Source organism: Mycena indigotica, assembly GCF_014461135.1.
Source record: "Mycena indigotica strain 171206Taipei chromosome Unknown Mind.scaff0009, whole genome shotgun sequence".
NCBI classification, from domain to species: Eukaryota; Fungi; Basidiomycota; class Agaricomycetes; order Agaricales; family Mycenaceae; genus Mycena; species Mycena indigotica.
The window spans coordinates 3,240,542-3,348,888 of NW_023503008.1; the positions used below are offsets into that span (position 1 = coordinate 3,240,542).

The 108,347-nt window shown below is 52.3% G+C and overlaps 49 protein-coding genes across 49 annotated transcripts; 21 read left to right on the top strand and 28 right to left on the bottom strand.

Annotated features, from left to right (window-relative positions):
• Positions 1–648: 648 nt before the first annotated feature.
• On the bottom strand, positions 649–1,322 carry MIND_01078200 (uncharacterized protein; the record flags this gene model as incomplete). Its single annotated transcript, XM_037367355.1, has 3 exons — positions 649–675; positions 731–1,148; positions 1,198–1,322. 3 exons carry the CDS (start codon positions 1,320–1,322, stop codon positions 649–651), a joined length of 570 nt encoding a protein of 189 aa, XP_037216749.1.
• A 1,094-nt stretch (positions 1,323–2,416) lies between these two features.
• Positions 2,417–3,056, bottom strand: MIND_01078300 (uncharacterized protein; the record flags this gene model as incomplete). Its single annotated transcript, XM_037367356.1, has 3 exons — positions 2,417–2,632; positions 2,682–2,914; positions 2,960–3,056. The coding sequence occupies 3 exons, from the start codon at positions 3,054–3,056 to the stop codon at positions 2,417–2,419; spliced, it is 546 nt and encodes a 181-aa protein (XP_037216750.1).
• Positions 3,057–5,029: 1,973 nt separating this feature from the next.
• Positions 5,030–5,631, bottom strand: MIND_01078400 (uncharacterized protein; the record flags this gene model as incomplete). Its single annotated transcript, XM_037367357.1, has 3 exons — positions 5,030–5,303; positions 5,356–5,559; positions 5,609–5,631. 3 exons carry the CDS (start codon positions 5,629–5,631, stop codon positions 5,030–5,032), a joined length of 501 nt encoding a protein of 166 aa, XP_037216751.1.
• Positions 5,632–8,105: 2,474 nt separating this feature from the next.
• MIND_01078500 (uncharacterized protein) lies at positions 8,106–9,286 on the top strand (the record flags this gene model as incomplete). The annotated part of the gene is made up of 6 exons (XM_037367358.1): positions 8,106–8,118; positions 8,165–8,191; positions 8,244–8,358; positions 8,409–9,063; positions 9,109–9,174; positions 9,227–9,286. The coding sequence occupies 6 exons, from the start codon at positions 8,106–8,108 to the stop codon at positions 9,284–9,286; spliced, it is 936 nt and encodes a 311-aa protein (XP_037216752.1).
• Positions 9,287–10,111: 825 nt separating this feature from the next.
• On the bottom strand, positions 10,112–10,713 carry MIND_01078600 (uncharacterized protein; the record flags this gene model as incomplete). Its single annotated transcript, XM_037367359.1, has 3 exons — positions 10,112–10,400; positions 10,450–10,650; positions 10,694–10,713. The coding sequence occupies 3 exons, from the start codon at positions 10,711–10,713 to the stop codon at positions 10,112–10,114; spliced, it is 510 nt and encodes a 169-aa protein (XP_037216753.1).
• Positions 10,714–11,298: 585 nt separating this feature from the next.
• On the bottom strand, positions 11,299–13,988 carry MIND_01078700 (Nrg1-like zn-finger transcription factor; the record flags this gene model as incomplete). Its single annotated transcript, XM_037367360.1, has 6 exons — positions 11,299–11,840; positions 11,890–11,974; positions 12,036–12,059; positions 12,108–12,137; positions 12,181–13,528; positions 13,786–13,988. 6 exons carry the CDS (start codon positions 13,986–13,988, stop codon positions 11,299–11,301), a joined length of 2,232 nt encoding a protein of 743 aa, XP_037216754.1.
• Positions 13,989–15,598: 1,610 nt separating this feature from the next.
• MIND_01078800 (F-box domain-containing protein) lies at positions 15,599–16,869 on the top strand (the record flags this gene model as incomplete). Its single annotated transcript, XM_037367361.1, has 3 exons — positions 15,599–16,442; positions 16,491–16,793; positions 16,844–16,869. Exons 1-3 carry the CDS (start codon positions 15,626–15,628, stop codon positions 16,867–16,869), a joined length of 1,146 nt encoding a protein of 381 aa, XP_037216755.1. The 5' UTR covers positions 15,599–15,625.
• Positions 16,870–16,916: 47 nt separating this feature from the next.
• MIND_01078900 (uncharacterized protein) lies at positions 16,917–21,072 on the bottom strand (the record flags this gene model as incomplete). Its single annotated transcript, XM_037367362.1, has 19 exons — positions 16,917–17,299; positions 17,349–17,453; positions 17,501–17,526; positions 17,575–17,633; positions 17,685–18,020; positions 18,077–18,221; positions 18,272–18,344; positions 18,392–18,505; positions 18,559–18,862; positions 18,908–19,049; positions 19,100–19,247; positions 19,296–20,073; positions 20,153–20,172; positions 20,217–20,222; positions 20,276–20,384; positions 20,435–20,537; positions 20,585–20,687; positions 20,729–20,750; positions 20,797–21,072. 19 exons carry the CDS (start codon positions 21,070–21,072, stop codon positions 16,917–16,919), a joined length of 3,252 nt encoding a protein of 1,083 aa, XP_037216756.1.
• Positions 21,073–21,153: 81 nt separating this feature from the next.
• Positions 21,154–22,974, bottom strand: MIND_01079000 (uncharacterized protein; the record flags this gene model as incomplete). The annotated part of the gene is made up of 4 exons (XM_037367363.1): positions 21,154–21,891; positions 21,939–22,703; positions 22,750–22,880; positions 22,932–22,974. 4 exons carry the CDS (start codon positions 22,972–22,974, stop codon positions 21,154–21,156), a joined length of 1,677 nt encoding a protein of 558 aa, XP_037216757.1.
• A 71-nt stretch (positions 22,975–23,045) lies between these two features.
• MIND_01079100 (uncharacterized protein) lies at positions 23,046–26,271 on the bottom strand (the record flags this gene model as incomplete). Its single annotated transcript, XM_037367364.1, has 15 exons — positions 23,046–23,472; positions 23,520–23,619; positions 23,669–23,742; positions 23,790–23,914; positions 23,970–24,193; positions 24,245–24,620; positions 24,671–24,756; positions 24,810–24,884; positions 24,935–25,034; positions 25,087–25,193; positions 25,439–25,597; positions 25,650–25,869; positions 25,920–25,954; positions 26,007–26,126; positions 26,172–26,271. The coding sequence occupies 15 exons, from the start codon at positions 26,269–26,271 to the stop codon at positions 23,046–23,048; spliced, it is 2,328 nt and encodes a 775-aa protein (XP_037216758.1).
• A 454-nt stretch (positions 26,272–26,725) lies between these two features.
• On the top strand, positions 26,726–27,893 carry MIND_01079200 (uncharacterized protein; the record flags this gene model as incomplete). Its single annotated transcript, XM_037367365.1, has 6 exons — positions 26,726–26,792; positions 26,840–26,940; positions 26,989–27,010; positions 27,062–27,162; positions 27,219–27,354; positions 27,409–27,893. The coding sequence occupies 6 exons, from the start codon at positions 26,726–26,728 to the stop codon at positions 27,891–27,893; spliced, it is 912 nt and encodes a 303-aa protein (XP_037216759.1).
• Positions 27,894–28,421: 528 nt separating this feature from the next.
• On the bottom strand, positions 28,422–30,860 carry MIND_01079300 (WD-domain-containing protein; the record flags this gene model as incomplete). Its single annotated transcript, XM_037367366.1, has 11 exons — positions 28,422–28,684; positions 28,739–28,868; positions 28,925–29,006; positions 29,054–29,273; positions 29,319–29,448; positions 29,500–29,646; positions 29,693–29,946; positions 29,998–30,121; positions 30,168–30,308; positions 30,357–30,513; positions 30,565–30,860. 11 exons carry the CDS (start codon positions 30,858–30,860, stop codon positions 28,422–28,424), a joined length of 1,944 nt encoding a protein of 647 aa, XP_037216760.1.
• A 5,048-nt stretch (positions 30,861–35,908) lies between these two features.
• On the bottom strand, positions 35,909–36,366 carry MIND_01079400 (uncharacterized protein; the record flags this gene model as incomplete). The annotated part of the gene is made up of 2 exons (XM_037367367.1): positions 35,909–36,247; positions 36,289–36,366. 2 exons carry the CDS (start codon positions 36,364–36,366, stop codon positions 35,909–35,911), a joined length of 417 nt encoding a protein of 138 aa, XP_037216761.1.
• A 38-nt stretch (positions 36,367–36,404) lies between these two features.
• MIND_01079500 (uncharacterized protein) lies at positions 36,405–37,193 on the bottom strand (the record flags this gene model as incomplete). Its single annotated transcript, XM_037367368.1, has 2 exons — positions 37,117–37,193; positions 36,405–37,059 (listed from the first exon to the last, which is right to left on the bottom strand). The coding sequence occupies exons 1-2, from the start codon at positions 37,161–37,163 to the stop codon at positions 36,405–36,407; spliced, it is 702 nt and encodes a 233-aa protein (XP_037216762.1). The 5' UTR covers positions 37,164–37,193.
• A 2,150-nt stretch (positions 37,194–39,343) lies between these two features.
• MIND_01079600 (DNA primase) lies at positions 39,344–40,822 on the bottom strand (the record flags this gene model as incomplete). Its single annotated transcript, XM_037367369.1, has 6 exons — positions 40,556–40,822; positions 40,127–40,506; positions 39,855–40,080; positions 39,562–39,805; positions 39,407–39,505; positions 39,344–39,357 (listed from the first exon to the last, which is right to left on the bottom strand). The coding sequence occupies exons 1-6, from the start codon at positions 40,808–40,810 to the stop codon at positions 39,344–39,346; spliced, it is 1,218 nt and encodes a 405-aa protein (XP_037216763.1). The 5' UTR covers positions 40,811–40,822.
• Positions 40,823–41,223: 401 nt separating this feature from the next.
• On the bottom strand, positions 41,224–45,276 carry MIND_01079700 (Vps54 domain-containing protein; the record flags this gene model as incomplete). Its single annotated transcript, XM_037367370.1, has 11 exons — positions 41,224–41,923; positions 41,983–42,074; positions 42,124–42,240; positions 42,294–42,380; positions 42,445–42,566; positions 42,623–43,160; positions 43,206–43,437; positions 43,489–43,632; positions 43,675–43,733; positions 43,791–44,971; positions 45,027–45,276. 11 exons carry the CDS (start codon positions 45,274–45,276, stop codon positions 41,224–41,226), a joined length of 3,522 nt encoding a protein of 1,173 aa, XP_037216764.1.
• Positions 45,277–45,330: 54 nt separating this feature from the next.
• MIND_01079800 (GST-C-6 domain-containing protein) lies at positions 45,331–46,243 on the top strand (the record flags this gene model as incomplete). The annotated part of the gene is made up of 2 exons (XM_037367371.1): positions 45,331–46,043; positions 46,090–46,243. The coding sequence occupies 2 exons, from the start codon at positions 45,331–45,333 to the stop codon at positions 46,241–46,243; spliced, it is 867 nt and encodes a 288-aa protein (XP_037216765.1).
• Positions 46,244–46,779: 536 nt separating this feature from the next.
• On the top strand, positions 46,780–47,837 carry MIND_01079900 (TLC domain-containing protein; the record flags this gene model as incomplete). Its single annotated transcript, XM_037367372.1, has 6 exons — positions 46,780–47,099; positions 47,149–47,248; positions 47,296–47,342; positions 47,390–47,522; positions 47,570–47,679; positions 47,726–47,837. The coding sequence occupies exons 1-6, from the start codon at positions 46,795–46,797 to the stop codon at positions 47,835–47,837; spliced, it is 807 nt and encodes a 268-aa protein (XP_037216766.1). The 5' UTR covers positions 46,780–46,794.
• A 1,604-nt stretch (positions 47,838–49,441) lies between these two features.
• On the bottom strand, positions 49,442–50,069 carry MIND_01080000 (uncharacterized protein; the record flags this gene model as incomplete). The annotated part of the gene is made up of 3 exons (XM_037367373.1): positions 49,996–50,069; positions 49,741–49,941; positions 49,442–49,682 (listed from the first exon to the last, which is right to left on the bottom strand). Exons 1-3 carry the CDS (start codon positions 50,016–50,018, stop codon positions 49,442–49,444), a joined length of 465 nt encoding a protein of 154 aa, XP_037216767.1. The 5' UTR covers positions 50,019–50,069.
• Positions 50,070–51,730: 1,661 nt separating this feature from the next.
• On the top strand, positions 51,731–52,393 carry MIND_01080100 (uncharacterized protein; the record flags this gene model as incomplete). The annotated part of the gene is made up of 2 exons (XM_037367374.1): positions 51,731–52,093; positions 52,145–52,393. The coding sequence occupies exons 1-2, from the start codon at positions 51,830–51,832 to the stop codon at positions 52,391–52,393; spliced, it is 513 nt and encodes a 170-aa protein (XP_037216768.1). The 5' UTR covers positions 51,731–51,829.
• Positions 52,394–53,549: 1,156 nt separating this feature from the next.
• MIND_01080200 (Alpha beta-hydrolase) lies at positions 53,550–55,512 on the bottom strand (the record flags this gene model as incomplete). Its single annotated transcript, XM_037367375.1, has 10 exons — positions 53,550–53,661; positions 53,706–53,863; positions 53,914–54,093; positions 54,141–54,273; positions 54,316–54,593; positions 54,638–54,746; positions 54,794–54,988; positions 55,053–55,302; positions 55,363–55,445; positions 55,499–55,512. The coding sequence occupies 10 exons, from the start codon at positions 55,510–55,512 to the stop codon at positions 53,550–53,552; spliced, it is 1,512 nt and encodes a 503-aa protein (XP_037216769.1).
• A 211-nt stretch (positions 55,513–55,723) lies between these two features.
• On the top strand, positions 55,724–57,379 carry MIND_01080300 (uncharacterized protein; the record flags this gene model as incomplete). The annotated part of the gene is made up of 3 exons (XM_037367376.1): positions 55,724–55,918; positions 55,974–57,058; positions 57,109–57,379. The coding sequence occupies 3 exons, from the start codon at positions 55,724–55,726 to the stop codon at positions 57,377–57,379; spliced, it is 1,551 nt and encodes a 516-aa protein (XP_037216770.1).
• Positions 57,380–57,387: 8 nt separating this feature from the next.
• On the bottom strand, positions 57,388–57,933 carry MIND_01080400 (uncharacterized protein; the record flags this gene model as incomplete). Its single annotated transcript, XM_037367377.1, has 3 exons — positions 57,763–57,933; positions 57,604–57,714; positions 57,388–57,558 (listed from the first exon to the last, which is right to left on the bottom strand). The coding sequence occupies exons 1-3, from the start codon at positions 57,916–57,918 to the stop codon at positions 57,388–57,390; spliced, it is 438 nt and encodes a 145-aa protein (XP_037216771.1). The 5' UTR covers positions 57,919–57,933.
• Positions 57,934–58,378: 445 nt separating this feature from the next.
• Positions 58,379–58,952, top strand: MIND_01080500 (uncharacterized protein; the record flags this gene model as incomplete). Its single annotated transcript, XM_037367378.1, has 3 exons — positions 58,379–58,401; positions 58,458–58,658; positions 58,709–58,952. 3 exons carry the CDS (start codon positions 58,379–58,381, stop codon positions 58,950–58,952), a joined length of 468 nt encoding a protein of 155 aa, XP_037216772.1.
• Positions 58,953–59,407: 455 nt separating this feature from the next.
• MIND_01080600 (uncharacterized protein) lies at positions 59,408–59,863 on the bottom strand (the record flags this gene model as incomplete). Its single annotated transcript, XM_037367379.1, has 2 exons — positions 59,408–59,473; positions 59,516–59,863. 2 exons carry the CDS (start codon positions 59,861–59,863, stop codon positions 59,408–59,410), a joined length of 414 nt encoding a protein of 137 aa, XP_037216773.1.
• Positions 59,864–60,277: 414 nt separating this feature from the next.
• MIND_01080700 (uncharacterized protein) lies at positions 60,278–61,026 on the bottom strand (the record flags this gene model as incomplete). Its single annotated transcript, XM_037367380.1, has 3 exons — positions 60,673–61,026; positions 60,522–60,626; positions 60,278–60,469 (listed from the first exon to the last, which is right to left on the bottom strand). Exons 1-3 carry the CDS (start codon positions 61,006–61,008, stop codon positions 60,278–60,280), a joined length of 633 nt encoding a protein of 210 aa, XP_037216774.1. The 5' UTR covers positions 61,009–61,026.
• Positions 61,027–61,437: 411 nt separating this feature from the next.
• Positions 61,438–62,540, bottom strand: MIND_01080800 (uncharacterized protein; the record flags this gene model as incomplete). Its single annotated transcript, XM_037367381.1, has 8 exons — positions 61,438–61,628; positions 61,675–61,788; positions 61,836–61,853; positions 61,904–61,934; positions 61,979–62,242; positions 62,287–62,314; positions 62,372–62,406; positions 62,454–62,540. 8 exons carry the CDS (start codon positions 62,538–62,540, stop codon positions 61,438–61,440), a joined length of 768 nt encoding a protein of 255 aa, XP_037216775.1.
• A 288-nt stretch (positions 62,541–62,828) lies between these two features.
• Positions 62,829–63,442, top strand: MIND_01080900 (Thioredoxin domain-containing protein; the record flags this gene model as incomplete). The annotated part of the gene is made up of 4 exons (XM_037367382.1): positions 62,829–62,960; positions 63,019–63,083; positions 63,135–63,282; positions 63,335–63,442. The coding sequence occupies 4 exons, from the start codon at positions 62,829–62,831 to the stop codon at positions 63,440–63,442; spliced, it is 453 nt and encodes a 150-aa protein (XP_037216776.1).
• A 219-nt stretch (positions 63,443–63,661) lies between these two features.
• MIND_01081000 (G-protein gamma subunit) lies at positions 63,662–64,058 on the bottom strand (the record flags this gene model as incomplete). The annotated part of the gene is made up of 4 exons (XM_037367383.1): positions 63,662–63,709; positions 63,761–63,833; positions 63,883–63,956; positions 64,005–64,058. The coding sequence occupies 4 exons, from the start codon at positions 64,056–64,058 to the stop codon at positions 63,662–63,664; spliced, it is 249 nt and encodes an 82-aa protein (XP_037216777.1).
• A 493-nt stretch (positions 64,059–64,551) lies between these two features.
• MIND_01081100 (Urease) lies at positions 64,552–67,665 on the bottom strand (the record flags this gene model as incomplete). The annotated part of the gene is made up of 12 exons (XM_037367384.1): positions 67,552–67,665; positions 67,283–67,506; positions 66,987–67,227; positions 66,547–66,942; positions 66,465–66,498; positions 66,290–66,414; positions 65,776–66,258; positions 65,680–65,725; positions 65,466–65,635; positions 65,123–65,418; positions 64,938–65,076; positions 64,552–64,884 (listed from the first exon to the last, which is right to left on the bottom strand). The coding sequence occupies exons 1-12, from the start codon at positions 67,594–67,596 to the stop codon at positions 64,552–64,554; spliced, it is 2,532 nt and encodes an 843-aa protein (XP_037216778.1). The 5' UTR covers positions 67,597–67,665.
• Positions 67,666–67,712: 47 nt separating this feature from the next.
• MIND_01081200 (KH domain-containing protein) lies at positions 67,713–68,747 on the top strand (the record flags this gene model as incomplete). The annotated part of the gene is made up of 5 exons (XM_037367385.1): positions 67,713–68,144; positions 68,193–68,276; positions 68,330–68,429; positions 68,480–68,558; positions 68,606–68,747. The coding sequence occupies exons 1-5, from the start codon at positions 67,722–67,724 to the stop codon at positions 68,745–68,747; spliced, it is 828 nt and encodes a 275-aa protein (XP_037216779.1). The 5' UTR covers positions 67,713–67,721.
• A 188-nt stretch (positions 68,748–68,935) lies between these two features.
• MIND_01081300 (uncharacterized protein) lies at positions 68,936–71,290 on the bottom strand (the record flags this gene model as incomplete). Its single annotated transcript, XM_037367386.1, has 2 exons — positions 68,936–69,261; positions 69,310–71,290. The coding sequence occupies 2 exons, from the start codon at positions 71,288–71,290 to the stop codon at positions 68,936–68,938; spliced, it is 2,307 nt and encodes a 768-aa protein (XP_037216780.1).
• Positions 71,291–71,486: 196 nt separating this feature from the next.
• On the top strand, positions 71,487–72,123 carry MIND_01081400 (uncharacterized protein; the record flags this gene model as incomplete). The annotated part of the gene is made up of 4 exons (XM_037367387.1): position 71,487; positions 71,538–71,580; positions 71,635–71,838; positions 71,889–72,123. Coding segments are annotated over 4 exons (483 nt in total).
• Positions 72,124–72,443: 320 nt separating this feature from the next.
• MIND_01081500 (uncharacterized protein) lies at positions 72,444–73,008 on the top strand (the record flags this gene model as incomplete). The annotated part of the gene is made up of 3 exons (XM_037367388.1): positions 72,444–72,466; positions 72,511–72,711; positions 72,765–73,008. The coding sequence occupies 3 exons, from the start codon at positions 72,444–72,446 to the stop codon at positions 73,006–73,008; spliced, it is 468 nt and encodes a 155-aa protein (XP_037216782.1).
• Positions 73,009–75,803: 2,795 nt separating this feature from the next.
• MIND_01081600 (RNase H domain-containing protein) lies at positions 75,804–76,835 on the bottom strand (the record flags this gene model as incomplete). Its single annotated transcript, XM_037367389.1, has 1 exon — positions 75,804–76,835. The coding sequence occupies one exon, from the start codon at positions 76,833–76,835 to the stop codon at positions 75,804–75,806; it is 1,032 nt and encodes a 343-aa protein (XP_037216783.1).
• Positions 76,836–78,803: 1,968 nt separating this feature from the next.
• On the bottom strand, positions 78,804–79,943 carry MIND_01081700 (C3H1-type domain-containing protein; the record flags this gene model as incomplete). The annotated part of the gene is made up of 1 exon (XM_037367390.1): positions 78,804–79,943. One exon carries the CDS (start codon positions 79,941–79,943, stop codon positions 78,804–78,806), a length of 1,140 nt encoding a protein of 379 aa, XP_037216784.1.
• Positions 79,944–79,970: 27 nt separating this feature from the next.
• Positions 79,971–80,503, bottom strand: MIND_01081800 (uncharacterized protein; the record flags this gene model as incomplete). Its single annotated transcript, XM_037367391.1, has 3 exons — positions 80,340–80,503; positions 80,209–80,280; positions 79,971–80,160 (listed from the first exon to the last, which is right to left on the bottom strand). The coding sequence occupies exons 1-3, from the start codon at positions 80,453–80,455 to the stop codon at positions 79,971–79,973; spliced, it is 378 nt and encodes a 125-aa protein (XP_037216785.1). The 5' UTR covers positions 80,456–80,503.
• A 123-nt stretch (positions 80,504–80,626) lies between these two features.
• On the top strand, positions 80,627–81,193 carry MIND_01081900 (uncharacterized protein; the record flags this gene model as incomplete). Its single annotated transcript, XM_037367392.1, has 3 exons — positions 80,627–80,649; positions 80,695–80,895; positions 80,950–81,193. The coding sequence occupies 3 exons, from the start codon at positions 80,627–80,629 to the stop codon at positions 81,191–81,193; spliced, it is 468 nt and encodes a 155-aa protein (XP_037216786.1).
• Positions 81,194–82,202: 1,009 nt separating this feature from the next.
• Positions 82,203–82,756, top strand: MIND_01082000 (uncharacterized protein; the record flags this gene model as incomplete). Its single annotated transcript, XM_037367393.1, has 3 exons — positions 82,203–82,216; positions 82,261–82,461; positions 82,510–82,756. 3 exons carry the CDS (start codon positions 82,203–82,205, stop codon positions 82,754–82,756), a joined length of 462 nt encoding a protein of 153 aa, XP_037216787.1.
• Positions 82,757–84,605: 1,849 nt separating this feature from the next.
• Positions 84,606–85,603, bottom strand: MIND_01082100 (S-adenosyl-L-methionine-dependent methyltransferase; the record flags this gene model as incomplete). The annotated part of the gene is made up of 3 exons (XM_037367394.1): positions 84,606–85,276; positions 85,322–85,431; positions 85,482–85,603. The coding sequence occupies 3 exons, from the start codon at positions 85,601–85,603 to the stop codon at positions 84,606–84,608; spliced, it is 903 nt and encodes a 300-aa protein (XP_037216788.1).
• A 955-nt stretch (positions 85,604–86,558) lies between these two features.
• Positions 86,559–87,047, bottom strand: MIND_01082200 (G-protein gamma subunit; the record flags this gene model as incomplete). Its single annotated transcript, XM_037367395.1, has 4 exons — positions 86,559–86,611; positions 86,660–86,690; positions 86,741–86,853; positions 86,903–87,047. The coding sequence occupies 4 exons, from the start codon at positions 87,045–87,047 to the stop codon at positions 86,559–86,561; spliced, it is 342 nt and encodes a 113-aa protein (XP_037216789.1).
• A 1,401-nt stretch (positions 87,048–88,448) lies between these two features.
• Positions 88,449–89,441, top strand: MIND_01082300 (S-adenosyl-L-methionine-dependent methyltransferase; the record flags this gene model as incomplete). Its single annotated transcript, XM_037367396.1, has 3 exons — positions 88,449–88,558; positions 88,608–88,717; positions 88,774–89,441. 3 exons carry the CDS (start codon positions 88,449–88,451, stop codon positions 89,439–89,441), a joined length of 888 nt encoding a protein of 295 aa, XP_037216790.1.
• Positions 89,442–89,575: 134 nt separating this feature from the next.
• On the top strand, positions 89,576–90,398 carry MIND_01082400 (uncharacterized protein; the record flags this gene model as incomplete). Its single annotated transcript, XM_037367397.1, has 3 exons — positions 89,576–89,852; positions 89,905–90,173; positions 90,222–90,398. The coding sequence occupies 3 exons, from the start codon at positions 89,576–89,578 to the stop codon at positions 90,396–90,398; spliced, it is 723 nt and encodes a 240-aa protein (XP_037216791.1).
• Positions 90,399–90,695: 297 nt separating this feature from the next.
• On the top strand, positions 90,696–91,695 carry MIND_01082500 (S-adenosyl-L-methionine-dependent methyltransferase; the record flags this gene model as incomplete). The annotated part of the gene is made up of 3 exons (XM_037367398.1): positions 90,696–90,814; positions 90,871–90,980; positions 91,028–91,695. 3 exons carry the CDS (start codon positions 90,696–90,698, stop codon positions 91,693–91,695), a joined length of 897 nt encoding a protein of 298 aa, XP_037216792.1.
• Positions 91,696–93,219: 1,524 nt separating this feature from the next.
• Positions 93,220–96,794, top strand: MIND_01082600 (OPT oligopeptide transporter; the record flags this gene model as incomplete). Its single annotated transcript, XM_037367399.1, has 21 exons — positions 93,220–93,406; positions 93,450–93,786; positions 93,819–94,006; positions 94,053–94,075; positions 94,121–94,198; positions 94,263–94,367; positions 94,417–94,548; positions 94,599–94,655; positions 94,709–94,715; positions 94,765–94,829; positions 94,874–94,932; positions 94,980–94,990; positions 95,039–95,582; positions 95,637–95,771; positions 95,826–95,835; positions 95,885–95,952; positions 96,002–96,083; positions 96,132–96,179; positions 96,232–96,445; positions 96,490–96,689; positions 96,738–96,794. 21 exons carry the CDS (start codon positions 93,220–93,222, stop codon positions 96,792–96,794), a joined length of 2,607 nt encoding a protein of 868 aa, XP_037216793.1.
• Positions 96,795–97,212: 418 nt separating this feature from the next.
• Positions 97,213–100,684, top strand: MIND_01082700 (Protein kinase domain-containing protein; the record flags this gene model as incomplete). Its single annotated transcript, XM_037367400.1, has 8 exons — positions 97,213–97,672; positions 97,729–98,170; positions 98,221–99,260; positions 99,310–99,801; positions 99,849–99,907; positions 99,960–100,082; positions 100,132–100,502; positions 100,549–100,684. The coding sequence occupies 8 exons, from the start codon at positions 97,213–97,215 to the stop codon at positions 100,682–100,684; spliced, it is 3,123 nt and encodes a 1,040-aa protein (XP_037216794.1).
• Positions 100,685–101,770: 1,086 nt separating this feature from the next.
• Positions 101,771–102,106, bottom strand: MIND_01082800 (uncharacterized protein; the record flags this gene model as incomplete). The annotated part of the gene is made up of 3 exons (XM_037367401.1): positions 101,771–101,896; positions 101,943–101,987; positions 102,047–102,106. 3 exons carry the CDS (start codon positions 102,104–102,106, stop codon positions 101,771–101,773), a joined length of 231 nt encoding a protein of 76 aa, XP_037216795.1.
• A 79-nt stretch (positions 102,107–102,185) lies between these two features.
• MIND_01082900 (AAA domain-containing protein) lies at positions 102,186–105,429 on the top strand (the record flags this gene model as incomplete). The annotated part of the gene is made up of 14 exons (XM_037367402.1): positions 102,186–102,285; positions 102,343–102,734; positions 102,782–103,138; positions 103,181–103,411; positions 103,461–103,518; positions 103,566–103,831; positions 103,877–104,105; positions 104,151–104,371; positions 104,423–104,593; positions 104,643–104,773; positions 104,826–104,916; positions 104,965–105,062; positions 105,107–105,221; positions 105,271–105,429. 14 exons carry the CDS (start codon positions 102,186–102,188, stop codon positions 105,427–105,429), a joined length of 2,619 nt encoding a protein of 872 aa, XP_037216796.1.
• A 470-nt stretch (positions 105,430–105,899) lies between these two features.
• Positions 105,900–108,070, top strand: MIND_01083000 (uncharacterized protein; the record flags this gene model as incomplete). The annotated part of the gene is made up of 7 exons (XM_037367403.1): positions 105,900–106,817; positions 106,872–107,011; positions 107,063–107,228; positions 107,273–107,518; positions 107,571–107,649; positions 107,701–107,730; positions 107,778–108,070. The coding sequence occupies 7 exons, from the start codon at positions 105,900–105,902 to the stop codon at positions 108,068–108,070; spliced, it is 1,872 nt and encodes a 623-aa protein (XP_037216797.1).
• Between the last annotated feature and the right edge of the window lie 277 nt (positions 108,071–108,347).

The window sequence follows — 108,347 nt, forward strand, 5'->3', positions numbered from 1 at the left end:
CGCTCGTCCGGCGCGGGCACAGTGGGCAGCTGGGTCGAGGTCGGCTGGCTCCGGGCGCACCCGCTCCCCGGGCGGCCCCGCAGCGCTCTTCTTCCAGGCCGCGACGTTCACCGTCGTCTTCCTGCTCTCCGTCCCCGGGTGAGTAGCAGTGCTATCTTATCTCCGGTAAACTAACTACGTCCCAGTCTGATCGCCGGGGCCACCCGCCGCCGGTCGCTCGCCGGGCTCTCCTCCCGGCTGCTCTTCCTCGCGCTGCCCCTGCCCTTACTCGCCCTCGCCGGGGACGCTCCTCAGCACGCTCCGGCCCGGGGCCGGCTACCCCGCCAATCTACACGTGTCTGGGGCAGACAAACAGCCGACTCATCGGGCAGTTCTGCACCGCCCATACCCGTGGCTATGGCCTCCACGGCGCACTGGCCATCATACCCGTGGCGGCTGCTGGCGGGGTGGTGCTGTTACAGATGTATGCGAGGATCACGGCGGGGAGCTATGCCGCGGAGCTTGATGTGGAGGACTTGCTGGTGCGGTTCAGCAGCTATGGCTATGACGTCGACAAGGAGAAGGACTCGGACCGTGACGCCGAGGCACAGCTCCCACAGCTCGCCCGGACATAAAAAACAAGGCACAACAAAAACGGACACTGTAGCATTATGGATAGAACACAGGCCTGTATAACTAGAAATGAAGAAGCAGATCGCATGCAAGTCAATACTGGCTGCTGGCTCTTCACCCCAGCCTTCCCAACGCCGCCGCCAACGCCCCCCGCCTCCACCGGCCTGCCCAATGCTTTCTCTTGTTCCTCCGGGATAAACGGCCGCAGACACTCCCGCACATACTCCTCCGGCACGCCGGCCCGCACCGCGTCGCAGATCCCGCTGTTGATCCGGTGTACGTACTCGGGCTTCGGCGGGCCCTCGCGCGTGCGCTGCACATCGACATACACGAGCGCGTCGAGGGTGGTGCTGTGTGACCCGTCGGGGCCGACGAGCGTGACGGGGTGCGTCTGCTTTACGTACGACCGCGGGACGCCCTCGGAGCGGTCGAGCGCGGCCTCGTCCGCGGCGGTGAGCGTGTAGAGCAGCGCGTACACGACGGAGTCCGGGGAGGGCACGATCGTGGCGTACCCCCGGGTGTTGATTATCCACCGCCTGTAGAGTATTAGTATTAGATAATAAAATGGGTGGGGGCTGCTTATACCAGTCCCGCAGAAAGGCGACTCCGAGGAGGGTGTTGCCCGGGCAGCGCGTGTCCATTTGGTGGATCCAGAGGTTGCTGCCGTAGCCGAAATAGCGTGTTGGCGGTGGGGCGGGAGGGTGGGCCATGGGAGTCAGGAGCAAGCGATTAATCTGGCTTGATGCTCGGGCCGAGCGTGGGTGTTGACGGGTTTAGCGGTTCCCGCGGCGAATGTTCCTTCGCCAGTCATATGAGAGCGATCATGGGCATTGCGCGTCCTGTGGGATGGGTCTATCCTGTAGGCTAGCAGCCCGTCCTGCAGGATAGATATCCTCATCTTGTAGGATACATGTATGTCCTTGTTGTGGTCCTAGGATAAATATCACAGCATCCCACAGAATGTCCAAACCTAAAGCCTGAGGATATTCAAGCACACATTCTGGACATGACACAGCGTTTGTTGCCGTGACAGACCGCGAATCGCCTCTTCTACCAACCACCACGACCACCAGCGCTTTCCCGATTCTGCCTGTCTGCCGCCGAACCCCGTTCATATCTTCTATCACTCCAAACCATCACCATCTTCAAGCACCACAGCCGTACTCTGCAAATCAACGGTCTCCAGGTCCAGGTTGTGAATAGACCGGGAACTGCGTGGAAAGAGAGGGCTCTCGGTGCGTCCTCTGTTCCTTTTTGTTGTGAGAGAGCGCTCATTCGACAGTCAGCACATACCACCCCCGCTTCTGCCTCCCGACCTCCCTTTGACCCTTCGACAAGCTTGCCTACGAGGTGATTTACCTGGGAATCAGTCCCAGTCGAGCAAGTGAGGCAGAGGTGTCCAACAGCGATGCCGCAAGTAGCGCGAGCAGAGTCGGAGTATACCATATCCTACAGGACACGCCCACTATGTATTGGGATCGTTCTGGTGAAGTCATATACGGTTTTACAATCATTAACTAGCACGTTCATCAGCTATCCTTATGCATCGCATTGGCAAACCAAACACGCACTCCATTATAACCACCCAACACACTGTACCGGTATTAAAGCCAAGAATAGCGCGATTCAATGCTGCTCAAAGCGCGGGAGCAGGCGTGGGCTCGTGTAGAAATCTCCAGCTGGGGCTGCAGCTCGTTGTCGTCGTCATTCCGTTGTTGTGGTGTCGGATAAGCTGTAGCCATCAGTCTCCGGGACACAAACGCACTCCCAGATGACTTGACTTTGGCCCCACTCTAGTATTTGCCTAGGTCGAAGCACATGGCGGGGTGCCGGGAGTAAGAGCAGGCGTGGGCAGCAACTCTGTCTCGAGCAGTCCTAGTTCGAGTTGTGGCAGCGGGTCGTCGTCATGTGGCGCGGGCATTACGACCACCACTCCCACACGCACCCTTGTCGGGGCTGACCCGCCCGCGCTGTCCTTGCTGTCCGCCGCCGTGTAACGCGTCACACTCGTCGCCAACGGCTACCACCCCCATCAGCTATCGCCTCAGACCAAACCACAACCAACTCACCATAACCCGCTCCCACCCACCCGCTCCCTCTCCCGCTGATGACAAATACGCGTCAACCAGCACCGGCCTGGGCCCCTGGTCCTCGTCGTCGTCCTGTCCGCGCACGCCCACGCGGATCCCGCCGGCCCGCATCACCGCGCGCTCCCTAGCCTCCTGCGCGTTCGCGCGTGACCGGAAGTAGAACGCGAGTGTCACGGCCCCGACGAGGAACAGCCCGGCCGGGATCGCGTATTCTGGCATCCCGGTTAGTCAGCACGAGAAGGGAGAGAAAGACACACGGTAGAGCGCAGAGGAGGGCGAGATGTTGTTGCTCGAGGACATGTTGGGAGAAGAGAAGAAGCCACAGACGGCGGCTAGAAATATCATGCGATACATTCTAAAAAAAGCATCCGATTTCTGTCTCCGTCGACGTCTCCACTGGCGTCATACCCGACGACGACGCAAGTGGTACTTACTGCTGCGCAGAGTGCGAGAACAAATTTCGCGGTCACGCCATCCTTATGTCAGCGCAATCTCCTTCCCTCCGACTCGATGGCCCGCCGGCGCAAGACACGGTATGCCCCGTATCGGATACCGGCCCGTGCTCGTGCCCGTGCCCGTGCCCGCCGCTCACTAGCTCCCCGCCACCCACATTGACATCCTCGCGTGGAAGATCGACCGCCGGAAGCTGTGCAGCGCGTCGAAGCTGTACCGGCAAGGAAGACATTGTCGTGCGTTCTTCTCCTTCACTTTTTGATGACGCAGCGTGAGCCGGGTGTGGGTGGCCAAGTGCATCTATCAGGACGACGACTACGACACGTTCTACTTCCTCGCTGGTACTAACCACCTCAAGTACGATATTGCACTGAAACCGGGCTGTCGCGATGCAAAGGCGGCGTCTCTGGATGTATGGGACCCGTTTGACAAGACAACCGACCCCGGTGGCCCGGTGTGGTACCGCATGGGCGCGTACGACAACGAGGAGGAGGAAGTCATCGTGCCGGAATTAGCAAGCAGTAGTTGTTAGAGCCAAGTAGTTTCTTTCAGTCGCGGTAACAATACAAGCACATCGCCTACTCCAGCATACGCAGCCATTGCATCACGTCGTCCTAAACCACATGAGAAAATCACTCAAGACTGCGTCGAATCCTTACAAACATGTTCATACCCGCCGCGTGCTGTTGCTGTTGTTGTTCTGCGGTAAGAATGGGAATCTGGGGGAAAAGTCAGAAAGCATTAGACCTTGCACAAGCTCCTCACATTGTAGTTAGGCTGACTGAGATTAGGAAATGCGAAGAAAGGGTTGAAAAGAGAGAGCATCTGTTGCTGGAAGAGAGCATTGTTCAGTGTTTGGAGTTGGAGCTGATTCAATTGCTGGTAGGGGTTGAGCTGCATTGCGTTGAGTTGCTGGTAGGGATGGTTCTGGGCTGGCGGAAGTGGCTCCTGCGAGTTGAAGTTGATAGCAGGCGGTACAGGGACTTGAAACTGGAGCTGGGGTTGTTGTCGAGCGTCGTTGGCGTCGAATTGAGCTGTGAGTTCAGGCGAAAGTAGCGTCGGGCTGGAGCTAAGCTCAGTAAGAGGGCTTGCGTAACGAATGTGTTTGCGTTTGCGCTTGACTGGCGATCCATCGTAATCGTCATCTTCTCTGGCTTTGCGTTTCGCCTTTGCCTTCGTCTTCAAACGCGTCGAGATATTGTCTTCTACTTGCTGTTCGTGCTGCTCGAGCTCTCTCCCACGCTGCTTCCGCCTGCCCCACCAGTTCCGCACCCACGTTTTCGTCCTGCCATCTGGTCAAAACCAACACGGACAAGGATGACTACGCACAGCTTCGTCTCGCGTACTAATCGCGTCAAAATATCGGGCGTGAGCTTCATCTGCGGCTTCGCGGCCTCTAGCGCCGCTGCTCCTCATTCGAGAAAACCGCTGCAGGACGCGTCAGCTGCGTTTCTCGTCGCGGTAACAGGCAAACAAACGGGTATCGACAGCTCTTCGCGGGATCAGCTATGTAAACGCATTGCAAACGCGAGCACTTGCCACTGTCCGGCATGGCGATGGAAGAGGAGAGCAAAAGTGTCACGCACACGTGAGTATGTCACACATCTGAGAAATGCATCGGAGGCAGGACGTGGTCGCTGCCACAACCGCGTCTTAATCTTGCTCGACAGTATTCTATCATGTTGTCAATATTAAACTTGGTTGAGCTGTGGGTATTGCAGTTGCTTGAAGGATTCTGGTCAATTTCAAGTTTTGTTTTAGCATGCAAGGACTCGCTGGATAAGGCTTCTGTACCTGCTTCAAGTATATTGAAGACCGATGCCTCCTTACTGCTATCCCTTATGTAGTTTGTAACTTGTGGATGGACCCCGACACTAACAACTGCTGCTTGCGATCTCTGGGACGATAATCTTCTCCTCCGAGTCGTTGTAATACGGGCCCATGCGGTACCACACCGGGTCACCCGGGTCGGTCGTCTTGTCAAACGGCTCCCACACATCCAGAAACGCCGCCTTTGCAAGGCGCACATCGCGACAGCCCGGTTTCAGCGTAAGATCGTACTTGAAGTGGTTGGTGCCGGCAAGGAAGTAGAACGTGTCGTAATCGTCGTCCTCGTATATGCACTCTTCCAACCACACCCGGCTCACGCTGCGTTAATGTTATCAGCAAACATTGTGAGCATTGAACAAGAGCCACGCACGATAGGGGCTTGATGCCCTCCTTCTCGAGGCGCTTCTCCCAGCACCGCACATATGCAGCGTCCACATTCTGGTACAGCTTTGGCGTAATGTACAACTCCCGCCGGTTAATCTTCCACGCGAGAATATACGTCGGGGTTACACCCTCCGCGACGCGCTCGTCTAGCATTGGAGGCGGGTCGGTGAACGGACGGGTAGTCGGAAACCTACACAGTGCGCGATGAAGGCGTCAGTTCGACGAGAAGGAAGGCCTACTTTGTCTTGAGTCTACGGGTCATGAATAAGGTGTTGAGGAAACAGAATGAGAGTTGATTGTTAAGAACAAACGACCACGTGACAGCACTGCTTGTTTGTTTTGCTCAATCGCCCTTGCTGGTCCAGGCTTGCAAACCAATGTTTTGGCACTAGACAGTGGCCAACTTGAACGTAACCTCCATCAATGCCCTGGCCTTTAAGTTCTGCTAAAACTCTCGCCACCGCTCCGCTACCAGCGCCACTATCGGCATCTGTGCGATCTTAGACCTCCGCCACCTCGCCACCTTCGCCTATACCTTCTGAACACTCATATGGCCCAATCAATCCTGTTTCTTCTCTCACTCGCTCTGGAAAAACCAGCCTGGGATTTAAGGGAATCGGTGTTTCCCGCCTGTCCATTCACAATCGCACTTCTGAGCTGACACCGCGGTTCAAGGTACAACGTCAAAGACAGCGCTTGACGCGAAACCATCATCCAGGTGGTTTGTCGCTGCGCATCCCATCGTACAGCATTTTTGACTATGGGGTCCAAGCATGGCGAACTTTGCGAGTCGTACATATGTCGGCTTTAAGTTGTAAGGAGAGAAGAGTGTTGGCCGGATGGATTTAAATATATTTGAAGAGCGAGTCTCAAAGAGGTTGACCACTCGCCGCAGGCGCTATGGCAAGCTATGCACATTGAAGCAGAGAGTCGGAAAGGCCTCCAGAAAATCAACGCTGTGCCACGTAGCATGCTTGCAGATCAGCATATTATTCACGACTGCTTCGATATCGCCTTACGAGCATATGTGCTGACCCGACAGCGCGTACCAAGTCGCAGCTTGTTGCTCTGCGTCTGCGGCAGGGATGTGCATCATAGAAATTTGAGAAGAAGGTTCAGAAAGTTCACATTGGAATGGGACTAGCCCTCGAGATTCAGGTAATCGTGCAAGAGGTGGTGAGCGAGGTTTTGATAAGAAAGCATGGTTCTATGTTCCCAGATAACAGCACAAGTGCGAAATAGCATAATGTTTGAAGCTTGCAGCATTGCTTTGGATCAACTTTGCCTCTCTGCCGCCTCTAGCGCTAGTAGCCAACGGGCCACCGCCGCGTCGTCGTCTTCCTCCTGCTTAGCCACCTGAATATGGGATCAACAATAAATAGTCAGTCGAACAAAATGCACCAACAAGCATATTCAGCTGCGAGAGCGTGGCACCTTGTTGTTGTTGTTCAGCGTTAGGAATGTATCTCATGGGCGTCTGTTGAAAGAGGCATCAGAAAGAATGACGCCATACCCGCCGAGCTACATAGGTCCTCACGTTGGAACCGGACTGGAATGGCTGTTGAAAAACATCCAAGTTTGGGAAATTATTGTAGAAGACGTCAAACGGAGGGGGCTGAGAGTAATTGTAGGGAAGCGGGAGGACATTGTGGGCAGGCTGCGGAAGCATTTGTTGGTGGAGGAGAGCATTGTTGCAGCAGTTGAAGGCGTTGCATGGCGGATATTGGACTTGGTTAAACTGAGGGTATGGCAATGCATTGAGTTGATGGAACGTATTCTGGTTGAGTTGTTGGTACGGAAGTGGCAGCTGGTTATGAACCTGGTATTGCGGTGGGAGCATTTGAAACTGTAGTTGTTGCCCAGGATTGTCGGTGTGTTGCAACTGCGGCGTTGGCTTCGTGTGTTTGTTAGTGATGTTGGTCGAAAGCAGCGTTGGACTCGAGGGCATAGAGCTAGGCTGAGGACTTTTGCGGCGGGCGGATTTGCGTTTAGGTTTCGGCTGGGGCTCGTCGGTGTCAGTATCGTCGTCGTTTTCCGAGTCCTCAGCCTTGCGCTTTTTGGCCATTGCTCTGGTCCTGACGCTTTTCACCTTCGACTTCACCTCCGACTTCTGGCGCGTCCACCAGTTCCGAATCCATTTGTCAGTCCTGCATCGTGTCGTCAACAGCACCAAAACTGGACGCAGAAACAAACAACATACAAATTCGTGTCACGCACCAGCCCCGCCGCAATCTCGTTCGAGAGCGTCATATCGGGCTTCGCGGCCTCCAGCGCTGCAAGTAGCGTCCGTTTCTGCGCTTCAGTCGAGATGACGGCTGCCAACAAAACTCGTTCGTGTTATACGTTTGTAGACTGGAAGACGGACCGGGCTTTGGATTTCCATTGATTTTTCTTGTTGCTATAAGTGTGTGCGGTTAGCCACAGAATCGCACTACGATCTAAGGTATATGTACCTTTCCTCGTCATGGAGCAAAGCAGAGAGTGTCACACGCACGTGATACGGTCACCGTGGGTGAATGGACGGTGGTATACTTAGTAGTAAGATACCGAGGACGGGATAAACTTCGACTTTGGATTCGACAAGAAGGATGGCTTACTTGGTCGTATATCGACAGGTCATGCATGAGGTTCTGTGGATGAGGAAGGCCTAGGAGAGTGAGATTACTTACCAGCATGGGCGTTAACAGACGCGTGACATACGCACGTGGATGTGTGACACTTCTGCTTTGCTCCTCCATGTCGAACAGTGGTATGTTCGCGTTTGCGAAGCATCTACACAACTGACCCCGCCAAAGCACCGTGGACGCAGACCCGGAAGAAACGTCTGCTTGCCTGTTCCCCAGAAGGGGTAAATGCAACTGACGCGTCCTCCAGCGGTTTACTCTAATGAGGAGCAGCAGCGCGTCCTCTTCACAGCGCTGGAGGCCGCAAAGCCACAGATGAAGCTGACACGCGAGGTCTTGGAGCGATTGGCGCGCGAGACGAAACTGTGCGTGTTGTGTTGCTGTACTTTTTGGGACCTGACGGCGCGGTTGGCAGGACGGAAACGTGGGTGCGGAGCTGGTGGGGCAATCAGAAGATGCGTGAGAGAGAGCGCGAGCGGGGAAGACAGCAAGCAGAAGAAGGCGAGGACGGTGGTATTTCGACGCGTTTGAAGACAAAGGCAAAGGCGAAACGCAAAACCAGAGACGACGACGATGAAGATGAAGATAATGATGTCAAGCGCAAACCCAAACGCGTCCGTCACGCAAGCCCTCTTTCCGTGCTCAGCTCTGTTCCCTCCAGCCCAACGCTGCTTTCGCCTGAAATCGCTACGAACAGTAACGCGGCTCAGTTGCTCACGCAGACCGACGCCAACGATGCTCGACAACAACCCCAGCTCCCGTTCCAAGTCCCTGTACCGCCTGCTGTGAATTTCAACTTGCAGGAGACACTCCCGAATCCAATGCAAGCCCAGAACCATCCCTACCAGCAACTCAACGCAATGCCATATCCGCAGTTCCACCCCTACCAGCAACAACAACAATTGAACCAGCTCCAATACCAGCAACTCAACGGCTTCCAAACACTGAACCCATACAATAATGCTCTCTTCCAGCAACAGATACTCCCTCTTCTCTCGCTTCCTTATCAGAACTTCAACCCTTTCTTCGCATTTCCCAATCTCAACGCTTTGCGCCAGCCTAATTACAACGTGAGCAGCTTGTGGAGGGTATTGCACTTGCTGATTTTCCGCCAGATCCCGATGCAGATTCCCACCGCACAACAGCAAGCGGCGGCGCCGTTCTCAAGTCTGAACATGTTTGTAAGGGATGGAGTCAGTCATGAATGATTTGCTGATCTGGTCGCCGTTGTAGGTACCCAAGAGAGAGGACGACGACGCGCAAGTGACGCAATGGCTGCGCATGCTGGAGTAGGTGGACGGCGGAGAAATGGTGTGGATGGAGCTACCGAACCAACTCGAATAACTATTGCTCCAAGTCGTCATCTCCGGCTACTACGACTCGGAGCTTCCAATGTTACTTCTAATTCGGACTTGAACTTTGCTTGTACTGCTCTCTGGGAAACAGTAAAAACTATGCTATACCGTCGAGTGGTGCAAGAGTAAGCAAGTGATTTCAAACGGTGCGGGCGGCGGCATTCAATTCTCGTTGGAGAGTGAGCTGCTGCTGCGGATCTGTAAAGAATGTCGCTTTCGATTGACGGAGCATCAATTCAGCCTCAAGTAGCACAGCCCAACTCGACAAGATGTTGGGTGAACAACTGTCTTCACGGGTCAGAAGAAAGGATACTAAGATGTTGGTTGACTTGAAAGAAAACGAGCAGAATAGTATACGATTCATATAGTAAGTACTAGTGATTGCTTGAGTGCTAACCCTCTAGAATCTATCTCTCTGTAACGCTAACCCTAACCTTAACCCTTGTCCTTGGAGCAGAAGTGTTTAGGCAAGGATGCGGTCATTTTAGTACCAAAGCAGGCAGTAGGCCTTGAAATATTATCTTCTCGATACCCGCCGCGAACAACGAGTGCAGCGAAGAAAGTTCTGTCGAAGAGGGTTTCATAGAATTGGGAGGACCACGCGTAATAACGGCGCGACATTGGAGCAGTACGGTTGCCGTAGTACCGCACCAACCCGAAGGTTTCCCGTCCACACAAATACAGCTTTTCCCAAATAGCAGTACAAGTGCGAACTGAAAACGTTGGAAGCTCGCAGCATTGCTTACGCCTTGTAAAGTTTCCTTTAGCGACATGACCCGGACGGGCTTCTGCTCGAGTTTAAGCCGCCCTCCCGGTTGTATTGCGGTGAATCATCGAAAGCGCCAACACGGTACCATATAGGATCGGTTAGCTGCTCGCCCAGCTCGCGCTCGTACGGCTCATAAATGTCCTGCAGCGTCTCCTTCGTTATGCGGATGTCGAGCGAGTCGGGCGTGAGGTCGAATCTGTGGCGGTTTGTCGCGGCAATGAAGTACAGAATGTCGCTCTCTTCATCCGGGCGTATAGAGCAGAGGACATACGGCTGTCGCGTGCTGGTAAAGCCATCAACCACGGGACTGACGCAGAAGAGGAGAAACGCACTGTTGGCTGATCCCATGCTTCCGACGGGTCGTATACCACGCTTTGGTAAAATACTTGTCGACAGGCACGAATTCGTTCGGATATATGCTCAGGTCGCTGTTCCACACGCGCCACGCGAGGATATAGAACGGGGTCCGGCCCCAGGCATCGTTTTGGTTCAGCTGTGGCGGGGGTTGGTCGAAGGGGAGCGTGGCAGGATGGCTGCTTGTGAGTAATTCGTAGCTGGACAAGATATTGCACCCACAGAGTTTTCGGTCGAGCCATGATTCAACTGACGGGTGAGTCGAAGATGAAGGTTGGAGCGATGTTGTTGATGCTGCACGTGACCGCGTCGGCTGATCTTCGCGTTCTAGCGTGAATCTACTGGGCCGTTGGCCGCCGCACCGTTTTCTCTCCTTGCGTTGTCCTTGGAGGAGAAGCGTTTACGCAAGGACTCGGAAGCGTTCGTTTCCGTAGACCTAATCAATAAGTAGCGAGTTCGCTGAACTTGAGTCTGGAGCTTCTGGTCCACACCAAACCAGATCAGGCCTTGAAAGATCCCGATACCCGGAATATCGTCGCACGGATGGGCTGGTGGTGGTTCAGGAACGAAACGAATCTGCGTGACGATGTGATGGCAGTCCTAGTCAAGCAATGTACATTTTGATACAGTGGCAGAGGGTATTAGCTAGGGCAGTAGGTACATCTATATATGGATAACGGATTATAGCAAGGAGCGCTACCGTAGGGACTATAAGGTATCTACACGAAACAGACACAACCAAAGGATGGTGAATACAGCCGGGAACGAAGGACAATGCAAATAGAAGTCGATAGCAAGGATGGCAAGCAAAGCGGGAGAAAAGTCGGCTACGACGCCGTCCCAGCATACCAGTGCAGGTATTGGCCGGGTGTCACAGTGGGCGGTTGTTCTGGGTGAGCTGCTGGTTTTTCGTTTGTTGCGAAAGGCCGCTGGTACAAGGGGAAAGGAGACACCGGAGAATCGTTGGCATAATAGTCTTCTGTTTGATAAACGGCGCTGGATGTCGATTTTAGGCAGCCGTTTGCATCATAGTACTCATACGTCGGGTAGTAGGTTGTTTTGTCGCAGGCAGCAAAGTTTTCCGGGTGGTAGTCCGAGTCGTGATCATAGTGTCCATATTCTGCATAGGGTGTTTGCGGGCTTTCAGCACAACTGCTCCCACTGCTCGTGCTTTCGCCACTGGAGCTTGAAGCAGCCGTCAATGGGGGCGTATACGTCGCGGCCATGAAATTGTCTTCCGCGTAGCTCTGTGATTCCAACTGGTCGGGGTTCGGGGCCGCCCCCGCAGGGGCCGCGGTGCATGAAGAATCGGTGGGGCTTGTTGTGGCTGCCATTGTTGCACCATCGCCGCTAAAGAAGAAGAGGGAGTCTGAGATGTCATGGATTGGGTCTCTCCCAGACGGCGGCCCGTGGCATACGGATGACCACGACGCTGCGCCCTCGTGCCGTCTGAACTCGCTCGGCGGTGAGAGTGGCCGCTTGGCGTCTGATTCGTGGAAGAGGCTGTGGCACTCTTGAGTGAAACTAGTCAGCAAAGTGTTGCGGTGCGGACTCGTGTACTCACTGAATAGCTCGGAGCAGGTTGGCCCTGAAAAAGTGATCAGCTCAATCTCACAGCGAGTGGTTGCACTCTTACGGCGTAGTCCGGGTCTGCAGCAGGGTATTCCTAAACAAGTGAGCGACATTCAATTGTTGAAAAGACCAATCACCTGTTCAAGCTGCTGGGCTATGACATAATGATACTCAGCCTCTGTTGTCACCGGGGACAAATAATCCCCCGTCGGAACCATGTACGCGCCATGCCAATAATGAAATTGACCCCCGTCTTCAGGTTCAACATATTCCAACTCCGAGTTGTCCACAGGCTGCTGTTCCATTCCCGGCATCTCCGAAGCAACGTTGCCTTTCATCCCATTACGGTCTGGTTCGATATCCGTATCGCCGTCCTCGCTTTCTGGCCCCAAAACGCTGTCAGTGTCATTTTGATCGTCCGGGTGCGTGGCAGGCCTGCCTCTCCAATCAAAACCCGTATCGAGCGGTGGGAGGATCGATGCCCCTCGTAATCGGGAGCCGCTTACGCGTTGGGGGGCTGGAGTCGGTGCGGTGGCATAAGCGAGTTCGAGTGCGAGGGGGGATGCCACGAATAGACTGCCGCTTTTGGCAGAACTAGACGGCTGTGGGTGAGAAGCCGGTGCAATTGTTGGCGGCTCGTTCGCCTTGGTTTTCGGAGGTAACGAACTAGATACGGTCGGGTGATTGAGAACTGTGACGGGAGACGGCAGTGGGTCTAGCGGTGCGGCGACTCCCAGCGGCAATGAACTAAACATCCCGGGGGGCGCGGGGGGCGGTGGACTGGGACTAGGGCAATGGGAGCTCCCCACAGCGGATGGCCACGCAGCGTTGGATAGAGCGAAGGATTGACTGCGCGTCTTACTAATCATTCGACCACAGGAGGATGAATTCGAAGTTGGAGTCGATATGGGCTTCCTAATCACGAGGGGCTCCGTCGTCGTCAAGGGCGAATTTAACTCTGGGGTTTCCGTCGAGCTACCATAGTCTTCAAGTTTCGGCATAATCTTGGGTGGCCACTCGATTTTCGGTATGTTCGGGTGCGCGTCTTCCAACAAGGGAGGCGCTTGAGCCAGCCCTAGAGCACGCAGCAAGCCCTCCGCCTTTAGACCTTGTGGGTCGGAAGCCGAGTCATAAGCCGCAATAGCAGCAGCCAAATCGGCCGGGTCTGGAGCCATGAAAATGGGAGGTGGAGACTCCTCTCGCTTGACTGGTGCGTGTTGTAGAGCAATACGCATGTAGTATAAACGCGAGTCTTCAAGAGGAGGCGGCGAATTCGGTGGCGGCGAATAAGAAGGGCAACGAGTGGGGAATGAGTCAGGATCGCGGTCGTTGTGGGGCATGTCGAGCGCTAGCGGCGAAATTGGCGGCGGTGGTGGAGAGCGTTCGACCGTCGATAAACGCGGCTTCTTTGTCGGGGGAGCAATTGCGAATACCCTCCGTCCACCGTTCCGCCCACGCGACCCAGGAGAAAGGTGAATGCGATAGCTTTAATATGGGTCAGTTAGCCACGTCTTGGGGGGAGGGGAGAAGAAAAGAGACGACCCGGGTGCATTTAAGTGGCATTCAATTGAGCGTTCAATTTAATGCACCATGCATGAAGACGAAAGCGAAAAAGCTTAATAGTCGTAAGACGGCGATAGGATGGAGACTCTATTCGAGAACCCGAGCTCCTACTCGGGATTGACTACGGCGCAGCGAACAAGGCCAAACACAAAGGAAAGTTGAATAAATAAATAGCTCACTGTTGTTGCAGGTTGTCCGCCCGTGAACATCTTGTCGTACATCCAGGAAATGGACAGGCATGGTTTCTCTCGCCGGTGTGTGTCTTTGTGTGGCGAGAAAGGTGGCCCGCTGTTGAGAATGCACGTCGGCATTCTCTTACGGAACAGACATGTTTCCCCGGTTGTTTGTCGGTGGGGGGACGATTCGGAGGTTTGGGGGGCATAGAGAAAGAGAAAGAGAAACCGTTCAACCAGAAATGACGGAGCTCGCCATAAAGAGAACGACATGTGGCCGTGGGCGAGTGCTAAGTTTGTTGCCGTTATTTGTCAATCTATTCATCATCCACTGGCAGAAGGCGATCCACCACTGATTAGGTCCTTCTTCTTTGATGCCCATTTCGCTTCCTTAGTTGGCGTTCTTTTGACGTGAACTGCCTCGCATCTTAGCGAATTGCTAGCTTGCTTGCTGGAGGTGAATGCACGCTGTTTCTGCGTGCGTTGCAGTCGTGGCCCGGCCACGCTTTCTTTCTGGGGTCTAGGTACGGTCCGCGGGTCCCGATGTCACAAATGACTAGTCTGTCATTACCTCATCAGTGGATACACGGATGATCTCTGGCAAACAAGAGAGTTCTGGATGTTTGCGTCGGCCGAGACGCTAAGCGACGTGTTATTTGGTTATTTGTTTACCTGGCAAGGCACAGCAAAATGGCGCGACTTTTTTTGGGGAGTGCACCGTGGAGTAAAATTCAAGTTTTCTCAAGTTTGGTGAGTCGTAGCGGGGTATGACAGGTTCTAGCTTGATTGAGGAATAGCGTTGTTTGTCTCTTCCTTCTTGTCTTCTCTTGTGGCGCTAAAGTTTTGTTGAGTCGGCTAAGAACGTGCTAGTAATGTGCGACTGTCGATTTGTTGACTTGGCTGATCAGATTGCCGAATAATGGAGCAGAGTCAAACGGCGCATTGCTCGAGCGACGAACGCACTCGATTTTGTGGTTATACGGAGGCACGAAGACGCAACGAAGAGAGGAGAAGACTTTCTGCGGGCCTCCGTCGAACCAACAAGAACTACATTAGTTCTTGCCCCTGATTGCTCAAGGATATTGACCTCCTCATCTAATTAGCCAACTGAGCGCTGGTTGCTGATCATACTCACAGACATGGCCACTCTGTTTCCGAGTTTCATCATCATAACGTCCGGTAGTCGGTCCTCGTAAGTCTCATCAGTGGCAGTTTGAGCAGACATGCGCGCACCATATCTCACAGGAAGCCTTCTTCCAAAAAAAATCCAACCAAGCACCGGAAACGATGAGATTCCGAGTATTCTATTTGTTATACTGGTGCACGGCGATGGGGGGTGTTGTTTCAAGACTGCTGTCAAGTCTTTATTGAACCGGAGATCGGAAGTGGGACTTAGAGCTGGGGAGACCGGCGGAAAGTTGGAGCGCGGTTGGTCGGTCTTGACGCACGAGTTGAGTTCACACAAAGTACTTGAGGCAATCTATTCCATCATGGGTTCAAGTTATGTAAGCTGAGAGAAGGATGCCGGTCTTGGAATGAGGGATCTTTTTTCGACAATTACTTACGTAGGAAGAAAGATGGTAGATTTAGACTCGTTGGCGGCTGCTCCCACTGTGACGCGACAACTTATTGCACATATGTTTGCTGCTTCTGGCGATGGTGGTGGCGTCGGACGTTTCTGGAATGGACCGCTGCATGAGGGGAAGAATTGTATTGCGGATGTTGGCGGTCCTGGTCAAGAGTGAAGTAAGTGTGACGCGTCCCGTGATCGTGACACCGAAGCACAACTCCGCCCGAATTCAACAATGGCTCCGTGTTGCCCACACCGTTCACGCCGCCTTCACGGATGCCGCGTCTACCCAATGAGCTCTGCGACCAAATCCTTGCCAACCTGACCGAGTTGCGGTCACTTCGCAGTTGTGCACTGGTTTGTCGTGCTTGGGCATCCACAGCCCAACGAAGCCTCTTCGCGACTCTCCGTATTCACGAGAAGAATGTAGCGCCTATCTGCGAGCTCCTTGGATCGACAGCTCCGCATTTCGCGAACTACGTTCAGCACCTCTACATACTCACTTATGGGGACCTGAGAACCAACCTTGAAACACGCATGTCCAAAGATGCGCCGTTGCCCATCATCGAGCACCTATTCCCATACCTCTCACTCTTCGCCAACGTCAAGGAGCTTACGTTGGATAGTTGTCGGCAATTTGTTGAATCAACTTGGGATACTCACTGGACGAATGTCATTGCGAGTGCATTCCCCTCGCTCCCAAAGCTCAACATACTGTACTCCAAGTTTGAAGCTCTCGCAGACTTAGTGGACCTGGTCGCAGCTTTTCCGGTCCTCACAGCTCTGCGCGTGGACGACATCGACATCGAGGAAGCCAGTCACGAATACAGCAACGAAGAGCAGGAGCCATATCGTGGCACGAAAACGCCCCCTGAGGGCTTAGATAACATATCGTACTGCTCCGCTTCTCAATTCGGAAGCGGCGGCGGGCCGTTCCTCCGCTGGCTCGCCGCCCATCCCGGAAACTTCACGACCTTATATCTCGATCTCGCTGCTGAAGCCGGCGATGTGAATGCTGGGGTCGATCTCATCACCGCCACAGGCGACAAGCTGCATAACCTCACACTCGCATTCGACGATCAATGGCAGCTGTGTACGTCGCTTTTTTTTCCTAATCACACTTCTTTTCAACGTGGTCTAGGGGAAGACTTTGAGCTATCGCCCAATACGAGCCTTCAAAACTTCACTATCCGACGGGCAAGTGACATTGGCGATTCTCTCCCGGAACTCATCCAAACGATTTCATCTCCCCTGGAGACGTTGACACTGGGCAATATTGAAGAGATTGAGCCATCGATGCATTCTCTTATCGCGGCTCTCATGGCAATGCCGTCGCTGACCAGAGTCACTTTCTACGTTGGCTATACGGGCAATGTTGCAGAGTGGATCAAAAATTTGACAGAAGACCACCCCGAGTTCATGCAAAGCGGAATCGTTATTGTCGGTAGGTGGACATCCAACAATACCAAGTCTTGATTCTCACCAGCATAATAGATAACAAAGAACAACACGAATGGTGAGAATGAGCGATTAGTAGAACAATTTGGTTACTCAGAAGTACAACATTTTACACCATCTCATTTGGCGGCCGGAATTGTATCGAATTGGTCCTTGAACCCAAAGCTACGCCTCCACGTGTAGTCATCCTCGTTGCTAGCGGAAGGCCGGCGCTGTGAATATGATACTGTTCGCCAACTATCTCCTTCACTTGGTGCATGAGGCGATCTAGTCGGCTTATGATGTTGTAGGCGGTGGCAACGCCAACGCAAAACTTCAGATACTGCTCGTTCTGCAGTGTGTCGAGGGTTAACTGCCGTGGAAGGCCGTAGTCCTCTTCCGAGTCCTTGTGGATCACGTGAAGACCATATTGCGTCTGGAAGCGGGCAAGCAAAGGACACGGAGTGATTTGCGGTAAAGGACAACCTGTTCGCAATGCAGTCGAAATCATACCTGGTATCTAGATAAGTAGTGCATCTATTGGGGCAGAGTCTGTACATACTAATGACCGCAAGCACGTCCCCTTGAAAATCGGTGTCAAGGAACCGTGTCCTTTGTAAGAACGCCCTCGTCCACGCAGGCTCCATGTGCTCGACAACAGACATCACTGAAAGTTTCAGTTTCCAACGCACGCAATCAAGCAAGAATACGTACAGTGAGAAAGCGAATATGCAAGTTGTCTGCATTATCAAATCAGATGATGCAGGAGGAGAACAACATTGACTGACTGCTGCAACTCCATGATTTTGTGATAACGTTTGGCTGGCCAGCGGCCCTTTAGCGAAAACTAGGCCAACAATATAGGTTGACTCTGGACGACGAAGTTCAACCAACAAACCTCGTATACCGCGTTGCCCTTGAGCGCCATGGAGCGCGAGATTCTACTCCGTATTGCGATCAGAGCCGTGACAATAGTTTGGGGGTCCGTTTCGGCACGTCGTGAGTTAGCAAAAGAGATGATATCACAGTATAACGTCCCCAGTTCTGTGGTGTTGGTTGCCAAGGAAGTGCGCTCGTATTTCCTGATTGTCGTTGAAGGGGGCAAAAGTGAGAACACTCCCGCCGCCATTACTCCCGAGGTAACGATAATGAACCGTCTCCAGGCGACATCCCAGCCAAAGCCTGGGTTCGCCAAGGCCCGAATATGACCATCTTGGTACGAGTAGCCAATGACCTAATAGACGGTTGAGCTAATGAGGTCTAGATGCCCTCGTGCACGGGACGACAGACCAGAATAGCAGTCACAAAAAATATAATGACTTTCATCGGGAATCCAGGCCAATATAACCGGCCGTAGAAGAAGAACGGGAAGCAAACGGCACACAGTGCTCCAAGACCAAACGCATTGCCATGCCCCGAACCAGACGAAATGTACCTTCTGAGAGCATCAGTTCGGACTCGGGGATTCGATCAAAAATCACTGACCACATCACCATACCGAGAATGCCGCCGAGGAATGTGCTCAAAACTCTGGTGCTCAGTCCAAAAACAGTGTCGCCTGCAATCAAGGTCACGAAATGATATAAAATGATAAAGAAAGCCAACACGTGCCTCGAAACCGCGCCAACGTTACCTGACCCATGAAAATTCCCCATACAAACCTGTTTTCATATGCGAAGTGGGCAGAGGATCGGAGAAGTGAAGGAAGGCACATGAGGACTGAAATGTTTCAAAATTTCTTTTCTAAGAAACGCACGCGAGTGTAAACACACCTGTCAGGGTTGCGGCCTTGATTGCATAGAGCGTATTACCCGACCCAAGTTGGGCAACTGCGAGATAGATCCTGTTCATCGCCCATTCCAGATGATTTCTGGGAGGTAATGCGTCGGGGTCGCGCCTTTTGGCCATCCCTAAATCGCCTTCTTCGATTTCTGTTGGAACACCCATAACTTTGTCCGGGTCTTCTTCGTCCTGGCCAAAGTCGGAAAAGTGCCAGTTGACGACATTCCAGGTAGCGGCAGGTGTCCATAACTTTTCGGTTCTATGCTGTTTTTCCATCTTATGGATTTCGTCGAGCTACACCTTCATCAGATGATTCCTGATGCACCAAAAACTTCGTACCATAGTCAACACATTGGCGGACATCTGGAGGAGGTGGTACTGATAGACATAGCAGTGGAAGAGATGTCGATGAGGAGGTGTTTCGTGCTCGTTTTCGTGATCGTAATTAAAGGAAGAACGCCAGGGCTCAAGGATGAGATGTCTAATACGTCATTAGGCATTGGAGTGACTGGCACAAGCTCTTGAACCTACCTGGCTTCATTGCGAAATTGTTCTCGCACAGAGTTGAGTGTGGCCCGCACAGCTTCGAGCTCACCGATGCGAGCTTTCAACGCGTCACGTTCCTTTTGACCAGTGATCCAACGTCCAGTAGTTCCTTGTCGAACATATCGAAGCCAATCTTGGACCCATAAAAGGGAGTCGTGACACGTCTTTAACAACGGCGTACAGCATTTAGAAAGAAGCTCCGTCGTTTCTTTAGTATGCGATTCAACTTCGGGATGAACCAAGTTTGCTTCAAGATCTAAATACCGTTGGGATTCGAAGACTCCAACAGCATGCTCGGCTTTCTTCCGCCCCAGAGACAGGTGCAAAGAATGAATGAGAAGATTATGGTGATGGTGATGGTGATGATGAGAATGATGCGAGTGATGCGAGTGACGATTGCGTTTGGTTGGTGTTGTAGGGCTCTCTTCTTCGTCCACGTGAGGAAGATCCGCCGTTTCTCGAGTCGGGGTACGGGGAGGCGATGGTGGCCGAGACACAGCAGGACTTGCCGGCGCAGGTGTGCTGATGCGAGATGCAATAGGTGTTATGGGGAACTTTTCTCTGGTGGGGTCCACAACCCTGAAATACACGATCATTCCATGCGCTCGGACTGCCATACGCTTCGCCGTTTGGTGCAGTTGAACGAAATCCAGTGGTGCATACCGCGAAAATATCAAATCACTAGCGAGGAGCCTGACAGATGCAGCGAGGGGAATAAGCCGAGCTTCAGATTTGGCTACCGACGCAGAAATATCAGTCACCATCTTGGAAAAGTCGGCAGAATAAGGATCTTTGGTCAAGATGGCCTGATGAAGCTCGAACGATTTGACGAGTGGTTCAAGAACCAGCCCAAGTCGGGTGGTAAATTGCGAGGAAACCGTTTGGGGAAAGATGAGCACGGACATGACAAGCGATACGGCAGAGTGAAGTGATATTGGAACCACAATTGATTTTCCAGCCTACCGAGAACATTAACAAGCACATTTGAGGATGGAAAAGAATGGGACATGCCAAATAGTAAGGATAGGGGAAGAATACAGCCGTTGTTAGCGAAACGTCTGTTGCAGGTCAGCAAAGGGAAAAAACGACAGTGTAGTCTTACCAAGACCTAAAAGCTCAAGTTTAAACAGAGTCAAGCTCACCGAATGTAACAGGACTCACATAAGCAGCCTAGAATGCACGCGAACAGCTGACTGAAAACATTTCGAGAACGAATAAACAACACAACGGCAGTACCGATGAAGAGAAAAACTCCGATAATAACCGTCGGCTGAACAAACGATAAGACACAACTCTTCAAGGAATACGAATAAGACTCACAGCTGCTTCTATATACTGACCCGTCAGAGCGTCCGCGAAAGAGGCTGCTGGGTTACGGTGTACCCGCGCCATATCGGCGAACTTTATCGCAAGGCAACTCCATCTGAGAGAACGTTACTATTGTGAATTGACGGTGCGGGTGAAACTTACGCCCATGTCGCTGTTACAAACAGTAAAATCATGAATTCACGTTCCAGAACAGCCATAAACGGGTCAGATGGAGGCGACATGAACGCGACTAGTAGTTTGTCTCCTGAGAAAAAAGAGAACGGAGCCTGGTTGTCGTGAGCTGACCTATGATAATCAAGAATCCAGCCTAGACATTTCAACACATCGCTGAGAACTCGAAATTTACCACTCACCTGCCCCATCATCGCCTCCACTGGTGGTATAAGAAATAGAACGGTAGATATCCAAGCAGCTATGGCGCAGCGTATAACTGGTTTGACTTGAGCCCAGAAAAAGTTGTCAGGGACCCATTGCAAGCTGGATGGCCACCGAATTCGGGGTGCAGTGACTACATTCCCAGGTGAACCTGGGGAAGGCTCAGGCTTATCGGCTGAAGTTGAACGCGTTGACTCTGACGACGGAGGGCCAGAGTCTTCCTCGGTAGCTGGCAGGGGAGATAGTGCTTGCATGGTGGAGGCCGAAGAAGCCCTTTCGCCTTCGCGGTCACGCGTTTGGTAACATGCGATGACATCATGCTTTATACAAGCTATTTATGTACTCTCAGAGTTGTTCCTCCCCGCCAGGAACCGTGACACTTTGGCAGGTTTATCAGAAGCACGTACAATCGCCGGTGGCTGCTGCGGGCGTCGGCTTTGCACCGGTGTTTTCTCTGGCACCGTCGACGACATGACCGGTGTTGGGCCGCTCTGTTGTTGCGGACCTGAAGGAAAGGACGGAGATTCAACAATCATGGAAGAAAAGCCGGTTGTAGGCCTCTCGATAACGGACGACATCACGCCCGAAGAGCTTGGAATCGGTGGAGGCGTATTAGCAAGTTTTGGAGAGGATCTCGTCATTTCTGATGGAGGTGTGGGTGTTGGGGCAGGTGAAGGAGCGTGGCCTCCGCGAGAGAGTTTGAATTTAGATGCTGGTGGTTTCCTGGCAGATGGCGGTGGACCCGCAGGAGGGCCACTTGCCGATTGTGCTATTGGAGCATGGATCCCGTCGGGCCCGGCATTGAACACTTCTCCCTTCTGCAAAAGCTCGATAATTTCCTGAGCTACCGCTTCATCGTCTTCACTTCCGCTTTCCCCAGCCTCCCCACCCACTAACCGATCGTTATCGTCAAGTTTACCGAGACGGATAGCATGTTGAAGGGTACGAGCTTTCACCTCTGGGAGAACATCGGCAGTTGCTGGAGTGGCTGCATGATATGCCGTTGCAAGACGATTAGCTTGGAAGTGAGACAGCGCAGATTTTCGGGCAGGCTGAGTTGAAGAATCCTCTGCCTATATGGTCTGAGAGACAAGAAACCGATTGAGTAGAGTGCACCAACCGTTATATATGGATCCATTGTCTCAGCAGATGTTTTTTTCATGGCTTGGGCTGCTGCCTCGGTCATTTTCGCTCGCTTTGCGTGATACTCTAGCGCAACCTCCCGCTGGTGGTTAGCAAATTCCAAGTCAACTTCGTCGGCCAATTCATCGTCAGACGCCAGACTACCTTCTTCGTTTGATTCGTCGTCAGAGTCTGGAGGGTCGGATGCTTCGTCAGAATCGGGAGGCTGTTGCGATGGCTGGCTGGGGAATCTTTCAACAACATTGACCTGCATAGGAAGCGTGCTGTCCTGAGTGTTGGGCCGCGAACGACCAAGCACAACGCCACCGTTTTTCTGTACCGGTGGAGCTACCTCAGCATTCGCCCATTTGACGCTCTTTTGTGAGGTTGGTTTTGTCTCCACTTGCGGTTTAGATGTCGACGGTGCGGGTTTATCCTCCTTCGCCTTTCCAACCAAAGCCTTTCCCATTCGCTTATGCATCTCCTTCATGGCCTTGAAGCCAGCTAACTCTGCTTCATGCTTCTTCCGACGCTGCTCGCGCTCTTCTCGTTCTTGGTCAAGCTCCAACTGTTCTTCTCTCGCGAGTTCGGCCCGCTCCTCCTCTTCCAACAAGTCCAGAATACGATCACGTTCGCGTCGGCGACGCTCAGCTTCCCATGGCTGAAGCGACAACGGGGCTGGTTCAGGTAAAGCAGTTGTCAATCCAACAGAGTCAACTTGTTCAGTTATCTCGATAATCGGCAAACCCTCATCGTTCAAGAGCTGGCAAGAGTGAATGAAAATAAAGGCGAGGTGTAGATATGCGCACCTGGCCATCCTCGTTCCTCTGGCCTCCGTCATCCCCAATAAGTTCCGCTAGTCTTTTGGACAGTTTTGCGACATTTTCCAGGCTCTCTCCTGCTGTTGTGGGATCAAGAGAACGAAGAAGCGCCTGGAGTGCTTGGAGAAGGTCAGCAGAAGGAGGTTATCACCAACAGGAAGGGTGAAGACCTTCCGCGCCGCCATCGTTGAGATTTTGGGCTTTGCTCGTCATGGTTTTTGATCACGAGTATTAGTCAGACATCTCTCTATGAACAGTTACAAGTACACGTCTAATCTACAAGCTCAAATGGTATTATATGAGTTGTGTAACCCGACTGTATGGTCTGAACCATTGATTATGGGGGCGCCAGAGCCCAAGGTAACATCATTGCTACCCCGCTGATGGTTAATGCCATTGACTAGAGCCTTGTTTGCCGGCGGTATGTCGACCATGCCCATTGCTTTGCCACGAGCGTTGTCCTCCCGGAGACTTTCAAGATGACCGAGATAGTCCTCGTCAACACCGCCTGTCACGTAGTCTCCAGTGAACACTGAGCAGTCCAGAGTTGTAATGTCCCGGTTGAACTGTCGAACTGACTCAATGAGGTCAGGTAAAGACTGGAAAATGACAAGGTCTGCGCCGATGGTTGCCGCTATCGATTTCGTGTCACGTCCAAAGGCGACAAGTTCCCTTCGTGAAGGCATGTCGATGCCATAGACATTGGGATAACTGGATTATAGTTGAGTTTTTAAAATGCTTATGAATGAGCGGCATACCGGATTGGAGGCGCACAACTGGCCACGATGACCTTTTTGGCACCAACATCCTTGGCCATCTGGATGATCTCTTTCGAAGTGGTACCGCGAACGATTGAGTCTAGAACTCGGTCGGAAGGCATGCATTTGGAGAGAAAAATAACCCTTACCATCGACGATCAGCACATTTTTGCCAACAAACTCCAACGCCATGGCGTTTAGTTTGCGACGAACATTTTTCTTCCTAAGAATCATGATCATCTAACAGTCAGGATTTCAACCAGAACAAACCTCATTTCTTGGCCTGGCATGATGAACGTCCGGCCAACATAACGATTCTTGATGAAGCCTTCTCGATAAGGCAGTTGCAACTTCTGCGCCAAATTCAGCGCGGCGACTCGCGAAGTGTCTGGAACCTGGATCCACGAGGTTAAGATTAAAAGGGGCCGAGTTCACACGAAATAAGCGTACGGGAATGACCACGTCCACAGTGAGATTGTTCTCAGCAAGCACACGTTGTACTTGGTCAGCAAGCGCGTCTCCCATGGCCATCCGGCTACGATACACGCTGATTCCGTCTAATACCGAGTCTGGACGCGCAAAGTATACGTATTCAAACATATCTGGGGCAAATGTCGCAGGTGGGGCGACCTGCCGTCGGCTTACCCCATTTCGAGTAATGATGATAGCCTCGCCTACACAATATTAGTGGGCCATAGGTACAAAGGGGTAAGAAGAAAACGAACCAGGCTTCACGTCTCTCCATTCAGAGAAGCCACCAGCATCTGCAACCACGCTTTCGCTGGCGAACAGATAATCATGACCGTTTCCTGACTTGCGAAGTGCCATTCCGACAGGTCGAATACCATTTGGATCCCGGAAAGCCATGATTCCGAAGCCGGCGAGCATGGCGACACAGGCATATGCGCCCTTGACTTGTTGCATCATACCTCCCAGCGCGGTGAATATGTCCTCTTCGTTGATGCGGAATTTGCCCGTTTGTTGAAGATTGTTAGCAAATATGTTAAGCAACAGTTCAGAATCAGAGGACGTGTTGATATGGCGATGGGCGACGGCATCCATATACTGCAACAGGGAGCTAGTGTTTATGAGGTTGCCGTTCTGAGAGCTCGATTGGAATCGGTGAAACACAAGAGGGATGGATTACTCGCATGGGCGAAGACGATGCCATAGGGCGAGTTGACATAGAATGGCTGGGCTTCGGCGTTGTTGAAGCTACCCGCAGTTGGATACCTGGCTGCATAACATAGCTGGGTCAGTAGACCAAGCAACACAGGACAAAGAACACACTATGACCAACACCCATTCCCCCAATCAATCGGGAGATTGAGGCGCTATCGAATACGTCGCGGACCATCCCATTCGCTTTGCATTGATAGAAACGTCCTTTTGGGCCGCAGGTGACGATACCACACGCATCCTGGCCTCGATGCTGGAGAAGGGAAAGGCCCTCACAGATTTCAGGAGCGGCATCGATGGAGGAATCGTGAAGAAGAAGGCCAAGAATTCCGCACACTAGAAACGCATCTCAGCAAATCTTCTGCAAAAGGCACAACCGGGACCTTACTTTTAGCAATGTGGGCGAGTGTGGAGCTGCATTTTTTCGCCCACGTGCGTCACAGTCCTGATTTGGCAGAGTCATCGGCCCGCCTCCTCCGATTGTGGGTCCAGATGCTAGCGGATACTCAGCTCTTGGCTGTTTGCAGACGGCGGGAACAGGCGGTAACAAGGGGCCCTGGTGCAAGTCAACCAGGAACAAAACTTTTACGGTAAAATGGCCAATAAAAATCAATAGAATCTACTATTTAGTACACGTATAAGACGCTGGTCTTCTGTGAGAGGCATTACACCATATTCTTGGTCATTCTGATCTAGCTCAGGAAACATAGAAGGTAAAGTGGGCCTTGGCAGGTCCGTACGAGTCCGACGAGAAAGAGGTCGAGCCACAGTCGGCTCCTCATCGAGGCTATCGCGCGCTTTGCCGGTCCGATAAAGCCCGTTTGGGACGATGATACTTCGAAGGCAAATGTCTTGATCGACGGTTGGGATTAGAGGAAGATCTTGGTGAATAAAGTAGGCTGCAAACACACTTAATCGGCATTTTCATCTAAACCGAGCAGGGAAGCCTACCAACGATATGCCATTTGCGCGGCAGGGTATTCGGTCGAACAACAACCCACGCGGAGTAGGCCTGTTTGACGAGACCACGGTGGATATTCGCACTCCGCTCTTGGTGAGATACTGCAGAGGAGGAGGCTACTCCACGAGTTGGCCCATTGACGAATCGGAATGTTTGAAAACTAGAAGGCTCTGGCTCATCGCCAAGCTTCTCGTCATAAAAGAGGTACGGCTATCGGGAGGGTGAGTCCATTTTCGAAGGTTTATTAGCAACTTCCACACCTCTCGCATTCTAGATTGCGACCAGAGACGTCCATCTAGCCTGTGATAAGCCAAAAAGACCAAAGGAGAAGTCAAGACAGTGTTCACCTGTCCAACGTTTGAGACCAGATGCATTCTCCGACTCTTCCCAAACAAAGACAGCGCCAGATCGGATAAGAACGCTTTTTTCTTTCTCGTCGAGGCGCCGAGTAATCGGGCGAAGGAAGCCTACAATAGTGAGTAGGTTAACAGATAATCCAAGCCTTGAACTACCTTGTCTGACTGCCTCAAATACAACATGAGCATCATGGGCGTTGCGAACATGGAGTCGAGGGTGGGTGGCTTGTTGCATATCAGCCGATGGGTCGCGCATTTCCAGTGTGTAAAGAGACTACCTCCTGTGCCCCGTTAAATAGGTATGCCCAAAGCCTGAGACGTGGGAGGTGCCGGTGGTAGGGCCGACAAGAAAGTTGTCGGGTCTCGATCTCTTGAGGTTGAACGGGCGGGCGAACGAGTTCCCATAGCTTACGAGGCAGTCAAAATGGGCTGACATGTGTGGCAAAACCAGCGTTTGCTCCGCCTTGGGTGCAATCCAAGGGTTTGGATTGCCGTCATGGGTAGTACCAAGGTATTGGGTTGAGAATTGCCTTCAAAGTACTTGAAAGTTCACATCCCAGCCACGTTTTTTCGCGGAGCCGTCCCCTGGTTCCTAGCGGGTTTTAACGCCATTCAACGACGAGCGGCGGACTCCGACGGAGGCAAGCAGAGTATACTGATCCGGCTTGTGACACCGCTTTCTCTCTCAACGACCACCACCTCTTCACGCCATGCATGAAAGAAGAATTCCGACGCTAGTTTCGCTCTGTCAACGAGTCGCTGCAGTCCATGTAGACTGTAAAGTGTCTATTTTACAGCATAACATGGCCTGATATCCCTTTCAGGCATTAGCAGCTTGGGAGACGAACTCCGTTATGACCTCGTTAAGCCCATTCTCGAGCGGTGTACCGTCGACCAACTTCTCAGGCTGGAGCAAGCCTCTCCGGTGCGTCAGGCCTGCCGCAGTGAAAGCCGAGATTGACATGTCTTCCAGCATCTTGAGCGAGATACACCGGGTATGGGACTCATTCGTTTGCCCGAATCATCTCACCAACAAAATTACTCAGGCATCTGGAAGCAGTTGTGTTTTAAGTCTTACCCTGCGGCTGCTGATCGTTACAATTCGGGTGAACTACCTGAACCCGACTCCTGGCGAGACAAATACTTTGTTAGTCCACCCTTGATGCTCATCTGCGGACATCATTGTCAACTTTTCCCATCCAGGCTCTCGTGGAGGAGGAGGAACGTCGGATAGAAGAAATCGGAAACAAACTACGGCGGCAGCGTCAAGAAGCGGACGAACGAAGGAAGGAGCAAGAAATTAAATATACCACCCAGGTCCCGACGGCCAAACGGAAATGTCAGTGGCACTCGTTGTTCTATTTCCCCTCCTCGAGTCTAAAATCTTTGGCAGGGGGCGTTGCCGCTCCTCCGAAGACGCTATTTCAGAAGACTAGGTCGGAGGCCTCACGCTTGCAGAAGAATATCTATCGCAAACCCATGCTACCATCTATGCCAAATGGCGGGAAAAGCTACCGAGTACTACCGCCGAACAACTCCGCCCTCCTGCCCACTTCCCAAACGAGTGGGAGTTCGAGTCGTGTTACTGTCACCACCGTTGTTCACAAAGTCCCTACCTCCACTGCCAAGCCGATCAGCAAATCCATCGCGTCGGGCTCAAACTCGTCGGCCATATCTGGACTCCACAACACCGCTCCTTCAACTTCTACCCTCAAACCGCCACCGAGCATCTCACCAGAGAAACGTGACGAACCTCCGCGTAAGAAACAGCGACCAAACCCCACCGAGGCCTCTGGACCATCTCCCCGCAAGCAACGCGACCCTGGCGCCTCATTATTCATGCCTAAACACCGTGCTTATTCGCAACGTGTCAGTTGAGGCAACCGTATTTATTACTCCCTTACTCTCACGATGGCGGTTTTCTCTCTCTGGTATATTTAATGTACTCTACTAGATCTGGCTCTTAGCTTGGGGGTTCATACCGACTAGGCCGCGGCGAGGCGAGGACGGGCATTTTTCTGGTTCCAGCTCTTCGGCCATGGTGTCCGCTGTTTTCTTGCCTGCCACTGCTGCTCTGAAGATGTACTTGTTGTAGATTATGTCTCGCGGTCGTGGAAGAATCCGCTTATGGAAGCAACAGCGGCTGTCTAGACAACCACTGATAAGGTCTTCAGACGGCAAGTGCTCCTTGATCCCGCAAATTCACTGGGTTCTGTTTCTGTTTCAATGCGTATCTATGCTTAGATTTGTACTTTACGGGGAGAAGTCCTGCCGACGTGTGCGCGTTATGTATTACATTAGGAAGAAATGCGATGGGTTGGTTTGGTTGCGATGTGTAAGGAAGAAAGAGTCGTTAGATGGAGAGCACAAGTAAGGGTGAATGCAACAGTGACGGGGAGAAAGTGGTCATGTTCGTAGTGATGATGAGCCTGAGGCGCCATCTTCCCAATGTTGGCGCGTCTTGCCTTTGCTCTTGGTAGCAAACTGGTTGGGTGGGTCCAAGACATCGGCAGACTCCCAAATGCGGATCGTGTGGTCGTCCGAACAGCTGGCAAACATGCGCTCGTTCCGTGGATTCCATGCGACACAATTGACGCTGCCTTCTCCATGTCCTTCGAGTACCTCTAGCAGAACACCAGTGTCCCGATGCCAGACATAGACGTTGCTGTCTAGTAACGAATTCAGTCTATCGATAGGGCTCACTGATAGAAAAAAAAACATACCTTCACTCCCACTGACGATGAAGTTGCTCTCGAATCCACCAAAGCAGCTTCGAATGATGTCTGTAGACTGCCGTTGGCCCGTGTACCTCCGTATTAAGCGTGCAGTATTGATATCCCAGAGTTGGATGTCCTACATTCAAATGTCATTAACAATATTCGCAATGAAGGTTGCCAATTGTGACTCACATCTGGGGAGCGATTGATCAAAACGTATTGTGAGTTGCGCGATATGCTCAAGCTCGTCAGTTCGCCGTCAAATGGTATGTCTCTGGATGCTGATTAGATTCTCTTTCTTTTGCCCATAAAATGACCCACAATTCAATATGTTTGGTATCGTAGTCAAAGACCAGCATTCGATGTTCATCCTTGGGTGGTGGTGCTGAAGCTGAGGCAGCCGGAGCTTCGCCATCCGGGCGACCGTCGATGGGCGACGGCGCCTTCATCCCAATCACAACGAAACGGGAGCAATCCGGCGTTAATACCATGCTCGCTACCCGTATCGGTGCCTCAGACCACTCTTGTGGGTTTGAACCATCTGGAGACTAAGTCCATGTGAGTAGGGTTGAACGACGGAACGAACAGGGGAGACATGCCCAAAAGTAGATCTTGAAGTCCATTCCGGCAGAGAAAAACCCGGATTTGTCCGGGAGCCACACCAAGGAGGTTACCGGTTCAGTATGCTTCATAAGTGTTCGCACGCAGACCCCGGTCTTTGATAAAGCATAAGCTTGGTAAGTCTTTATGGAACAAGTTGGACACACCTCTGTGTTCCACATCTTTATATGGTGCTCCGTACCAGCAAGAAGGATTGAATCATCCAGCGACCATGCCATGCAGATAACAGGGTACTGGTGAAGCAATGCGTGCCGCTTCTCCCACTCTCTTACTGATGTCGTCTCGGTCTCCGGCTACTCTACTATTGAAATGCTGTCACCAATGAGGACCGGAACACACCTTTAGGCCCCATATGATAACCAGCTTATCGTTACTGGAACTTGCAAGCAAGTTTCCGTCCCGACTCCATTCAAGCATCCAGACCTGGTCCGTATGGACTTCCAATATGGTTGTTGTTATGCGGGGGGAAAGCAGTTTTATCGCATTGGTGGTCGGAGAAGAGAGTAAACCCTGTTGGGGTACTTGGTATATTGTGATATACGCATTGGTGACGCTGAAAAGCATCCGCTTGATGGAGGAGTGTCGAAAATCGCCTTGGGGGTACCATTATGGACGGGTGAATATATCCTGCCAACGGTGAGCACTCGTAACCAGGTTGGAGGACACACACGATGTAGATTCTCCAACAATATTCGTCTCGAGCTGCCTGCCGCGCCATCCCATTGCGCCCTTTCCCGTAGTTCTGATGCTTTGGCGCACATTATCAGACTAGAAGGCCGTCAGTGGTCTGAAGAATCTTGCAACAAGCAACGACGCGCCTGGATAGTAGATGGAGTTGCTCGGTCTCGACTCCGAGTGGCGCTATCTCATTACGGAGCACATGGACAGCGTCTGTCATCTTCTGGGCCTCCAACAACTCCAGGTATTTCTGTTGGTTGATGAGGAACTTGGCATCCTAAGCCGGCTTGGTTATCAAACAAGAGTCCGCGGGAAGACCACGCACGGGTAGATGTTCGGGGTCCTGCAAACCAACGCCCAACGCAATGAGTGCATTCTCCGCTTTAGACCACAAGCCATCGTTGATGTAACGTCTGAATTCGGCGACTTCTGGTGATTCCATTGAGTAGCCAGACTCGGCTTCGAGAGTCGCGGCGCTTTCGCTAGGGAGAGGTTTGGTCGTTGAAGCGACATGGGGGAGTCAGAGGACGTACTGGTAGCCCACATCCCGTAAACTCTGTATTACTAGCCTCACGAACTCCTCCCTGTCTACATTGGAGTCGTCTGGGTAAAGACTGGTGCCGGGGAGTGCGACACGAGCAATAGAGCGAGCAGCAGCAGACGACTGCTTAGAGTGACCATTTGACTTCTGCGCACCATTACTTGTTGCTCCGTTTGTGAAGCCATTCGCGTGGGCGACGCCGTTTGTGGGGAGAGGGTGGTCGAGGCCGAGAGAGGATGGGCCAGCTACTGTTTGTGGAGGAGTTGCTGGTTGCTCTGGAAAGCGCATTGTTGAAGCTGTTTCGATCGAAACCGTACTAGTAGGACTGGCCAGTCGTTGACGCTTACGAGCCCGCGTAGACTCGGACACTGTAACACGGTCAGTCTTGGCATATACGCCGTTGGTATCTACAATGCAGACTTGCCAGGCTCGGGGGTGAAGGGAGTTAGGTCAGAGTCGTCTGACCTTCTACGGACAAGTGAAGAAGCCTCAGCCGGTGAAGGGGCCGGCGAATGACTGGGGGACAGCGAATCAATTGTGGCTACGAGTCGGTCAGGGCGATGGTGGATGAAGACAAAGAAGGGTCTGCTCTACATAACAAGTATAACTTGATCCTCGTGCACAGAGAATCCCACCACCACCACCAATGCATCTGCTGGTGTTTGCTTCTATTTAGTCTCGATACGACACGCAGTATTTATTGTGTTATCCTGCAGGCGCGCTACCATCATCACAACGCCTCTGGAACGTGCTATGAGTACCACACACGAGGCACAACTCGGACAGTCACCCGAAATCGATGTAGTGTCAGCCAATGAGCTACGTTTGCTAACCGCAATCAAGTCAGGGTATCATCAAAAAGTCAGGTTTGTTGTGGTATTGCCTGATTGATAAAGCTGCATTCAGCGAGACTGAGACTTGATTTTGCAATCGATTGCACATAAACAACGCAGTTGGTGGTCAGAGTTGACGTATAGAGTCCGGCAGAAAGAGAAGTGTCACACATGTCACACTCACCTGATGCCTCATGTTCAAAAATGCGAGCTGGGTTCTCCTGAGCGGAGCTTCGGACTGCTGGATTCTATCGCTGTCGAACTCCCTTGTGTCGTTTCGTGGAACCCTTATCGAACCATGACAAAGCGCTAACCGATATCGGACGCATGATAGCACCCAGTCATCGATGACCGGCAGAGATCGATCAACGCGGCGTGGCGCTGAGGTATCAGCCGACGGGGTCCGAGCTAACCAGAATTGCCTTATTGGGAACGTGGACGAGTAAAGTTTGGTTGTGTTGTGGTCTGTCACAGGTTACAGTGACGTCGACAGATATAGCTGGCATGGCTGTGCGTTAGGTAGAATCCGGCTTCAGGTTCAAGATAATTTGTCCAGGACCACTAACTACCACGGCACATGGCCTGCATCACATTTCAAATTCTACCTAGAAGTTTCAAGATAGTTAGGACCCCCTTTCAGAAGCATTGATGCGCTGCAAGACATGAAGGAGCTGTGTCGACAATCTACTTGTAGTAAATGAATTTCAAACTAAATTGATGTGGTTTACTCATATTCGAGCTATCTCGATAACGTTCTTCGGTGAGAGCAAATGCAAATGTGCTGGATACTCTTCATCTCATGCTCAGTGGGCCCTACCTCCTATTATTCTCGCCATTGGCCACGGGCTAATGGTCTAGAGGTATGATTCGCCCTTCGGGTTTTCCCGGCCACTGTCGTGGTCAGCGATGGGCGAGGCCCCCGGTTCGATCCCGGGTTAGCCCCGTTTTGGAGTTGTCTCAACCTTTCTTTTGTTCATGGCGCTGACAGAGAAACACAAGCTCTATTCCACAGTATGGCTTTAGCCTTCCGTTAAATACCAATAAAAACATCCACACAATTGTTTCCGACTTGACTGTCTCCTTTGCCTTGTGGACGGTCGTGAACGCCCTCACGATCCTGTTTTGCCAGGCTACGACGCCCGGGAGACAAACACGCGCGCGTCTTTCCAATCTAAACATGTGACCGTATTCGAGTTTGGTTCAGTCCACCTCTATCCATCCGACAAATCATGATCTCCTACACCCTGAGATTCATTCACGCACGGCTATGCAACTTACCGTGCCTGTTGTCCGCGATCCGTTGACCACCGTTGAGTTCGAGACCCAATTCTTACCAGTGTACGACATTACGATGTCTGTGTTTAGTTTTGGGGTTGAAGCTGGGCGTGAAAGGGAACAGACTGCTGGTCCCCGGGATGACCGCGTGCGTGTCAAGCGGTCCCACCACAAGTACTAGTATAGAGACACGGCACCGGCCCCGGGGTAAGACCACAGCAGCGACAGCAGACGCAAGTCCCTCGGCGACAAACACGGGTGTAGCTGGACGCAATCTCCGACGAGACCAGACAGTAATCGCGCAACCCGCAATTATATGTTTCGGTGTCGTATTCAGAGGGGGGGATTGTTGGCACACATAGATTGGGCAGCGAAGGACGTGGTGGTTTTCTGTTGGTCGGTGGTCACTGCATGCCAGTGTCACACATCACTTCCTACTCGACCCCCACCTGAAAACATGTGCGGCTGCCTTCCTGAAGCCAAGGACTACAGCGAACCTCGGTCTTCTGCCGGCCGCATCAACATCAACATCCGCGCTCTACTTAGTGGATGGGCAAACAACACAACACATGATGAACAGCAACTGGACAATGATCCCACATGAAAGCGATGTGCTCTACATTTACATCTGCCAGACGCAAGAACATTGGTCTGGTGTGTGTGCTTGTGGCTTATTCGGGACAACCGCGCAAGAACAACTTCGAAGAGCTACGATTTACTCCACTCACCGACGGCCGCCTTTGGCCACCACGCGCATCCAAGTTCACAGTCCAAAATACCGAAGCCCAGCCGGACACCTAGCAGGCAGGGTACCCGAATCGCCGCAGGTCACGAGAGAGATTGTTTCTCTCGCACCCATCTGATAGCGGGAATACGACATGGTGGGTAACTAACCCGGCAACTGTATCCTCTTCCTCACTAGTCTGTGAACCCCGAAGTTCTTCTTTGACGCTATACTCGACATCACTGACGCGTGTGTTCATTTCACCTCGTCCATCTCCACCGCTTAAATTTCTCCGCGTCGACAAATATTCGCTGACTGAATTACAAAGAAGACACCGACCCATCGCTCGTTTACAAGCCCGCAACTTTCTGCACTGACGGTCTTCAACGCGACCTTGGTCTTTCTTTGGACGTGTTGCCCGCAGGCTATCATCTGTATGCGACCCCACATCAACTTCACCGTGTTCTTCTTGCCTGGATCCCCAAGACAAGTGTGGCTGTTTTCCCGCCAACACATCACCAAGAACAAGCTCTTTGTTTAGACGACAGCGATACTGAATCGCGCGAGTGTCGTGTGGCCACACGACGTGACCATCTCCACCAACACATTCACGAACAAAACACCCGCGTCAGCGGGTCTCCAAATTTAGCCATTTATGGTCGAGGGTGTGATGTCGGCTCGACGGCTCAATGCTCGGCATCACCGTGCGTGTGCCTGCCGTCTGCACCGCAACACGGATTTGTGGCGATAGTGATGCGATCATTCAATTTATGGAGGTGCCTGTTTGCTTGTTCTTGCTTCAAGTTGCCTGTTTATTTACTCATTTCAATTGAAATCATCACGCGCCCACCTTCACATTTTACAGCGGAAAGTCGCCGAATGCCGATTCGCCGGTACTTAATCTCGATGTCGGGGGATAAAAAGCACTGAAACGCCGCTTTCGGGTCTGTGGCGATTCTCGACAATCGAACATGAACTGGGTCTTTACTTGCCTGCTCCGTTTGGCCACCAGGCCGGGATTCAGAAGGCGGAACCAATTCTGCGTTCTATCGGAAGATCGACGGCCGACCCCTCCTTTTCTACTCCTAGCTGTCTGCGTGCCTATTCAAATGGTTATCGTTCCAAGAAGGGAAGAAATCGGTTTCCTTTTTTGTTGATTTCCCGATTCCGAAGGCAAGGGATTTGCTTTCTGGCTGGGACTCGGACCGCCTTCCCGCGAACTCGAGGTGGGCTTTACTCCACTCCAGTGCCATGCCCGCTGCCTAGTTGCCACCGCCACAGGCTAGACTGGCGCCTGCCCGTGCAACACGGCCCCAGTCGGCGTCTTACTCTAATCAGTACGGTTCACGGGGCCGAAACGCCCGACCTCCATTCGACATCTTTTTTTTTTTTTCCTTTTGCGATGCTTACAACGCACGCGCACTGACTACTTAGTAAGCTCCCCGCTGCTGCGCGCACGTTCCGCATTCGTGAAACGTGCCCCCTTAGTCCCCGACCAAGGAAACAGCCTTTTTTTTCGCACCCTGCCGCTCAATAAATCAGCTTTCCTCGTCAATTGCCGCCGTCAACTGAGGCGTCCGACGCACACTAAATAGTGGCTAAACTCTATGGGATGTCGAGACAACAATGTCAACTTTTTTGTGGTTACAGTTACAGTTACAGCTCACATCTAATCGGATCCGGGCGGGACCCACCAACGGGCGATGTCCGCAGCCGACGACGTGCCTTGTTTTACTTGCTTGCTTTTTTTTGCTTGTCCGTAGACTAGGTTAAGGGCGCGCTTAATCACGCCAGCCAAGGGAGTAAGATCGAGAACAGTCGCGATCGTTGGGAGCAAAAAAAAAAAAAACAGATTGCGCCATCGTGCGCGAGCCAAGCCTCCCCCTTGCCCCCCTACTGACGACTTTGTGGGCCCAAAGCACGTTTATACGAATAAGACGGCTGACTGCACGCACGCCTTTCGAATGCGTGAATCAGGAATCCTACCCTCGCAGTCCGTCACACGCGATAGGCGGTACCTTTTCGTTCATCTTCGAATGGACTAGTCCAAGTAACTCCACTTCACATCTCCCAAACCAGACCAGAGGCAAGGCACCGGCCGACACTTCGCACCACCCACGACAGACCGTCAAGTCAAATTTTATTTCGTTTTTCTGCACTACTACTGTTACTCGTAGTCTAATAGTCGCCTACTGCTAGGAACGTGAGATGAGATGGGCGGAAATAATAATGGGTGTGTGTGTATGATGCGCGTTTCTGTGAAGGAGAGCTGAGATGGTGGTGGTATGCGATGCGAATGGTATGGCCCAAGGAGAAATGCGAAGGAGGGGGGGGTGATACAGTTTTGCCTTTTTGATTTACTTCTTCCAGTAGTCGAATGCCAAAGAAAATGCGAATGGAGTGAGGAGTGGACGTGTGTTGTTCGTGTCGAAAAGGAAAAAAAAAACGTTGGCGCAGGCTGCACCTTTTTTTTTTGCTTTTGGGATCGCAAACGAAGGCCAGGCTTATCGTCCAGTCCCATTTCCGCGAATTCCAAACCACTCGTCGACAGCGCCTTTTCGAGCCCTGCCGACAAGACCGCTTCGCCCAAGCCCTAAGCCAGGATGTTCTGGGCTTTGACCAGCACCGTCCAATTCCTCCGCTCGTGCTCGCCCCCGTTGTCGACTGTTGCTGAGGTTTCTGCTGCTGCTGCGGCCTCGCTCGCCAACGATAAGCTTTGGTGATATGCTTAGCCGAAGATGATACGGTGACTGGCCAGATGGGCCAACCATCTTCGCTGGTGGACTGCTGTTCCGACGGACAGCACGACCACGAGCAAGACCACTAAGAAAGTCGGTTACTTTCTCTTCAGAGTCGCGACGTCGCGCAGGGGAAGGGCTGCGACTGTGGCTGCGGGAAGGTGATGGGTGGTCACGAGTGCGGGTGCGAGAATGGGGACGACGACCGCGGGGAGTGTGGGCATGGGCTGCTGTCGCTGCGAGCCCGGCCATGAGACCAACTTTAGGCGTTGGGAGGGGAGAGTCGGGGGTGCAGCGTTGAAGCTGCTGAAGACGCAACTGTTGGCGAGGCTTTGCTGGAGCTTGCCTCCGACTTGTTGGTGTTTATCTGGAGCTTCGAGAAGTAGACCGGGAGGCTGGCGCGGTTCGTCTTCTTCCTCCCTTTGGTGGTCGTGACTGTGGCCGTGTGCTGCTGTCTGGGTGGGTCCTCTGAAAGGTGCGTGTTTGCTTTACTGTCCGTGTCAAAGTCTAGTTTGTGCTGCTCCCTGTGATAGCGTTGGTCGAATGAGGTGATGTCGTCTGGGGCAGACTGGGGTAGCGATAAAGACTGCAACGAGCCAGAGCCAGTGCGACAATGAAGTACGGCTCTGCCGTTGTTGGTCCCCGAGGGTCGCCGTGTGTAGGAGAGTCCATTTCGTGAGTGTTGCTCGGGCTCGCTTTCGTCGTCGGTGATGGACCAAGTGGTAGACGAAGCGGAGGATGAGGAGGCAGAGTACCGGTCATAGGCGAGTGGATTCCCCAAAGCAGAGGGAACGAGAGGTGGGACCTCCTGCCCATGGGCGTATTGGAGGTGGGGAGAAGAAAAGGCGCTGCTGGACTCGGACAACGACGGCGAGGTGAGATCTCCGTTGTGGCAGACCTCGTTACAATAGGTGCGTCTACGGTGAAAGGGACATGTTAGTCTGGGGGGAGGCAAAAGACCGTGGACAACGCACCCGTCGACGAGCTCTTTGCCGCAAGTGAGACAGTAGTCTTCAAACATTTCTGGCGGCGTCCTCCAAGTCCGCTTGTCCTGCTTTCTTACTTTATATATTCGATCGAGTCACGCTTTGACAAGACCTTAGGGGGCCAGCCCCGATCGCGAATCTCAGATCTGAGTAAAGATTCTAGTCACACGTCCCCTTTGCGGTGTCACACGAGAAGAAGAGAGCCCAAAGAAACGTGCGACCGTTACTTCGAGCTATTACCACGCCCCAAAAATGCAGAATGAGCGCTGCAGGAAGGCCAATCCTTGTGTGTGGCGCGTAAACCGAAAAACGTGATTGCGCGTGATGACGAGACGATGACGCGCCTACAACTCGGCACACAAAATTACTCATGATGCGCTATTAGTAAAATTACGGTCACGCGCAGGTCACGGTGCCCATGGTGACCCACGATCGCGCAAAAACGGCGACACGACGACACGAATCCTTTCCTCGGACGTCACAGAGTAGCGGTCGTAGGTCACCGAGTGGGCGACCAGATATTTTCGCCCTCAAACACAACAAGAAAACCCTTACCGCTACTGATTTTCCGCTGTTGCCAATGCCGCCGCCGGTCGGTCGTTGCCGAATACGGAAGCCTTTTCTTTGTCCCTGCAACCGGTGTGATGGCCTGCGGGCTTAGGAATTTACGAAACGGCTCACTCTTCACGACACAAAATAAAAAGGACAGGGCACGAAGTGACACTGAAAAGGTCCGGCAAACATTGACAACAAGGTGAGGATTCGGGCTCTCCGACGGACAGATCAACAGACTTACAAGGGCAAACAGACGTACATACGCTGGAAGAAAGAAAAAATGTTTCCCCTGTAAGACCTGGACCAGAGCAGATGCACACACACACTCGCGATGACAACAACGATAGAAGCAAGCCAATCTGACAGCGCAGAAAAATTGAACACCCTGACAGAACAATGGCGGGATACGACCACGCAACACCGCGGACTCGGCGTCGGGAAGATCAACCCCAACTGGCAACTCGACTCGACTTGAGAAAAAAACAGTCGGGGTAGAATGGAGCAGAACATGAAAGAACCAGCTTGTCATCGAACGCCGCCGACTGCGACACTGCCAGAGTCACCCACATTGGGGATACACATCTCGCCCATTCACTTTCCGAGATGGAACTGCTGTTGCATTGAGCGCAAGACGCAGTGAAAGCCGCCGAGTAAGCACCGCATAGCTGCGATCCATCAGTCAGAGAAAATTGGTCTCTCCATTCTCCAGCCTCAACGCGGCACCGAGCGGTCACTCTAGTCTGCTTTTTAGCGGAGAACTAGTGCGCCTATACTGGCGCCGCATGAAAGAAGCCGCAATATCTCGCGTGTATTGGACGAAAGCAATTAACCATCTAGCCAGTACCGGACTTAGCCTTCACCGAAGAGCCCCGCGCGCCGAAATTGCGGGGGGATGAGCAGACGAATCGCGTAGAGAAATCGAGACGTGAAAGCTAGAGCAAGTCAACTGGAAGTAAATCGCTTCGATTGTCGGTCCTCTTTTTGCCTATTCCAACGCAAAGAACAGTCGCCAGGAAAGTCCACCTTCGCAGCAGCAAATGCTTCTCGCCACACTTCAGCCAGACTCGACGACTAAACGCAGCATTCGCGCTACCGCTCCCGCCAGAGCAAGATTATCTAGAAGCGCGCGAATCCATCCAGGTGACAAGCTCTCGAGAATGAAGAGCAGACAGCCAGCGAACACAAGCACAGGCGTAAAAGCTCACGAACCAGTACCCAGCTAAATCTGGCGCGAGAAGTGCCTTTTTTGGCAAATGAGGGTTCGCATCGGATATTGCCGGCCGTGTGACTGGACAGAGAGCTTCATGCTTAGCCGCGGCCTGCAGAACTTGAATGCGCTGACGCGCGTTAAGTGCTCGGGGAAGTGCGCAGCCTGTCGCACTGGATGCTAATGTGTTCATGATGGTCAATCGGCCGAAGAGCAATATTAGATGGATGCATATGGCCGAATTGACTGACTGATAACTGTTAGCCCTGGCCAAAACCGAAGTCTGCCAGTGCCTGCTGCAGCGCTGCTGGTCCATTGAAATCGGACTTCATTCCGCTTCGAATGTGATGCCAGTGGTAAATCCTCTTTTACACTATATTCATCGGGAGATCAAAGTACATCCACAGGAAGTCGTCCTCATCGAGGCCAACCACGAAAGTAAACCGCTCCTGATCACCAAGTCATATCTGGTAGACATTAAAAAAATAAGCTCAAGACCCAGCCGGCGACACGCACCTTCTGCCCCACGACGAATTTTCCGCTCATGATCCATAATTCGTTGGTTGTGCTTATCGAGCATTTCAACGTAGGGTTTCAATGAAGTTCGCTCCCAGTCTGCATTGAATTCACCGTGTTAAATTACCGTCAGAGTATTGAGAGAAATGGCTTGCCTGAATGGTGCTGTGAGTCGGTGTCATTGTCGAGCTCTGCAATTAATTGGGCGACGGTAGGGACAGATTCAGGATCGAATGTTTTGATAGTCTTGGGGTCGACTGGGACACATATACGACCAGTCTTTGGATGGACACAGAAAGGCGCTTTGAGCAAATGGTTTCGTTTCTTCGACACGTTCTCATCGAGCCGTGGGTACGTGTATTGGAGAATGATGTCTTCCATCGCAGCAATTAATTGCGCCTGTTGGGTGTTTAGAATTTCGGACGTTCCTAGTATTGTGGCAACGCACACGTGCTGACGAATCCTTCTTGTAGGTCTTGATTTGGGCTTTGAAGGCTTGCCACTTTGCTGCAGAGCCCGAGGACTCGCCTGCCCAGTCGTTCCGCAGAGTCTCGACGATGCGCGTGTCCGGTATTAGCCGCAGAAGCGCTTCAGAGCCCTTTTCTGAAAGGAAGCAATCTTGGTCCACCAGAATAAGGTCGGCAAAAACGTAGGCAAGGTGGTCAAGTGCAGGTCTAGACACTACATAAGTTGATGGCAAATGAACAATGAATTACCAACTTCAAAGATGCAGGCAGTGGACGGGAGCCAAAGCGGATATTCGGTCGCTTGCTTTCGTCCTTTTGCACTACTGAGAGCCAGTTGACGATCGCTTTGCGTTGCTCGTCGGTTAGCACCATTGCCTCTGGGTCTGAGATCCACAAATGTATTCCTCGGCGACCGGAGTAGACCCATAGCAGGTGTTCGTAGCCAAATTGGTCTCGGATGGCCTCGTCCAGAATGCGTACGGCAGCGGCAATAAAGGCCCAACAGCGTTTGCATATTTCCGCTGATGAGCAGCATGTTCGGATAGGATCGTAATCGGTCATATCTATATCGAAAACAAGCTCGCGGGCAACAGGGTTGAATGTGCCTTGTCGCGCTGTCTTTTTGTCGCGAGGCTGTTTTGTGACCGGTCAATGGGGACAAGGAGGAGGAGTAAGGACGCACACGAGATGTGTATACTGGACCAATCTCAAAACGCGTGGGGGCGAGTTTGCATACTTCGTTCTTGAACTCGTCCACATCGAGGTAGGACCGGTATCGCAACATGACATCGTTGGGAAGATTGAAAGCAATTTCTCGTTTGGTGAAGTAGTCCTCGGGAGTAGGGGCGTGATTCAGCCAGTGGAAGATAGATTTGTAGGGAAATAGACGACGGTAGAAGACGTCCATGAGTTCAGGCGAAACCGCGTTGTCGGTCATGGTAGTCAAAACACGAGATGTCACGCGACAGTCACAGCTTGATGGGATTGGGTAAGCGTGCAGGTTGCTTCGTTTGCCATGGCGCCGGTCGCCGACACCGACACCGACGCCGACGGTGATGAAGGGAAGGAATCAACTTTGCGTGCGAACGATCGACCGTTTTGACTCGTTCTTGAGAACCCTCTTGTCATTCTCCAGCCAAACGCCGAAAACGGCCAGAGAATGGAAGTTCACACAGGCTCGATCCAACATTAACTGTGTCGAAAAAAAAGATTGTTTCCGCCCTGATGACTCCCCCAGAAGCTCCCCGTTCTCTGCATATCACACCGCTATCGAAAAAAGTTTTCCACATCTTATCACCGCGCTCAGAGAAATTACCCGCATTGTATCGTAAACTAGTAACAACAACAGCTCTATGGAGGTGGTTGTTGTGGTGTCGTTGCCGAGGAGGCAGCTTGTGAGATTCCATTGTCCGCCCGTTCAGGAGACGCTGAGATGGGTTGATCAGTCACAGCAACAGTGGATTGACGTGCTGTTGGTGTCCGTGGCGTTGCAGGGCCCACACCAAGAGGGTCCTCCGCTTCTTCTGGTGGGAGAGCGGGAAGCGGGCTTTCCGGGCGAGGACTGGAGGGGTCCAGTTGTCTGAAACCTGACGTTCTCAATGATGATGAACTTGAGCTTGTCCGCAGAAGTGGCCCTGGCGGTGGCGATTTACTCGTGCCATTTACGTTTGGTACAGTACTCGAGCTCGTCACGGGAGACGAGCTTCGGCTCGAATTTGCTGCTCCATTAGTGCCATTTACACTAGGATTGGTGGCGTTGCTGCTGATAGCATTCGCGGCAAGCGAGTTCCAGCGTAAACGTGCTGCGAGAGAATTTCGATTGGGATTCGGGGCAGGCAATGATGTAGAGTTTGTGGTCGTGGGGACAGACGCCGCATTAGGTATTGTAGCTGGTGACTTCGCTGAATTGAAGTTTGTTGCGTTCACAGCGGGCGAAGTTGGCTGGGGGACACGTAGCTCGGCAATAACAATTTCGAGCATCGCACTTGGTTTACCGACATTCTTGAGCTCAGCCAACTTCTGATGCAAAAATCGCGCATCTGTAAGGAGGCTGTCAAGGCACAAAATTGTCAAAAACCGCTCATTATCGAAGGCCGGGAAAAGACGCACCCCTGGCGCGCCTCTTCGTTGGGCAAAACTACTTTTGCGTACTCTTCCGAAAGGCGGTGGTTGATCGCGGCGAATACCTGTACCATCACGTCCTATACCGCGCTATCAACATCGGCGTAAAGACCGCAGCATCATTCTTACCTCTACAACGGCGGCAGAGAGATGGCGCGACAGCACTTTGTGAAGAGTCACCGTCTCTCGTACCAACACTGTCATGTAAGAGTTGACACCCTCCCGTGGCGTAGACCAATCAACGGACTAACGTTTTCGATAAGCGCTTGGACCGTATTCACAACACCAACTTGTCTTACCTGGAAAGTACGAATATGGGCGTTGAGACGGTCGCCCATAATCGCGATCAATTTTGCGTGAATCTCGTTCTGATGCTCCTGATAATCCTGCCGTACAAAATTGTGTTAGAAGGGCGAAGGACAAGAGAGAGAGGAATGGAAGAGAACACACGCGTTTGAGTTTGTCAAATTCTACTAGCATAACAGCCTGCTTCTGGCTAAGGTGCCGTCGAAAAGTCTCTCGAACGTAGGGAATGAGGGCTATCATAATGGACAGGGATTGAGATGCGAGTGCTGTGGAAAAAAAAGTTTATTATTATGGAGCCAACACAAAAGTCTCGGGCACATACCGAGATGCTTCGCAGTGATATTTTTGAGACCGGCGGATCGCATTGCCCCTGCACCCAAGACAACCTGGCACGTACGAGAGTTGAAAGCCTTGAGAAATTCAATCACACGGCTCATCGTGTCTGTCGTTAACATCGAAAGGTTGACGATAACGCGCAAATAGTCGAGTAGCAACGAGAGAACCTCAGTAGTCGCGGCTACTGCGGAGTATGTGCGTTCCTCGATCCGCAAACGAATCTTTGCGGCTTTAGCCGTGGATGATGAGCCATTGGCCTTCTTTGAGGGCGGCGGAGCAGATGGAGATGAAGGGGGGATGCCATTGGAAGGGTTCTCAGGGGCTAGACTGTCCGTGGTCGATTGCGAAGGCGCGGCAGCAGACACCAACAGTTCGGGTACATCTTTTACAGCGCATTCAACGAGAACATCAGTAATGTGCTGAATTGGCTGTGTCGCGTCGACTTGCTCCCATTGCTCGTTTTCCACAAGACTGGCTGATTGGGTCAATCGAGCCTGATGGAAAGTTTGTAGGAACGTCTTTGACTGCGCCATGTTAGGAATGCGATTGAAAACGTGGCTGAAACGAACCTGGCTGATTACCACGCCTCGTAGGCCCACGATCATTTGCCTGCATATCACTTCACACTTGACGACGAATGACCACGAGTCATTGAAGAAGACGAAAAACTCGGAGAGGCTGAGAATCGCATGCTGCTCGGCGCGAAGAAGAATTAATTTGGCAGCTTGCGTGTTGGAGAGCTCAGCAGCAGAGCTGAGAATGTCCGTAAGTTCTTCTTGAAGAGCGGCAGTATTCTGGAAGCTGGAATGCGGTCAAAGATGTGGCGCTTGGCTCAATTGACCTGTCACATACCTCGTCGTCTCAAGAACCTGAACAAAGGCCGCACATTGGGCTTGAAGCCCTTCTACGGCATTGAGGAAGCTCTTGTAGACAGATTGTATGAGCACTGAAAATTCGGCATGTGGCATGTTTCGGAGGTGGTTGGCCAGTCCCGGCCTACGAGCATTAATTAAAGGAGCAGGGAGTAATAGATACTACCTCAAAGTGTCTCCGCCAACTGTTGTTTGTTCTTCCGTTAGATCTACCCCCGGTAAATGCTACCGTATACGGAATAAGTGAGGGTTTTCTTCATCTGACTTCAAAATATTACTCACTGTTGCCACAACCCCACGAATTTCGTCTAGCGCGATCTCTCTCCATGACAGTGTTGCTTCGCGAATGCCGTTTGTCCGTATCAAGCCTTGTAAGAGAGGTCGCAAACGATCTGTAAAGCCTTCGTGCAACTTCTTGGATGGAGTCCCAGAGTTGATACGTTCCAAAATATCACCTCGAAGCACGGAAACGAGCTCTGTTGATAAAGAAGACGTTATTTCCAACGTTAATGTCCGAAGATGTTCTGGCAGAGCTGCAAAAGCAGTTAACGATGATAATGGTATTGGCGGAGGAACCGAAGGCGAAGGGGCTGGCCGCTCTTCTGGTGTCGGTGGCAGAGCTGGCAGCCTCCGGTTGATGCTGCCTTCAGCAGTTGCCACTGGAGAGGTCACCACACTAGAAGGCTGGGGTTCTGAAGTACCATCCCATAAATGTTCCATCTCCGTTAACACCGTCAGTGCTTGGTCCCATTGGCCAGCGGCGACTAAACCCTTGGCAACACTCGTCATTTCCACCACCCCACCCACAAAAGTGACGCCCTCGCGTACTTTTCCCAAATTCCGCAACCGACCACCCCGTCGCACTACCTCCAGACCCTTCTTTGCGCTTTTATCGTCCACCTCTTTGAGTAAGGCACGAAGTTTGGAAATGCGATCTAAGCATTGCTCGGATTCACTTTGCAACTCGTGGAGATTTGTGAGAGCAGCAAAAAACGACGCAGACCGAATAGAGATTTCTCGGACTAGGTGTTGTTCAACCGTATCGGCATAATGCGAGAATTTCTCGAGGAGTGGTAGAGAATAAGATATCGAAGCAGGGTCATGCTCAGCAGAATTCTGTTCCGTTACAGTTTTGAATGTGCGCGGGTCGCCGAGGTTGAAGTTTGGCTGGAAGAAGACAGATGGGACAACGTCCAATGGTGGCAATGGGCGGCCTGACGCTTGCGTAAATGGGCCGTTTGTCGGCTTTGGGGTTGAACTCCCTTCCAGTTGTAGCTCGGCTTCACGACTAAGCTGGTGACTATGCTCGAGCCTTTCCCACTCTGGAGCAATTGCTCGGAGGTAAGAGTCGAAGTCCTTCCTTCGTACACGAGGAAGTTCGGCGGGCGCAACAGCCGGAAGAGAAGAATGGGCTTTCGGAGGGGCCTGTTTCTTGTGTGGGTTGTTCAATACCGTTGATATGGCTTGCCAGTGAAACTTGGTGAGTGTCAGAGTTACTATGAAGGCAAGATGCCGCACCATGAAATCCATGAGTTGTACTGCTCCATTGTTGAGGAAGAGAGCTCAGGCCAAGATTGGCGGTAGAAGTGTTAAATAGATTGAGACGCGACGGGCCAGCGAAGTAATCCCGTCCTTCGGTCGTGCCGGAAACGCTTTCTGGGCCTCTTTGGTTTGGGTCCCAGTTGAATCGAAATGGGCGGGCGGTCGGAGGAAGCGGGGATACGGGTGAAGCGGGTCGAGAGGGATTGGATGAAGATTCTTCTGACATGACGAGCGGGAAGCTCGAAAGCCTGCGGCGTCACATGATTGAACGACTTTTATTATGGACTCCTTCAAGGTACCTGGGCCTGTCGCCTATGCATTCTCTTTCTTTCCCTTGCACACATTTCCCGATGTCCTACCACGCTCGACACCGAATCCTGTCTCACCGACTCTTTGGATCAGTCCACCAAGATCAACAACGCGTCTCAGTGCAGATGTCGAATGCCTCAAATGGCAAGCTTACTTGGCTCTCCGTGGACTGACCAACATCGCAATTCGTCGTGATATCGCTTCAGAAGGCGCACTAGACGCCCGTCTTCCCAATTTGCATCTTCCCGACGGCCAGCTTCTTCCAGCCAGACTAATTCCAACCTGGGCAGAAGAAACGTTGAACGAGCCAGAGCGCCCGTTAGAAGGCTACAAAGACCAAGCTGCGCTCGATGAAAGTAGGGCATGGGTATCTCTCCTGGAATGCGACATTCATGCTGCATTGGCAAGTACCATGACGCTCCAACTAGCTCTCATTCATCCTTTTCAGCTTTTCAGTCAACCTCGGCCATCGTATCTTGCCTCCCTGTTTTCATTCGAAACTCCTCCGTCCAGGCCATTAGAAGCAATTCTCTCACCTCCGCCGCCGCCGTTATTCGGAATCAACTCGATATTCCCTGCTGTAGGGAGCCACATTGCACCAGCCGACATCGAATCCAAGTACCGCGCAGCTATATCTGCTCTCGCTGAACGCCTCGGCACGGATAAATGGCTACTTGGATCATCGTATGTGCTCTTTACTTCTTGAAATGGCCATTCACAATTTCACCAGCGAACCAACACCTTTGGATGCCCTCGCTTTCGCATATCTGCATACCATCCTCCATACCGCCAACCACATCATTCGTATAGAAGTTACGCGGAGGGTTAACCTTGTCGCATGGGAGCTGCGAGTTCGAGGATTAGTTTCCGCTGCCTTCAAGTAGCAAACATAAACACGAAAGCGAGCATGGTTATCATAGTATACTTCGAGGGATAAGAAAAACCGTTCAGAATACCCTCCAAAAGCGAGTCCACCGCGTCAAGATAAAAGACGCGTCGTTCGTTGCGCGAGTGACGGAGGTTTTTTTTGTTTCTGTATTTTTATACCGCTACAAGTACACTAGCTACTAAGACGCGATGGTCAGGCAACAAGGCTGTCTGGCCGTTCGATGGGGTGTTGTGCCTGGGAGCCGTAAGGCATGAAGCATAAGATGGAATAAATAAGGACTTGTGTTTGACTTGTGTTCGTCTTCATCGTCCGTTTCGCGCGGGTCTGGTTCGAAGGTCGGGAGGGATGTTGGGGTTCGTGGGTGCCCAGTCTTGGTGAAGGCGCCGCTCTTCTCCAGGAATTCGGCCGGCGCCATCATACCTTTGTGGGCTACAAGGAGTTGCGGGAGTGATAGGCTTCTCGATGCCTTCTTGCTCGGAGTGACCGAGGTCGAGAATGACATTGCGTCATGTTGATTACGCCACTTCCCACTTTTCTCTGTCCGTCATGGACGTGTATGCTTTCCTCCCCAAAATCCAGCCTTATGTTTCCGTGCTGTTGGGATCTTTCGCTTTCTTCAACGTAATCCATCTTGTCGCCGTCCCTCTCTTTGCAAACCTGTTCTTTCCAACGCAATGGGCCAAAATGAACTCGCGAGCCCGCAACAACTGGGCCATACATATCTGCTCTCAAGCGCACGCGCTGGTTATTCTGCCGCTTGCGTGGCGATGCATAGGGCTGCCAGAGCTAGATGCCGACCGCGCATTTGGCTGGCATGAGCGAAATGGGACGGTGCAAGCTATTGCTTGTGGGTCGGTGGTTAAGATCGCTGCCAGCTGTAGAAGCTGATTCACTGTTTAGCTACTTCATATGGGACACCCTGGACGCCATTGTAAACTACGACAACATTGGGTTCGTGCTGCATGGCTTAACATGCGGCGCGATCTATCTCCTCTCATTTGTGAGTGCCAGACGCGAAACGCAGCTGCTCCTTAAGGCGGTTCACAGATCCCATTCCTTGGATACTTCGCGCCGCGATTTCTGCTATGGGAGACGTGTGTACTCCTTCCGACAACCCGCTTGCGTTGACTGTTATTTCCAGGAGCACTCTTTTCCTGAACATCCACTGGGCACTGGACAAGACTAACCGCACCGGCGGTAGCTTACAACTAATCAACGGCGTGCTTCTCGTCGTTTCCTTCGCTCTTGTCCGTCTGGTCGCGGGTGGCTATTGGGTACGGCAACTCTACCTGCCCCAATGCGCCGTCCTAACTCCCCATAGTCCTACCAATTCTACGAAACCCTGTTCGAATACAAGGACAGGATTCCTTTAGCTGCACTCGTTGTTCCCGGTATCGGGAACGTAATCCTACAAGGCCTGAACTGGTTTTGGTGCGTACTAGCAGTGTTGGTTCCACATTTGCTCAATGCTGATCAGGTTCACCAAAATGATCTCTTCCTTGCGTAAACGCTTCTCCTCCAAGGAGAAGACAAGGAAACAAAACGGGGCGGCGGCCAACGGCCACGGAAAGCACCAAAAGGCTGATTGAACACAATTATCTGGGCGGAGGATGGATATACTGTAGACTTGTCATATCTATTAGAGAACTACATACTTAGATTCACGCTGTAAAACGAAGATGAGCCGACGCGGTCACGTGCAGCATCAACAACATCGCTCCAACCTTCAGCTCGTCAGTTGAATCATGGCTCGACCGAAAACTCTGTGGGTGCAATATCTTGTCCAGCTACGAATTACTCATAAGCAGCCATCCTGCCACGCTCCCCTTTGACCAACCGCCGCCACAGCTGAACCAAAACGATACCCGGGGCCGGACCCCGTTCTATATCCTCGCGTGGCGCGTGTGGAACAGCGACCTGAGCATATATCCGAACGAATTTGTGCCTGTCGACAAGTATTTTACCAAAGCGTGGTATGCAACCCGTCGGAAGCATGGAATCAGCCAACAGTGCGTTTCTCCTCTTCTGCGTCAGTCCCGTGGTTGATGGCTTTACCAGCACGCGACAGCCGTATGTCCTCTGCTCTATACGCCCGGATGAAGAGAGCGACATTCTGTACTTCATTGCCGCGACGAACCGCCACAGATTCGACCTCACGCCCGACTCGCTCGATATTCGTGTAACGAAGGAGACGCTGCAGGACATTTATGAACCGTACGAGCGTGAGCTGGACGAGCAGCTGACCGATCCTATCTGGTATCGTGTTGGCGCTTTCGATGATTCACCGCAATATAACTGGGAGGGCGGCTCAAACTCGAGCAGAAGCCCGTCCGGGTCATGTCGCTAAAGGAAACTTTACAAGACATAAGCAATGCTGCGAGCTTCCAACATTTCTATTCTATACTTGTGTTGCTATTTGGGAAAGGTTGTATTGTGTGGACGGGGTTGGTGAGGGTGTTGTTCGCAAGCCCAGGTCAATGAGAAAGTCGTGTTTCGTATTTTAAGGGAATTTGTGCGGTGTTTCCAGAATAAGCAGCTAACGACACGACTGGGAGTGAGCGCGACACGGTTGGTCGTCAAACGATCCAACACGGTACCACAGTGGATCGCCAAGCCTCGCATCTGGCTCATCCCTGGGCTCGTAGAACTCCTCCATAGTCTCTCGCGCGTCGAGGGAGTCCAGCGCAACTTGAAGGGTGAACTTTGTGTTATTTGAGTCAACAATTGAACGAAATACATAACGTCGCTGTCCTCGTCGTCGCGAATGACATTCAAGACCAAGGGATCTGAGAGTCTAAAGAGAGAAGAGAAGTCAGCGCCAGGACATAGTAAAAGACTGGACGCGCACTGCTCGTTGATGTTGCGTTTCCCCTTCATCTCCCCCTTCATCTCCCGCCACGCCTCAGTGGAGTATTTGTCAACCGTGGAAAATTGCCGGGGTACAAAACCAGGTCGCGGCATGGAATTCACCACCCAAGTATATTGAAAGGAGTAAGACCCCAAGGGTCATCTTGGTCCGCACGCGCTGGTGGTTGGTCCAAGGTTGGTCAAAAGGTAGGGTTGCAGGAAACCTTGTGGCGAGTGTTCGTCAGTAATTACAAGCCAATGAAAGGTTTATTACAGTGTTTTGGCCCATGAACATGGTCGTTGTGTGGTGTTATAATCACTTTCCCCTATACACAGTATTACAGATTCAAGTCGTCGCGGGCACGTGATCGTCAAACGATCCAACACGGTACCACAGTGGATTGCCAAGTTTTGCATCTGGCTCATCTCTTGGGTCATAGAACTCCTCAAGCGTCTCCTTGGCAAGACGCATGTCGAGCGAGTCCAGTGCGATTCTGCGCCTCTTGTTATTCGAGTCGACGACAAAGTACATGACATCGCTGTCTTCATCGTCACGAATGCAGTTGAAGACCAAAGGCCGCGATATGCTGCAAGAGTCGCATATGTGTAAGTGCCAGGGCGTGAAAAGTGTCAGGGGAGACGCACTGCTGTTTCATGTCCTCTTTCTCCCGCGCCTCGCACCACATCTTAGTGTAGTATGGGTTGACGGTGGAAAATTGTCGAGGATACAAGCCCAAGTCGCGAGGGGGAACCCTCCACGCAAGGATATATAAGGGAGTCACACCACGGGGATCGTCCTGGTCCACGCGCGCTGGTGGTTGGTCAAAAGGGAGGGTGGCAGGAAACCTTGTGCCGATGGCGAGCGTTAGTCGTATACCGGCCAGTGGGAGAGCCGCTCACCGTGTTCTTGGCCGTCTATACATCAGTGTGTGGCACAGTGAATTGAGAAAGACGAGATCTTGACGAGATCTAGAAGAGAGCCTTCGACGCTTCAACATGTGACGCCGTGATCTATGGCAGTCCAATTGCACATTTAATTTTTACCGCGCGCTCTTGATGTTGCGCGCTCTTTTTGGGCCGGATTTAGTGATTTTCCCGGTAAATCACGGATACCAAAAGATGGCGCGGGAAAAGTGTCCGCGCGCGCTCTTTTTGCCTAACCCGGATGATGGGCGCGAATAACGTCGATGTATGTAAACTCCCGGCAGAACCTGCTCATTGCCAATCAATTCACCCCCCCCACAAAGAGCAGCAACTTGTGCAAAACACTTGAAGATCCATTGCGCAGCTTGTCGGAACTTGAATCGTCCAAGGCCCGCCGTCCGACGTTTGCGGAAGACAACGCGAAAAAGGCGGTTAACGCTTTCGCCAAAGCCATCAAGCCCCGCTTCGATCCCAGCGGCAAAAACTTCTTGTTTGAGGAGCGCGATCTCGAACTGCGTCATCAGATTGAGCGCCAGAGACCGTTGTTCGAAAATTCTCCACCTGCGCAGTTTTTTGCGGGCCCTCGCCAATGGAGCGGCCGGAAATGGGCAATTCTTCTTACCTCCGGCACATCGAAGCGTATGTTCGGATTTGCGAGAAGAACGAGCACCACCAGACAACGTTTTTCCCTACCCCTACTGTGGATTAGTCTTCTAATACTACTGTCGATAATTATAAGTAGTGTAGGTGTTACACTTTCTAGGCTGATCACTGATGACAGCGGCATATTTGATCCCATCATCAATTTCTGATGATATCATCAACCTCTACCACATCACACCAACCAACCCCAAACGAAGGCTAGCACAGCCTTACCATATTTGGTTAGATGATATCATCCATCAATCCATCAATGACTCAGACTGAGTCATATCAATCCGAGTCAGAGTGAGTCATGACGTGAGTCAGGGTGAGTCGGTATGAGTCAGAGTGAGTCAGTATTAGTCAGCCTGGAATTAGTATATAAGTAGGACGCTGGTGGCCTTCTGCCCCCAGCGCTTTTATTCTCTTTTCCCTCCTACCTTCTGGGAAATAGTCATCTGGTTGTATCATACCTATCAATACAACTTGATCTCATCATCAACCACTACGAAGTTAGATCATTTGATCATCCATTAAGTTGGCCCATCATCTGATCCGGCTTTGTTTGTGACAGTAGGGATTTCAATCGTCATCTGTACCTATTTCCGAACGACTGAATGTCTGCATTGTTCATGATGACCGCATTTGTTACTAGTAGACGACCTTAGAGCTCGTTCGGGAACGAGAATCCGCTGCGATTCTCGCGAGAATCTGGATTCTCGTCAGGTCCGGCGTGACTTCCTTTTTGAGTTAGCATTGTCTCACACCCGCCAACCCGCACTGCCCCACGGCGCCCAAGATGCGCCATTACAACGTCTGCGATGTCAAGGTGGGCTGCTTACTTTTCAAGTGGGTTTGACACAATACATTCAAGGCGTTGGCCGAGGCTTATGGGATTAAACTCCCTGCCCCTGTTCCCAGAAAGCCCCGCGCCAAAAAGGTGGCAGCGGCGACTACGGAGGCGGTCCGGGTCCCCGCAACCCCACAGAAGAAGCGGGCTCAGGCTGTCCCCTATTTCAAACAGGAGGAGGACACCAAGAACGGAATTGTATATTTGTTAGGCTAGACACTGTTGTTTCTTGCGTACTACCACATCGACGATTTTTTTCTCCATTTTCCGTTGCGCTCACATGACCTTAGACTGTCAAAACGCAAGTTGACTTCTGCCATGGGCCGCTTCTCCTCGTACAGCCGCGCCAACACGTACTACACGGGCCACGGGCGGTGGCGGCGGCCGGTGGAGATCATCTACAAGACACACGCGATGAAGGAATACGGGCTGAGCGACGGCGACCTCGGGGAGCTCAGCCCGCTCAGCGCGGAGGTCAACCCGCGCAACAGCCGCCAGCGGGTCGTCGTGTACAACGAGGCGAAGGTCCGGGCGCTGGCGTTCAGGGTGCAGCAGCGGAAGGAGGTCATGCGGTCGAAGGGGGTGCGTTTACTTATTCGAGCTTGAGATGCCGATGCTGACCTCATCTGCTAGCTCTCGCCTGCTGATCTGGACCGCCTCACGCCGGTCCGGACCGCGCCGAACCCACACGCGAACGCGACGGGCCCCACGCGCTTCTACAAGCGGTCTGACGTCGAGGCGCTCGTCAAGGAAATTCGGCGCGAAACGGCCACGGCGCGGGAAGCCATCGCGCAGGATGTGGCTGTGTGCAAGGCCAAGGCCGACGACGAAGAACTGTGGGCCGCGTTTGACGCTGACGATGGCGTCTTTGCGCTGGTGTAACTTATATACTTTTTTTACTAATCTCTGGTATAATTCTCTACGATTGTCTATAAGTACCACTCCTGCTATGCCCTTGTTGCTCACCAAGTTTGAGGACTGTTTCCCTGCCAGTCAGGCGTGAACGTGACACTGAACCATAGTACTCCAGACTAAGTCGATGTGGAAGCTAGCGCCAGCAAACCGTGGAATTCTTCCGCGAATGCGGCGACGACGATTTCCGAGCCGCGTTTGTGGAAGCGCTGTTTGCGATGCCGCTGCCTGCGCAACGATGGGATCCGGCGAGCGCGGAGAGCAAGGGCTCGAGGCTGGATGTGAGCGACTACGACGAGGTGTTGGCGTCTCTTGGTGAAATCATAGGGGAGTGGTCGTGAGTTTGAAGGCTCTTGGGCAGCGATTTGACATGTAGCAATTGCCAACTTGGTCTACTCAAGGCCACTGTAGTAATATGCTGACGCCTGCCATGGTGGGTGTGGTTAAGAGCAGAGTTGCATGTGACCGAGTATTTTTTTTTTTTTTTGAATCACATTTATATACCGCGTACAAGTATGCGTGATGTGACCGAGTAGTAAGTAAATAGTTGGAGTTTTACTCTATACACAATACCAAGTATTATAATGTTCCTAAAAACTTACACCAGCACGAAGATCGCGTCGTCTTTCTCGGAGGGAGTTTACGGCCGCCACGATATTGGGACTGTAAAAGAGACAAGGAGTAAGGGAGTTGTCCTCACGCGTAGCATATGCGGGGCCGCCGGTTAGCCCGCTTGGACCTTAGGCAACGGTTATAGGTGTTACATAAAAATGAAAGGGAAGAACATCAGGAAATTTGCGCTATCATGGTCAACGTTGACCAGCGCTCACCAACGTCACCAGCGCGGCCATGCTGGTGACCCACTTGGCCAACATAAAGTGAGTGCTCACCAGGGCGACTCATTTTCGCCAACACTCACCACACTGCCACCAGCAAGGCGATATTCTTGTCAGATATTCAACATGTGGGCTGTGGTTGGTCGTACCGGTGGCGACTTGACCTGTCTGGTGGGGTATGAGCCAAGCTCCAGTCAGCAGGAGGCCACTCGACCACAATCCACTTATTTTCGCGCAAAAATGTAATAAAACAGCAATATATTTGAAAAAAAAAAAACTGTATACATGGCTTATTCTCTATTTGACGGCTCCAGGGCAGCACGTTGAGCTCGTAAGGCAGCGCGCGAGTTGCGGGACGGCCGGTAGGTGCTCGCGGAAGCTGCGTGGGTTTTGAAAAGCCGCCTGGAATCAAGTCAGGCAGAGATGAATGACAGCGAGATGCGTACGTGTTCCACCACTGAAGCAGGTCGTCAACGCGTTTGCGGGCTGCTGAATTGGGCGCGGGCTCTTCAAAATAATCCACCAGAAAGTCGTACATTTGGGGGAGCGAAACTCCCCCATAAACCTCGGCCCATTGGTAGACAGTAGTTAGCGATAGGTAGAGCTGAAGTTGCAGGTGAGAATGGAGCCATATGCAGAGGGAGAAACACGCACCTGAACTGCCCCATAGGCAATGGCGCGTCCAGTAATCTTGCCATTGAGGCCCGCTAACTCGGCGCAGGTCTTGCGCGTGCTTGAGCGCTTCTTTGTTGGCTTCTTTGCTGGTGGCTGGTTCTCAGAGTCGTCATCTCCATCTTCAACCTCAGTGGAGGTGAGGAAGATGGCCGAGACAGTCTAGCAGATGGGTCAAATACATTGAAGCAAGTGAGCAAAGTACGCACCCGAAGCAAGTAACGGCTCTTGAGAAAGCCTTTCTCTACATCATTAGGGTCCCCGCGAAAGCCAGCATACAGCGCGCGGACATAGTAGTTGGGCGCGAAATCTTGACGACCAGCATCGATCTTCTGTCGGGTGCTGGGAAAAGGTAAGAAGCGCGTCACAAGAAGTGACAACCACCTTTCATCTGCCCAGTCAACCTCGACTGACGAAAGCAGCGCGCCAGTTATGTCGTGCTTCGTCCCACGTCCACGGCGGTCGTCTGGGACAAGATATGGTGCGTGTTTTTTTATTAGTACTTGATCTCCATGCTCATTAGTCTCATAGACGGCTGGAGTGTAGTCGAAGGCGCAAATATCAGCCACATTCTTGCTGATATCGTCGTTGATCCAATTTGCGACCAACTTAGTGACCTTTCCGAAGTCTTCAGCCCGCCCGGTGTTGGCCCCACGCTGGACCTGAGCAACAGGGTCAGCCAGGCCTTGAACGAGAAGATGCATACCGTCTGAATCCACGCGTTTAGGTCTTCGGCAGCAAGCGTGGCTTTCTTTGCAGCCAAACCGGGGAGCAAGTGGTGGAGTAAAAGGTTGGCCTCATAGTTCCGTTCATCGCTCAAGGTGCGTAAGTTGATGAAAGATCTACCAAAAGCTCCACTCACGCGCGCTTTTGGTCCAGAAACTTGTCTTCTTCTTCGAGGGTGTACTCCTCCTCTTCAAACATCCGCCGAATCGTCTCGTCGTCATCATACGGGTCCTTCTCCAGCATCTGCGCGTCATAAAGGATGGTTGCTATGTTGCCGAAGCAAGCCACAGCACGACGTAGAGGCCGGCCACTGGCGGACACCGATTTGACTCTGAGATGGAGTTAGCTTCTGGGTTGCGAGGGTCTTGGGGCCTACGCTGGCGCTTTTCGTTTACGGCCTCGCTGGGTTGGTGGTGGAGAAGGGGTCCGAGGTCGAGGGTTTGGCGACGACGTAGCGCCTTGTGAGGAGGTTCCTGTGTGGCGGGTAGAACCTCGAGCTGGTGAACGCGGACGCGAGTGCGAACGCGAGCGCGAGCGCGAGCGCGAGCGCGAGGAAGGCGATGAGCGGTGATGGCGCGATTGCGATGGAGGCGACGAATGACGAGGGCGCGATGGTGGCGACGAGCGACGATGGCTTGAAGGCATCTGGGGATGGGTAAGGCAGGGAGGACAACTGAGAAGTGGTGCGAAGGGGGAGAAACTCACTGGGGTGATGGGGGTTAGAGGCAAACAACGGTGAGCGATCGCCTTTTGGTTTTATCTTGCTGAAGGCCAAGAGAATCAACAAACTGGCACAAGTCACGTTGCGATCGAGGAACGCGAGGATAGGATCGACGCGCACAGCTTGTAATGCATGTGATCGTACCGCAGAATGAAATTTGATACTCTTCCCCCTATCCTACTGGCTCCTGAAACTAACGACGACGACAAGATACTGTTGGCGGCAACTCGGACGACTGCAACACCTTTCGACTGTGTTGCGCCCCAGATGGCAGTAAACACAGGCTGCACGACACACATCTACACAGGCAGCCGACTCATATTCACTTTCTGTATCGTTCTGATCATGGTTCTCTCTTGCGTCTGTGGCGAAACACGCCTCAGCGAGGCGGCTCTGAGCCGTCATACAGTGAATTGCGCTGCCTACATCAACATGATTTCGACTCTGGGCGGCGGCGATAATCAAACTACTGCACCAATTGGCCCAACACTTCCCAGTCGACAACGACGGGGCCGAGGTCGAGGCCAACGCGGAGTACCAGTCAGTTCTCTTTACACATTTTCCTAGCATTGGTTCTGATATATGCTCTGTTTAGCTTGACCGCCAGGCGATTCCGCTCACCAATCCTGCATCAGCATCTCAATCTCCACCTTCTCCTGTCATCGAAGCAAACATGCACATACCGGACATCGGGGCGAGAGAGCTGGAAGTGGAGGAGGAGTTGGTGGCTCATCAGCCGGCCTGCGAAACACTAGGACTGCCCAACGCCGAGTTGGAGAGCCCAGCAACAGCGCCCAATGCGATTCCGACAACGCAAGCATCAAGTCAGCCACCAGCGCTGGTCTTACAACCGCCTACACCTGCTGTCACTGCAACAGGTCGTCCCCAACGAACAATCCGCCTTCCGGGACGCTATCGCGAGGAACTGCCGACCAATCTGGCACCAGCAGACAACTTGCCTGCCACGGCGCAACGTCAGCCTGAGCCGATGCCCCAGCGTCGTGTTCATCTCATTGTTCGTGACACATTCCGAACAGCGGTGAATAAGTTTGGGCTCTGGCGGTCGTATCTACACCGTCCGACATACGACCCCGACACTCTGCTTGGTCTTGACGATCTCTGCAACTATTTTGCTCCCGCGAATGAAGCTGGCGGTTTCCCGCACCAGCCCGCCAATCTTCCGGTCCCACCAATGAATCGTCTCAATACCTCAGCCTCGCTGCTGCTTGATTGGCAGAACAACGGGCATACCACCAAATCGTCCGCGCAGTTAGATTCACTGGTGTCGGAGGTGCTCTTGCATCCCAACGCCCATCAACGCGGTGCTCATCCATACTGGTATGCTCAAGTTCTGGGCATTCTTAATGCAACCGTCTCCCGTGTCACTGCCACAGATCGTACACGGCCAGTACGGATGGAGTTCTTATGGGTTCGTTGGTTGGGAGACCAGCCTGGATACACCTCGGGACTTCGCGAAGGCCGTCTGCCTGTCATGGGGTTCGTTCCCGACACCGATCCATATGCATTTGGCTTCCTGGACCCTGAGCATGTTGTCCGTGGCGCCCACCTTATGCCAGTATTCCGCCGTGGCCGTACATCAGAGCTCCTTCAAACCAAGTCAACGACCGCTGCCCGATTCCCAAACGAGACAAGTGACTGGGAAGCTTTTTACGTTGGCATGTCAGTGATTTCTTAACAATTTAACTTACCAAATTCTAAACAATTATTAGTTTTGTCGATCGTGACATGGTGATGCGATACGTGGGTGGTGGGATAGGACATTTGGATGCAGGGCATGGTGAGCTCACAGTCGAGGATCAGGAAGACGACCCCAACGAGAGTGTTGAGGGCATTGCGGAAAACTCGGACTCAGATGATAACATCAGCGGCTCTGACTCTGACGAGTCGCGGGAATCTGACTATGATTCCGATGAGAAGATGGCAGATTTCAATGAGGAGGAGGAGAGTGATTCTGAAATGGAAGTAGATTCTTCAAGTTGAAATATATCTTATTGAGCTTGCGACAAGATACGACACAATATTTTCCTCTCCCGCTTCGCCGCAGCCATTTTCTTATCCAGAACATGGATCCTCTGTTTAAGCCGTACACGTTTTGTCTGACGAGAGCGTGCTAGGACTACAGCCCGAAATCTCTCCAACTCAGGGTCCGGATGCAATTTCTATGAATGTTTTAAGCTGGAATACATCGTTGTACTAGCACGCACCTTGGGCTGAGGCCGGGGCACTCTGCATTTGTGGCCGTCTCTGGTAACCCGGAGGACAGGGTTGTTTTTGAACCAGCGCTCGATGAATGTCAGATTGTCATCTGAGTCCTGCTGAGAGAAGATGGGTCAAGGAACATTCAGAAGGCCATACGCGCGTACATCTTCTTTGGCTCCCACTCCCACACTGTCGGTGTTCGTGTCAACGCGTGGATCGCTGGTGTTCGTGTCGCTGCTCCAGATGAGTGCATCGTATTCATCAGGTTGCGATGAAGGGACATCGGCATCGAGGTCCTCCAAATACAGTGTGTTGGGCATGGTGGTTTGAGAGAGAGGATAGACGCGAGACGTCACATGTGTGACGTCTCGCGATATGTTATCTAGCCGGCTTTACAATACCCACACTAATATACATCAACACTATCCCATTTGCCATTTACTACGCTCCCGCTCACACCCATTTGAGGTGCTGCTGGCTATCAGCTGGCCAACTGTTGGCCGACGCTGGCCAAGCTGCACCACGCTGGTCCGCCGCTGGCCACCGCCCTACCAACACGGTGCAGCTTGGCCAGCGTCGGCCAACACTTCACCAGCTGATGTGCGTTGGCCAGCTTCGCCAACGCACATCAGGATGCTGCAAATTTCCTGATGAAAACAGGTGAAGACTGTATCCTTGCTGACGCACACACACAGGCACGCACTATGCACAAGCGCCTTTCCGATCAACTGGGAGCGGTCACATGGTAAGCTTCCAACTCTCCTTTTAACCACACCCACCATGGCCCGACGCATCAAGACATTGTAGGTCAGCGGCTCCCGTGTCCGTTCATCAACATTAACCGCTTTTTTGTACGTAGGTTCCCTGCCACCCTCCCTTTCGCCCAGCCTCCGCCCCGCGTTAAGCAGGTCGAGGCTCGTGGCCAGACCCCGTTCTACATACTCGCGTGGAGGGTGCACAACAACAAGCTGGACATCATCGACCACCAGTTCCCGGCCGTCGACACGCACTACGAGAAGTGCTGGCACGCGACGATGGCGAAGCATGCGGTGCGAGAAAGGTGTGTGGCGCTGTCCTTTCGCTGGTTCCCCCGGCTGACGAGGCGGGCAGCATCGGGGAGCCCTACGTGATGACCAATATCCTGTGCGACGGAGACCGGCGCCACATGTACTTTATAACCCAGACGAACCTGCACCCGTTCGACCTCACCCCCGACTGTCTCCAAGTGCGCATGGCAAGAGAGGCGCTCGAGGCGTTCTATCTTCCGTACGTCGACGACCCTGATGATGTGCTGGGGGACCCGGTGTGGTATCGTGTAGGGCCATTCAAAGACGCGACCCCGAAGGAAACTTGATGTATTCGTCTTCTCCCCGTAGTACTTTTATGCTAATTTTTCCAACCCGAGTTCGGGCCCTGACATTGCCTGACTAGTCTAAGAGCTCGTTCGGGAACGAGAATCCGCTGCGATTCTCGCGAGAATCTGGATTCTCGTCACTAGATTGTAACGCATGTCACTTATAGTCACAAATCATTACATCACCTGTCCTCCGTCGATGGGCCGGAAGAAAAAAGAGACTGGCGCCGTGGAAGACACCGACAGCAAGCAGAAGACATGCCTGTACACTGATGCCGACCTTGTGAGAATGATGGAGGAGATCATCAGCCGGAAGTCAGAGCTTGGGGAGCCTGTGGGGCTGCGGAAGGCCACTGCAAATGCCGTTGCTCTTGCTCTTAATCCACCAACTGAAGACACCCTCTAAGATAACAAAGCAGTAAAGAGTACAGAAGATGAACTGAATAATAATGCCATCAACCATTCCGGCGGTTCGTCTGCTCGTCCATCGGCTTGATGCGGTCCAGCTGCCACGCCTTGACCTACCAGCCTCTAGCCTGCCTTTCCAGCAACAAGCAACTTACCTTGTACTTCTCAATCGCCTTCGTCCGCATGATCTTCGCGCCCTTCTTCTCCGCGAGCCACGACACGAACCGGTTGTCCGTCTGCCGGATCCCCATTGCCCGCCCCAGCGCCCAGCACTGCCTCACCACCGCCGCCTCCGCGTACTTGGCCACCGGCTGGCCGTTGTAGGGGTCGGTCTCGGTCACGAGCACCGGGACAGCGTCCACTTCCGCCTCGGTCAGGTGGTACTTGGCCATCGCCTGGCTCTTGTACAGCCACGGCGGCGGCTGCGGCTCCGGGGCCGCCGAGCTCCGTGGCCCGCGCCGAGCTCGTTGGTAGGTGCGCGGGGCGGTCGGGGCCTTGGGCATGGTCGTGGTTACGGGCAGAGTTGTCTCACAACGGAACGGGGATTTGCAAATGATGTCACCTCCGAGTTTCACAAGAGAACAGCGCTGCGCCTTATATACTCCCAGGCAAAGATAACGGGAAACGGGAGATCTGACAACGGACCATGTCAAAGCACGGAGATGAGTCAGTCTGATTTCGCCGTTGAAGAGAGAAGATTGGCGTCGAAAGATAGAAGATTCGGGGCAATGTATTGGACAGCACTTCGAGGTGCCGTGCACGGTGATCCATTTCTCCAACTCCGTTGAAGGTGCACTCTGAGTTTTACTTGGTGAAGATACAATAGATGGTATAGTAGTTGGGGTTCATAGTATTATAGTAAAACACGCTTCCTCACTGGTAGAACGAAGTAACCAGTCTTGGGTATGGGTCTGCCGCTATTCGTCGTCAGAGTCGTAATAATCCTCGGATTCCTCAGCATCGTCGGAATTGTCGTCGTCGTCGTTGTCGTTATCAGAATAGCCGTAGTTGTCAGCATGGTCGTAGCCGTAGAAGTAGGCTTCGTATTCCTCATCGTCGAACGTCTCCACGGAGGGGGGGTATGTAGCGCCATAGATACCCGCCAACATCTCCCGGCCCGTGTCAGTCGACTGCTCAGTGTGAGAAGTCGTCACCACGCACCTTGACATCACAGACGTTGTAGAAGCGCATCTTGCCGCCCGACGCGTTGTGGGGGTTGAGCTCCTCCCGGAAAGGCTTGATGCGGTCCAGCTGCCACGCCTCCAGCTGCTTTCCGTCAGTAGTGAATACTATGTTAGTAACTGCAACTCACATTGAAGGCATTACAAGCCGCCGTGCGGAGAATATAGCGCCCCCTCCGCTTTGCCAGCCGCGGCAGGTCCTCGTCAACCTCCTGGACAACGCCCAGCGCCTTCCCCAGCGCCCAGCACTTCTCCTCCACCGCGCGCTCGCTGTACGTGATCGCCTCCATGTCCGGGTCATGTGGGTTGGGCACCCGCGCCCGGATCGGGATGCTCTCCATGTCCTCCGCGGTCAGGTTGAACCGCTGCATCGCAAGTGTCCTGTACACCCATCGCTGCTCTATTAGGGCGGCAGCAGCACTGGCAGTGCGTGAGCTGGAGCTGGACGAGTTCGGGGCCGTGGGCATGGTGGGGGTTGTGACTAGAGTTGCCTCTGCTTAAAACACTACGGATTGGTAATCCAGTCGTCGAAACTCTGAATAAGTCTGTATGACCGCACAAAGGACATGACGAGCAGGGAAAAGCCAACGTCATGCTTACACATGCGCGAGCTGACAGTGAATTCCGTCATCAACGTCGATCGTAGCTTGCAGCTTCAAGATTCTTTGACCCCATTGCTCAATAAGTCGTGCCCAAATTCACGCACGAAAGCCTATGGAATTCCAAGTCAACCCGAGTTTCGCTGGAGATTTAGCCGAGACCCAGCGCTTGCCGTCGTGTGAATATGCGAGATTTGCGTGTGTAAACCAGTACATTATTTTGTCCGTGAAAATAATTAACCGAGCACCGAGGTCAGTAACTAATGCGGGATCTACGCTACGCTCTCCTCGTCATGCTTACAGCAAGAGCCCAGCGGCAAGACCAAATGCCGCCAGGAAGTGCACCGGCGAAGCAGCCAACGCAAAGCCAGCGCCAGTTGTGTTGCCTGACGGCGACGGGGATGGGGCACCTGGGGCACCTCCTGAGGTGAGTGCGGCTGCTGCATCAGGACCGGAAGGAGCGGCGCCGCCTTGACCTGGGAGACCTGCTAAAGGGTTTGTCAGAAATTATCTTGGGTGCGACAGTTAATTTACCAGGAGCACCAGTGGGTAGTCCAGCCTGAGCTGAGTCAGCGCCGGCGGAAGACGCGCCGGGGGCAGCGGGTGCACCACCAGGAGCGCCTGGAGCAGCAGGCGCTCCACTAGGAGCTGGAAAGGAAGATAAGAACAAGTTATTTCCGACACGTCTAACAAACCTGCACCACCACCGGGAGCTACAAGACAGATCAGTAAGGGCATTCTTTTCTGTATGATAGTGGCTCACCTGCAGCAGCATTACCACTCATCGCGAGAGCCTACCAGAAATTAGTCCAGTCTCAAACAAACCCATAATGCCCACCTGGTACGCAGCAAACGACTTCTCGCTATCGGGCTTTGCGTTCACAGAGAAGACCATACCCGCTTGGCAGTGGTTTGCGGGGATGGTCTGGGCGCAGAAGAACCACAGCGGAGCGGTGTCGTTGTTGATGGTGACGCTCCACTCCGGCAGCTCCGTTGCATTGGCAGGGACGAGTTGGAAGCCCGAGTCGATACCCTGGGCCGGGGTCGTCTGGATCTCACAGGGCTTGCCAAAGGTCGATTGCGTGACACTGTGGTTTTTGCCCTGGGGCGGCGTCAGGAATGATAATGAAGAGTGAGAGGGCATACCTGGAATTGGAAGTGGATCGTGTCACCGCTGATAGACAGACAGTCAGTCATCGAGACGAATTGACGCAGGGCGGCCGCCACTCACACTTGGGCGGTGATGTTCGTGGGCGAGAAGGCGAGCTGGTGTCCATCTCAGATGACAAGCGGAAGCTTTTCTGGGTCCATACCTTGCCTCCGGCGCCCACTTGGACAAGGATGTCCGCAGCGGAGGCGAGGACGGGGAGTGTAGCAGCAGCAACAAGAGAGAAACGCATTATGAGCAGGCGAGTCGGGTTAAGGAAAGTTGGTGTTCAGATAATGGGTCGTTGAAACTTGAGCCTGCTCTTGCGTCAGCCGGCGATCGCAATCGGAGAAGAGGGACGCACTCTGCTCTGCTGCAAAAAAGAAACGAAAAAGCCTGCTGGGAGAAGAAGCGTTGAAGGGGAGACAGGACGGCAATTGGACGGCCATGGTATTTGTATGAACCCCAAAGTGTGACATGTCGCATCACCATCAAGTTCCAACTCGTCATCATCTCCGTCCGTCTGCTAATTATATCTGCTATGGCGACTCCCAATATGCTTCCGCTACGTGGCCACGCTCTCCGCCGTCTATTCCAGCGCACACCGGCCTCAATAGCTGGCTTACACTCGTCTTCTCGCTGCAGGGAACGTTACATCAACGGTTCCAAGACTGTGAGGCTATCCAACTGCCGCGGCTGTTCATTGGTTATTTCGCTCAATCTCGATCCAGGACTTCGACAAGATCGTGCTCCAAAGTTCGACAGACCGAGTTGTTCTCGTTGATTTCCATGCAGAGTGAGTAACATGCCTACTGCCGTCCAAATCCGTGCTGACCCATCATCATAGCTGGTGTGGACCGTGCCACGCTCTGTCCCCCATTCTCAATAAGCTGACTACCGAGCGCACGACCGGCTCAGGGAAGCCGCTGGACCTCATCACCGTTGACATTGACAACGAAGAAGCTGGCGGCGTCGCCCTCGCCCAAGAATACAAGGTACAGCCTAAAAATAAAAAATCAGCCGTAGATTAAAAATATTACGACCTAGGTACGCGCTATCCCCACCGTGGTGGCGTTTCAGGGCGGAAAACCGCTGAGCCAATTTGTCGGCGCGCTGAACGAGGGCGGTGTCGCCGACTTTCTCAACAAGCTCTAAGCGTTTCAGACACTCGCAGGCCGTGCTAAGTAAAACGGGGGTTCTGTTTGCTCCAAGCTAGACTGCGCCGTTGGCTTGGAAACTGCTCGCGATGGAGGACCTCCAATGACAATCGACCAATCAGCGTCTATTAGGGCTACCATAAAAAAGTACAGAGCGATATTTTACATTCCAGAGTCCTCGATAAGCATACGTAGAAAAATAGAGACGGGGACGGGTTCACTGGACTGAGCATTGGCACCCTTTCGTCTGCGCGCCGTATGGATCCTAACATTCGACCCGTCAGTCGCGTAGAGTAACATAAAATTCGTCACTCACCTCCGCCCGCCCAACTGGCCCCCAAACTGACGGGACAAGATGGTCCTTTGTCGTTTTGCAATACCGGATAAGACTGCCAGAGCGCGTCAAACCTCTCCTCATACGCGAAGGAAGCTACGCACCTTGCGCTCGCCTCGCTGACCCGTACCCTTGGCCGTGCCAAATCCTCCCTCAACCGCTGGTTATGCTCGACTATCTGCCCGCCGATAAGTCACCACTCGACATCCAACGCATAGCAGCGCACCCTCCGCAGCTTGAGCTCCGACATTGCCTGGCGACCGCCGACCCGTCCGCTCATCGTGCTCGTGAAAGTTGCAAGTGATCTTGGTTGTTGTTCTCAGGCCCAATTCAGTCCCTCGACATCAACCCATCGGCACGCTCACCAACCCGGGGTTTCTCCGACAGCGCCTAGACTGCAAGTGGTGGATGGACAGGGTGGAGGAGCAAGTTGCAGCGATGGGTACCACCAGCCAAGACTCGACGTTCTTATACCTTGGGCGCCGGCGCTGCTCCCGGACAGATGTAGACCGGCCTAAATTAACGATTGACAAGTTGCTATCACATCGTGGAGACTGGCTAACTCTGCGGGAAACCACGGGGTTTAAAAGGGCACCCAAAGCTGGACTTTTATAGCAGAAATCAAGGTCCAATCCTGGATTCCGGGAAAATTCTCAACTACCAAATAAGGTAATTTTCGGTCACGTGGACCCGGCTGATTGCTCACAAAAAACATTAGCCCGGGTCGCGCGAAACCCCGATGAGAGAACAAATACATTTGGTTGTCTACTACCTCAAAACAAATTATATACCCTCGCAAGCGGCAAACTCTCCGCCGGCCCAACATCCATTAGCTCCCCATCCGCCCTAACCTCATACGTCTCCGGGTCAACCTTCATCGTCGGAGTGGCGTCATTCCACTTCATGTCCTTCTTCCCCACCGCCCGACAATTTCGGACCGCCTCCACCCGTTTGGCTAGCCCATACGACTGGACAGTCCCGCTCGAGATTGACAACTGCGACACAAATGCAACAGAATTCAGCGCTGCCGACCCCGCTTTGGCGCCCCACATCGGCTTGCCGAAGAACGGCTGCACGGAGGGTATCGATGCATTAGCATCGCCCATCTGCAAGTTCAGTTAGATTTTGCTTTTCTCCCCAAAAAATATGAAGAGCAGACCTGCGACCACGCAATGACACCGGACTTAAGCACCATCTCCGGTTTCGCGCCAAAGTTCTCCGGTTTCCATAGCACGAGATCGGCGAGTGTGCCGACTGCAACCTGCCCAATCAAATGGCTCATGCCTTGTGCGATTGCCCTAAAGATAATCAGCAACACGATCAACAAACAAGATAGCAACTAACGGGTTGACAGTATACTTGGCCACATATCGCTTGACGCGGGCGTTATCTTTACCCTCTCCATCACCAAGGGAGGTCAATGGTCCCCGGAATTCCCGCATCTTGCTCGCTGTCCGCCATGTCCGACTGACAACCTCGCCAACACGCCCCATTGCCTGCGAGTCAGAGCTGATAATCGAAATCGCGCCCATGTCGTGCAACACGTCCTCTGCGGCGACTGTCTCTGCCCGAATCCGTGACTCGGCAAATGCTAGGTCTTCTGGTATCGACTTGTCAAGATGGTGACAGACCATGAGCATCTGAAGGGTGTCAGTGTGAACAGCAGAAAGTGTAGGACAACGAGTACATCAAGATGCTCGTCGAGCGTGTTTTTGGTGAACGGTCGGGTCGGATTCGTCGACGATGGGATGACATTTGACAGGCCACAGACAACAATGATGTCCGGCGCATGTCCACCACCTGCGCCTTCAGTATGATATGTGTGGATAGTCCGTCCGCCAAATGCCGCGATAGTGGCTGTTACCATTTAGAGGTTTTCAAACACAGATGTCTTGACTCACTTTCCACAAAACCGCTCTCATTCAAGGTGTCAGTGTGGATATTGACCTGGAATAGCAATCAGTATAGCATAGAGAACAAGATGGTTCAACACGGACTTGAACATCATACTTATCCGCAACATCAAGGGCAGTCGTGATAGTCGCCGGAGTCGTACCCCAATCTTCGTGCAACTTCAGTCCAGCAGCGCCTGCCTTGATAATGTCTTCCAAGGCAGTCGGGCCAGCATCGTTGCCCTTGCCCGTGAAGGCAAAATTGAGCGGAAGCCCATCGGTAGCGGCAAGCATGTGTCGCATATAGAACGGACTTGAGGTGCAAGTCGTGGCGTTTGTCCCTGCGCTTGGTCCAGTGCCGCCACCAATCATAGTGGTAGTCCCTGACGCAAGGGCTTCCTCCACTTGTTGAGGGCAAATAAAGTGGATATGGGCGTCAATAGCGCCAGCAGTGACGATAAGTTTTTCTCCAGCAATAACTTCCGTCGAAGACCCGATAACCAGTGATGGATGAACATTCGCCATAACATCTGGATTACCGGCTTTGCCGATTCCTGCTATGAGCCCGTCTTTGACACCGATATCAGCCTTAAGAATATTTAGGGTTCTGCAGAACAACTTGTGCCAAACATGCCTTGTAGATGCCAGACCAATCGATGATGAGTGCATTGGTTATAACGAGATCAAGGGTTTCCGAAGCTGGGCGGTTTGTGGCCTGTCCCATTCCTTCTCGAATCGTTTTGCCTGGTCACGCATTTAGAAACGAAAAATGCAGTAGCGAGTCCGATAATTACCTCCACCAAATTTGACTTCATCTCCATAAACCGTCTACAAAATTTCAGGTTTGCAATGACGTGGGATGAACTACCAGCTTACCTCGTCGTGCTCGACCTCAACCCAAAGCGCCGTGTCTCCCAGTCGCACCCGATCGCCGACCGTGGGACCAAACATTGAAATATAAGCCTCCCTGGCAATTTCAGCGTCCACAGTAACCTCCAACGCGCCCGGTTGCGGCGCGTAGCCAAAGCCTTTCTGGACTAGGTCGCTGACTATTTGGTCTGTCCTCGAAGGGTCATATACTCCAGACGCTAAACGGTTTCCTCCGGATATTATTTTCGCTCCTGCAATAGAGACCAGCGTTACGGTCTTGGTATCACCAGGCTCGAAGCGGACCGCAGTGCCGGCTGGGATGTCCAGTCGTTTTCCGTATGCCTTGCCTCGATCGAAGGACATGGCCGAGTTTGTCTCAATAAAGTGATAATGCGACCCAATCTAATGAACTTGAGGGCCGTCTTTATCGCGAGTTGGAAACTCACTTGGATTGGACGATCCCCATTATTCGTCACTTTCAACTTCACGCGCTCGCGACCCTGGTTGAGGACAATAGCCTCTGGACGGGCGATGATAGCGCCGGGCATTTTTTCGTGGAGGTATTCAGAGACATCTGATATGGGGAAGAGGTCGTCGGAAGGGGAGGGGAGGAATGAGCCATAGAGCGCATTCGTAAGGTTGCCAGACTCCGTGCAAATAGGGTCGTGGACGGTGACCAGAAAGACACTGCATGGCGCATCAGAGAAAAAGGAGAGGTAGAGTGGATGACGATAATAATCACCCGTCTAGGAACGTGCCCTCGACCTGGATTTCATGGAGCAAGCTGGGGACGTTGGGTAGGACATGACGACGACCGAGCATTTCTTTCCCGAGCTGCATAAGCTGGGCTACGGAATGACGTCCATCACGAATGAACTCCTGTAGCTGAGACGCTATCAATGCGACAGCCTCAGTCTGGTTTAACCGCACGCCACGGGCGAGACGTTTCTGGGCAAGAGAGCCTGTCTATAATCGATGAATAGGCGCAAACAAGTGTTGACGGTGACAGACCTGGTGAAGCAGTAACTTTGCCTCTTCCCGGGGCAACAATCGCATGAGAGAAACGGATAAGACAACAGCATTCAGGCGCAGACGAGATAAGCCAGTGGAGAGATAAGGGATAAGTGATAGTAACCCCTTTCGGCCGCGGACCTCGTGACTTTCAGATTTTTTTCGCAGCCATGGTCGCCGTCGCCCAGCCCGCAGCCCCCGCCCGCAAAAACAGAAGACGAGAGTCCAAGAAGAAGGCCCCCAAACTACCCACAGACGATGCCGATATGGCTGGGGTGGACTCAGATGGCGAACCTGAAGCTTCCACTTCCTCCCCAGCCCAACCCCCGCCACCGATCCAGAACGACGACGATGAAGACGACCTCATGTTAGATCCGGAGCCATTGGCCGCACCAACTGGCGCCCCGACCTTCTCCGCTCTCCCCGCCAGCGCAGAAAAAACTGCTCTCAAATCAGAAACCCGTCGCATACCAATACCCCCACATCGCATGACGCCTTTGAAAAAGGACTGGATCAATATATTTGGGCCGCTGACGGAGATCCTGGGTCTGCAAGTGCGCATGAACGTCCAAAGGAGATGTGTCGAAGCACGGGTGTGTTAAATCGACCATACTATACTTCTCATTCCTAACGTTTTCCAGACATCCAAAGCTACCAAAGACATCGGTGCCCTCCAGAAAGGCGCCGATTTTGTGAAAGCATTCGCCTTGGGTTTCGACATCAATGTGCCTCATTTCCTTCCTAGCCTACAACGGAGAGAACTGACAAGATCATCTAGGATGCCATCGCCCTGCTCCGATTAGACGACCTCTACCTCGACTCGTTCGAAATCAAGGACGTCAAGACACTCCAAGGCGACCACCTTTCTCGTGCCATTGGTCTGCCTCGTTTTTGATTTATTCGTACCACCAAACTCATTCCATCGCAGGCCGCATCGCTGGTCAAGACGGCAAAACCAAATTCACAATCGAGAATGCCAGCAGGACGCGTATTGTCCTTGCCGACACGTGAGTTGCCTTGGCCGTCTAAACGTGTTGTTGACTCTCCCTCGCAGTAAAATACACATCATGGGTTCCTTCCAAAACATCAAGATAGCGCGAGACGCAATCGTCTCTTTAATCCTTGGCTCCCCTCCTGGAAAAGTTTATGCAGGTTTACGCACTGTTGCCTCGCGCATGCGCCAGCGTGCCTTATAGCCCCATTCTATATTCTTCAGTACTCCAATCAACTCCGATTGCTGTGTCAACGAGAACAAAATGCGATTAGGATGTGCGAGAGTAAGTTACAAAGCTAGATCAGGTATGGACATCTTCAAATGGGTATAGAAAGGGTATCGAACGTTGGCTCCTCCACCTACTCCGCATCACCAGCTTTCACTCGTTCGTTAGGATTTGTGCTTGTGTTCTCCAGTACACTGTGAATCATCGTCAGCAAAAGTACCACAATACGAGAAGGAGACACCGCACTTTTTCAAAGCGGCATCATCCACTTGTGGATCCTTGCCATCGCCAATCATTACATGCAGGGCCTCGCTGGGGACACCATCAACCACAATATGGATCCAACCAGGGCCAGGCGGATAGACTTTTCCGCTAGGCGGGCCAACAATACTAAGCCGGTCACCGTCCTCCGGAAGTTTGAAATCAAGATAAACCAGCCGGGAGTTGGCGTGGACTGCGTGTGTGACAAAGCCAAAGTCCATTAATGCGACTGGAGACCAAGTTAGATCCAAATTAGGTAGTTGCTCAATAACCGCACCTTTGATTTTAGAAGAGGACTTTGTCGCTAGCCCGACGGTTAATTCTACCGTTTGACCGAAAAGAACCTGCTTTGGCCCTTTGACGATCTGAGGACGAGCCATGGACATGTATGGGGGCCGTAACCATTCGACTCGATACTCCGTTCCATACTTGAGTTCGCTCCGGTCCAGATTGGGGTTGCTACCAGCGATCATAACATCGCCCCGAGGGGTCAAGGTTGCAACACTGTGATACAACCGAGGTATATTGCTGGTAGGCATTCCTGAGCGCGAAAAACGAGACCCGTGGGGGGCGGATGGATCGTAGAGGACAGGCGTCAACACCGGATGGTCCGCGTTCGATTGGCCAACTTGATTACGAACATTGCCATAGCCAGAGATACCCGTACCAGCGCCATTGACAATGACAACTTGTCCAGTGGGCAGGAGAACTGCGTCAGGCATCAAACGAGCTTCAGGCATCGACTCCACTTCCCATCCTCGGCTGATTCCTTCATCGTTCAAGACCATTCTGATGCATTGCGCTGAGGCAGGGTTTTGGGAGGATATTTCGTAGCCTGGTTTCCGATCGTCGACATTTGAACCCCCACATATGAGGACTTCAGGCGTGTAGTGATTTTGAGGAGATAATGGGAGAAGCACAGCAGTTGCCGCCATAGGATATGTGACTCGAATGCCGTTGGGGATTGGAGGAAGGTGGTGCGCCGAGTTTTTTGACCAATCGTATATCATAGCTTGTGTGTTGGCGGCCACGAAAATGGTGCCATCAGGAAGGGCGAAGGCGATAGGAAACAGATTGGCATTGAGCGTGTCTTCTAAAAACGGGAACGCAATCGGCAAACCCTTGGAGCCGTGAATTGATTTGGGAGGGTAGTACTCGATTGTAGGATTGTTTGTGGTCGCATTATTGATCCAGCCTCCCTTCTTAGAGCCACCGATTATCATCGCACTGCCGTCGTCGATTCGCAGCACAGTACTGTACCAACGAGGAGAAGCCATTCGAATTCGTTGAGGATTTTCGTAGATAGCGCAGCCTTCGACAGATTGAGAAATACATGGTTGGAAAATGCGAATCGCTTGAAGCCCGTTCACATCGCCAAAATCAGCAGCCGACGTCTTGTCTTCGACAACCGGGTTGCCTCCGACATTGATCAGAGTACCGTTACTGAGGAAAGTACCGCCAGCGCAGAAGGAATTGGACTTGAGAGACAAGGGAGTGACGCTGTGGTTCTCGAGATTGTACAATGCTGCCCAAGCAGGATGGCCATCGATAGTCAACGGGTTGTGCTCGACCTTGTCGACAATAAGCGCGTGGCTAGGAGATATCACCACAAGTTGCATCGCGTTGACTCCGGTTGACCCTTTCTGTTCCAAAGCCCACGATTTGGTTTGGAGTGTGGCCGGAGGAAGCGAGTCACGACTCAGTTCACGGGCGGTTGGTGCTTGGCCAAGAGTAACGACAAAAGCGTCAAAGCTCAAAGTTGCGTGGTTGGATCCGGCACGGACAGCAGCGTTGACGAGCTTGATGGTGTGTTTTCCGGGCGATAAGTCGAAGACCCAAAACAGGCGTTGTTGCACTAGTCGTCTGGTGTTTGGACATGCTCCGTTGACCATACGGACAAGTTTCCCGTCGATATACACGGCTGCCATTCCCTGAAGCTCGTCGCATGGTCCAAACGCTTCGATACCGGTGCCAGAGAACGTGAACAAGAGGTAAGCGCCGAGTTGGTTCGCTTGACGGAAAGAGTTGCCGACGTGAGCTGATGAGAAGACTTCTTGCCAGCCTTTTGAGTAATGAATGAGAGGAGAGCTTGAGTCGTAGGACTTTGCTCCAGGTGGGACATAGTATGGTGTGAAGGTGGCAGGAGTTACGGAGTCTGGTGTCGTGTGACCATTCCAGGCGGGCTCGGGGACAATTGCAACGGAAGGCGAGAGAGCGGCGAGAGTCGATATGAGTGTCAAGAGTATTGTTGCAACCATCGTCGCACAGATGGCGGTGGTCGGAAACAGAAACGAATGTGTGACGATGTGACAATCTATGTCGTATTCGCAGCTCAACGCTCAACTCCATGGTAAATGCTTAACCTAAAAGGTAGGCATCACGAGAAGCTGGATATCCAGGCAGTCGTCCCTGCTCCCCAAAAAGACCACCGCGGCCGTCTTAACTTTGTGCACTAGTAAGTAAGCGTCACGTGTCAGTTGATTCGCACCCCTTCAACTCATCCAGTGACTTCCACAACACCTTTCATGGCTCGTAGACGCAAGACCAGGTAGGCCATTCCTCTTGGTTAAATCCAAGGTCGACATTCATTGCGCGCTAATAGGTTTCCCACTACCCGCCCATTCACCGACCCACCAGCGATGCTGGGCGAGCGTGTTGCAGAGGGCCTGACGCCGACATATATTCTGGCGTGGAAGATCGACCGGCGGGAGCTGTGCAGCGCTTCGAAGCTATACCGGTTCGTCGACTCGGAATACGAGCGATGTTGGCTCGAGCGGCTCGAGAAAGAAGACATCGAACCCCTCTCGTGCGTTTCTGTGTTCCTTTCAGACAGTATGAAGTTGACATGACTGCTAGTGTGAGCCGGGTGTGGGTGGACAAATGCATCTACCAGGACGACGACTACGACACGTTCTACTTTGTCCTCGGCACGAATCACATCAAGAGCGACCTCGCACTGAAGCCGGGCTGTCGCGACGTGCGCCTCGCCAAGGCGGCGTTTCTGGATGTGTGGGACCCGTTTGACAAGACCACCGACCCGGGGGAGCCCGTGTGGTATCGTTTCGGGTCATACGAATTTGTAGAGTCGTAGCCAGAAAGCTGGGGCCCGGGCTCGGTCAGGATCGCGTGACCGCGACTCGTCTGCACCTTGCGATTGGTTGCGGGAGACATTATTGACACGAAAAGAGGCAAGAATTGTATTACCAGCGGAAATTAAATCCCAATCCAAACGCTAGATCGCGGAATTTCGCAAGAGATAGACGGATACTGACGACGGTACATAAAAGCGAGACGTGCCACAAAAAAATTATGTAAAAGAGGCAGTTGATCCAGAACGGTCACATGCAACGCAGCTCTTCATCCACAACCGCCAAGACTCATCCATACCGCTCCCTCTACTGCTAAGTGACCATGGCACGACGTGTCAAAACATTGTAGGTCAGCGTCTCCCCGTGTCCGTCCATTAACCATTGCGTAGGTTCCCTGCCACCCTCCCTTTCGACCAGCCCCCGCCCCGCTTCAAGCAGGTCGAGGCTCGTGGCCAAACCCCGTTCTACATCCTTGCGTGGAGGGTGCACAACAACAAGCTGGATATCATTGACAACCAGTGGCCGTCTGTCGACAAACACTACCAGAAGTGTTGGTACCACACGATAAAGAGGCATGCGCTCCGGCGAAGGTGTGTGTGCCTGAGCGCTGCCTTTTTCGCTGCCCGCCTCATTCAGCGAGCAGCCCGACGGAGCCTTACGTGATGAACAATATCCTCTCCGATGGAGACCAGCGGCAGATGTACTTTGTAACCCACACGAACATGCGCCCACTCGACATCGCCCCCGACTGTCTCCAAGTGCGCATGGCAAGGGAGGTTCTCGAGGAGTTTTATCTTCCCTACGTCGACGACCCTGATGATGTACTGGGGGATCCAGTGTGGTACCGTGTAGGGCCATTCAAAGACGCAACCCCGAAGGAAACTTGATATATTTGTCTCTTGCTGTACTTTTATGCTAATTTTTCCAACTCGAGTTCGGGCCCTAACATTGCTTGACTATGTAGTCTAAGGTCGTCGACTAGTAACAACATGAGATATGCGGTCATCATGAACCTTCCAAGTGGTCCTCTTGTAGAGCCTTTCTTTATGTAATTGCATGCTGTGGAACATTTCAAAGGTTACTCGACTTTTGCTTTTACTTTTAATTCACGCCGTGGTAGTCCGATTGGATCACAAACAATGACATATTTTACACAGACGATGTAGTAATAGTACTGGGTACTCGTACACGAAAATAGGCCTGGATATGTGGTCAAAATCAAAGTGGTGTCGAGGCTTGCCGTTCCAATTCGTCTTTTTCGCAAAGGCGAACCAGGCATTCGATGTGTTGAAAGTAGGATTCTGCGAGCTGTGTGCCGACTCGAAGGATACCACTCCAGGTATTCGGTTCTGCGGCAAAGAACTCTTTTGGAGAACGTTTCTCAAACAGGGGTTGTCCTGACAACCTGTGGCGTTTTTCGAGGTCCTCATCCTCGAAGAGTAACGTCCCTTGGGACGCGTTGTCCTGATGATTGAATTGTGGAAGCGTCTTCCGTGCCAACTTCTGGCTTTTGTAAACAAAATCATCCCGCGCTAATTCGAGTGGAGTCGCGATTCCTTTCGTGGCATTTCGTGAATGACTATCGGAACCGGGTGCGCTGGCGACCGTCTGGAGATGGATATAAGCCTCATCCGCCTCTTTGACAAGCCGCTGAGGAGGTGGGGCCGCTTGGAAGTACGGATGGGAGACTAGGGCTTCGAGCTGGTCGTACTTTTCGTTGATGTTGATCGATGAATCTTTCTCCAGTGCCTCGAATATTTCCTGGGCCGTTTCATCATCAGCAGCATTGGGGAAAAGCTCGGTGACGTCGGCGAGCGCTATTTCGTTGTTACCGGATTTATAGGTCTTCAACGATCTGGGATTGAAGGTGCTTTCTGGGCCAGCATCCACCCAACGGAACAACTTAATCGTAAGAAAGTCGCCACTCGCAGCAATTAGGATAACCATGTTCTGATATCGGAAGCGCCAAGACTTGAGCAAACAAATCCCTTGTTGCTCAACTTGACGTTGGGCCGCTCGGATGAGTTGCATAAGTTGCGTGTAGAATTGCTCAAGGTTGATGGGATGTCGGGGGGGACCTGGCTTCAGCTCCAAAAGCAGGGGCACAATCGCGTTAATAACACGAAATAATTCGGGGGGGAATAATCGGTGGGTGGGTAGAAAGCGGGCGAAGAAGTCAGCGACGTTGTGGATCGTCTCTCCGAAAGGGTAGGACAGACCACGACGAGGCCGTAAGACAGGAATGACAATGGCCAGATCGACCAGGACCCCGTCCGCCTTGCTGTCGCCTTTACTTTGGGTCGATAGCAGACTGATGTCGCCAGCATTATTATCGCCTTCTTCATCGTCAGATTCACCAGCCCGAGTGGTGTCGTGTGGATGGGGCGGGTCAGTCGTCATTTCTGCATGAATAGCTTGGCGAGCCTCCGCATCTTCTTGCGGCGAAAGCCAAATCGGAAACTGAGGAGCAACCGAGCGCATAAGGTTTTGAGAGGGAGCAAACTGTAGTAGGACCAGAGTCCAATAGGCGTAGGTGAATGCTTCAAGGTGACGTGGGTCGAAGAAAGCCGACATGCAAAGAGCGCGTCCCATGAAGATACTCGTGAGAAAGACGGTGAAAAGGGACCCAGCTCGTCCAAGCGTTCCCGGGCCCAACCTTTCAGCCATTTGCGCTGCCGCATTAAAACGGAAAGTCGGATTGCTCGTCGCTCGCGGCGACGACATTCTGGAACATAACGGCGATTAACGAAGGTCGCAGAAAAGAAAGGGGAAAACCATACACAAACGTATGCAAACAATCTTTTCAGATGTCCGAGTTGGGGGGGGGGTCTTTCGGGTTGAATTGTTGTGCGACAGAGTCGACTTTAAATCCCGCGTGCAGGGTTCTCCGAGTCATTGGCGTCTCGACAAAAGAGGAAAAGAAGCTTGCAAGGTGAAGACTTCATCCTGTATTTGGATGTCTAATTGTCGATGTTCGTTCGGCTTGCAACGCGGGCTTGGTGTTTAGTGGGAAAAACAGCTTTGGGGGCGCTGCCCCAAAGCTCGAGGATGCGATTACAAGCGCGAGAGAGAGGGCCGAGATAGGCTGAACATACAGGAGGTGTCTACAAGTCCGGAGTGATATGTGAAGTAGATAGGGTGTGGAATGAAATGTGGTGGGAGACGCAACAACAGCTGGCGAGACGGAGTAGAGTAGGTAAGTAAACTTGAGGGAGAGAATTGAATCAAGCGTACCTGGCGAGACGGAGTAGACGTGGGTGAAGTCTTTCCGTCAGCGCCAGGTACCTGCATAAATATGAGCGGGAGCAGGGGCCAAGCGGCGCGCTTGGGACTGATGCAGCTTTGGCCAGTGGTCAAAGCTTCGTAATTGTGTGAGCGATTGACTTACCCTGAGAGCGTGACTCTTTCGACCAGTAGGGCTGGTGGTACACTGCTCTCGCATTCCCACTTGCGACCTTTGCTGCGAGGTGGGGAATGCTCGGTAAGCGGAGTGTGGCGGTGTGCGCATGCTGGGCTCACCTCCAATTAGACTCGAGTAAACCATCGTTTAAACCCGACTAATTGTCGATGTTCGTTCGGCTTGCAACGCGGGCTTGGTGTTTAGTGGGAAAAACAGCTTTGGGGGCGCTGCCCCAAAGCTCGAGGATGCGATTACAAGCGCGAGAGAGAGGGCCGAGATAGGCTAAGAGGGTAATGTGTTGGGAGATTGTGATGATGAGGCACTAGCTGGAGCGCCGTTGTGAGTGCTGCCCGCCCGAAGAATCCCATGGAGGAGTGTTGGGTGCTTGCGCAGATACACGTAGAATGCATCTGATGACCATCGCCCAGCGGCTTGGATCACATGTGGGAGAGCGCCGTCTTCCGCCAACGCTGTCGCTCCACCGGCTCTCAACGATTGGCCGGCGATGTTGGGGTCTGGGAAAAGGTGGCGTAGGCGACGGATAAACCAGGCGCGGGGGGGCATCTGCCCGTCTTCACGAGCCCAGAGATATGGGTTGAGCGGGAGGAGGCGGTCGCGGGAGGTCAAGTAGCGGCGGAAAAAGGATAGGGCGGCGGCGTCAGATATGATGATGCGGTTGCCTTCAAATGCAATGTCGGCCTTGTGGGCCGGCAACCAGTACTCATACGAGTCCTCGTTAAGTGTGACTGTTTCGCGTTTCGTGTACTTCCGTGGATTGCGCAGGCGCGGGTTGTCCGGCATTGTGAGCTCCCCCAGGCGATGAAGCGCGCGGAAACCCGACAATAGCATGGAGGTGAAAAGGAGGTCGTCATGGGAGGGGGAGGGTGGTAGTGTGTTGATAGCTTGTTGAAGGTGTAGCGGTGTTAGCGGGTTCTTACGTTTGACAGGGCGACCATGTAGGCGTTTGGAGCCTTTAAGTGCACGGGAAACCAGCAAGCTCTTCCGCATTTCCCGCACGCGAGGGAACACTGCTTCAAGCTGGTTGCAGATGCCGGATAAGTACGAGTCAACGGAGTTGGGGCTAATATGGCTGGAACGATAAACCACAAAGAAGGCCAGTGTCTTCTCTGTTGGTTCTGTCGAGAACTCGTGAAGGCGGCAGAATTCGATCCAAGAGTTGAGAGCGGAGCCATAAGTGCGGGCAGAGGAGATGTCGATAGAAGCATTGAGGGCAACTGCCAGCTCGCGCTCAAGTTGCTCTAGGGTCCAAGCAGGCCGAGAGGGCTGCCTGGACGAGACGGCAGAGGTTATCATTTTTTGGCTGCCCCCAACGCGCTCTGAGGGGGTTGAAACTTGTTGATGATAAGGCCGGGAGCAAGCTCTCGGGCTTTGTCTAGTTGTCCGCGAGACAGTGCATCGGCGACAGAGTTCTTCTCCCCTTTGATGTGGAGGACACGGAGGTCGACATTGAACTTGATGAGATTGTCAACCGCACTGCGCAGGATGGTGTTGTAGGGCGGGGTAGCGCGGAGGGAGCTAAAGATGCTGACTGTATTTGAGTTGTCAGTGAAAATGGTGATGCGGTAGCGGGAGTCAGTAGCTGTGCGAGCAAGCACATTGCTGCAGTACCAATGGAGGGCGGAGGCGACACAAAGGGCCTCGAAGTAAAAGATGATGTCGGATGGTACCCCGGAGGGCACGGGTGCATGAAAACCGAGCAGATGCTCCGGAAGCCAAAACCCCATGCCGCCCAGTGAAGCGTCACAAAGTAGTGTGGCGTGCGCCTCTGTAAACGGGTCCCAATCAAGTGCGTCAAGGATAAGAGTCCCGCTGGAGGACTCCAAGTGCTGTACAAACCATTCTAGGTCGGACTTGATGGCCTTGTTGATATAAACCTGTGCGTGCGGTTGCGACTTCCCACGCATCTTCTCATACATGTTGGAGAGAGCGGGGCGAAGGAGAAAGTACATGTTGAAGGACCAGTTGATCCATCCGGCGAGACATTGGAACTCGTGCAGTGTGTGACGGCGCGACGTGGAGGAGATAAAGTTGTTGACGGCGGTGATGAGGTCGGATTTCGAGGAGGGGGGGAGAGTAATCGTCATGGCATTAGGGTCAACCTCGAACCCGATGATAGTGAGAGACGATCCGTGGAGCTGCTTCTTCTCCTTGTGCGGAATGCCCAGTGAGTCCCAGAGTAGAAGAAGTTTCACCTGTTTCGCAGGCATTAACTTATCGTACGGAGCGTAATAAAGCAGATTGTTGTGGTATTCCCAGCCGAAACTGTCGTCGACGTAACAGAAGACATCTGCTAGATGCTTGACGAATAAGGCAATCCAGATCACGAGACCCATCACTGACGCCCATATGCGTGGCGAGCCACAGTTCCCAAACGTGCAGCACCAATCTACGTTGCGTTCAACCACCCCATCTGTTGCTCCATTGGTGAGCTCCTCCTTTGTTGGTATGTTTGAAGTGGCGACTTGTTTCAGCTGCATCAGCGGGTGGACAGGGAGTAGGCGGAAGGCTTCTGAGACGTCCGACTTCCACACGACCAGGACAGCATGCGGATTCTGGCGACGGAACCGGAGGAGGGCGGGAATAAACTGCTGCATGGTGTCCATCCGCGGTCCTTTCGTTTGTGCCTTGTCAACCATCGTGTTGAGAGCGAACGGGCCGCAGCTTTGGTGTGAGACGAGGCGAAGGTCCTCACTGTGAGGCTTGGGGACAGCGAAGATGGGAGTGCTATACATCCCCGGGAGAAGGTCGGGGCCAAAGGTGCGCGAGAAACGCCCTTTCTGTACTTCGGTGTCGCGCTGACTGGTGATGAAGTCCTTCTCTCGCTGTGATGGCGGTGGAGCCCAGGAGTTATCCCAGGTCTCCGGGTATCCTTCATCGTGGTGGGTGTGTAACCACGACCAGAAGCCTTCGCGCAACCCTGTCAAGACAGATTGCACAAAGGGCTGATTTGGATGCCCCCCCAGGAGGTTCTCGAGGTGGTCGGCACGAATTACTTGGGGGACTTGGAATAGGTCAGGGTTGGCATGGATGGTTCGGATGGCGGCTTCGTTGGAGAACTCGTATGGCGAAGGTTGCGGCAGCGGATCGTCAATTTCGGTGTATCGCACAGTGCGGCTGTACGACACGGGCTCGCAACCTTTCCAGCCCATGCCCCGCATGTACTGGGGCAAGAAACACGAGACTTCCTCATCCTCCAGCTGCAACGACTCCGGTACAAAGAGATGCAGCCTGCTGTCCCATCTCGTAGTTGTACCAGCCCGTTCAGACGCGTCGGGTGGACTTGTCAGGACACTCGCAAGCGGGATGGGGCCCTTGGCATTCGATGCAGGCGTGGCGATACTTGCAGTGCGCCAACGCGCAGCGGTTTGCGTTGTAGTTGCGGCAAAGTTCCACTGGACCCGTCCGTTGCTTTGGCCGGGCCCCCCTTTCACGAGCTTGTTGCTGTCGCGGGTGCCGCTCGATGTCTCCAACGACGTGGAGCCCAGTTTCGGAGAGATGGGCGTGCCGGATTTGATCAAGGGTGCGCGCGTCGTCAAGGAGGAGACTCCGTGTCTGACCGATATAGACACGGAGCGCGCGGTCGTACTTGAAGACGCGGTGGTGGCAGGAGTCGTGGGTGCTGGAGAAGGTATTGTTGATGTGCCGGTTGTAGGCGCGTAGCTCTTGTTCGCGGCCAGGGAAAGCGAAATTGACTGCCTCTGAGTAGATCCAGAACGCGTCATTCCACTGGGCTGCGCTAGTGATCTGTGAGCTGGCTCGCGGCTTACGGACTTCCAACTCTCCATCTCCGATGACGAGCTCAGAGGCTCGCTCGGGTTCTGTCGCGAACGTGTTGGCACGGATGAGATTGAAGTCGACATATTGGTCGAGGAGGACCAGCTTCCAGAGTCCTGGAGGGAAGGCAGGGGCGAGCGGCGAGTTGACCACGACTCGGACTGCTTCCTTCGGGTCCTCCGAGAACTTCTGGACTCGAGAGGCGACCAGGAGCGCTTTGGCCGAGACGACCGTGTCAAGAAATTCGTCGGCCGAAAGGGCCGGGCGAAGGAGCTCCGCATAGTCGATTCTTTGACGTTTCTGCGGCGCCTGCTCTTCGTCGTCGTCGTCTCGCCTCCGCTTGTTGTTTGATCCGCCGGCACCGCCGCTACTGCTGCCGTCCCCGGCCCCACGCTGGTTATCGACACCCTCGAGCTCTTCGATGTAGGGACGGAGAATGGTGGCGGAGAAGGGGACCTTGAGGGCGACACAGATGTTGCCAAGGGCGATGGTGAGGTGGACAACTGCAGCAGCTCGGTCAAGCTCCCCAGCGGCATACTTGTCAACCACGCCCTTGAGAGTGGCTCGTTGCTGTTCGGTGAAAGCCACGGGCGCGTCATGCGGGGATTGGATTGAGCCATCGGTCATAGTGAGTTAGAGATGGAATAAAAAGGTTTATTCAGAAAGACGCAACAACAGCTGGCGAGACGGAGTAGAGTAGGTAAGTAAACTTGAGGGAGAGAATTGAATCAAGCGTACCTGGCGAGACGGAGTAGACGTGGGTGAAGTCTTTCCGTCAGCGCCAGGTACCTGCATAAATATGAGCGGGAGCAGGGGCCAAGCGGCGCGCTTGGGACTGATGCAGCTTTGGCCAGTGGTCAAAGCTTCGTAATTGTGTGAGCGATTGACTTACCCTGAGAGCGTGACTCTTTCGACCAGTAGGGCTGGTGGTACACTGCTCTCGCATTCCCACTTGCGACCTTTGCTGCGAGGTGGGGAATGCTCGGTAAGCGGAGTGTGGCGGTGTGCGCATGCTGGGCTCACCTCCAATTAGACTCGAGTAAACCATCGTTTAAACCCGATTCATTGTCATGTCGACACCTGTCGACACAACAAAGCACAAGCGAAAAGAGCCAAGTTGAAGAAGGTGAAGACTTCATCCTGTATTTGGATGTTTCATTGTCCTGCACCTGTTGACACAACAAAGCACAAGCGAAAAGAGCCAAGAAGTTGATGGGGACGGTCACATGATGCAATTCCAACTTTGCTCTTAACCCACCACCGCCAACTCATCCACACCCCGCGCCGCTTCCTCCCACTGCTCAGTGATCATGGCCCGACGTATCAAGACATTGTAGGCCAGCGTCTCCCCGCGTTCGTCCATTAACCACTTGCATAGGTTCCCGGCTACCCAGCCTTTCAATCAACCACCGCCACTTGTCAAGCAGGTCGATGCTCGTGGTCAAACTCCGTTCTACATACTTGCTTGGAAGGTGCACAACAACAAGCTGGATATCCTCGACAATCAGTTCCCGTCTGTCGATACACACTACCAGAAGTGCTGGTACAAGACGATAACGAAGCATGCAGTTCGAGAAAGGTATGTGCTTGGGATAGCTCTGTCTTTTCGCTGGTTCCCTAATGAGGTGGGTAGCATCGCGGAGCCCTACGTGCTGACCAATATCCTATGCAACGGAGATCGGCGACACATGTACTTTATAACCCACACAAACCTCCACCCGTTCGACCTCACCCCCGACTGTCTCGAAGTGCGCCTGGCGAGAGAGGCTCTCGAAGAATTCTATATTCCGTACGTCGACGACCCTGATGATGTGCTGGGGGACCCGGTGTGGTACCGTGTAGGGCTATTCAAAGACGCGACCCCAAAGGAAACTTGATATATTTGCCTCTTACTGTACTTCTATGACGATTTTTAACATGAATTCGAACCGCACGCGAACAGGTCGCTCTATTTTGCCATGTCAGCCTCAACTAAGTAGTTGCGCTTGGCTTTAGACGTAGTCCCGGCCCGCACATCCGGCTGTCAATCAGCCTGGACGAGAAATTTGTACCGTGACAGCAGCTACCACTGGATTCCGATTCATGCTTGGGTAGTGTCAAGTCAAGGTGATCACAACACTAACCACAACGACCATGTTCATGTATAGACGGCCAAGAACACGGTGAGGTTCTCTCGCTGGGCGGTATACGACTAACACTCGCCACAAGGTTTCCTGCCACCCTACCTTTTGACCAACCACCAGCGCGCGTGGACCAAGACGATCCCCGTGGTGTGACTCCCTTATATATACTTGGGTGGAGAGTTCATTGTCGCGACTTGGGCTTGTATCCGCGATCATTTTCCGCGGTCGACGCATACTACACCGAGATGTGGTACCAGGCGAGGGAGAAAGAGGACACCACAGAACAGTGCGTATATTCCCGCCACTTGCACACATATTCAACCCCTGCAGAATATTGCGGCCTATGGTTTTCAACCGCATTCGTGACGATGAAGACAGCGACATTATGCATTTCGTCGTCGACTCGAATAGCAAGAAGTTCAGGCTCGCACTGGACTCGCTCGACGTGCGTCTCGCGAAAGAGACGCTCGAGGAGTTTTACGAGCCCAGGGGTGAGCCAGATGCGGAACTTGGCGATCCACGGTGGTACCGAGTGGGCTCCTTTGATGACCGGCCGTCTCGCACTCCCTCCCAGTCGTGTCGTTAGCTGCTGTTTTGGACAGTGACACAACAATACTTTTTTCGACCAACTCTCATCCCAACCATTCCTTGAACTGTGCTTTCTTGGTTCTGCTTTAAAAAAAGACTCCGCCTCAATAACCGACGGCAAAAAAAACCGTGACCTTTTCTAGCCATTATTGTCAACTTCAAAACTTGCGCCAACATGCGACGAACGTTGTAAGCTCCTCCGGCTGCCATCTCCTAAAATAATAGCCTTATAGGTTTCCTGCGACCCTGCCCTTTGACCGACCACCCGCTCGTCTGGACCAGCTTGAAGCACGTGGCCGTACTCCGTTCTATGTCCTTGCATGGCGAATTCCGTTCATGGATCTTGCCCTGTTCCCCAGAGAATACAGAGGCATCGGCGAATGGTATAACAACGAATGGTATGCGACGAAGCAGAAGCATGGCATCAAGCAACAGTGCGTGCATCCACCTCTAGTTCATATTTTGTCTAACCTCGATAGCAGACTGCGAGAGCCATACGTTCAGGACCGCGTCCGCCCCGGCGACAAGGATGACGACGTAATATACTTTATCATTGCCACCAACCGCCGCAAATCCGACCTCACTCCAGACTCACTCGATATTCACGTTGCGAAGGAGCCGCTCCTGGACGTCTACGAGCCAATGGACAATCCAGACGTGCAACTAGGCGATCCTATATGGTACCGCGTTGGGTCATTTGAGGATCAAGTGCTATCAACCACTGCTTGAATTCTATCCATGTCGTTCTCTGTAAAAATAAACTCCAAAGCTACCTGAAAACATGAGACGGAACTCTTGACGCGCGTGACACACTCACGTGAGCGTGACGCTTCTGCCTTCCTCCTTCATGCCAAACAAGGGTACATTCGTGTATCTTCTGTTCCTATGTAGCTGACGCCCGCCAGGAAAGAGCAAGAGCATAGGGCCTACCATTCCTAGTTCGTGCAAGCAGAGCTTGGCGAACTGACTGACGTGTTCTCCAGTTATCGCGAGTGACGAGCAGAGGCGGACGCTCTTTGCGGTGCTGGAGGCCGAGAAGCCCGACATGACAATTACGGACGACATCGTGGCGGACCTGGTGTCTAGTACCGGCTTGTGCGTTATTTTCGAGCTTGGTTTTCGTGGTGGAGGTTGTTGACGACATGGTGTAGGACGGGCAAGTGGATACGAAACTGGTGGCAGCGCCAGAAACGCAATGCAAAGGATCGGATGCAGCGGGAGCAAGAAGAGGATGACAAGGCGAAGCTGAGGACTGTCAAGACGAAAACGAAGGCCAAAATCAACGCCCAAGCTCGAGCGGAGGAAAACAGCGACAGTGATACTGATTACGACGAACCCCCCGCTAAACGCGCCCGCATTTGCAACGCAAGTCCTGCTTCTGAGAAGAGCTCTGTTCCCTCAAGTCCCACCCTGCTTTCGACGAATCCTGATGATATTTTCATTCCCGACCCCAGCCCTCCTGGGCAACAGCTACAGTTCCGATTCCAAGCCCGCGTGCCGCCTAATGCACTTCCACTACAATACCAGCAGATTCAAGCCCAGAACCAAGTGCATCTGTCGCATCAGCAACTAAACCGCTACCCGTACCAGCAACGCCTGGACCATGCACCGCAATACCCGCAGCTCCCCATTCGCCAACCACAGATGACTCAATGCCAATGCCAGCAACTCAGCAACGTCAACTATCAACTCCTGAACCAATGCCCCGACCAGTACCACAGCAATGTTCTCCAGCATCACCATATGCTTACTCCAAATCTAACCGCGCGTCCGTCTCAGAGCTTCAACTGCTTCCATCCGCAAATGAACAATGCCCACACATTCTATGATTGCTCTTCTATGACGCCCAGTGGTTTGGGTTTCGATTGTGGTGGTTACAGTAACACTGCTGCTTTCCACCCCCCACCACCATCAACAGCAGCAGCAACAAGTGTCGTTCCAGCCCGATTACAACGTAAAATTCCCGCACACAAAACTATTGCTTTCTCTGACAAATATTTCGCAGACTCCGATGATGGGTTCTCCCAATCTCGACGGACAGCAGCTAGCAAACGCGCAGTACGGGACCTCTGAGTTGACTATGCTCGTGAGTGGGCAAATCGGTGCTGCATTATAATTTGGCTGACTTTTCTCGAGGCAACGAAGGAGCAACAGGATGCCGAAATGGTGACGCAGTGGCTGCTTGCGCTGGAGGAGGAGAAGGCCAATAGTTCGTGGTAGAGATGCTGATGCTGCTGTGAACTTTGAATGTGGTGCTATTTCTCACTTGTGTTGTCAATGCTATCGGAAAACTGTTACTTTGCAACTTAGATGAGAGAAAAAAGTGGCGAAGTAATGTTTTCTTAATGATGACATTAAAAGAGTTATGCCTTTTGAGAGGCATGACTTAAAAGAAGTTCAACTATAAGTTAGTACTATTTTAAATACTTACTATACTAGTAGCCTTTCTATTGCAAACCACCAGTGGTTTAATATTCCTTAGGTTGAGTTTGTGCTGATAAGGTATTTTTTAAACTGACAAGAGCTTCTTGAAGTTGTTGTGATTCTCTCTAAACTTCTGCTACATCCCTTGTAGACTCTAGTTGAGCGGTTTCCGAGCCCAAAACACGATAAACTCCTTGTCCGTGCCCGGGACCTCCTCCCACTCGCGGTGTAAATCCTCGACCAACTGGTCATACTCGCTCTCCGACGACACGATCCCATACCCACCAGCATTTAACACGGGGGTCTTAATTCCCGCCAGAACAGCAACGTGGTTCTTGCGCATCGCCTCCCCGTCCTCTCCCGCCCAGCTCCCCATTTGCTGCATCCGCGACTCGCTTGCGATGTCGACGAAGCCCGCGTCTTTCAGGAGTTTGGGCATGTCATATGCACAGTCGACGTAGAGATTGCGTGCCTCGGAGGCAGCCCGGTAGAGCGCGGTGAGTTTCTCCATTGCGGGCCGGCCCGGGTATGTGCCCACGTGCCACGGCGTTGATTCGGCCAGCTGGACCCACCCGCCGGGGCGGAGGACACGGTGCATCTCGCTCAATGCGACAGGCCATTGCGGGATCTCTAATGCAAGGAGAAGGAGGCGCTGGTGGATTAGCGTGAAGGTGTTGCTCCAGTCGGCAGGGAGGCTCAGCACTGATTGGATCTGGAATGTCAGGTTTGGTGGCGGGAACGGGGGAAAGAGGCGCGACTCGATGTCGATGCCAGTCATTTGGATGGCCGGGCTGACTGAGGAAGCGAGGTCCAATACCCAGAGGCCTGTGGAATTGAGCATCAACACCCTGATGAAGTTTGACAACAAACCTGGCCCACAACCAGTATCGAGCACCTTGTCCTCCTCAGTCAACTCTACTGGCGCCCACAAAATACGCCCTCCATACATGCTCTTCAGTGTACGATGTTGAAGTGTCAACCTGTCAATGAACTGAATATTCGAAGCCACTGAAACCAAGGGCCCCATTACCGCTGCAGCTCTGGAGTATCCGTAGGTAGAATATATTGCGAGCCAGGATACTCCTGATATTCGCGCGGCGTATGCGTAATCGGCGCAGTAGCAGCCTCCACAGTCTTGTCGACGAGCGCCATTTCCGGGAAGGTCGAGAATTTTCACGCCATTTAGTCCATCTTTTATATGTCTCCTCCTCGGCTGGCTAGTTGCCGCTGACGCAGAAACAAGGAGAAACAAGGGTCCAGAAAGAAGGCGTTCAACGTGTTGCATGAAGGGTGTAATGGAATCTTCTCCTCACAGTCGGGTCGATTGTCAGGGCAAGGATCGTCTTCCAGCCGCGGCAGCTCGCACTCACGAGTGATTCGGAACAGAGGAGCTCCTGCCTTCCGGCTTCCTTCGATTTCGCAGGCACCTTGCGATAGAGTTGTAACTAGGTAAACCCGGGTGAACAGGCACGCACGCGTCTGATAATTTCTAGACGGAGTGAATGTTGTTAAACACAACGAGGTCGGTCTCGTGGGCCACTGATTAGATTGCAAGATCAAGTTGCTTATGCTTACTTCAGGAATATCACATCCGACAGACTCGATCCGGTGAGAAGAGAAGCAGGTTGGCAGTTAAGAGCGTTGGGTATGACTGATGAAACTAGTCGTCGGGCAGACAGCAGCGGTACATGTCAAAGTCACAACTCACTGGAGACAGCACACGAATTCAAGTAGATAACGACGGGAGCGTCGAGAGAGATGAATTGAAAAGATGCGCTTGCGCTCTACGTACAAGAAGAGAGTTGGCAGCTACGGATAGACAGGAAGGCAGCAGAGACGAAAGGAAACAGCGACGAGGCGGATGATGTGACAAGTGGAAGGTTGGGTTGAGCGGAATGTAGAGCTGCTTGCGTTGCATAACCGCGCTCGACGATGGATAAGGTAGCTTTAACGGTCCAAAACGAGTGTGTGGTGTCCAGGTATACGGAAATTACTGTAGCAAGGGTTAGGAGTATGTCCATTGAATACAGCTTGATGACACACAATTGAAGCAAGGGCCAGTCCAGGCCATCCACGATAGCAGCAAGAGGGGATGAGTAAAGGCGAGTTACATGACAACACAGTTGCAGCCTTGAGCTGGTGGTGCGTATGGGTCCTCGCCTAAGCAAAATGTTAGGCAAATACGAATACGAAGACGCAACCACTCACCCTTGCCCACCGGACCCCATACAGAAGGTACCTGAAGGCAAAATGAGACAGGGCGGCATTTGAACGACCAGCAACACATACGAGGTGATCTTTGGTGGTTTTGCAGTAGCGAATCAAGCTACCGAATATGTTAAAGGAGGAGACAGTATAGTTGGAAAGTGACAAGCCTTGCACTGGCCTCGCTGACCCGGACACTGAAGAATGATGAGACGCGACGGGAAGAGATGATAAAGCAGCAATTACCGTGGGCGAGCCAAGTCCTCCCGTAGCCGTTGGTTGTGCTCCGTAAGTCGGCGGAGCTTGAGCTCGGACATGGATTGCTGGGACAGAACGTAAGATTTAGCAGGAGGGGTTGGCGACGACGCACTTTGTGAGGTCGGGAGTTCATGGCAGGCGGGCTATTTAGTGGGATTGGGATGTCCAATGGACGCTGGGACTGTGTGAAACGATGGCTCGGAGTAGGACGGGGGAAGCCCACTGGTTTTGGAAGAGGAGAGCGAAAGGGACAGACCAAGTGACGCTGTCACGTCAGTCACGTATTGATCTGCCCTGACCCCGAATCACGATGACCAGAACCCCAACAACCGCCAACCGCCCTTCCAGTACGTATCGTCTCCTCCTCAAAGCCAATCACGAGTCTATCTCCAGCCCTGATCAAGTCCTCTCACCGCATCCATCGCGTCCAACAACAAAGACCTCGAGAGTCACTCAGACGATCCAGCAACATCTTTTTTCGACGTGATTCTTTCGCCGACTCTGATGATGATGATGAAAGTGGTCATGTCGCCTTGCCGTCTCCAGACAAGAAGCCGCGTCCATCCTACGCGTGGGACAACGAAGAGACCCTCGTTTCAGCACTCCTACTCGACGACAATCCGAACACCGCCGACCACAACTCCAAGTTCAGCATGCTCGCAGACTCGCTACAAGACAGCTTCAACAGAAACGGCGCAACGGTCCTCCAAGATATGGTGCATACTCTCCAGCCTGCTGTCCAGCGCATTCAGCATGTCCATCGCACTCTTGAACGCCACGTAGACCCGACCTTTGCGACTGGTCTCCTTGCCTTCGACGACGCCTGCAAAGCATTCGAGTCGCTCAACATTGATGAACATCGGGCTCTGCAGCGCGAATTCGCAGCCACCAAAGTACTCTCTATATATTCATGTCTATCCCGATCAAGGCTTAACATTAGAAGGAACGCATAACAGATCTGTTCGGTCAACTTGAGGACGCATATCGGCATCGCGAAAAGCTCTGGTCGAATCTTGATGCAGTCATAGCCGCGAAAATGGACCCTGCTATTGCCGCTCTTGCTGAACTGCCCGCTACGACCGAGCGAACTATTGCGACGTTGGAGAAGCACGCCAAATCTCTTGCTGCGAAAGAAGACGATGGATCGGCCGCAGACAAAATTCGCAATATGCTTGCCAAACTTACCTGAGCACCATACGACTTGACATTGCTTCTCGAGCCTGCATTCTGGATTTGTAAACCACACCTTACTTATTAGCAACATCGTCACGGTCTGACTGAATAAATCTGACTATTCCTTGCAAACTTTGGGTGATGCCACGACTCAGATGAGACGCTGCCTCCAGCCCAATACTCAACATCGAAAAACAACCGAAATTACATGTAACCGCTAGGCTCTAACTCAATCCTGTCCGTCAAGTACCTCTTGTCGAACTATTAAAACTCCTCCTTGGACCCGTTTTATCGCATCAAGAGCGGCCAAATTCTGCATATTAATACTAGTGTCAAGGAACGCAATACACCAGGTAGAAGGATGTCAGCACCTCTCCACAACCAAAACCACGATCATATTACTGCCCGCCATTTTCACCAATGGACTGGCTCATCCTATCCACTTCCAGCGGATGCAAGAGAGAAAGAGCGGTTGGCTCACATTCAACACTGACAACGCACCGCTTTGACATGTTTCTAGTCTACAACTTCAACATGATGCAGTCAAGCACATGTATGAGGACCGCATTATACTTGCGCCAGTCGAATTCAATGAGGAAGCTAAGGTTCTGGACATCGGCACTGGCTCTGGTTTGCTCATGATGTCGGTGATATGATGTGAAGGGAGCTAATTTTCTTTCGAACAGGGACCTGGGCCGTCGAGCTGGCTACAAACACACCGTACATTGAGATCACAGCCATCGATATCGAAGCAGGGTGTTTGCCCCCTGTCCTCCCCGAGAACGTTAAATTCCAACTCGGGACGGTGTTGGAGCTTCCGAAGAAATGGGACAACCGCTTCTCTCTGGTACACCAGCGGTGCCTCTTGCTTGGACTTGAGCGCGAGAAGTGGCTGGTTGCGCTGAAAGAAATTTATCGCGTCCTCCAGCCAGGAGGGTGGGTTCAGTTAGGCGAGCCTAAACTCTGGCCAAGGGACTACAAGGATTACGACCGTCCCTGCACAGAGAAACTCGCGACAATACTCCGTGCGGTCGCCGATTCTAAGAATTTTTATGCCGATTGTGCGGAAGACTTAGGCAGAATGCTCCAAGCAGTCGGCTTCACCAATATTAAGGGAGAAATTCGCAGGCAGGGGATAGGGGCTTGGGCTGGAGAGCAGGGTGTAGCGTGGAGGAAGAACTTGGCCGATGTATTCAACGGGATTGAGACCTCTGCTATGGACGAGGGCGGCTTCGGGCTCGTGAACTCGGTGGAAGAGTATGATTTGCTTTTGGAAGGGTTCGAGGAGGAGTGCGACAAGGTGAGGGGGGGAGGCTGGGAGTTTATCATCTACTATGCACAGAAGCCATTGTAACAAACTCGGAGGAGCACAATGGAGGCTTCATGCTTCATCGTGATCAACTTGAAGTCAAAAGCTGTGATTGAAGGCAAATCTCGGGTGGTACCGTGATTGCCAGTGCACCTCAATCACTTCAACCTTCTTCCACAATGTCTTCTGCCTCAGGCAAAAGCTTTGAACCCGCCGATTACCTCAAGTACTACCCAGGCACGATAAAACCCGTCCCTGCTGAGGAACAGGCGGAAGTCCTCAACGACAAAGGCAAATTGAAACAGTGGCAAGATGATTTTATGCGTGGTCGCCCTGCTCAGCAGCGAGCCCGAGCCGAAGACTACGTCACATGGACTTTACCGCTCCCTCGAGAGATAATGGATATGATCCTGGGCGACCCAGTGCTGGGAGTGCGTGAGCATCTCATGTTGGCCGGTAGGGCACTTCCTTCCCTCGAGAATATATTATCATTACTCTTCCTGTTTAGCAACTTGCCCAGAGCTACGACGGTTGTACCACAGCTACGACATCTGGAGCATCATCATGGACCATCGCACGATTCCTCTGAACGGGAAATCGGTCTTCTTGTCGTCAAAAAGGAGTCCCGAACCAGCATTTATCACAGACCCTCCCAAGGGTTTACTTGCCAAATTGGCGACCGCACCACAGAAAAAGAAAGCCTATGGAGCGTTCTTCAAACCGATGTATGAAGCCTACGCCTCTCATGACCGTGCAAGGCGCCTGATGTTACACCATGTACGCCTCCGACACTTTCACCAACATGCATAGTAACTTTTATTCTAGCGAATTTCACGAGACAAAATTCGACGACTATATCCTCTTGTTACCGATGATCATCTAGCTCGCCTCCATTATTACGAGGCATTCACGGGTGGTTATGCGAGCGACAGAACCGCCGCAGGTTACGCTGAAGCTGCGGTGGAGTTTATCTCGATTCGAATTTCCAATGGAATGGCATGAAGAAGACCTTTTGAGTCTTCAAGAACACAACGAACTGATTTGTACATCATATGTTTCCTGTCTGTACCATATCACACTTTCAGAATCTGCTTTCTCTCCCTCTCCGCGCGCGATCGTTCAATTCTCATTGCGTCCTGGCCAAGCCGAAATGAAACTGCTTGGAGTATTTTCGTTCCCAGTCCAAGCAATTTGTGGATTCAGTAGAGCTGTTCGCTAGTAGCTCGTCTCCTTTTTTCGGGGGCGTGTAGTATATAACCGTGGCCCCCATCGCTAAGAGAAACGATAGTGCGTCGAAGGATGTCGAAGGAACCGGCACCCGCCCACAGTTACAACCACGACCATACCACCGCCCGCCAATTTCAACAATGGACTGGCTCTTCATATCCACTTCCGGCAGACGCAAAAGAAAAAGAACGGTCGGTCGTATGTGTGGCTATGATTGTCGTCTGACCGGTTATTATTGTGTGCGTAGTCTGCAGCTTCAACACGACGCGATCAAGAAGCTATACGAGGATCGTATCTTGCTTGCCCCCGTCGATCTTGACAAGAAAGCAAGCGTTTTAGAGACCGGCACCGGGTCGGGTTAGTTGGCCCAGCATGTCGAGCCTTGAGAAATATGACATCAACAGGCATCTGGGTCGTCGATCTGGCTGGGAGGAAATCGAACATCGACATCGTCGCCGTTGATATTGAGTCCCGCAATTGGCCGACCTCGCCGCCCAAGAATATTGAGTTCATACTCGGTACTGTTTTGGAACTTCCGAAGGAATGGGACAACAAGTTCGCTTTGGTGCATCAACGATTGTTGTTACTCGCACTCGCGCGCGAGCAATGGCCAGTTGCGCTCAAGGAAATGTATCGTGTCCTCAAGCCAGGGGGGTGGGTCCAGCTGGGTGAAACGAAAATATGGCCCAATGACTTTAAAGATCCAGCGCGTCCTTGCACCGAGAAATTGGCCACTCTTTATCGTGCGCTCGCTGATTCTAAGGAGCTGTACATCGATTGCGCAGAAAGCCTAGGCAAAATGCTCGCAGCAGCCGGTTTCACAAATATAAAGGGTGAAATTCGGATGCAAGAGATGGGGGTTTGGGCTGGAGAGAGAGGCGAGGCCTGGCGAAAAGATTGGGTTGGAGTCTTCAATGGGATTGAGACATCGGTCATGGACAACAACGGGTTTGACGTGGTTAAATCGATGGAGGAGTATGATTTGCTTTTGGATGGATTTGAGGAGGAATGCGACACAGTCAAAGGCGGTGCGCTGGAATTCATCATCTTTTACGCGCAGAAGCCGCTGTAGACAACTCGGAGCAAGAATTTGTCACCAAGCAGATTTTCGTTACTGAATTCATAAAGTTTCGCGACAAGGGCAGGATCAAACCTATCTATAGGTCTCAGTAAGGGAAATGAACAGCTCGTCACCGACTTTCTACTAGACAATTGGAGCATGGGACTGATTTCGATATATTCCTATATGAATGCGACCCGCCTTTTCGGTTGCAACCTGATCATGACCACTAGCAGTACTTGCCGCTACTTGGGCGCGAGCGAGCGGCCGAAGGCGTCAATAATAGGTTGATAAGGCCAGTTTAATACGCAAACATCCCCAGGTCAATAGCCAATATTCGTTCCCATGCCGCGTGTGTTTTCCAGCGCTAGCCGCATCCGACGATGTCCTCGCACACTTTACTGGTATGGGAGCAATTCGGTCAATTATGCCACATTAATGAAGGTCGAGTGATTAGGGTACTGTGATGGTGAAGTGAATCTTGTTGAATAGATAGCAGTAGATATCGGAGTCGCGATCGTCGTCATACAGTGGCAGCCAACGTGAGAGTGAGAGTGAAAGTACACGTATTGTCTTGAAGTCTGAGTAGCTTGCAGGGCCTTCTGCTCAGGCTGTTGGCAACCTGGTCTTAAGACCATGGCGCCTAGACACCCAAGGAGTCCAACTTGAGGTCGGGAAGGAGCATTGATGAAGCTGTAGTTATCCGGTCTTCCGTCAAACAATCGGACTGCGAACGAGAAGCACGGAGAATTTTGTCTGACGGGCAGCGACGGGTTTGAAGCGGGCATTGGCCATTGGCTAGGGCCGTCAGTGGCCAGTAGATAAACACCCGCTCTCGGCCCAGTTACTGGATAAAGCGATCGGTCTTTGCTATCGCGACGTGTCAGGGCTTCAATTCAGCTGTGCGGCAACTTGGAGGTCTTCAGACAACTGGTCAGGACAGTGTGACGCTGTGACGTGTGACAAGTTTCCGCTCAACTTGAACAACCATGTCGCCATATCGGACTTCTATCGTCCAAATTTCTGTTCAAAACTCATGTCATAACCACCGAGTTGGTTCCGAAGTACCACTGAGAACAACCTGACGATATTCGTGGCTAAGCACGTCGCGCTCAAAGCAAAATTCAGTCCCGCCAGAAGCCGGGCACTCTCCAGTCATGCACCTTCAGCGGGAGAAGCCTCTTGATGGAACCTTACCTTGGAAGGCAAGTATTCACAGAAGCAAACCTGTCAACGCTGCACATTTGTGTTCGAGTTTCTTCTTGCCAAGGTTCTCACCCTGACTGTTCCAAACGTCCGACTCTAAGAAGAATCGTATCCAGTAATGGTGGCGTATGAAAACCTCCGTTGGAGAGACATGTGCCGCGCGGACGAACCGTTCTGGGAAAGGAAGTTCTCTGAATGTGGCTTTGGTTTGGACTCTTATCGCGCTATGCTGGGCTGTTTTTAGATCTCGGATGAGGGTAATAAAAGGCCGAATGAGCACTCTTGCTCCTCTGAAAGCCTAGCCTTCCCTTTCAATCGCTGTCTAACACCATGCCTCAAGAGCAAGACGCTGGGACCGCTAATGCAGACGTTGCAATCCTCACTTCTCAGGCATATGTCGACGAGAAGAAGGCTCGTGAAAGTGAAAGCTTTGATGACGAGAAAGTCGACATCGGGTCCGCCTCTGAGCTGGAAAAAGGGCATGCCTTCAACGACGATGATATCGTTGAACTGAAGGGTGAGACCACCATGGTCATGGTCAACGACTAAGAAGGACTCAGGCGATGACGAGGATCCTGCTTACGCGCCGCTTCCCCGGATAGTGCGCGAACTATGCACTTTCGAAGATGACCCGACAATCCCAGTCTTGACCTGGCGGTTGGTAGTCGTCCATCCGTATAATCGCCCGACTCACTTCTTCACTCCCAGCTTCTTCGTTCTCTCTGGCGTTTTCACGGCCCTCGGTGCTTGGCTGACACAAATGGGTATGCATTATCGTCTTTCGATGTTTCCGCACTATTCATCACGTGGGGCAGGATTCTTTCGGGCTCGTGTTTTTTCCTGCTACATTAACGCGGTTTTAACTCTGATGCTAGACCACCTACGTCCCATATTCGAGTAATCATTCATTTCACAACTCCGCCGTCGAGTCTGACGCATACCCGCTCAGTTTACTTCGTCCAGATTGCCAGTTTGTATATTGGGAAGCTGATGGCGAGCAGCCTTCCTTCTGCGCGCATTGGTTTTGGAAAGTACACTTTCGAACTGGTGTGTGGTAGAAATCTACTGCGACCTCAACTCACTGGGGTTATAGAACCCTGGACCATTCTCTATCAAGGTCAGTCAAGCCCATGGCTCTAGACATGAACTGAAAAATAATCAAGGAACATGTTGCCATCGTTTTAGCGTCCGTCCAATATCTGGCCGCTTACTCTATCTGGCGCCTAATTAGTCTTCTAGTGCTAATACCGGGGCAACCAATAACCTAGGTGACTATGTCCTTGCTCCACTTGCGGTATTCTACAAGCAAGTGCGTTCAAGCTTCGCTCTGTGATGACTGATTGGAGTTAAGTAAGTACTAAATGTTATAACAGCCTATGAACGGCTGGCTTGCAATTCTGTTCATGTGGAGCGCTGTGTTCATCGGTTTTTCACTTGCAACTCTCGCCCGGAGCTTCCTTGTCACGAACCCGACCACAGTATGGATGATACCACTTTTGTTTTTCTTACACTGACAATTTTGTACAGCTATTCCCGTTAACGCTTCAGCAAGTCTCCGTCTGTATGTTGCACTTTGCCCGCTTCCTCGTCGGAGATAGCTTACTTGGAAACCTCCCAGTCAACGCCATGCGCGCGAATTTCGAGAATGACAGTCGCACGGTGAGACCGGTGCCTAGATTATTCGTGATTGGGTTCATCGCATCTCGCAGGCACGGAAGCAGATGAGAGTCTTTTGGTTCGGGATCCTGATATTTTTCTTGTGGGAAGTGAGCCATTTCATCAACCCCTTTCCTGATAAGATAACAATGCGCGTTTGTAGTTTCTTCGTAAGTATCAACAAACCCGGGCTTGCGCTTGCTAACAGCACCTCACTAGCTGAATATATTTTCCCGTTCACCTCCTCGCTCGCATTTCTCTGTTGGGTCACAGACAACCCGACTGTGAGTAAAGAAAATCAATGATGTGTACGCTGATGCTAAGCAAGGCCAATTTCCTGGGCTCGGGACTGGGTGGCGCTGGCCTGCTGAATTTCACACTTGACTGGTCAAATATCGGCTCGAGTCTGATCTACTATCCGTATTGGTCGCAAGTCAATGTCTTCGTAGGCAAGTCAGATGAACCATCTATGGGAGTATTCTAACGATGGTAGCATTTGTTCTCGGTGCATGGATTCTTGTTCCGATTGGTGCTTTGGGCGGGGCATGGCAAAATGACCTGTACCCGATGCAAAGCCAAACACTTTATCTTACCAACGGCTCTCGCTATCCGACCGCAGAGCTCATGAACGAGGACTACACTCTCAATGAAGCGCTCTATGAACTCGTTGGGGCACCGAAGATGTCTGCGCAGCTGCGATGGGCGTATTTCTTTAGTTATACCGCCTATCTAGGTGCATTCGTCTCCTTGTGCCTCTTCCAGGGTCCTCTACTTTGGCGAACTTACAAGAGTGTCCGTACTGGCCAGCGCATCTACCACGATAAGCTCAACCAACTCATGGAGCCCTACGCTACTGTTCCCGTTTGGTGGAATATTGCCCTTTTCGTCGTACCCGCAGCTGTCATCATCGTGTTGGGTGCGACAGGCAAGCTTTACCTCCCGATCTACACTATCTTCGTGGCATTTGGCTTTGGCGCTCTGATTGTTGTACCGATGGCTTACATCTATGCGGTGTCGGGGTATCAGGTTCCGGTTGGGTGAGTATCAAGTTGGTGCCCCTTCAGCAATCCGTTCCATTCAACACTTCTCAGATATTTCAACGAACTTCTGTATGGCTATCTTATCAATGCCGGCGGATCAAGACACCCTGTCGGATCATTGGCTTACAGGACTATCAGTGGCCAATGTTGGTATGAAGCTTGCAGTATGCTGTCGGATATGAAACTGTGAGTTGTTGTCGCGTTCCCTGAGTCTGCGCGTCTGACCCATCTTGCTCATAGCGGACACTATGTGTGGAATCCGAATTTTCCTGAAGTATTGATCTCAAATTCTTTCCCAGTTCCACATTCCCCCTCGAGCGACCCTTTTCGCACAAGTATGGGGAATTCTTATCGGTGTTCCCGTCAAGTATTCCGACTTCATCGTACTTCGAATACTGGATTCATCTCGTTTCTAGTTATGCAACAATTCTCTGGGTCGTCAATACGAAGGGGAGCTTCCTCGATGGCTCCGAAACTGACCCCAATAACCAATGGACGGTAGCTGATTTCCATCCTCATCTTGGATTGTACTCAGCTTTCCTGTAGGGCCAAACTGTGATATCGTTGAACAACCAAGGCATCGCGTTTGCGCTTGTTGGTCCCAAGGCTCGTTCTTTTCATTCGGGTTGGAGCTCTGCTGAAAAAGGTTCAGAAACTATTTGACGATCCAATGTACACCATCCTGCCCTATGGCTTCCTGCTCGGCGCGGGCATTCCAGTCATCCTCTACCTCCTGCATCGTAAGTGGCCTCGCGCGCACTTTGACAAATGGAACGTACCGGTGCGTTTCAACTCCAAACTTATTTCGCTTATTCTTACCTTTCCTAGATTTTTGCGACCACGATGGAGAACTTTTGTTTGTCAGCCCCTCCTTGCGACTATCCCGACTGATGACATCTTCTAGATGGCTTCATCTCGAACTACGTTTTGACTTGGTTCATCCTTGGGTCCATCAATCACCTGTACTTCAAGAAATACAAATATAGGTTCTGGAAGACCTACGCGTACATTGCGGGGGCTGCAGCAGACACGGGGTTCAACCTGAACATGCTCATCTTGTTCATTGCCTTTTCTGCGATCAAAGTCACTGTTGCACCACATTGGGTGAGTTGAGATCGGTGGACGAGAATATAACGCTGATTTCGGATAAAGTGGGGAAACAATGCCAACTCGGTGGAGCGGTGCTTCCCCAAGAATGGAGGAATTTAGCTTATGGTGTCTATATAATGTGTACCATGATTCAGAATCTTATGGGTCTTGCACGAGCAACAGGGCTGGGACATAGCTGTTAGTTGCGTGGATGGCATCGGTTTGCTCTGCCCCATTGCTCAACTTTTGGCTTTTGATACCGCACTTGGAAGGCTTGCAATTGCGAATACCTGTTTACAAGCGGGTGTTATGCTGAGGATGAGAGAACTACAAGGGCATACTTTCTTCTTTGCCCCTACAGGGTACAAGACTAGAGGCCTCGAGGAGTGATGGGCGATGAGTCTGGCCCGTCTAACCGCTTTGTAATGATGTGTACGAGACTAAACCTGTTGGGTCACAACCATCAAAATAACCGTCACTCTCCCCTCCATTGTACTTATGTTGACCTTGGCCAACGATTGTTAGAGCGAGGCACAGTATGCCTGCGCCTACTAGACACAGTCAATCGAACAGGTCATATCAGCTACGCGGCCGCTCACCCCATTCCAATCGACTCCTACGCCTACACACCAGTCCAGAAGTCGGTCACCGTCGCCCAGTCCTAGCCCCACTCGTTACGAACCTTCGACGACGCCCATCACGCCTGCAATCAGCCGAGAAACCTGAAGAAGAGCCAATGCCACTGCCCCAGACAGGCTCAAAACGGAAACGCGTCCCCAGCGCGAATGAGAACGCGCATGGGGGTGGTAGACCGACGAGAGGCTCAGGGAGGCTCAAACGTCTTCGGTCAGACGTATACGAGCCAGGGGAGGCCAGTGAGATGGATGTCGACCCATCACCACGAAACAATTCTCGTTGGTCTTCTGATGAAGACTCGCTCTCTGAGCTTACATCAGACGATGATGACGACGACGAGCAAGATGAGGATGAGGAGTCTAGTGCGTGTTTGCTTATTTTTTGTACTTTTTTTGCACGGCTAATAAAGCTGTCCCAGCCGACCATCACCTGATCCATTTTGGCTCTGTGAAGGAACTCCAACGACTTCGCAAAGACGAGCTTGTACGGCTTTATGTCGCAGCCGGCCTCTCCGACGATGCAGAAGCCCTTACGAAGACCGAAATTATCGACGCGTTGGTCACTGCTCGTGAAGATGACGGCGACCTACCGCCATCATCACCGCGAGGAGTCTCATCTGACGAGCAAGACAACGACCCAAATGAAGATGATGAGGTCCACACCCCACTCCCTGCCGTACGCTCCCGTTATACCCATGGGCTCAGGAGAAGAGCAACCACCAACGAGACAACTGCTATGACCTCTCGGCCATCAAAAAGTCGCAGCCTGTCGATGGGTAACCTCCTCCACAATAACACCGTCAATGCAGTTGCCTCGAGCTCGAAACTGAACGGCGACTCTATTTCCAGTCCTGCCCTAAGGCGAGTCTTCCAACTCTTCCAAATCAGATGCTGACAAATTATTATTCTAGGCGTCGCAAATCCTCGAAAACTTTGAAAACCGAATCCTCTCTCCGTACTTCGTTCCCGCCCCATGCCGTATCATCCCCTCCTGCTACCCGCCTTCGGTCTCGTAAAGGCAATCCCCTCTCCTTGTCCGCACCTTTGTCATCTGCATCCGCGTCATCTCCCATCATTGTCAACAATGCGATCCCATTCCCTGCCACTATCCACCGCTCGACTGCTCTAGCCAAAGGACGGAAAGGGAAAGGAAAACAGGTCGAGTTTCTGCCACTGGAAGAAATTGAACGAGAGAAGGAGCGGCAACGGGAAATTGATCGTCGTGCTCTGGCGGAAGAGAGCGATCTTACTGAACTTGATTCTGAACCAACGCCTGTCGATCCAAGTCCTCGCCGCTTGCGTAGCAAGGACAAGGAGCGCGAGCGACTAGGGATTGGCAAAGGCAAAGAGAATGTCTCGCTTCTTGATCTGCGGCGCGTTACCCCGGCCAGGAAAGCCAAGCGGAATCATATCATGGAGGAAGAAGAGGCTGAAGTAGAGGCGCAAATGCAGACAACCGACATCGAGGAACAAGAAGATGAGGATGATCAACTTGCAACTCCAACGCGTACTCGGTCAAGAAGGTCCAGTCACAAGGCTAAGTCGAATTCCCCGGTAGAGCGGACACCTTTGGTTCAGCGTTTACGATCTAGAACTCGGATTCCTCCAGCCTCTGGTGCTGACGGTGACGATGAGCAATCGGATGACGACGATCATCAATCAGATGATGATGATGGCGATGATGAGCAAGTCGGAGAAGAAGTCGCTCAGGACGGGGAAGAAGAGGAGGATGAAGAAGGGACAGTGGAAGGAGATGAAGATGAAGATGGGGAGGACGAGCAAACAATTGCTGTCGAACCAAGGAAACTTCGGAACGGCAAGATTGTTGGCGACGACTTGGAAATGGAGCAAGAGCAAGAAGAGGCACAAGATGAGGACGAGGAGATTGAAGAAGTTGAAGAAGAGGTGCAAGAGAGCGAAGGCGAGGCTGACGAGATGGAATGCGAGAATGGTACGTGACTAGCTTTCCTTCCATTTTTACAATTGTTGACCTGCAGTAGTGGATCTCACTATCGCCACAGCCAAAACTCTCGTTCGCCTTCGGAGAGATGATCTTGTACGCCTATGCGAGACTCGCGACTTGGAAGTTGTGGGGACCAAACCACAACTTGCAGAAGCTTTACTGCAATGGCGCGACCGGCATACTGATTTCTCGTCTCCTTCATCTACTGGGACGGTCATGAACAGGCCACCTTCAACAGTGATCAACAAGCGTCGTCGAAACGCTTCCCAACCTGACACACCCGTTTTGTTGCGCTCCCAACGAGTCCATATCGACGAACCTGTTACTCCTGAACCCAAAGAGGCGCCAGTTGGGGAACCCGAACTAGAGCTTGATTTGGAGAGCCTTGGACTCGATGACAGGGAAATCCCACCCGACAAGCTCCAGAAACTGGAGAAGATCGGCAGCGGCGGCTTTAAAGACGTCTTCATTGGCAAGTTCCGAGGACGCCGCATCGCCATCTCTGAGTTTAGAGGTCAATTGAGCGCAAGTATGTGTTTCTTACGCTCCGTTCAGGACGAAACTAAGATATTCTAGTGGATATCAAAGAGCTGAAGCTCCTTGGCGGATTCGACCATCCCAACATTGTCCGATTCGTATGTTTCGTTATCCAATGCCCTCATTAGCCTGTTGACCAAATGTGTTTAGCTTGGAGTCAGTATTCCGGAAGACACGAAAGTAACTCCAGTTATGATCGTCAGCGAGTTGTGCTCAAATGGCGATTTATTCGACTACGTTCGGAATGTTGCTGCGCCTTCGCTGAATAAAGTGGTATGTCCCTGTTCATTCTCTTCACTCGCCTCAATCTCACCATTATCAGTTGTCCATCATGCTGGACATCGCGCGTGGCCTGGAGTACCTTCATCTACGGAAGCCCTCTGTCATCCACCGAGACTGCAAGTCGTCGAATATTCTCATCACGGCCAAGGGTACTGCTAAGATCGCAGACTTTGGTCTCGCCAAGGTCAAGCAGTCTACTCGATCAATGGTTCGAAGTCTTGTTGGGACGGTGAATTGGCAAGCACCCGAACTATGGCACGCACATCCCAAGTACAACCATAAAGTGGACGTGTTCAGTTGCGCTATGGTGTACTGGGAGATGTTGCAGTGGCATCAGAAGGAGAAGAAGTTTCCTTGGGAGGGCATGAACGAGCATGCGATCTATGAGATTGTTGGAACCAAAAAACAAAGGTGTGTTTGGTCCTCGTAACCTGAGTATGGTTAATCTTCTTGCCAGACCACCCACTAGTGGCCTCCGAAAACAATGGTGTCCTGCAATCGTCGACCTGATTGAGCGCATGTGGGCCCAACAGCACGAAGACCGCCCGACCATGTCCGAGGTCGTCTCGGCGCTGGAAGAAATGAGGAAATGATGGTTTCGGGTGGCGAGACCAGATCCTTTCCTTGACGATCTACGAAAAAACTGCTTGCACCCTACAGTAGAGCCAGCCCCCTTCAGCCGGCTTCTTGTTCTTTTTTTTTATCTTGAGCATATCGAGTATTATTAAGTCCCATCCAATCAATGTATACTGTAGCCACTATAAAAATCCCAATTACGACTGAGGCTCCAAGTGCTGGCGCCGTGTTACTACGAGTACTATGAGACGCTCAAAAATTGTAACGGATTTTTGAAATCATCAGTATTCTGAAACGACCGTTTCCAAAAGTTATTAGATTCCATTTGTAGTCTCTCGCTACACTTAACCCTAACCCTACTACACCAATTGCCCTTTCAAAGTGTTGACTGTGTATATATAGTAAGGAGGATGATGAGTCTGGTCGCAAACTATGCGACTCCGACTCTGAGAATATCAGCCAGGGAGTCACGGTTCAAAGCACGGAAGTCGGAGAATGTGCTCATGGGTAGGATCAACAAGCGTTCAGTAGCTGAACAGGTATAGTGCGGGTCCGTCAACTGAACACTAACATGCGGCACATCGCTTTGAGCGACGATGTCCGCCAAACGGGTGGATATTGCATCATGCTCAAGCTAATGTTGTTTCTAGACGAGGGGATGGTCTGTATGCAGAAGGCTGGTTGTCGGTAAAGGAACTGAGGTACTCGGAGCAACAACTGTTTCGAGCTTATTCCGCAGAAAAATGGTGACAGCTTTCAAGGTGCATGCCCGAAGAACATACTTTTTCGTCACTGACCACCAAGGTCGGGATCGATATTGCACCTCGAGAGAATGTCAGTGTTCAGGCGACCGTCAGACTGGGAGGTTTTGACATCAGAGCAGAGAGGCTGGACGAGGGGGGTTGATATTGTGTTGTTGGAGGACTCGCTGGAGAGTGTAGATAGACCGAATCTGACCGATAGACGAAGGATGGTGGGAGAATTTAAAGGAGAGCGGTGGTAGGGAATATATGTGTTTCATTGAAACAAAGATCCTATATTTGGGAAGCTATTCGGTAGAAAAGTACTCGGCGCCGCGTCGGCCTTCCTCCCAAGTGTAGTGCTCAGTTGGAGGATGTGCTGTCGTCGACTGCCGTCTTTGTCATCTCAAGATTATATTGGACATTGCGCCGGTATTTGGCAGAAAGATCGGCGGCGGTACGGACTTGTGAGTTGGCGCGGACGGTGCTCTAGAAGGTTGCGATGAGCTGGGGAATTGGGCTAGGGAAGGCGGACCTCGAGACAAGCATTTATCTCGAGTATCGCTTCGGTGCATTTGGCCTGCAAAAAATAGTTGGTCAGGGAAACGGTTGGTGATTAAGAGGAGGAAGTTGGCTAACGGTATTCTTGAGTATCCGATCGAGGAGGACCGCCTGGCGCTCTGCGTGTGGGTTCTCCATCGACGTTGTTGATGTGAGATCGAAACGCGAATCGTCACGCGTGACCCATCGTGGCACAGCCACTTTCATCACTCTCGCAATGGCGACGACGTTCGCACCCACGGGGCTTTTGGGAATCAAGACGTCGTTTGCGCCTACGGGTCTTCTGGGAGGGGTAGACGCGTCAGAGTCGGATGCTGGTGTGTAATACGTCTCTGACTTGGGTGCTTAGATCTGACAACGCGTTCTGCTCACAGGGCCCAGTAGTGTCGCTGTGCCACCTGAGCCTAGGCTGGGTGCTATCGCCACTCCACCCAGTTTTGTCTCCAACGGCTTGCTTGGCAGCGTTGTGGAAACGAATAGTGCAAAGGACGCGGACCTGCCTCCAAGTTTTGTCTCTAATGGCTTGCTTGGTAGTATTGTGGAACCACCGGGGATAAACAATGCAGAGCTTCCGAGTTTCGTCTCTAATGGCCTGCTTGGCAGCAGCTCCAGTAGTAATCAAGACCTACCGGAAACAATCAACTCCCAACCCAACACTGAACTACCACCCGCCGTCCCTGCGTACAAATACGTCATTCGCGCGACTACATTCGATGGCAAAACCGTCTTCTTCCGCAAGAAACCGAAGGCAGCACGACACATAAGAGTGCGCTCTCATGTTTAATTGGAGGGACGACTACTAACACCGTCTAGAATACTACTTCACGTCCAGAGCAACTTGAAATGGGCAACCTGCTGGATGTGCCGATACATCGGATGCTGGATGAGTTGTCGTTGGAGACCGCAACTAAGCTGCAGGCATCTTTTGAACCAACGGCTTCTACATCCTCAAACGATTTACCTGAAGACACGCTCTGGGTAGACCGATACCGCCCTCGGCAATTTGCGGACCTGACTGGGAACGAACGTGTCGCGCGCGAAGTTATGACCTGGGTCAAGCAATGGGACTACTGTGTGTTTGGAAAGAACAAGGGGAAGAAGCGGGCTCGAGAAGACGAGGAGGAGATCGCGTATGATGTGAATGATGAGTATAGACGGCCAAGAGAAAAGGTGTGTCCACTGTTCCTGCTCGACAAAGCTAATACTTCATAGCTCTTGCTGCTTTCCGGCCCTCCAGGGCTGGGGAAAACATCTCTTGCTCATGTCGTGGCGCGGCAGGCAGGCTACCAGGTCATGGAGATCAATGCGAGCGATGCGCGTTCTGGTTCAGTGATTGACGATCGAATACGGCCTGCTCTCGAGTCTGGACGCGCCATTGGGAGCACGAAGCCCGTTCTACTGGTCATTGATGAGATTGATGGGGCAACGGGGTCTGGAGACAATGTCTGTCTTTTCTTTCTTTCTACCATCACATTTTCTAATACGTTAATAGTCCAGCACGTTTATTCACAAGCTCATCCAACTAACCCAAGATAGAGCCTGGAAAAAAAGTGTGTGCCAATTTTGGTCGAATTCTTGTAATTCACCGACATATAAGGTCGAAGTAAAAAGAAGGATCCTAATGGCAAACGCCCGATCCTGCGTCCAATAATATGCATCTGCAATGACCAGAATGCTGCGGCACTCACCAAGCTTCGCGCTGCATCGCTGCAGGTCCGATTTGCGCGACCCGCCGATATTCACACAGTCAAGCGGTTGAGGGAAGTTTGTGCGGTCGAAGGACTGAAAGCTGACAACCGGGCGCTGACTACGCTTGTGGGAATCGCGAGAGGCGACCTGCGGGGGTGTTTGAATACACTACAGGTAAGATTGCTTTGGTTCTGGAACTATAACTCATCTCTCGGCCAGTTTATCAAGTCCCGAAACGAAGATGTCACCGAGGCGGTCATACGGAGGGCAACTGTGGGGATGAAAGAGGCAGAAAGCTCGCTGATTTCTGTGCTCAACAGTCTGTTTACCCCTTTGACGCGCAAACGCGTGCTCGAGCTTGCTATGACGGAGGCGGAGGAGAAGCGATACGTCACGCGGCTGAGTCGCGAAATAGAGGCATGTGGACGCGATAGCAGTATCGCTGTTGGTAGGGGACTTTCATCATCAAAACTTGCTTAATAATTTTCTTCAGGTTGTTTTGCCCATTACGCGACCCTGCACCAATACGATGCCAACCTTTTGCGGTTCGAAAAGGCCATGGGATGGCTTGAAACTTTCGACTTGCTCTCCGCTGCGATGTACTCGGACGGCGATTTTGCTCTCAGCCCTTATGTGTCCTACACACTGGTGCCATTCTACCCACTGTTCAAGGAACGCAATGCCCGCGTAGAACGGAGTCAAGTAGATTGGGAGGTAAACTATGTTTGCGCTATTTTGTTCCCATCACTAAGACTTTTTTTGTAGAGCCAAGTGCGCACCAAAGCCAACGAGGAAATCTACAAGACCCTTGCGCGTGGTCTCCGGACCGCAAGCACGCGGCATGGCGGAGATTACCGGCACCTTTGCACGGCCCCGGTCCTCCAACTCGAGTTTGCGCCATATCTAAACCGGATCATATCGCCTCCGCTGCGTCCGGTAAGAGCGATTTTCCTTCGGGAATACTCGGCATTCACACCTAGCTCAGGTCAACAGCCAGGTAATCCGCCCCGAAGAGCGCGCTTTGCTAGCGCGTTTGGTGAACATTATGGCAACGCTGGAGCTGCAGTTCTACCAGGAGCGCGCGGAAGACGGGACGCTGTCGTATCGTCTGGACCCGTGAGTGCCCTTGTCGCGGTCAAGTTGGCTAATTAACTGACCCTCCTCCCAGTCCGATTGACGTTTTCGTTACCTACGACGGTAAACGCGCGTCAGACATCCCCGTGTCGCGATATGCCGTTCGCCATCTCGTTGCTGGCGAGGTACTACTTGGCTATTATGATTGCCTCAGCTTCTGACGACCAACATAGATTGAAGCCCAGTTGATTGCGCGGCGAGTAGACATTATCGAGCGCGAGAAACGGGGCAAACACGACTCCTTTTTCGGCGGGAATGCAAAGTCGTCTCCGTGAGTTTTGTTTGCTGTCTTAACCTGTGGCCAATGCTTTGCAGGATCAAAGGGGATGGCCAGGAGCACGATCCTCCGAGCTCTCCGACAAAGGCGCTTGCAACGCCGCCTAATAAACGAGCGCGAGTGGACGCGCCGGTGGTGGACATTGCTGACAGAGTTTGTGTTCGACATGTTTTTTTTTCGTCCATGCTCAGTTCTTGTCTAGCCTCCGACTGACTTCTTTGGCCGGCTGATCACTGTGCCAACCTCGAGAACTGCGCAACACAAGAAGAGCGGGGACACCAAGTTCAGAGTTGCGTTCAAGTATAATGAGGGCAATTCCGCCGCTGTGAGGAGGCCGGTCAAAGTCTCATCGTTCCTATAGTGGTACTCTAGTATATATTTCGCGGGAAAATGGCACCTACCAAATCCAATGCTTGGGACAGAATTTCGACTTTACTGTGCACAGATTGTAAGCTTTTTATTATGTCTGCCTTCATGAGAAAGTATGTTTCTGTGAGCCGACTGAACTGACCAGAAATTTACCAGGGTCGGAGAGGCCTCAAAACCGGACAAGGATTCCAAAATTTTCACTTCAAAAACCTTACTGTAACGTTGAAGCCAGTGAAAGCTTCAACATTGAACAGGCTTCAACGTTCAACTTTGTAGACAAGTGTGACATAGCTCACTATTGTCTCTTTTACAGACCCGAATGTTTCGTGGACCGGTCGTAAACTCCCTGCGAAAAAATAGGAGCTCACTATAGGTCTCATCCTTCTCTGTCATGACAAAACAACCGAAACCAAACCGAAACGCCCCTGGCAAAGGCGAAGGTTTCTTCTTCCGCCCAATATCATGTCTTCCGACGTAGAACCCCCACGGCCTAGCCTGCCTTCAACTCCTGAGGATGGTCACGGAGAAGGTGTCGAAGCTAATGACTCCGAAACTATCGCCGCTTCCAATGCTACCTCTGACCAACTCGGTTTTCGCCAGCGAGACCCAGTTGATAACCCGCCTCGGCTCAGCGATGCGTCAAACACACCCAAAGCAGAGTCCTTGCCAGAACCTATGCAGATTGATGCGGAAGAGGTCTTGAGGGGGGAAAGTTTGGTTTTTTCTCCGACCTCGGGGCCGTTAGCAGCTACCACTACAGTCGCATTGTCACCGAGGACAAAAATCGTCGAGGCTCGCGCATTATATGCATTTGCTGCACGATGGGAGCATGATATCGTCGAAGCCGCCATGAACAGCGGTGTAATGGCTATCGCGATCTCAGTGTCTCAAACTAGTCCCTTGGACTCGGATTCACCGGTGACTGCTCAGTGGTTGCTCTGGGCCAACGCGAGCTATCTACCATCCCAATTTGCCTATAATCTCGCTGCCGAAACGGGCGTTCAAGTACTCATGCGACCTGCCGAGGCGGCTCCCCGCGAGCTTTGGCTCAAGGACCGCCCAGCTTTGAGTCCAGTGCAGTCACCGTTTCGGCAGGTTGCGACCTCTTCGTCCAAAGGCACTGTCAATAAAAGCCCAGAACATGCTCGCGAGAACAACCCACCGCCCGCGACAACTGGTTCGGCCTCGAGTCCAGTGGCCGCTGATCCAACCTACGCACCTTATGTCCCGAATCGTTTTGCGGAGCTTCCAGATCCCTCCCCGGGGCCGCACGAAGACGACTCCGACCCCAAGGATTCGCCAAAGGCAAAATGTTCAATGGTGGACATTATGTTGAGCGATAACACAGCATTGTTCGCCTCATTGTCGCTGTCCATCCAGGTGTGTATCCAGAACACTACCCCCTCTACATATCTTGATCACTGTTGAATGTAGCGTGGTCAGCGCCACAACGTCTCGAAACACGAACTCGGTGTCCCTCTCAGGGCTGCTCTAAATTTCAACACCGCAAAACTTGAATTATCGGGCGGTTTCCTGACAGTCGCATCAAATGGTCTCCCCCATACGTTATGTGTGTGCGTTACTTCACTCTTGGAGTGAGAAATTCGTTGTTCACACCATTTTAGTGCCTACGACAATGCGATAGAACGAGGAGCGGACATGGTTACACTCAAGGTTTCCAATACCGGTAACATGGCTGCTAAGGCAACGTTGGGCCATACGGGAATAGCGGTAGATGCAAGCGCCTCAGTTGCTGTCGGGAAGGACTCTTCCACTCAAACACAATACCCAGTATGCAGCCGAGTCCTTGAATCCCAAGCCCTGACTTATCTTAGACCACTCCACCATTCGTCTGCAAGATGCACTCAAATCAGGTTGTGGCAGCAACAGTTGAAGTAATTCCCCACCCAACTGTCGCCCGGAACGGCATGATCGCTGTTGAGGTGAATGCCAAAGTTATGCTTCCCCAGCGCTCGCAGCGAGACTGGCCGTACGCATTGCCAATAAGATTCAACGCCCAGTGGTGTTTGCGTGACCGTTCAGAGTTGAATATCGGACGCTACAGCCTGGTGGTTTTTGAAGTGATCAGTTTTTCACACTCTGCTTTGTTCTTGTGCTCAGACGCTGTGACAGGTCGTCGAGGATGTGTGGGGCGGGCGGGAGGATTGGGAAGATAACCTGACGCGAAGTGTAGCGGTGTTCCCCAACTATGGTGAGGTATCTCGAGCTTGACCTGTTGTGCTAATGCAATGTTGGTCATCAGATGCAACCCCAAACGATGACACCGAAAACGGTAGGCTGTTTGATGTTTCCTTCGAGTGGCTGATGTAGAGGAAACAGGCTTTACTCAGTATGAGAATACGACCCTCCTGACAATGAGAGAAAGACTGCAGCCCAAGCAGCCGCCGTGGTACAACTTCCGGACGCTTGTTCGACGGATCCGCCACGAAAAACCACAGACACTTCCCGCTGGCGCGTATCAGATGTGGGGCCCGAAGGGTTGGATGGCCGTCAAGATTGGCGAGCTTTTGCAGGTCCCATTCGACGCGCAGAGCCTGTCTCCGCCGTTCGACGCATTGCAGCTCGAGTACCCCATGCGCTTTCGTGAGGCGCGAGGTTCGGAAGAGACATAGTGCAACTTTATGAATGAGTATTATCGAGGCTATTACCAATCAGAATACCGGAATAATGTAGATTATCACGCTTGTTAAATAAATTAGGCAGCTCTGCGCCTCCTGGAATCCTAACGCCGCCTAAGAAGTAAAGTCGGTGCTCCGAAGTCCTTGTCAAGTTTATGCTGATTTCAAGTTTTTGTCTGACAATACTTATCTGCCGACTGCTTGCCCCGCTCAAGACTTAATATCAGGCATTGTGGATTCAAGTTGTCTTGGCCAGAAGTTGTGTAGACTT